The following is a 144,179-nucleotide window of genomic DNA, read 5'->3' on the forward strand; positions in this document are numbered from 1 at the left end:
ATTTATGTTCCCCTTGTCCCAAAGATACTTCATACGAAATATGAAAAGAATTGGACTGGTAGTTATTGAGAAGAAGTTAAAAATGTTCAATGGTTAACCCACGACAGACGACGACCGATTGTAATAGGTCACCTGTATTCATTTCATAAAGTTACATAATTTAAAACAAGGAGAGATAAATATTATCTTAATTGTTCCTCGTACTGTTCAGACTTTTATTTCCTTGCCATTCGTTGACAAGGCAGTGCGATACACCGAAAAATTGCCCAGTTGTGAGTTCCTTACTGGCAAGCTACCTCCAAAGAGTAAGGTCAATGGAGTTTTCATCATGTTCCAAGGAGATGGTTCTAATTGTAGTATCCACTCCACTTACTCGCACAATTGTTGTTGCTTCAATCTGTATATAGGGATATAGGGATGAAGAATGAAGAATTTAAGATTCCCTTTTTTAAAATTTAACCTGCAGTCAGTAAAAATAGTCTGTATTTGTTATAAAAATAAGTTATTCTAATAACTTGCATTGGTAATTCAAAGACAGCACACTTTTCTCTCATTCATGAACTTTTATTTCTTAGAGGAAGGAAACAAACACACTGTTTTCTTCTTGATAAATTAATCCTAATGTCATAGATAACCTCTTTGATCCAGTATAAATTAATGAAGTTCCTGACCAGTTTTTTTCTGCCATTTTACAAACCTTTTTGACTAGTCCCTGAATTGTTGTTATAGTTTTCAGAGGGGAAGTTATGATTTCCCCAATCCTCTTGACAGGTGATGGTGGCAGGATTAGCTGGATGGCTTTCTCTTCCAGTTCATCAGGAACTACGATGTCTGGCCTGGTCATGACTTTAGTTCTTACGGACAATGCAATTTTACCATTTTGACGATGAAATCTCTAATCAGTAGAGTCTTTCCTTCTTTAATCTGCCTGAACTGTGTCTTATCCGTTATGGTGGCCAAAATAGCTCCTGTGGCATCAGCAAGACTGAAATTTAGCATTTCTACTTGTGAACCATTTGAATCGGTGAATCTGGCTGTGTGACCTAGTTTGACAACTTTTGCTATCAATCCTCCTGAATACGGTGTTGGACGGAGAGTCCCAGTCCCTCCTTCTATCTCACTGGTTGTCTTTTGAGACATCCTTAAATTAGAAAAAAAGAAACAATATTACTTCTAAAGAATGAATTCAATAATTTTACAATGTATGTCATAGGTCAAAAAATCAATTTAATATCTACCCTTAAATAAATAACCAAAAACATTTGTTTATTGTGAGTGTCTTTTTCAAATGTTTATCTTTGCTTGACTTAGGGATAATTTCTTTATTTTTCTAGACAATGTCTTACACACTTCTGGTTAAGTACAAGAGAGATACAAGAGAGACTACTGAAATATAATAGGTTAATTCAAATCATTTACGTGAATGGTAAATAAGCAACAATTGGTTTGTGATCAGAGTAGTAACATCCTAATGTAGCAGTTGAAATCTTTTGACTGGACATCATACAAATCGTCCAAACAACTTCCATAATCTTTTGTAATGGTTTTAACAATTTGGCACATATTCGTGCTATTAATAAATTGACTCAAACTATTTTGATTCAAGAAATCTACATTTGTATCCTCCATAATAATGATTGGCTTATCAATATCAAGGTTGTCAAGCAACTGATTAAGAATCTTGCAAAGCTGACCTTGACTGGCTCTTTGGAGACAACACACAGACATTGTTTCTGTAAATAACTTACGACCTCTGAATACTAATAATAACACAAGGTACCTAGCTTCAAATGACACCGAATGGCACCCCCTGAGAATGTCGGCCTTTTGAGCTTCCAGGGAATATGCTATGTAAATGTACTTACTACCGTTCTCCTGTACAATCATTCAACTAAAAACCATATATGGCATAACTGCATTTATTGCCTATTATCTCCGAAAACTGCAACAAAACATGGGTCTACGGCCCGATTTTCCGTTTTATACCACGAAGTGCTTTGTTCTGATACCGAGCAGAATAAGTGCGTGATTTTGACTGGCTAGCATACTCTTCTAAAATTTGGAATTCTTTAGAGTTATTTATAGAAAGATGAATAGTCCGAGATGAATTAAAAATAACAGACAAAAGGATGGTTTTAATGGTGACCATTGACCACAATTGATCTTATGTTATATTATTTAGTTACTAATGTTAGGGGGAAAATGCTACAAAAAATAAAGGGGGCTCCAACCCCCCAACTTCCATTTTTTTTCCACAGACAACTGATATATAGATATAACTACCCCCCCCCCCTTTTCTGATTTTTTTTGCGAGGACAATTTTTCCAAAATGTGTCGATTCCTTGTCTGTCTCATACCAAGCTTTAGAGATTGGCCTTCTACTGGACTGGTATAATAAAATACTTCAGTATTATTTATCAGTATAAGGCAAGTATAAGGCTCACAAAAAGCGTGTTCACGATTACATAATCGAAATTAGGATGGGATAGACGGAGAATCCACACATTTCGGAGAAATAATCGCCGCCCAAAAATCAGAAGTGGGGGGGGGGGGGGGGTAGTGGTGTCCATACTTTGAACAGATGCCTGTGAATTTTTCCATATCGTCACAGATCCGTAAAATTAGGGATGCGTGGGAGGGGGCGCCGGAGAAGTTGGAAGTTGTACATGGCTTGTTTAAATTTCCTGACAGGCAATAATAAAAATATATTAGTCATGATAAAGACCTTCAGAACCTTAATTAGTGTGGGGGCGGGATTTATAGTGTTCGTCATTGCTGTCTCAATTTTTCCCCTCAGGCTGGGGGAGGGGGGGTATCCTTTGCTACAGGGCTTCAATTTATAACTCTCAAGCTTACATGTATTAATATCTACGTATTACTATCAAAAATAGTGGAGGGGCCAGTCTCGCAATATATATCTTCATTTGCATATATGAAAATAACAGGAAACGTTCATTGTCAATTTAAAGGGTGGGACAGTCCCCTCCGAAAAACGTGCCTGCAGCGTTCTTGGTTTTATGGTGGGTTTCATAAGAATGTAACAACAGGTACTTGTCTTATCAATAATACCACAAAGTTAATAGCACGTCACAAAAAACTTTCCTTGCTCTATTTTGCATACTTCAAAATAATCTTTGATCTGTTTCCATAGATCTGCATGGAACATGCAAATAGCAGAAATATTTTTCATACTAGTTAACGAAGTTGTATTTACAGTTAGTCCAATCTGATAGTGCAATCTGATTAAAATACAGATCGCTCTCTGCGCTGTGCGCTATTTGAGAGATCTGTATTTTAATCAGATTGCAGTTAGTCATAATTTCATTATTATCTTCATCAGAAATGATTCCGTCATGAAAATATTTTTAAATCTCCACTCGGGAAGTCTTAGCTTCTATTTTCTGACGACATGTAAAATCCCGAAACGTACGAACAGCTTTGGTTTTTTTCAGTGGCTAGCGTACAACGTCTTCAATTCAAAATTTTCATTTTGTTAACAAAGCAATATTTTCAAGATTTTTTGGTAATAAACATCGTATCAATTTATTGTGATAATAAAACAACGAGACTTTATTTTTCAACACAACGAATATACAATTTTCATTCTGTGCGGTATCAGTACAAAGCACTTCGTGGTATGAAACGGAAAATCGAGCCGTAGACCCATGTTTTGTTGCAGTTTTCGGAGATGATAGGCAATAAATGCAGTTATGCCATACATTGTTTTTTAATTGAATTATTGTAAAAGAGAACGGTAGTAAGTACATTTACATAGCATATTCCCTGGAAGCTCAAAAGGCCGACATTCTCAGGGGGTGCCATTCGGTGTCATTTGAAGCTAGGTACCTTGTGTTATTATTAGTATACAGAGGTCGTAAGTTAATTACAGAAACAAGTGCCTGTGGGACAACAGTACAAGAATACAACTTGATGAATTTGATCATTGTGACAAAAAAAAGCAAGCACCGCCTCAACATTCTTACACAGGAACAATCTTTTTACTTCAAATAAATCCAGTTTAGAGTAGACAACAATGCCCCTGTAAGACCTTCTAGTATTGCCTACATTCAAGTCATCAAACCTGTGCATATTGAAACCCTGAATCTCATAATCATCATTTTTGTCAGTTTCTTTAAGTCTGCTCTCAGAGATTGCAATAATATCACTTGCATGTATATTTGTTTCACGTGCAAATTCTGGAAAGTGCAAATGAAGAGATCTAGAATTATGATAAACAATTTTTAGATCCTCACGAATGTCACTCAAGATTGGTACACAAGAATGTAAAAGGCAGTTTGTTCTCAACCTTTTCATTTCTTGAACTACATGCATAGATACTGAAATCTTTTTTTTCATTTAATTCCAAGATGTATACATCATCTAATCTCCGAATACGACTAAGTCCAACATAATGCATGTGGTCAGTTTTTCTGTTTCCAAAGTGCATGACAGCTTTGCTCATTGGTTGATCCTTGAGATTTATGAATGGTTTTAGCACATGCCAAACGCAAAGGAAATTGCTTTCGAATCACAAATGGATTTCCTTTATGCTGACCAACACTAAAATTTCTGGTTATTTCTAATATTGGAGTCCATGTTTTGTTGCAAGTTGAGGTATATAAATGTGCATACTTAGTTCGGGCACAAGCTCCAACTTCCCTACTTTCAAATTCGACCCAGATGATGCTACAGCGACTTGAATTCTCTACCCTGAAATCTAACTTCCTTACAATACAAGGAGTACCATTTGTAAGACCATCTTTCACATCGATATTGATACAAATTTCAGCTGGCAGGTTTTCAACTATCAACAAATTGCTAACTAATCCCATTGTTCTTGCAGGATCATCTGGCACTTTGCTTAAAATTGTTTTTCTGAATTTTTCACTAGCATAACCACTAACAGTATCTAAGGTAGGAATGATACATTTTTTTTCTCATCAGCTTTTGCAAAAGCTGTCATGTTATGCAAGTCAACTTGAGCATTGGTAGTTAATAAGTGTGGTAAAGATGAATTGTCTGAATTCACTGTTTCGGTAGTCAATCTTAGATTCAATTTTGCAATGTCACTGCCTGTGTGCATTCCTTCTCTTAATCTGTTCAACAATTCTGCAAATTGGCCATCTTCTTTCTGCCTCATAATCTGTCAATTCAAAATTTTTAAAGTAATCTTGACAAAGGTTAGTTGCTAGAGGTCCATATCCATCATTTAACTGTTGGAATATCCAGTTATCAAACACAGGCTTCAACTGGAACAAATCTCCAACAGCAACAATACTCACACCACCAAAGGGTTGTTCTGTTGCAAATACTTCCTGAAGTCTCAAGTTAATGAAGTTGAACATTTTGTTTCCAACCATGGATATTTCATCAATAAAGATTACTTTTAATGATCGAAATTTGACTCGAAATGTATCTAATTGCAGCACATCTAATGGCTTGAATTTTAAGCTTTGCTTTTCTGGTATACAGAATAGAGAATGAATTGTATGTCCACCAATGTTGTGAGCAGCTTTTCCTGTTGGTGCACATAAGACTGCTTTTATTTCATCAGGGGAGTGTGATAAAGACTTTGCACGCTTGGTATAAAACTGTGGTTACAATACTTTTCCCCACATCTGCTCCACCAGTAAGAAAGCAATAAAATGGCAAGTCACCATTTTTTATCTTGTTCAAAATATGGTAGAAAAACATTCTTTGTCTTTCATTGAGGCTTCTTGCTAAAGATATAAAATCATTCAGATTCATAGAGTTAACAAGTGTTTCACCATTAATTGGCTTCCTTGAAATTCCAAGGTCCAGACCTAAATCATAGGCATGACCCATTTCTTTTTGGTTGAAACAACCATGATAAATACTCTGGTTTTCAGACTGCTCATGTATATCTATTTCTTCAATATGTTGAACTTCAGGTGCAACTACATGGGTATCGCTGCACAAATCATGTGTTATTTTCTACCATGTCAGCTAATCCATCATCCATTTCATTTTTTTTTTTGCAGTTATAACAGGAAGTTTGCTATCGTACTGATTTTCATATGATTCAGATTCTCCAAGCAAATCTTCTTTCTCCTTCCTCCATGGATAAAATAACATCAACTGTTCTCTATAGTAATTCTGAGGATCCTGATCTTTGTTGTACCTGACATAGCAAATAATTTTGGACTTTTTTCGCTTTTTCAGAATTCCTCCTCCATTTCCCATTGGTATTTCCTCTTCAAGAGATTGGCTTTCCTGTCACATTCATCTAAACTAATGACATCCTCATCCTCTTCAATATGTTCATTTTCTGGTAAAAACTCTTGGTTTTCTACCCCTAGTGGGTCAATCGTTTTAGGGTAGACAAAGTCATATTGAGCTACAAAGTCAGCTAAACAGCAATTTTTCAACACTCTTGGTCTACGCTGGTACTTTTGTATGGCATTATCAGATTGAATATCAGTTGAATTTTCTGGCATTTCAGACAAAACATTATGAGACTTTAAGAGAAAAGCACGGGTTTCACATGGTGAGGTATTTATGAAGACAATAGATCTGGTACACGAGCGTATTGACAACTGTAACACCAAGTACACTGCCTCCTGTGCACTTATTTCCACATGTGAAAGGAATTTGTTTCCAATATGCCGTACCTGTTGTTGTGTACCTTTGTTTCCTTGACGTGCTTCTTTGCATGCTTCATACATTAAGTTTGACATCCCTATCTGTGATTTAGATATGTAAGAAACGACATAAGCGGTACATGCATAGGCATCAAGAATAAACTGGACATCAATATTTGCTTCCCAACATCTTAGAATGAAATCATTGTATGAATTCACCCTTATTTCTGACACTTTCCTTTCTAAATATAACTTGGGAGCTTTCAATGATGATCTTATTGCTGTAAGGTAGATTTCTTCATTCATATCTAATGCCTTCAAGAAGTCAGGAAATGACATTTCTTCACCTGATTTCAAGTCATTCAAGTATGAACAAATACGTTCATAGTCCTTTGTAGTATTTGAAACTTTGTTCCTATCAACATCTCTCAATGGCTCCAATACTTGAGTTTTAGACATTGGCGGCAAAGGGAAGTTAAAACGACAAATGTTTTGGCCTTTTTTTCTACATATTCTAGCATGTTTGTGAGTTTGATAATTTACAAGTACTGGTATTTCATCATTTTCTGGCAAGTGCAGTGCTTATGTACAAAGTCAGCAATATCTTTATTGTTGTTGTTTTTTTTCAAATTTTGGGGCACCTTCAATCCAAACAAACATATGAATGTGGGGAGACCCTCTCTGTTGGAACTCTACTCGGTAGAGGTAATCCAACACATTTCTCAGTGGAGCCAAGGGTGACTTGAACACATCAGATTTAAATACCTGTACTCTATGATTGAAGTATCTAGTGCAAGTCACAGGATCTACTTGAATGAGGTGGCAGGGGACAGTTTCTTTGGTTTTGAAACATGTGGATAGGGGGTATACACCAAAGTCAGATTATGACAGACTAATGAAAAATCATATTTCCCTTTTATGTCAATACTTGTATTTCATATTAGTGTAGTTAATAAATTATGACCCTAAATTACATGTAATCTATAAATACTGGTGCACAAAACATGCTCTGAGCAGGTTTCCCTTTTTTGCTTTGATTTTCCCTCATTTGGGCTAATTCGCACCACCCCCACACCATCACAGTACCAAACATGGGGATTTAGACACTGTGCACAATCAAGAACCTTATCTGCCCTTCTCAAAAATCTACCTCTCATATGGGGCCATCCACCTTCCCTCACAGCTACAGACCTTTTGCTAGACCCTGCATGTTTTCACCGGAATTTCTTCAGCAACTGACCACGTGTCTTAGTTTCGTATTTGCACCCATCTATATGCTAGGAATCATGGTGACACCTACATGTTGTATATCAACATTTTTACTAAGCACTCAGCTACATTTGATATGCATCCTAAAATTATTGTATACATTTTTACACATGTAATATCACTTCAAATACGGGGTAATTCCATTTTTTGAAAAAGTTGACCGGGCCTATAGTGCGAAACTGTCCCCTGCTACCTGAGCTCACACCTTTCAGCCCATGAGAGATTTTTGACATCATCCTCTGAATACTCTACATTTTTCACCAATTTTCCTAGTTTTCAATAAGTCAGTCCACCTACTCTCTGCAGCTGACAAAGAACAAAACCAAGTAGGTATGCCAAGTTGCCTGATCATTGCAAACAAATCTTTCTTTGCATTTTCCCAGTAAGCAGGCGAGCCACGCAGTTTTCTCAAGACTCTAAAACCTTCATTCAGTCTAACAATATTATCAAATTTCCCTGGGTTTAATACTTCTTTCACAGTAACTAATCTTCCTTCGGTCTGACACTTTCTCATAACTAGAGAAACATTATCATGGATTTGCTTTACCTGAATTTTCTTCAGTTTAAAAAATATATTTGGAACTGAACATGCTGCACGTCTATCAACACTACGCAATTCCCACTTACAAATGGTACTATAATGAACAGGAGTTTCCCTGTCTTTATTTTCAGGGCGTGTTTTACCGCAATAAATAGTAGGTAATGATAAATATTCAGCATTTTTATCTTGGTACAATCCAAGAGGTGTCTGTCCCTCCCCAGGTGAAAATGACATAGTTTTACATAAAGACCGAACATCAACTGGGTGCAAAAGTGTATCAGTATTTCCGTTTAGTCTACTTTCAAAGTTTTGATCTTTGGTCCATTCATCAGTGCTTGAGTAATCTGAAAAGCACTCATGTGCATCACCTTTTTCTTTTCTACTTAATGATTCTTGCTCATGTCCCATATTCAATTCAATGTCATTTCTGTTACCTTCACTATTTTCATTACTAAATCCTAACCAATGATGTTGCTCTGACTCAATGTTCCATTCTGATTGATAGAAATTCCCTGATTTTGAAACAAAACACTGTTTTGTAACAGCCATTTTAGTGCTTTAATACATTTGTTAGGTCTAATTGCCTCTTGTAAAACACAGTGTTTGAAACTGTTTTCTTTTCAACTGCACTTGTAAAGTTTCAGAATCAGATAGTATGTATTGCACACCCATTCAATATCATCTACACTTTTAAACTCTGTCAAACATTTTTTTGCAAATAATGATTTGCTCAGTTTATTTGCATTTTGCACACTTTCTTTAAACCATGTCTGAGTACAACAAGAACACACATAAACTGAACCTTGAGACACCTTTTTATGGAAACTTTTAATTTTCAAAGCTAATTTCTTTTCATTACTTTTGACAGAGAAGCATTCATTGGTTTGAGTTTTCAGTAAACTATTTTCTGCTAAGTGTAAGGCTATCTCATAATGCTTTTGAGGAAGAGCATGATTTAAAATTTGGACATTTTTGTGTTCTGAAACAGAATTGCAGACTGCTTGTAAAGACGATCTTTCTGTCTCTGATGTGCTTCTATTAATATTTAACCTTTCCTTTTTTGAAACCGGCTCTGTAAGATTCATATTAAACCCTCCACCTAAAATGATAGCTTTACTTTTTAGCTTTTTACCAAAACTAATACGAAACTGACAAAGTTCATACTGTACCTCTTGAAGAGGAATTGATCTACTCAAGGACAGAGATAGATTTCTCAAAAATGAACAAAGTTCCTCTAATGAACAGAAAACTGATAGCACAGCTGTTCCATCTGGGGAACATAAACCACATATTCCTCTACTATGCGAGTCAAAAACATAGTACGAACCAGTTTCTTTGTAATATTTGAGTGCAAATGCTGCAGAATGAAAAGTGAGCAACAATGGAACTTCTATGTGATTTGTACTTGTAGCCAAGTTTAAGCTTGATTCTAATGGTAATCCTAATCCATCTACACCACCTTCCGTACACATTGTTCCAAAATATGATTTTTGTCCACGAATTATAAAACATTTGCCGTGGTATTCAATAAATTCTGGCAAATCTTGAAAAAGTAACAGATCATGTTGCTGTCCTTCACTGCGAAGTTTCTTGTATAAAATATCACCTGACAGTAAAATTGAGTTCAAATCTTGTGTGTCAAAATCTTCAATCCTTTTTAAATATGACTTCATTATGAAAGTAATGCAATTTGTCACACACTGCCTTCCTCTTGAACAACTTGAAAAACATTCATCTTCTGACAAAAATCTGCACAGACAACTCGTTTTTGATTTATGAGTCTATTTGTTACACTTGCCATTTTATGTGATCATTTAAGAATTTTTTTTGTTCCTCTAAGACATGGTCAATGTCATTCTGTAACTTTAGAAATTCTTATTCGTAGCTAATAATTACATGTTTGATTCCAAATTCCAAAAAATTCAAATAATTCTATATGAAAATTTTTTAGCATTGATAAAATTTCTCATTTTTTAATTTTCTCCAAATTATTGCATATACATTACATTACTTTTTATGCATTTAAATGCATCAATGCCAAGTGTTTTCAAATAATATCATGATGATCAAATTCTCAAGTTTGGTTTCACTATTTTTGGTACCTGTTTTCCTGAAAGTAGAAAATGTAATATTTTCTTTATGATCTTCAATAACTTTGAGTTTAATTACCTTTTCTCTTGTTTGTTTGAACAATCTATTTTACAATAACGAATTACTTTGGACTTTTAAGTATGCTCAGTGAAATGTTAAATGAATCGTCAGTATTTTTAATTTTTAATTTGCTGCTATATTTTCTTTTAAATCCCGAAAAGCTTTAATAGTGTTCTACATTGCCATTTTTTTTCTAAACAATTTTCTGTGCATTAGTTTTAATATTGTTCAATGAATTTGTATGCTGATGCTGAGTATTGTCACAGTTTCTCTCTCTTCCAAATCTATTCTAGTAACATTTTTCTGTACATCTGAGTTCTCATCAGTTCTAATTCATTTCTCAATGAATATTGAACTGAGGCATTTTCAATGATATGAAACAAGAAATCAATTCTCAAATTGCTCTCACATTTTCTCACTGTATGCAGAAATGTTGATTCAGTTCTCAAATTTGCTCTCACAATTTGTCACTTTTTCTGTATGTGCATATGTCAAATCAGTTCTCAAATTTGTTCTCACAATTTGTCACTTTTTCTGTATGTGCATATATATATATGTCAATTCAGTTCTCAAATTTGTTCTCACAATTTGTCACTTTTTCTGTATGTACATATGTGAATTCAGTTGCCTAGAGATTGTTTTGATGCTCAGTGCGACAAATTCTTTTATCAAAATGCCTCAAAATTCAATAAATTAATGTGATATAAGTTATATTTATGTCATCAATTATACGTAATAATTATAGTACTATATGGACTATTGTTATTGTAATACATGATACAATGGCATACACTGACATGTACTAGTACGTCTGGGTACCTAATATTTTTTTTTATGGGAAGTGGACATTGTACAGTGAGATTGATCACTGCTCGTTATCTTCACCTTGCACAGTACTTTATTGTAGGCTTAAGGCATATGATAAAAATAAAGATTTCAAGAATGACCCAATTCAAATACCTGAGCCTTTGGAAGTTGATTGGCCAACGAGGGGATTTCAACAGCTCCAGGAATCACATAAAGAAGAAATCCCAGAGATATGCATTGAGCAGATAGACATGTATTTTGTACATAGATTAGCAGGTTTGTTCATATAATTTACTCATATGATTAAGAACATTTTTGTAAAACATACATCTAACATTAGGAGTCATTTAATGAATGTGCAACATTTTATAGAATAATGTGTACATATATAAAATTATGTGTTTATGAGTAAATAAATTATAAAATCATGAGCTTGTACTTATGTGTAGGTGACAGACAAAGCACTTGTGATGTCAAGGCTATCGAGAAAGGAAGGCTGCTTGTTGAAAGTGATAGAGTCTTGGCTGTGTCATATTTAAAGGAAGATGATTCCCTGTTCTTTACAGGCATTGTTGGCGTAGCCATGAAAACAAGGGCAAGTATTACATTTCATTTGTGGATATAATATACATTGTAGTACTAATTGTACATGTACATGAACAGAAGCAATAGTTTATGACCATATATTGAATCAAGTACAATAATTTATTTCCAGTGTTTTTTCCACATGTTTAACATATTCAAATTTTGATATAGGTTCACCAGTCAAAGCTGAAGATCTGCCCAGGAAGCGGAATCTGACTGATGATTTTTTAAATGATCACCGCCCTGAACATCTAAAAGGTGTGGCTGGTTACCTGGATAGGGTTCGCAATATGGTCTTAAACCATTGTGCAGAGACCTCAGACAATCTGACATACAGATATCTCATAGAGAAAGCAAATATTCAGGTAAACATAAGCATGAAAATGCATTACTCGCACAAGTAAGAATCTCACTGAATGTCCCTGTACATCGCTAATTATAAGCAGCGTCAAGCCAAAAGTATCTCGCTAGTGAACTTATAGCATATTAGTAATACATATAAAATGTTGATTTTAAAATTATAAATCTGTTAATCTAAAGCAGTAAGTAGTGATGGGTAAAACTGCACATATAAAATAAAATGTTTAATAACAAACAAACTGTAACACCTTTTGTTTCACTAGGCAGCAGTATTGGACCATGATTATTTGGAAAGACCCTTCAGAGAGTATTGCGTTCAACGAGCTGTTGAGGTAGGTCTTTTGTTAATTGGCTCAAACTGCATTTCAACAAAATTAAATTTTATGACATTTGTGCAAATGTTGTACATGTATATGTGTTAAAATAAGATATAATGTACAATGTAAATTGATTGCAAGGATTTTTTTCTCATGTTCATATGTATTATTAATACCATGCAATTTTATACTACAAAACACAGTACACGATATATGGTTTTTGTTAATATACAATTTTTTAAAGGTTACAGCAGATAAAGTAGTTGCCATTGAGGATCAGACACGTGGACAAGCCAGCTCAATTAATTGGTTCAAGGAGAGATCATGGCCGATCACAGCCTCAAGATTTGGAGATATCTGTTTAGCTAAAGACAGGCGTAATAGGCAGAAACTCTGCGAGTCTCTTTACTAGCCTTCTGCTGCTGTATTTCGCAGTGAAGCTCTAGTCCATGGACGTACCTACGAGACACGTGCTATTAGGTATGGTTTAGTGTGAGCTAGTCAGACAATCACATGTACAGCAGAGACCTGGTTTGTAAATCTTAACGCTCTATCTAAGCATTGGTCAAATCAGTAAATTATTATTTACAGGTATTATATGCCTTTTCTTATTTTTATCTCTCATTACAGATCCTTTGAAAGAGAGACCGGCCAAGGTGTTCAAAGATGTGGTTTCTTTGTTGATATGGATCGACCTTACTTGGGGGCATCACCGGATGGACTCGTTGGCACTGATGCACTAATTGAAGTCAAATGCCCCTTTGCTGGTCGCTTTGAGAAGATTCAGCCTGGAAAATACTTCCCATTTCTAACAATGGACTCTGTAACTGGTGAAATGAAATCGAAACCCACCTCTAAATATTTTTTCCAAATACAAGGCCAAATGCTTATTGCCAAAAAACAAATTTGCTATTTTGTTGTATACACTTTCAAAGATTTGTTCATCCAGAAAGTACATATTGATCTAGAATGTTGCCAGAATTCTCTTCTTCCAAAGCTTGATGTATTCTATGATAAATTTTTCATGCCATATTTGTTATCCTTGCTGTAAAGTGGAAGCATACATGCAAACTTGTGTAAAAGTTTCTTCCAAATGATTTATCGAGACAGTTGATATTTTTTTTAATACAGAATCTTATTTTTGTATTCATGATTTGATAAGAGTCTACAAATGATTCTTTATGTTTTTTTGCCTAAGTTTCTGCTCAGAATGCCAATCAATTTCAGATGAAATACATTGCATATCCATGATATGAAATATTCTGTATTGACAATATACATTTAACAATGCATAGATGTTGGTTATATAAAATGTTAAACTTTTTAAATTGATTTAAAAAAAAAGATATTGTACTTTGACTCTTTCAAGGTAAATAGCTTTTACATTTAAAAGTTGATATGTCTACCAAGATCCTTGTACCCCTTTAAATATTGACAGCACATGTTGCATAAAGGATACAAAAAATGTACGATACATTTAAAACTTGTAAACAGAAATATGAACACAACTCTCAAGGGATTCACTGTATGTGCAGGGCATACATTTATTAAACTTAGACATGTATGCATGCACATTTTGATATACTACTGGCACATAATTTAGCACTTATTATCAACAATGCAATTCCTAAAATTTGACATCAAACAAATGTACACAATTCTGGAAGCTAGAGGGATTTTTGACATTGGTAGCTCATGTTTCAAAATTTTGAATCTCTTTGCAAGCCCAATTACCCTCTCTACATGAATACGTTTTGAGGCAACTCGCCTATCTCTTAACTATTTTTTCGGGGTCAAGTTGGCTTTTGCCCTTGAGAAACGTAGGTGTATTTATAAAAACATTCTGATTCGTAAATAAATCTTGAACAAGAATTCCCCGATCTGCCATAATGCTGTCACCAGCATCAAATTTGCCTACATCTAGCAGAGTAGAGTGTTCAATGATTTGTCTGTCAGACACAGAGCCCCCATAAGTAGAGGATACATCAGATACTGCTCCATTTGGAGTTACACCTACCATGGTTTTCAACGTGTTTTTGTGTTTATAAGAAGACCATGTTTTGGATTGTGCCTCATCATTTGATGGTTTGTGAATTGGTTGCTCGGTTGAATCTAATATTACGCGTGTATTAGGAAACTTTTTAGCAAAATCTGTTGGCATATGTTCTTTAATGATTTCTTTAGAAGGCCAGAATTGTTCCTCTAACTCTGTTAATTGAAAATACAAAAAGTTAATCCAAGTTGTTACGATTTTAGAAGCAGTAGATTCACAAACTTTAAAGAGCATAGCAAGTTCCACATCTTCCTTTGCTTGTCTGAGTTTCATCAGAGTTAAAAACAGCTGATCTTGTGGACTTAATAAGCCACATTTGTAATCCAAGTCAAAAGCTGCTGGCCCAAGAATATTAAAGAGAAGCATGAAATGGTCATAGCCATTCAAACCAGTGTAATAAGAAAGCATCTTAGTGTCCAGTTTCATACCTTCAATTGAAAATCTACCTAAGGTAGGTATGTCACTCTGGATTTCTTTCTCAGCAGTTGAACACATTTCTTCTGGCATGGATGTGGACATACTTGTAGATGACTGATCTACGACAACTTCATGATGTACAATCAATTCATCCATATATATGGGCAGGTCTTCAATCATTGGAGTACATGTATCTTGAGTAGACTCTCGCAGCCTCTTTCGCTTAGCTCTGTCAGATTCCTGGGTAGTACTGGTATTCTTGAAGTCAAAAACAGAAGGCACAGCTCCATACTTAAGTCGTCTTCGTTCACCTGTCACAAATTGAATATGTTACAGGAATGTTGGTTGTAAGTTATACTTTATATTTAAAAGCTTTAAGATTCGCTAATTATGAACTAGATTTGTTATAATTGATTTACATAAATAGTCATGTAGCAAATTCAACCTTGCATTTTTAGCGGTCACTTCTACTGTAAAAAATATTAGGAGGGGGGGGGGGGGGGGTCGTCACCAAATATATGAAAATAACACCAGAAAATCGTGATTGTTGATGTGGAGCCCCAATCTAATTAAAATTAGATCTTCCATCCGCTCCCCAGTTTTCGATACGTCGCGTATCGAAAACTGGGGAGCGGATGGAAGATCTAATTTTAATTAGATTGTGTGGAGACCAGGACTCAGCTGGTGTTATATATATATATATATACAGTACACGACACGAGTTTTATACACCCCACCGTGGAAAGACCACGGAGGAAAATCCACGGAGATACACCGTGTCCTCCGTGTTCCACGGTGTGTGTTATTTGCGAATACACACAGCTGCTAAGAGCTTTGTTCTGGCCACGGGCGCCTTGCGGGAGATGTGAAAATGTGCCGCAGGTCAAATAATCAAGATAAGGGTGGAATTTTAAGAAAAGAAAAAATGTCAATATTTTCCCCCCTGATACTTATATTGTTTTTCAGCATATTGAGCCGATTCCAACGATACCAAACACTATATATTATGTTTTTAAGAAAACCTGGTTTTGACTTTTTTCTTTTAGTCTTCTTTCTTCATTAAAATATTCTTAAATTCTATGTTTAAATAATGCGTACTTATAGGCAATTCCTGTTTTGAATGCGAATTAGTATATTCAGTAAATGAAAAACATACAACATGTGATAGGGATATTTAATAATTACCGATGTGCTCTCGCTCTCTCTCTCTCTCTCTCTCTCTCTCTGTGTGTGTGTGTGTGTGTGACAAATGCGCTGTTTAACATAATTACCTCCATCATATTGTGTTGATATGCATCTTGACAAATATAACTTTATCCAATATAGAAATTAGAACATTGTCGATGATTAACAAATTGGAATTAATTTATTACGTAATTAATAGAAGCAAAAATGCAAACCATCGAATGATTTATTTTTAAAATCCCGAGTTAATTACATTTGACCGAGACTTATGTTCGATGTACTATGATAGAGGTTTTCATAAAAAAAAAATGTTCATCGGGAGTGTCTGGATAATGCAATGATTTTTGTATAATAAGTATATACCATGCAAATTCCTAGGGTCTTTCTCACAGTATAACTAAATTACGGTTAGCTAGTTTGGGTTTTGACTTCTCATGAAAAGTGTGAAATATATTGGGTCGGTGCGATATCAGATCTAGTCTAAGATCACGGGTATCTTACGCCGACCCAATATATTTCACACTTTCCGCAAGAAGCTAAGCACTTCTGTTGATTTCAAATACACGGATTAGCTTACTCCCATTGTTCTACTGAGGCGAAAACCCCTTCGAATTTGCATGGAATGTACAAGTTATATACAGGTCATTGTTATAGTCATACATCATAGTACCGCTAACCCGACAAACATTTTTTATATTTTGAATAAGTTATTGAATGACGAAGTATGACCAAACTGCAGATTGAACTTTATAGAGCCCCGTGCTAACATTACTTATATTTTTCAATGTATCAGAAGGGGTATGTTGCCGGTTAAGTTGTGTAAATTTCTTGACAAGCAATAAAATAACAACAAAAATGGTGCTTAAATTGTCCGATTACGAAAACCTTTCAAGTTTTCAAAGTACACCCTCTCCGATTCTACGTGCTTGCAATCAATATTTAAGGATGTAAATCCTCGGTGTCAAATGCAACTAGTTCATGAAAAAAAAACTAATATAAATATAAACAGAAATGACTTAACGATTATTTGCTTTTATTCATATACGCTATCGATTATTAAAATCTTTAATTTAATCTTTAGATGCATTAGATAATGAGAGAGAGAGAGAGAGAGAGAGAGAGAGAGAGCATTGGTAATCATAAAAAATTGGTTTTTTTTTCATCTTCGTTAGCCGAGATTATTCGTGCACGAAGGCACAGTTGACTCAAAACCCATTGCTAGCGGAGATTAGATGAATTTTACCCCGTATTATGTTATAACTGACCAAAACCTAGTACGTTTGTTTTACAACTTTCATTCAGAAGACGCGCAAGTTATTGAGTTACTGAATTAACGAGAAAACGTCTGCATTTTTATTTCAATCGTTGTCAACTCTTTACTTTGTGATATTTCAAGACTACATGTACTCAATTCAATTTATTGGATCTCATCACCATTATGCAATGGTATATAAAAATATAAAGACAAAAAGCTGTTATATATACATTTAGTAAATAATATATGCGTGTAATAAAGTATTTATCAAGTTAGAAAAAAAACCTTTAAAAAAAACGTGTTACTATTAATGTGAAGTATGGGCATTCTAATGAAATTTTCCTAATGAAAGTACGGAGTTTTCTAAAGGTTTGTTTAAAAGTAAAGATAGTTTTAATATTTATTTGTTTAAGTGATAAAAATTTGATTCTTTGCTCACATTGCTTCACAGTTGAGTACATAATGAAATTCATATCCAATGTAAACATGTACATGTATATAGCTGACCTTAATCACATATTCCTAATTACAATGAAAACCTTACGTAAAAATAAACTATTGTTTATGGTACACATTTCTTTGAACTGCTGTTTATCAAATTGAAATTACTGGCATGTGATTGTCGTTGTTCATGACCCTTCTTTTATTTGGTGAAATTGTGCTGCACGTGCCGTGAAACAATGTACCGACGAGTGGTAGGAATAACACAGGTGTTTATATACAGCATGTCGAGAATTTAGGCGTTACATAAAAAGGTGTGAACGTCTGCAGGGAAGTCTACATACGGATATGAACCGAAAACACCAACGTATCATTAAACAACAATTACAAGAATTGAATGATTTATAGCTAATTTCTAAATAAGTAATGGGGTGAGGGCATGTATGCTGGCCAAGCGAAAAGGTTTTTTGGGTGAATCATTTCGGAAATTATTTCTTTGTTTTATCACACGGAGGTACACGGTGGCATCGACGGAGGTACAGGTGACATCCACGGAGATCCTCCGTGGACTTCAATGTCTAGCTCGCGCGGAAAAATAGGACTTCAAAGGTGCCGACAATTTTAAAGGTCCACCGCGTTTGGGGCAAATTTGTTCCACCGCGTTGCGTGGAACACGCATAAAACTCGTGTCGTGTACTGTGTATATATATATATATATATATATATATATATATATATATATATATATCTCCAAATTGTGTTTTAAAAAAAATCAGTGTCCGGTATAAAATATTAAGTGCATGTCTACGAGAAAACCATGTAAAAATGAAAATATGTTACTCATGCCACATTAAGAATTAGGGATATTCTAAACATATTTTAAAAGATTATTATCACTAGCATCTATGGTGAAAGTATCACAAGTTGATTCACCCCCGTATTCAGGAAATCCCCAATCTATTTTTAGCCCTCTGTCAAAGGATAATTTTGATCGAAAATTAGCACTTTTAAGGACTCCCGAAACCAAATAGAGACCCATTGAAACGGCATATCTCTGTTTTCTGTGAAGAATACTCAGATAGAACTATCCATAAAACCGATTCTTTTTGTTTAGAAGATTTGATATATACGAGAAATCTTGGAGAATTTCTCATTAAAGTTTACTTGACATTTTACATGCCTATAAAACATTCGGTGGTGTGTCTGATACAACGCATATAATTTAGTTTACAGTATTCGATTTGAATGGACATCATATTTTTCACAAAGTCATAAAAGGAATTTTATGGATTTACAAAAATAAACTAGGAATACGCTTTTGAAATTCAAATAAAATCTGTTATTGAATTATCTCCCTTTGCAGAAAAAGAGCACTCTTTTGTAAAGGAAGGTTTTAAAAAAAACATTGTTTACGTTGGAGGGAAAATGACAGCTATGTCGTCTGGTGCATGTGATTTCGGTACAAACTGTGACATAAATACGATTTACCATATAAAAGACTGTGTTAAACCAACATTTAGTCATCTCAGATATCTAAATGCGAACTGTAAAGGTATAGATCTACCAGAAAGCCATCTAATACTGAGCAGAGCAGGTATAAATTCCGTAACCATTTCACAATTCGAGAAACAAATTTGCAAGAAACACCGAGATACTTTAGGTCTCTATTGGAAGAGAAGTAAACGATCTTGTGTACACCCTTTCCATGGAAGTTCAAAAACAAAGCCAGACAGAGGCATTACGGCTGTTATGAGTAGAGAGCTATGGCTGCGTCTGCAACAGTCAGTCCCAATAGGCGAAGGTATGTTTATTAAAATTTATTTTAGGACCAATTTTATTGACCTAAAGGAAATGAGATAAAAAAAAAAATTCGCATGAGTTTGTTGAATAAACTGATAAATGCAATGAAAATTGACAAGTGACCTTTTTTAAACTTATGAAGATTTTAAGTTAAGTAGACTACTAATTAAAAATATGTGAAAGTGCAACAAGTGTAAGGTATTTTGCATCTCAACTCAATCCTTAGAGTTCTCTTTGAATCAACAATGGCTGATGTGTATTGAAAACAAGCCAGACCTTCTAACTCTAGCAAATTTGTAATGTCTACAATACTGGTTACATTTATTGTAAATTCTATCTAAATTAACCTCTGTCATAGATGTAAATTTATGTAAAGGATTCACAGTTTTATCCAGTTTTTAGATGTTATTACCCATTTAATATATTTTCATAAAATGCAATTATTAGCTTCCATGGGGGGGGGGGGGGGTAGGGGGGGGTGTCGGGCATCTTAAGATGACAATTAATGTATATCACAAAGTATTTATGACTGATTAGGTGAAAAAAACCCACATATGTGTGTTTCCTATTTCACTCCCCAAAAAATCAGATAGGGTTGGTAGGTAAAACATTTTATTCTATTACAATTTTTTTTTAAATCTTATTTTATGATATGCTTTCAATACAGGTCTTTATACATTGCAAATACTTCTGACACATTTTGAAGACCAATCATAGTTAAATGTAAATCAAAGAAATTCAAATGCAAAAGGAAAACAATTCCAGTTAGAAAATTAAATATGAATTTTATTTATATATATCATCAATAAAATATTTAGGGTAGGCAGCAAAAAGGTAAGTAGGGTCGAGAAACCGGAGACACACATATGTTTTGTCTTGGCCTGACTGATTATTTATAGTCTTTAATGGTTATAGGAAATGACTTGGAGTATATAAAAATTATTTTTGTTAGAATTCTCATGCATTCCTATGTAGTTTGTACAATTGAATAGACCTTTTTCCTGAGGGAGGGGAAAGATTCATGTTTTGTCAATAGGGAAAAGGTACTCTTAATCATTACTTTAAGTAAAAGGAACTTTGATATATCTGTGAGAATAAATAATGAATTAAGATTCAATTTCCCCCATTAAAGCTGTATGCAGAACATGTATGTCCAAACACAAAACAGACCTCAGTCTTGGTGAAGGAACAGTGGAAGAAATCAAAGGTAATTGTTTTTAACAATGTTTAAATTCATAACCAGTTGATATCAAGTTTGCTTAATAAATAAAGCTTGATAATGGGGAAAATTTACTGGCATTAACACACAATACTGTAGGAATTAATTTAATGTTATTTGTTAATGGTCATGGAGTAGGGGATATTACATAATTTTCTCATTAATCGAGTGATAACCGGAGTAAAATTGTATAAATCTTACAATTCTACATATACAATCATTATGAATTCACTGAAATATCACTTATAGACAGAATCCAGCAGTTGCCCAGAACTTCATTACCTTCAACTGAGTGGAGAGAATTTGATTGCACTGATGCCAATGGTATGATACATAATTGCATTTATATATTTACATGTAAATTTAAATTCCTTAATTTGCATGTGGTAATAATATTCTATAAGTCTTTATGCAAATGACATGTAGTACAGTACTGGGTCTCTTAGAGTCACAGTATTGTTATTGGTTTTTATCCATTGTTGTGCAAGATGGTATTCTTTTTTATAACTGTACATGTATATATGTAGGAAGAAAAACAATTGCACATTTATGATCCCCAAGACAAAGCTTGCATCACTCGTGATAATTTATAGGAAGAAATCCATTTATCAAATAATATTTCAACTAATAATGAATCGATGAGGGAATATTCAATATTAATTCAACTTATGTGACTGATCGAGGCATACATTGCGCTAAATATGCCTTTGATAAGGTGCATGTGTGCTTTTAAATTTTCACAAATTGTAAGATTAATCATGTATATTTTCAGATAACCACAACACCGTTAACCTTGCTGAGGAAATGAACTTGGAATCTCAATCAATTCATTTTGACCAAGGTGAACATATATATAGTTATGTCTGTCTGTTATCCTTTGAATTTTAGCTCACCTGCATCCATATGTAAACTTTTCACATTTTGAACTTCTCAAGAACCACTGGGCTGATTTCAACCAAACTTGCCAATTTGCCATAAACATGCTTTGGTAAAGAAGATTCATGTTTTTTCAAATGAAGTGTTTTCAATGGAAGCTGGTTAGAAATTAATGAAAATTTTGTAGCATCTTGTAAAAGTGTTTGAGTATCTTAAAAGAACTAAATTCACTAGAATATGAACTTGGTTGGTTATGTGATTATATCTTTTGAGGCCTGAGTAGCTTCTCAAAAGATTTGATTGTATACCAACCAAGTTCATACCCTAGATCAAGTGAGCTATTCTGATCACTTTTTGTCCAGCGTCAGTTCGTTTAATCATCTGCCTGTTAATTTTTAACATTTTCAAGTGCAACACCGTTTTTGAAGTGGAGATAAATTTTGTGGCATCATTTTAAAATCTTCTTCTCAAGAACCACTGGGCCAATTTCAATCAAACTTATAACATATTAATATGCAAGCTTTCCCAAGTAGTGCAGATTCAAATTTGTTGAAATTATGGTCCTTGAGCTATTCTGATCACCTTTTGTCTGTGTCGACTGTTTGTAAACTTTTCACATTTTCATCTTCTTCTCCAGAACCACTGGGCCAATTTCAGCCAAACTTTGTACAAAGCATCCTTGGGTGAAGGGGATTCAAGTTTTTTAAATAAAGGACAATGCCTTCTTCAAAGGGGAGATAATCACAAAAATACAAAAACATGGTGGGGTCATTTAAAAATCTTCTTCTCAAGAACCACGGGCCAGAAAATTTCAACTTTATATGAAAGCTTCCTGACATAGTACAGATTCAAGTTTGTAAAAATCATAGCCCCCCAGGGTAAGATGGGTCCACAATAGGGGATCAAAGTTTTACATACTAAAATATAGGTAAAATCTTTTTCTCAAGATCCACCAGGGCAGGAGAGTTCAAATTAACATGGTAGCTCTCTGACAAAGTGCAGATTCAAGTTTGCTAAATCATGTTCCCCAAGGGTAGGGTGGGGCCACAATAGGGGATCAAAGTTTTCCATGGGAATATATAGGGAAAATCTTTTAAAATCTTCTTGTCAAGAACCAGTACACCAGAAAAGTTTAAATTTACATGAAAGCTTCCTGATATAATGTAAATTCAGGTTTGTAAAAATCATATTCCCTGGGGGTAGAGTGGGGTCACAATATGGGATCAAAATTTTACATACAAGTACATAAGGAAAACCTTTAAAAACCACAGGGCCAGAAAAGTGGAAATTTACATGAAAGCTTCATGACACAGAGATAGATCTGAATTTGTGCAATTCATAGTCCTCAGGGATGGAATGGGGCCACAATAGGGGATCAAAGTATTATGTGCTGATATATAGGAATTTTTAAAAAAAATATGTCTGACTAGACCTATTTAAGCTAGAGCTTTCATATTTTGTGTATGCATTCTTTACGAAAAGACCTTTCATATGATCCAATGGTGTGCGATCTTGTGACCTTGACCTGGAAGTTTGACCTATATGATTAAAAACCCGATGTATTCAGTATTTCCTCAACTATAGATAGAGCTTTTATATTTTTACGTCTTTCCCTTTCAGGGGGAGACATATTGTTATTAGCTGACCTGAGCTGAAAGTTCAAGTGAGCTTTTCTGATCGTCTGTTGTCCGTCGTCTGTACGGCTGTCTGTTAACTTTATACATTTTCGATTTCTTCCCAAGAACCACTGGGCCAATTATAAAGAAATTTGGCCAAAAGCATTCTTGGGTGAAGGGCTTTCAACTTTGTTGAAATGAAGGGTCATGCCCCCTTCAAAGGGAATATGATCACTAAAATGCAAAAATGAGGTGGGGTCATTTAAAAATCTTCTTCTCACGAACCACTGGGTCAGATATTTACTTGACACCTTCCTAACATAGTGTTGATTCAAGTTTGTTCAAACCATGGTCCCCAAGGGTAAGATGGGGCCAAAGTAGGGGGTTAAACTTTTACGTACAAATTTAATATACATGTATAGGGAAAATCATTAAAAATCTTCTGAAAAATCACTGGCTCAGAGAAGTTTATGTTTGCATGAAAGCTTCCTGAAATGGTGCAGACTCAAGTTTGTAAAAATCATGGTCTCCGGGAGTAAGTTGGGATCACAATAGGGATCAAAGTTTGTAATGCGAATATATAGGAAAAATCTTTAGATATGAGCCAAGGTGACTCAGGTGAGCGACATGGCCTATGAGCCTCTTGTTCTTTTTGTCCATCTGTCTGTCCGTCTGTCTCACAAAATCTTGTGAATGTTTCTCCTCCTATATAGCTCATCGGATAGACTTGAAAATTTGTGCAATGCTTCATTTGCATTTGCAGATGTGCATATTGGTTGGACATAAGGATCCGATTGTTTTCTTAAAAGTTATAGTGGATTGATTGTATGTTGTTTAACGTCCCTCTCGAGAATATTTCACTCATATGGAAACGTCATCATTGCCGGTGAAGGGCTGCAAATTTCAGCCTATGCTCGGTGCTTATGGCCCTGAGCGGGAGGGGGGTCTTTATCGTGCCACACTTGTTGTGACTCGGTACCTCGGTTTTTGCGGTCTCATTCGAGGGACCACCCCATTAATGACAAGCAAGGGGCACTGAGGACCTATTCTAACCTGGATCCCCACGGGACTACAGTGGTCTGAAGAGGGGTGGAGGATGTAAAATAGCGTGTGAACAATTCCTCTATATGGCTTAACAGATATATTTGAAACTTTGTACAATGCTTCATTGCCATTTGTAAATGTTCACAAGTCAATGTGCCTTCTTTTCTTTTCAGATATGATGTCAGACAGTGAAACATTCGTGTTTTCTGTCCACAACAGCTTCCAATTGGTCGGATATGCAGAAATCTTTAAGAGAAAAATACAATGATGCAATGCAAATCCTTTCAAATGGCCAGCTAGAATGTTTACGCTCTCAAGCCGGCCAACCTCTGCAAGACTTAAAGTACTCGACAAGATCCTACTACGTGCGTCATGCTAAATCTGCATTTGAGTACATATGTAACATCATAGCTCCTGGACAAAGTGAACAACTCATTGATGAGGTTATCTGCAGTTATAAAGCTCCAGCAATATCTCGTGAAGATTCTATGACAGACACAGTAATTGAGGCATACAAGAAGGCTACAGATCATTGAACTCGCACTCAGATTTTGTCCCTCATTGCCAATAGATATAGCAAAGTCACTTTGTTGAAGATGGTTGAGGGAATAACAATCCACCACATAGATGTAGCAAGAAAACATGCAGCCACTCATTGGCCGGGACAGTATGTCACACCACCTAAAGTTATACGTGTCAGAATTTCAAAAGGAAGAATCCAACACTTTGTAGAGTTCATATCAGCTCCCATGTACCTCCATACTGTTGGTTTTGGCTCCAAGCACTTGAAACTTTCATCGGGATTAGAAGTCAAGATACCAAAGGTCATTCGTACAATGATTGCATCAAGACTCATCGCAGCATACACAGCATATTGCCAGGACAATGGTATTGTGCCTCCATCAAGAGCAACTCTTTATAAGATAGTGAAAGTGTGTGCAGCATCACAGCTGAAGTCTCTACATGGTCTTGACAACCTTGCAAGTGAAGGAGAGTCTGGAATTTCCACCATTGTAAAAGCAGTGGAGAAACTATCTGAATTAGGGCTAAATGATGGAAAAGTGGAGGAGTTCAAGAACCATTTACAAGCTGTGAAATTGCATCTGAAGAATGATTTCAAAACACATATAAGCAGGACAAGCACATGTATTGAACACTGTATACAATATGCTTTATCAGAGTCAAAATGTGATCATCAACATTCAGAGACTTGTGTATCTTGTCGACAAGTGAAAAATGTCACCATTGAAATTGCTCAGTGCCTTAAGGGTATTCAATGTGAAGCAAATTCAAGGGAAGAAATTCAACACGATGTAGAGTTATCATGTGAGAAAATTGTGAACTGGCGAGATCATTGTATACGTACTGTGAATCAAGATGCCTGCAAGAGAGATATTGTGAACAATCTTAAGGATGACCAGGCACTCATAATCATGGACTGGGCGATGAAATACTTGCCGCAGACATTCAGAGAGACTCAAAGTGAATGGTTTGGAAAACAGGGTATCAGTTGGCATGTATCGTGTGTACTTGCACACAGAAATGACACAGAAAATGATGAACCAGTGGACATCATATCACATGTACACCTTCTTCAAAATGGCACACAGGGGTGGTTCACAGTTTTCAAAATCCTTATCCATATCCTGCAGATGCTTCATCAGAGTCATCCACATTTGAAAGAAGTTTTTTTGCGTTCTGATAATGCAGGATGTTACCACTGCCTTCCTCTTTTGACATTCCTCTGGAAACTAAGGAACAAAACAAAGATCACAATAAAAGAGTACAATTTCAGTGAAGCACAGTCAGGTAAAGATTTATGTGACTCACGCACAGGAAGCTGTAGGATGCACATTTTGAACCATCTGAATGAAGGAAATGATGTGACATCTGTCTATGAGATGAAAGATGCTCTTGAAAGTCATGGGGAAGTCCGGAACACACTAACATCCGTAATTGATGTTGACATGAAAACTCAGCCAACACTATCAGGCCAATTGAAATTCCCAATCAGCCAGTTCAACAATTTCATCTTTAAGGACAGTGGTATTCTGGCATTCAAGTCATACAGTTTTGGAGAGCATCTTATACCATCTGAAAAGCTTGAAGTTGTAACAAAGAATTTGGTGGACATTCCAGAAGCTGTGGTAAGTTTTGAGTTTAATTTGCCTTTTAGTACACAAATTCAGATGATATTATTCAAACATTGAATGTAATACATCAATTTTCAAAACATAATTCACTTTCATTTTTTGTAGATTGTTGCAAGTCCCAAACCTTCCACTACAAAGGCAAGGCAGAAGAAATCTACAAGTCGTTTGTTCTCATGTTGTGATCCGGATTGTGTTAAAGAGTTTAGGAAAGAAAGTCAATTATTGAACCACCTAGCTATTGGAAATTATGTGTATGACAGTGAAAAACAGGACAACATACTGGATACCACAAAAAGAATATGGGTGCAGACTTGCACAAAATTTAGATCCACCCAACCCACTTTCACAGTAGAAACTCATGAACTTGAAGATGAAGTCGTGTATGAAACACAGGCATATGCATTGAAGCAAAGGAGGAAAAGTACTCGATTTTCCAGCAAAGTTAAGAATTTTTTGTTTGAGATTTATGAAGGAGAAAAAACTGGACGAAAGGCCAATCCATATACCGTTAGTAAACAGATGCGATTAGAAAAGGATCCAGAAGGGAGAAGACTTTTTGGCCCAAGTGAATGGCTGACACACCAGCAAATTAGAAGTGTGTTTGCCTCTTTTGTTGTGAAAGCACGGAAATCATCAAGTTTTTCTTCCCAAGTAAAACGTTTGAAGTTGGAGGAGGTCAATGACGAAGAGGATGAACTTTTGGAAAATATTATTGAAAGTCTTCAGGCGACAGAACAACAAGAGGCAGTTCAAGCTATTGCCAATGAACTTGCAAAGTGAATGTGTTTGATCATTTAATATTGTTGAATATATGTGTACATATATGCAATTTTACACTAAAATCTACGTATAATATTCACTGTAGCGAATTATGATTACTTCCTAAATTCTTTACTAGTAATTGTTGGAAAAAATGTACAATGTCCACTGTAGTGAATCATGTGTACTTCCTATATTCTTTATTAGTAATTGTTGGGAAAAGCAATCTTTGAAATACATCTTTCTTTTTCTCAATGTTAAAAATATGGAACATAATGTGGTTTTTTATGGTAAGATTTACTTTCGAAATATTTTCTTAGACATCTGATGATTTTGTTCTGATATATGACATTGGGTTGAATTCTAATGCGAAATTAAAGTATCAAATGTGTTTTGCTACTTATTAGAAAATTTCATATCACAGTTTTTACAGAAGAATAAGTTATGCTGTGTATTATTTTGTATTATAAGTGTACAAACATACTTGCATGTAACTTGGTGTTTTCATTTATTGTTCTATTGTTACCTGAGAACACTGTGTGAGGAAAATGTTTACAGTAGCATGTGTATGATTAACTTCTATATTTTCTGATGTGTACCATATTTCTGTATGTACACAATGTTTAGCGTTAATATTTTGTTATTACATGTATTCACGACATGTAATGAATTTTTTTTTATACAGTTTATGAATTAAATTGTAATGGATGTTACAGTGTATGTATAATATTACATTAATTATTCATGTGTAGAGCATGTTATTATTATTACTTGTAATTACAGGTTTACCTGTTAATTGAATATTTGAAAAAAATGCAAACAGGAGTTATCCCTCCTTACTGAACATTGTAAAAAAATTAAAAAACTAATATAAAACGGTTATTTATAGTACTGTATATTTAAATGTTTGTAATTCTTTGCCTAATAATATTAGAATACATTTTGGATTAGTAACATTATAAAGAAATTGATTTTATATGGACTAAAACTTGCCCATATGGTAAAATAATGGTCAAAATCGTGTAACTTCAATTTTTATCATAATTTTATTATTTTTTGTTTTCCGAAAAATTCCAATTTATTGAGTACACATCATGTGAAGATCTTTTAAGAAACACTAAAAAAAAAAAATTCTAAACTGTGTATTAGATGTTATGGGTGAAAGAATTTATATAGCAAATTTCTATTTTTAGAACATTGTGAAGTTGTAAGAGTTATTTCCCTTTACCTCATTTGAGATTTTAAATTTTTTAATTATGGATATGACACACACTCTTATACAAGTATAGACCTGTAATCAATTTCTTCCTAGAATTTTTAACAATTGAAATAAATGTACTTTAAAACTTGAAATTTTCACTTTTATTTGGAGTACTGTAAAATGATGTTGCCAATGGTAACCAAATAAGGCACTGTACACCTTGTCGATTACCAGATTTTGACAAAATTCTCAAAAAAGTCTTAAAATACATTGAAATGAATAATTATGACAAAAGAAAGTGAAACTGAAAACCTAACATGAATAGCTTTCTGCATGGTTTTCTCGTAGACATGCACTTAAAAGAAATAGAATAAACAGTACACAAAGTTAAAAATTTAACGCAAGCGCTTTCATTTTATAATCCTCAGGCGTTACATTTTAAAATAGTTTTGAAATGGTCTGACGTCATAAAGGCGTCCTAACATTTCACGTACATAACGACGTCATAAACGAATGAAAGGAAAAGGTTTTTACGTTAAGCATATTATGACGTCATAGATAATAACAGTAAACATATTTCACAGTAAGCTATTGAGAGCCGGTTTTAAAGTCTTAATAAAGTGTCTTTCTTTTTCTCGTCGGGAAATAGTATTTTCTGTATACAGTTTATAAAACGGAAATACACTGAATTGTCCGTGGCCACACACATCTATATGTTCACTAACTTTAATTTTTCTGTATTCGGGTGCTGAAATGTGTTGTTTATGAACTCGTATACGGGTTCGCAGAGTAGTTCCAGTTTCACCGATATAATGTTTTCCACAGCCAGCACATGTTATAACATAAATTAATTTTTTGGTGGAGCACGTCATATCTGAATTTACCGTGAATTCCTTGTTGTTAAATTTGAACGAACTTCCTTCCCTTAAGTATGGGCACGTTCCGCATCGCCGATCGTCACATTTGGTAACGGTGAAAAAAAAATTGTTGGACTTTTCCTGAAAATTAGATTTACATAACAGTCTCCTAAGATTTTTTGGTTGTCTCTTGCTGTTGATAAAAGTATATTTCTTCATAATTTTCCTCATTTTTTCATCTGTTTTTAGTAGGTCGTTGAGTTGCCGAACGATAGGTGTAACATTAGAGTTCCTTGGGTTGTATGTTGTAACAAACGGTAAAATGTGTGAATTTGTTGTGGGATTGATTTTGGATTTATTGATAAGATTTTCTCTATTGAGTTCTCTGGCTTTCTTGATTCCGTCGTTTATAAGTTTGATTGGATAATTCTGTTTTTGTAAATAACTATTTAATTCCCCTAAACGTTGTTCTCTGGTAGGTTCTTCGCTAACGATGGTACATATTCTTCTGGCGAGGTTGTAAGGTATGGCACGTTTTGTGTGTCTTGGATGCGAGGACGAAAAGTGTAAATACTGGTGAGTGTCCGTGTGTTTGTAAAAAATATCTGTAATTATTTTATCCTCCTTTTTGATAACAGAAACATCCAGGAATGGTATACAAGATGTACTGTAATCCATTGTGAATTTTAAATTGATATCCAATTCGTTTAGAATGTTCTTAAATTTATTCAAATCCGTAATGTCTTTGTTCCAAATAATGAAGCAATCATCCAAGTATCTTTTCCAGTTTTGTCTTATATATAGACCGAATTGTTCAGCAAATGATTTTTTAACTTTTTGGTATAATAATTCCTCTAAATAGCCGAGTGTAAGTGTGGCATATGTTGGAGCCATTTTGGTTCCCATTGCGGTACCTTTATCTTGAAGATAGTGTTTGTTGTTGAATGTGAAAACATTGTTTTGTAGTACAAGTGCTGTTGCCTCTAAAATAAAGTCTTTAGAAAAACGTTCATCTGAAAAACTGTTGACTTCATTACACAGAGGTTTTAATATAATGTCCAGCAAGTTACTAAGTCTTTGTGTTGGGGCGGATGGCCCCCCTACAATTGGGCGGAATTTCAAATCCTTGGGTCTAAGACAAGTGATGTATTCACAATTTTGAAGCTATATTGCGTGTTTTATTTCATCCGATTTGTGGACTTTGGGTAAGCCAAAATTTGATTTGAAAGAAAGCTGAACAAATAGAACATTCTAAACGAATTGGATATCAATTTAAAATTCACAATGGATTACAGTACAACTTGTATACCATTCCTGGATGTTTCTGTTATCAAAAAGGAGGATAAAATAATTACAGATATTTTTTACAAACACACGGACACTCACCAGTATTTACACTTTTCGTCCTCGCATCCAAGACACACAAAACGTGCCATACCTTACAACCTCGCCAGAAGAATATGTACCATCGTTAGCGAAGAACCTACCAGAGAACAACGTTTAGGGGAATTAAATAGTTATTTACAAAAACAGAATTATCCAATCAAACTTATAAACGACGGAATCAAGAAAGTCAGAGAACTCAATAGAGAAAATCTTATCAATAAATCCAAAATCAATCCCACAACAAATTCACACATTTTACCGTTTGTTACAACATACAACCCAAGGAACTCTAATGTTACACCTATCGTTCGGCAACTCAACGACCTACTAAAAACAGATGAAAAAATGGGGAAAATTATGAAGAAATATACTTTTATCAACAGCAAGAGACAACCAAAAAATCTTAGGAGACTGTTATGTAAATCTAATTTTCAGGAAAAGTTCAACAAAATTCTTTTCACCGTTACCAAATGTGACGATCGGCGATGCGGAAAGTGCCCATGCTTAAGGGAAGGAAGTTCGTTCAAATTTAACAACAAGGAATTTACGGTAAATTCAGATATGACGTGCTCCACCAAAAAATTAATTTATGTTATAACATGTGCTGGCTGTGGAAAACATTATATCGGTGAAACTGGAACTACTTTGCGAACTCGTATACGAGTTCATAAACAACACATTTCAGCACCCGAATACAGAAAAATTAAAGTTAGTGAACATATAGATGTGTGTGGCCACGGACAATTCAGTGTATTTCCGTTTTATAAACTGTATACAGAAAATACTATTTCCCGACGAGAAAAAGAAAGACACTTTATTAAGACTTTAAAACCGGCTCTCAATAGCTTACTCATCGTCGCAAACCACGGTTTTGAGTCCACTCACGCTCCCTCATACCCGTGGTTGTCTGATGCTATTTTTGCTCGTTTCTCATTAATTATGCATGACGGGGGTAACCAATCAAATCACGTCCGAGTAAACTTTACTCGGAGAGCCTGACCAATCACGTAACACCTTTCAAAATGATATTCGGAAAACAATCAAGTATGGAAGCGCCATTATTGACGAAAGTCGGAGAAGTTTTTGAAGTGGAAAAGCTAAGTGCTCAACAAGAAAAGTAGTCTTTTAGATAATCGGGATGTGTTTCTTTCCCTGAGAACTGGTGGTGGAAAATGACTCTGTTACATGGCATTTCCTTTGTTTTACGAGCGTATGTACCAACCACAACTTGCACACGTACTTATTGTTAGTCCCCTCCTTGCTATTATGAAGGAACAGACTGAATTTTTGAAATCAAAAGGATTTACAGAAACCTACATTGGTAAAGATGCGAACGAGGACGATGGCATCCTTGCTGGTGAATACCAATTTCTCTTCACTTCACCAGAAGCTGTTTTACAGAATGACAAATGGCGGAATATGTTGTCGTCATTCAAGTCCTTCCGATTATTTGTTGTTGATGAAGCCAATACTGTTGTTCATTGGTAGGTAAACCGTATATTTACTTATTTACAGAAAATAAATTTCAATATTGTGATATTTCGAAATTAAAAAATGTGTTTGCTGTTATACTGTTTTAATATGACACCAAGGACTACCCATTTATAAGCCGCATGACGTAAATTATACGTGTAGATGTGTTGTTATATCCCGTTTTTTGTTCAATGCACTCCATATGAAAAAGAGTATAGGGAATATACCAAAATAGATTATACTATTTTGTTACTTACAGTTGAAAGAAATTTTCCATATTCACTACAACGAACTTGAGATTAATGTTATTCACATCTGCATTTTGTTAAATTAGGGTCGTATGCAAAATGCCATTTTCACAGTATTGGTGATAATTCATACTTGCTAATGTTATAATGCATTCTACATCAATATATATGATTAAACCCATAACAAATATGACCAAATAACAAATAACAAATCCAATGATATATAAAAGTCCCATGTTCTATTAAAAAAAATATTCAAGATATACAACTGAAAAAAGGGATATTTTGTGTGTTATGCTGTTGCAGCTCAAAAATGGCTTTATTTTCAAGTTTTTGTTCAAAGAGATTTATAGAAGAGGCTTTTGGTAATAGAAACCAGATCAGTGAGAAATTATTCCACTTTTACGTGCAATTTACTGTATGTAAATCAAAAAAATATTAGCGAAATAATGTTTAAATATGTGAAAATGCCTGTACGTCTTGCAATTTTGTAAAATTCCAATGTTTAAACTTACAAGAAAAAAAAACTACATGTTAATTCATTATTTCAACTTTTGTTTTGCATTGAAAATTGAGTTGAATACTAAATGAAACATTATAAAAAAGTTTGAGTGGATTATTCAAAGCCAGAAAAAAATTACGCATTTTTCTCTAACTGGCATAAAAATGTCCCAAACATTCTGTAGTGTCCGCAACATGTGCATATTTTGGAATGCCTGATGACTTAAACTTCTATACTCTTACTGGTAAGAGGCAATACAGTTACTAATGTGTCTACCAAAGAAACAGAATCTAGCTCAGTATTGCTAAGTTTTCTGACAGATATATTGTGTTTTGTAGTGTCCACAACCCTGTAGAGTCCGCAACAGCTTTTTGATTTCATAGATTTTTTCAAGAAAATGTATTATGATTTATCTTTATGATAACTATAACTATTCAAGTATTTACTTTAAACATGTAATGGATTAAAATATTATGAAAATATATGTTCAAACTCGGAATTTACACCCATAACATCTAGTGTATACATATTCAAATACTTTAGTATATTTGTAGTGTCCGCAACAATATAAAATTTGAGAGAAAACAAATAAGAGTCATCAGTATTCTTTAATTTATGAAATTTAATCTATAAAATCATTCCTTAGCACATGTTTAATAGAATGAACATCTGTGACACCATCAATATTTTTTGAAACTGCATACCAATATATAATGAGGGAAAATTAATGGTCAATGTTATATGGTAATTCCCATTTAAAATAAAACCCATTCTACAACTTTTGATGTCTAATTTTCCAGAGTTGATCCTATGACACATGAATTAGTCGAGAAAGAAACATTTATCAACACTGATTTTAAAATAAATGACAATATATTAGATATGTAATGTAAGATGACCTGTAGTGTCCGCAACAAAAATATCTATGTATTTTCAAAATTTATGAAGAATGAAATGAAGACATACTGAATATTATGATAGATTAATTTGAATTTAGGAATATTCAATGTCATTTTCACATGATAATCATATAGGTCTTATGAGTATTTGTAAATGTAAATAAACCTAAAAGATTGGAGACAAATTGGGCAAAAATATTAGTATGACATTGTTATGAAAACATCACCAACCCACCCCCTCAAATGTTTATTCAACAGTTAAAATGAAGACTGATGAAACAATACTTATACTTACAGAAATTTTTACATCTTCCCCAATTCAACAGTCATTTGTACATTATTTATTTAAAATAAATAACACAGACAATAATGACCAAATATTTTCAATCGACCAGTATTAACCAGTAATGACCGGTTTTAACCAGTATTGACCACCAGTACGGTCAATACTCATATTGACCACTTTTTTGCCAACCCTGTCAGAAATGAGTTTAATTTCGATCAGATCAGTCATCATGACTCATCACTGACAGGTGAACTAATAAGGCCCGTGGGCATCTTGGTTATTGAACAAATTAAAGGGAATGGGAAACAAATTCTAACAACTTACTAGTCCCAGGTCTCATTGCCCTTTATTGAAATAGTTAATTTCAACATACCATGGGTAGGGGTGGGTCCATAATAATCGGCTTGTGTGGCTCTTTTCTTATTGAATTATATTTCACCCCAGTACCCCCCCCCCTCCCCATGTGAAACACAATTGTTCTCATTATTTGTAATTCTGTCAACAATTTACATTCAAGTTTCTCTTTCGTTTTCAATTCATTTCTAATTTCACTTTTGTTCACAGGGGAGAAAGTACAATGCATATCCAGGCTTTCAGGGAATGGTTTTCACGGACCGGGGAGATAAGATCATTGATCAGTTGTCCTGCCCTAGTGATCACAGCCACTGCTAGTAAGGAAGCAAGAAAATTAATTAGGAAACGACTTGCTCTAAACAACTGTGTAGACATTATTGACAGTCCAGATAGGGAAAACAAAAAATTATTTCTGGAAATAACATTGAAGTGACATTTGGTTGGTTACTAAAGGACTTGTCTCTTGAGAAAAAGGACTGTACCAGAACACTTGCATTTTGTTCAAGTATAAAAACTTGTGCAGACATATATACTGCATTTCTGATGGTGTTGGACAAGTCTGTTATGGAATATGTCAATATGTTTCATTCTTGTACATCTGAAACAGTGAAGGAAAAAATTAGACAGGACATGAATGATGAGAATGGGACAATACGAGTCTTAATTGCTGCAAGTGCAACAGGTATGGGGGTGAATTATAAAGGCATCAACAATGGTGTACATTATGGTCCACCTAAAGATATGGACAGTTTCGTTCAACAGCTTGGGCGTGCTGGTCGTGATGGTTGTCAAGCTTTGCATCTGCTTATTTACAACAACAGACACACACACAAACTTGATTCTGACATGAAAAATTACATTGAGAATAAAGATAAATGCCGTAGACTTCAAATGTTACAGTCATACGATTCTCTTCCAAATGGAAAAGGTATCGAGCATCTGTGTTGTGATATTTGCTCACAGAAATGTGATTGTGAAGACAAGTGTTGTTTACAGTTTCAGCACCCATTTCATTTATACAAAACTGATGATGATTCAAGTGATGAAAGTTTTTGTATGTCAGATGACACAGATTTTGAGTTTGATGATGAGGATGATGATACATTTGATATAATGTAGAAATGAATTTCATTTTTGAAAAAGCAATGCTTCCTACTGACATGCTTCTTTAAGCATTATACCACTTCATGAATGCCGTTTTGACATGTTTGAAGCATTGCAGTTCATACCCTCATGTAATTTCAAAAATGAAATTTATTTTTTATGTATTGTAATTAAATTTCTGTCAAAATTCTCAGTCATTGAAATAGACATACCAGGTAATTACTATTTATCAAGATTTGTATGTGCAATGTTCACAACTTCAATACATTCTAGAGGAAATGGCTATCATTGTAATTTGTATATATCCAAGATAAAAGCATTTCATTTCATGTAGCTACTTGTGTCAAGTTTTTTTTTTGGTTAAGGTTTTGGTATCAAGGGACTGAGACATTTGCTTGAAGTTGGGAATTTAACATAATCATACAAAAAACAAAAAAAAAAAGAGAATAGCTTCAATTTCAAAAAAAGTTACAAAGTTATAAAATCCATCTGGATTTATAATAACATGTCTCATGAAATTGCCTAAGTTCTTTTAAAAAAAAAAATATGCCTCTTGATAAGTCTAAGTCTCTGAATTCCCTATTTAGAATGAACAAAGTTACAAAATCCACCTGGAGTTTGAAAAATACGCCTTGGGTTAAGGAGACGTATTTTTGTCAAAATACGTGTACGTCTCAAATTTAACCGTATTTTCAAAACTACGTAAAACTCTTGTACGCCTGGATTTCTTTGATTTCCAGGCGTAGTACGTCTAAAAATTTCATACGGGTATTATTAAAAAGTGCATCTTGCATTGTTGTTATTGGAAATGTTTCTTTTTATATATAAGAATGAGGAAAATCAAATTTAGATAAATATTTATGGCATTGAATTCTAAGGGGGTGGGTATTATTATGTAATGTAAAAAATTTTTCTCAGATTTTGAAGTTGCTCCCATGCAATTAGATACTGTGTTATTTTTAACCAAACATTCAACATTATTGTTTCACACACATACACACCCGTTATAAAAGTCAACACATGTACATAAATTAAGGTAGATCGATCTTCATGAGATGTCATCGATCATAGGTTTTTGAAAAAATATTTTATCAAATGAAACTTTGCGCATGATGGAGATATTTCTTTCAGAGAAATTTAATTGAACGGATAAAAAAAAAGTTGGAACTACCTTAACAGAAATAAATAAAATGTGAAATTGCTTTCAAGATTTCAGTTTCATTCAGTATGTTTGAATGATTGCACAAATTGAATCATTTAGTCTTGCCTGTGAACATATACACAATCATGATGCGGTTAAATGTATTTGAGCAAAGAAAAAACAATAGTGAGGGATTTTGTATGCATTTTTTAATTCTGCCAACAACTCATTCCGTTTCTCGGTCAACTTCGCTACTTTCGTTTTACTTGTTAACACAAAACTTGCAAACGTAACCGTCTTCTTCCAAGTTCAGTTCTAAAAATAACTGACAAAAATCTACATTTGATTTCACCTGTCTGTAGGATTTTTTGTCTTTGATAATTTCGCTACATATTTCACAACTTTTCCCTTGGTTACATTTTTGCATCGTAAACATGGGCCACCATATTTATCTCCGAAGCAGAAGATCAATAAGTATATGTAACCGATGATTTCATTGGATAAGAAAAGGTCAAAAAGTTCATGCATATTTAATGAGAAACGAGCTATTTGAATAGGATTGACCCACGGGTGATGATGGAGATAATCGAATAGAAGCACCCGTGGGTAACCGACGATGTAGCTTACTGTGAAATATGTTTACTGTTATTATCTATGACGTCATAATATGCTTAACGTAAAAACCTTTTCCCTTCATTCGTTTATGACGTCGTTATGTACGTGAAATGTTAGGACTACTTTATGACGTCAGACCATTTCAAAACTATTTTAAAATGTAACGCCTGAGGATTATAAAATGAAAGCGCTTGCGTTAAATTTTTAACTTTGGGTACTGTTTATTCTATTTCTTTTAATATATATATATATATATATATATATATATATATATAATATACATGGTATCATAGCATTCATTCATCTTGTAACGTTTTATCAATGCAGTATATGTCTCGTCATATAGCCTAGTATTATATTAAATGAATACTGTGATACATACCACATGCCAGTAGCTGCACCTGAAAAAGAGTTTAAAAAAAAAACACCCCACAAAGCAACGCATTCAAGAATATAAAAAAGAACGTTATCAATACACGAATACAAGACAAAATGAAGAAACTTTATAAAATCAATATTTCAAAGAAGGAAAAATTCAAACAATTCAACAAATCAATTGACAATGCAGCTTTATATAACTGATTGATAGACCTAGATCTAACCTGATTCCGTGATTTCGTAGTCATCCTCTGTGAAGTGTATATGGCAAACAACGTCTTCTTTTCCTGGGTTCCATAATTTTTTTGTTTTCCTATCCATCCGTTTGATCGCTACCCTCCATTTCAAGAGTAATTCCTGATCTGTGGGAAACTTGTGATCCCCAAAACCACCACAAAGTGGAACAAAACAATTTTTCACCATTGTTTACTTCAAGCGTCTAATTGATAAAGCGTTTTCAGTATCCCCCATAAACCGTGACTAATATTTAAAACCAGAAACGGTGCTGGCGTAAACTATTGTTCTTACATTTTCTGACTTTCACCCCAATGAAATGAGAAATCAATTCCTACAATTGTTCTTAAGTTTTCTGACTTTCACCCCAAAGTTGCCGTAAAAGTAAACAATAAACTCCTCACAATAAATTATGAAAGGTTACAACATTTCATTAAGTCAACAAATTGTTTTAAAACCAAGGAATATCTTCAAACTCAATATTTTTCTTAAATGTTTGCAAATTTGCACTGGTCTAGAAAACAAAAATGAAACAAGCTCTTTTCTACATATTAGCTAAACCTGATGTATGTCAAACTTTATCATGCAAATATCTTTTAAGACAAAGAAATAAGAAAGTTCTCACACAGGTAACACTGTACCCCGATATTATGTTTACTAAGTACTCTGATAAGCATTCACACTTCAACTCTTTTTAAATCTAACCCAGTAATACAACCCAGCTGATTGATCCAGTGCCTGTATGAGGATATTTTTACATAATTTATAACTGTAAAACTAAATATGATATCGCTATCAAAGTAATATTCTTCTCATAAAAGTAGCATTATCATGTCACGTTTAAATGCAAATTTTAAGCAGAAATCCAAATGGTATAAACGGCGTAGTATTTACATTCATTAATTTAAATAGCAAATGAATGTCTACGATAGGTTTTTTAAAAACAAACCCTCGGACGTAAATTTTAGTATTACACTTATGAATCTATCATGTGAATGAAAAACATATAGGCTAATAAAAATGAAATAGAACGTCAACAGGTCTGTACATAAACAATAACTAATCTATTCTGTAGCTGAAGTTGCATACATATATATTTGTTAATTAACTTTGATCAGTTTACATAATTACACAATAGCTGATTTGCTTTAGAGTTCTTGAACAAAATACAACTTTACCTAATATTCAGTCTTCGCTCTTCTTTGCTTCTAACTTCTAGTGTTTACAAACAAACCCACGCTATCTTTTGGCGCGAAAATGCCAAATTCCTACGCAGTCGGTGTTTATGTTCCATAAAGCAGCTATCACAAACTGTTCAACTTCTTTAATTTCTCTCATCAGAGACTAGTATATGAGTATATTTATATGATTTGCAAAAATGGGACTGTTTTATACATATTTTATCCACAGTCTAACGAACTAGAGTTTCCGAACAACTGCTCAAAATTACCCCTGCGGATATGAACGTAAACCCCGTACTAGATCGGTTGCAAAACTACGACTAATCTAAACACGACTTGTTTACTACAGAAATGCATAAATTTGCCAATAGGGTAGCAGGGGACAGTTTCGCACTATAGGCCCGTCAACTTTTTCAAAAAATTGAAATACCCCATATTTGAAGTGATATTACATGTGTAAAAATGTATACAATAATTTTAGGATGCATGTCAAATGTAGCTGAGTGCTTAATAAAAATGTTGATATACAACATGTAGGTGTCACCATGATTCCTAGCATACAGATGGGTGCAAATACGAAACTAAGACACGTGGTCAGTTGCTGAAGAAATTCCGGTGAAAACATGCAGGGTCTAGCAAAAGGTCTGTAGCTGCGAGGGAAGGTGGATGGTCCCATATGAGAGGTAGATTTTTGAGAAGGGCAGATATGGTTCTTGATTGTGCACAGTGTCTAAATCCCCATGTTTGGTACTGTGATGGTGTGGGGGTGGTGTGGATTAGTCCAAATGAGAAAAAATCACAGCAAAAAAGGGGAACCTACTCAGAGCAGGTTTTGTGCACCAGCAACAGTATTTATAGATTACATGTAATTTAGGGTCATAATTTATTAACTACACTAATATGAAATACAAGTATTGACATAAAAGGGAAATATGATTTTTCATTAGTCTGTCATAATCTGACTTTGATGTATACCCCCTATCCACATGTTTCAGAACCAAAGAAACTGTCCCCTGCCACCTAAGTGCATTCTCTACCCAGAGTTCCGTGAGCTCCTCGCACTACACCTCTGTCAACGGCTTTTTACAGAAATCTTGTAAAAGTTTCTAATATCCAACATTTATGTTTTCGACTAAATATTTAGTCATACTATGAAATGTTTTTGGTGCTATTAAATTGATGCTTACTGTAAATTGTTTAAAATCGCCGTTTTCTGATCCTAAATTTGGAACTACTTCGTAAAATGCGTATGAATGTAGGACATCCACGTGGTGAAGATTTGAATGTAAACATGGAATCAAAAGTAAGAAAGACTGTAAAAACACGATAAAACTTGTGAAATAAGAAACAAACAGTTATACTTGGTAAATATGTACTTATTAAAGTGCCAGTGGGCTATGAAAAGAGCCCGATGTCATCACCTGTTACCAGAACTTTTAAACGGAAAGGATGTTTATAACATGTAATTATATTGTCACGTGATTCCAAGCGTTGACAGAGGTGTATGTGAAGCTTGCGTAACGCGCCCTCTGGTGAGAGAATGCCAATAGGTGGTGATAAACCGGAAACACGATGACGAAAGCAAAAGCCAACTGATGGCAAGAAAGCCGCTACGCGCTTTAAAAAAAAATGTGTTCGTGAGGGAGTCGAACCCGATCGTTTTAAAAAAGAAAACATCTTTACATATAAGAGTTGACGACCTTACCCACTGAACCACGCAGTAGACCATACATTACTAAGGAAAATTAACGTACAGGTGAAGTTGAAAATACTACTACTGAAGTCGTATCGATTTTTTTAAATTTACAAAAAAATGCCCTCGTGAAACAAAATTTCATAGCGACAGTTTTTTTTTTAGAGGAAAACTCGAAGAACATGTTCATGCTAAATTAATTTTGTTTCACGGAGGCAGTTTTTCTGAAATTCGGAGATACCCCTCCATTTTGGCGCTAAAAATCATAAATTGCTTATTGCTTGATTTAAATTCAAAATATTTTGGCTAATTTTGTCAATACACGTCTTTTAAACTTATTTTCAAAAATTATTGAATCAAGACATACGTTCTAATTGGTTTCATCATATATTTGAATAACTTATTTTTTTTCCCGATCTTTCATGCAACACCTTTAGGGAAATTAACATGAGACGTGCAACACCTTCTTTCAAGAAAAAGCAGTTGATGAAATAAAATATTTTCCTCAATTTCAAAAAAGTTGCAGAAAATTTGAAATGGCCACGGCAGTTTTGGTCCACTTTGTTACAAAGTGTTTTGGTGGGTACCTGTAAAATGCGAAACGAAATCGAAACGAAACGAAATCTACCGAAACGAAACGAAACATACCGAAACGAAACGAAACAGATTGTATAACCGAACTCTTTTAACTATAATAATAAAAAATGGGTCAAAGACTCAATTGGCCGGGTTGCAATATTTAGAGTAAATAATTTGGGTAGGGATTTATTTGGTGGTAGTTATCTGGAGGACTGTTATGATTTGTTATGGCCTTAGTGTTGAAGGAGGCAGAATTGTAAAATAAACAAGAGGTACTGTGAGCAATGCTCACTAAGAATACCCCTCGCTTACTCCAATCTCCCAAAGGGTGTTGGTAATAGGTATAAACTACCTCTTTTCTGAGTGTAAAAAACAAATGGCATGACAAACCGAACCATATTGCTACTTCGATGTCCAGTGGGCGTGACCTTTGACCTTTTGACCCCAAAATCAATAGGGAACATCTTCATCCCATGGGTAGTCCATATGTATGATATGGTGACTGTAGGTGGAAAGGATAACGCTTTAGAGCCCGGAAACCATATTGCTACTTCAATGTCCAGTGCGCTTGACCTTTGACCTTTTGACCCCAAAATCAATAGGGAACATCTTCATCCCATGGGTAGTCCATATGTATGATATGGTGACTGTAGGTGGAAAGGATAATGCTTTAGAGCCCGGAAACCATATTGCTACTTCAATGTCCAGTGCGCTTGACCTTTGACCTTTTGACCCCAAAATCGATAGGGAACATCTTCATCCCATGGGTAGTCCATATGTATGATATGGTGACGGTAGGTGGAAAGGATAACGCTTTAGAGCCCGGAAACCATACTGCTCCTTCGATGTCCAGTGCGCTTGACCTTTGACCTTTTGACTCCAAAATCGATAGGGAACATCTTCATCCCATGGGTAGTCCATATGTATGATATGGTGACGGTAGGTGGAAAGGATAACGCTTTAGAGCCCGGAAACCATACTGCTCCTTCGATGTCCAGTGCGCTTGACCTTTGACCTTTTGACTCCAAAATCGATAGGGAACATCTTCATCCCATGGGTAGTCCATATATATGATATGGTGACGGTAGGTGGAAAGGATAACGCTTTAGAGCCCGGAAACCATATTGCTACTTCGATGTCCAGTGCGCTTGACCTTTGGACCCCAAAATCGATAGGGAACATCTTCATCTCATGGGTAGTCCATATATATGATATGGTGATGGTAGGTGGAAAGGATAATGCTTTAGAGCCCGGAAACCATTGCGTCTACAGACGGACGGACGGACAACCTGATTCCAGTATACCCCCCCCCCCCCCCCCAAGTTGTGGGGGGTATAATTATCAAAACGATTAAAACATAGAATAAATTTAACCACAAAAGATAATCTCACTTACCTTTTTCAAGTTGAACTCTATAACAACTTTTTGCTGTAGCGCCCATATTCGACAAAGGTCGGACTTCAAAAAACCTAGTGCATAACTTCAATATATATACTTACTTTCTGCAAAGTTTCAAGGTTGTACATAAAAAACTGTAGGAGGAGTTGATTTCACAAAATTTCCCCAACCGCCCGCCCGCACTTCACCATACTATAGACCGGATTTGCACTTCGTGCAACCCGGCCAAAAATGGTATCTTAGGCCCCTGTGAACGTTACCACATATAAATAAAATTCGCTTCGGCTTGACTGATACAAAGTTTTAAAAGTTGGAAAGGGAGGGGGGAGGGGGGGGGGTGAGTAAGCACAAAGTACATATCCGAAGTTGATTAGATACCATAAATTTCAGAACAGAGGGTTAAAGTCTCAGAGGTCTGGGGAAACACACTAGACTCCGACGTTGGATCCGCCTTTGGGCATAGCTACATTGTTTGAAGAAGCTGATGTCTGAGAAAGTTGAAAGCTCTTAACCTCTTTTTTATCTCTAACTGCTGAGGTGCAAGTACTTTCAATAATGGAAAAAATTGAATAGTATACATTTTGGGTGTTGCTAAGACGGGGAATTGAAAACGGGATGGAAAACGGATTTTTTTTTATGGAGGAGGTCAGCATTTTGTAAAATCAAAAGGCTTATGAACAAGGGAAGCAGGAATTACAAAGAGAACGGGAGAACATACTTAGAATCCACCGTTTGATATACTACATACAAATATACAATATCCACATGTATACATATATTTGTCTTTAGAGCAAAAAATACTGAAACATGTATTTATGCCCAAAGGCGGATCTAACGAAGGCGGCCCCACCCCTCGTCTAGTGTGTTTACCCAAACCTCTGACCTGTGAGACTGTAACTCTCCGTTCTGAAATTTATGGATCCGAAATTAATTGCACATGGTATCTAATCAACTAATCAACTTCGGATATGTACTTTGTACTTACTCACCCCCCCCCCCCCCCTTTTCCAAATTTTAAAACTTTGTATCAGTCAAGCCGAAAGCCTATATCAAATAGGAGGCGAATTTTATCTATATGTGATAACTTTCACAGGGGCTTAAGGTACCATTTTTAATTATTATAATTAAAAGAGTTCGGTTATACAATCTGTTTCGTTTCGTTTCGGTGGATTTCGTTTCGCACTTTACAGGTACCCGTGTTTTGGTTGGCGAAACAGCCGATGTTTACTCGGCGCTGGCCATAGCTGAGAACCGCATGCGGAAGGCCCGGAGTTCGAATCCCGGCCGCGACAGACCTAAGTCGTTAAAACAGGGAGTGACAGTTCCATCGCCAACAGCTCGGCATCAGGTGTGAATGTCACGAGTCCTCGGAGATGACCTTAAAAACGGATGCCCCGTGTCACAGTAGGTGTGGCACGCTAAAGAACCCTCACTGCTCAATGGCCGTAAGCGCCGAACATAGGCCTAAATTTGAAGCCCTTCACCGGTCTTGGTGACGTCTCCATATGAGTGAAAAATTCTCAAGTGAGACGTTAAGCAAGATACAATCAATCATAGCTGAGAATTCAGATTATGACAAGGTCAAGGCCGCAATCTTAAAGCGTATGAATTAGTACCCCAAACGTACAGACAAAAATTCTGAAAATTTGACAATCAAACATATGTAGAGTTTGCAAGAGAAAAAGATTTATTTGATCAGTGGTTGAGATCTAATATAATTAATCAAGATTATTTGATGCATATCAAATAGTCCACAATTTACGAAATAAACCTGGTTCGAACTATCTCGCCGCATAGACAATTCCGCCTAACGGGAACGAGTTAACTTTTCATTCTGCTCAAACGTTAGATTGAACACATTGTGAAAAATAATCGACTAAAAGACATCCTTTGCCATCGTTAATTTAATATGTATAAGGTGTGACCGTTGGACCGAGCGAAGCATGTAATGGTCATTGGAGTGCCCCCAAGTGGTAATCACAATTCCGTTAAGTACGGTAGATTATGATTCATTCAAAAATATATTTTTTTAATGAAATTTTCCTTGCGCTAAAAACCCAGTAACATCTCAATATTAAAGGTGTTTATATGGGGAGAACAATTTTACAGGATCCGCCTATTCATTGAACGCGGGAAATAAAACGCAAGGCGACGTAAACTGTGCATTGTGACGTCACATTTAGACTCGACTTTTTTTCTTTTTCAAAGCAAACAATTATACCGAGCGAAGCTCGGACGGGCCGAAGGCCCGTCCGCGAAGCAAGGCTCTAAAGGTAACACGTATGTAAAAGAAAAAAGTCAAAACCAGCAAAAGAAAAAGAGATAATCTCTATATACGTTCACTGAAATTTTCGTGATCCATATGGGCGCCGCCATTTATTTTTTCATTACCTGCTTCAACAGTTATTCGTGTTTTATTTTGAATGCCAATAATAGAAGACTCTGACGTGCAATTCGTAATTTAAACACTCAGTTTGTTCAAAGTGAATAGTATAATTATCATTGTAACAGGTTTTAGCAAATAATTACATATAAAACCGTAATTCGACTTAATAGATGAACGAGTTCATGAGTTTCTTTGAATAAGTATATACGATAAAATTACGGTTACTTTTGTACCATTTTGAATTTATTGGTTAATTTTGTTTAGTTATATAACGGCCTTTTTCATTGCATACGGAATGTATTATTGTTGTTTATAATTGTTTGCTTTGAAAAAGAGAAAAAAGTGGAGGCTAAATGTGACGCCACAATGCACAGTTTACGTCGCCTTGCGTTTTATTTCCCGCGTTCAATGAATAGGCGGATCCTGTAAAACTGTTGTCCCCATATAAACCCCTTTAATATTGAGATGTTACTGGGGTTTTAGCGCAAGGAAAATTTCATTAGAAACATATATTTTTAAATGAATCATAATCTACCGTACTTAACGGAATTATGATTACAGCTTGGGACAATCCAATGACCATTACATGATTCGCTCGGTCCAACGGTCACACCGTATACATATTAAACAACAATAATACATTCCGTATGCAATGAAAAAGGCCGTTATAAAACTAAACAAAATTAACCAATCAATTTAAAATGGTAGAAAAGTAACCGTAATTTTATCGTATATACTTATTCAAAGAAACTCATGAACTCGTTCATCTATTTAGTCGTATTACGGTTTAATATGTAATTATTTGCTAAAACCTGTTACAATGATAATTATACTATTCACTTTGAACAAACTGAGTGTTTAAATTACGAATTGCACGTCAGAGTCTTCTATTATTGGCATTCAAAATAAAACACGAATAACTGTTGAAGCAGGTAATGAAAAAATAAATGGCGGCGCCCTTATGGATCACGAAAATTTCAGTGAACGTATATAGAGATTATCTCTTTTTCATTTGCTGATTTTGACTTTTTTCTTTTACATACGTGTTACCTTTAGAGCCTTGCTTCGCGGACGGGCCGAACTTTGCTCGGTAATATGTTTTACGACGTGACCGTGTTTGAGGGCGAAGCAACTTTCTATCTTTTTAGAAGTTTCTTTCTTTATAAACTGTCTTGCTGTTATGCCCTCTGGGCCCAAAATTGGAATAAACTTATCTTATCTATACCCAAAGTAGTTAATAAATGGGTTCGAACTGTGAAGATAAAATTTTTACATGTAGATATATTGGAATTTTTCAGATATAAGAAGGCAAATAAAACTGTTCAATGTAAAATACGCCAGTAGTTGGATAAAACATCCAAAGTCGGCACAGTCAAAGTTCACAACAACAATGGAAGAATTAACTGCATCCTCATTCCGCAGGGCAACAAGCCATTTTCAGCAACCCCTGAAATTCTTAATTGAGGCTAAGTGCCCATTTCAGCTCGAACAATGACAATTAAAGAGGCCTGTGCATATGTTGGGATTTCCCTCTTGGTAAGTCAGCATTATAGATTGAACAATTATGTGTATGTGTACCTAATACATGTACATTAGCTGTACATATATGTATTCATATACATGTATATCATTATGGATGTATCCAAGTTTATTATAACTTTAAAGTAACATTTTATGAATGAAATACAAATACTACTTAGGCTTCATTGTGATATTGAACTGCTAATGTTCTTTATAAACTTTACTTGCATCAAGTTTTGAATACTGCAGTACATCTATGTCAAAATAAGTATGCATATTGCAGTATAATACTTTCACCACTAATCAGAGCACTTGTAAATCATGCATATTTTATCAATACATGTAATGACATTTGCCATTTTAGAATGTGATGCAAGGGATGGTTCGCTGCACCTTAAAACAAAATTTGAATATTGGCATCAGATTCAAGGACAACATCACCTGAAAGACACCCAATGCTGTGATTTGTTAGTGTGGATTCCTAGTGACACTCAAATAATTCACATTGACAAAGATGTATCATGGTCAACCTTTTAAGTGTGATAGAGTTTAATTATAATAATGAAGTATTTTTGCAGTCTAAAACACACACATAACCACATGTACATATACTTTATTATGATATCAGTGGTGCATCTATCAAAGTTATGTAATTACATGTATATTTATTGAATAAACATTATAGACAGAGTTTTTCTTATTTTAGATGAACCAAAATACATGTATACATGTATAGACACAGTGTCCAGCTTTACAAAAATCATTCAATTACATGCATTTACTAAAACAATGGATTTTACTTCTTTTTTAATAATGCAGATTTGAAAACCTTCAGAATGAGAACAAAAGGCTTTATGTTTGATTGTATATTGTTTAACGTTCCTCTCGAGAATATTTCATTCTGATGGAGACGTTCCAAAGGGCTTTATATTCATATGAATATAAAAGGATTTATATTTATATAAACATGTAGAAAAGTTATATTGCATAATATATGGTATTCATTACTTTTAACTTTAAAAATTCATTGTGGCAGGTATGTGCAGATTTAAGGTATATATATATACATGCAATTAATCTACATGTAATAAGTTTGTAGGATTTATCTGCAATCTCCTTCAAAAAGGGAACCTGCAAATTCACATGATCCACACAAATCTGAAATATTTTGTCAGATCAATATCTATACTATGATAGAATATGGCTAAGGAATTTAAAAAAAAAAAAATATTCTCTCATTTTCCCATCCAACATGGATTCTGCATCTGGAAATTTTATAGCAAAGTTGTGCATCCTCTTTTGAGAAGTGGGATTTATTTGTAAGAAAGAAGTGTCATGTCATTTGGAAGTTTGTCAAATATACAAAATCCTTTGTCCGCCAGGAATATATCACCAACTTGCAACTTCTCTAAAATGCCACAATGGTTCACAATTGCCAAATTAGATTTGTATCCAGCATACAGATTGGAAATAAGCTGCATTAGGTGTAATACACATTAAGGTCTTTTCTTTGTGGCGACTCTTGTCATTACTGCAAGCGAAAAACTGGCTATTCATATCAATTTGGTCATATTAGGTCACTTCAGTTCTGTTGCATCCATTGCAATCTTCAATTCTTCTGACTTTTATATTTCAGTTGAATGGACACTCCCAACAGTGTTCATGATCCCTTCAAACAAAATTTCATGAATATATGAAAAATATACACACAAAATGGTGTATACAGCAACATTTATACTCCCTAAAATTACTAGGTAATTGAATATTGTGAAATCTGCGCTGACCTGTGAAATTTATAACTAGTCAGTGTATAGAAAGTGCATTGTTCATTTTTCCTTAATGAACCGCTAAAACATACCTTTCCAGGGTCTTTCAATTATGATGTTCCCAATTGTCAAGGATGGTTTCCTTTAATTAAGCAGGTATATTTCTCACTGCAAGTTTACAACATCATAGTCTTCAAGGGAAGCTGTAAGAACAAAAGCAATACCATTATAGTATTTGGTGTGCATATAAATTTAGATAACACTGAAATGAGAATGAAGAAAATACAGAAAAACCACCTGACACTAAACTTAACAACCGTTGTAATTTCCTGGTTTGATGTACTGGAATACTTGTATCGTACACTGTACCTTTTTAAATCTTGAGGGTTTGATGTTGTGTGCTCGTGATCATGTAGATCCACTTCATTGTTGTCTGGTACAGATATATTGGTAGCAGTATCAACTTCGGTTCCTACATGTACGTTTCAAGCAGATGCTTCTGCTTCAGCAGGTTTCGTAACTTCGTGTCTATGAAAAAAAAAGTAATATACCATAAGTTGCTGTTTTTATTGACTTAAAGTGGCTCACTACACAACAAAGTTGTAGTTTCTGAAATCAGCACAGAAAATGAGTGTTACAATCATTCTTTTCAAGGCCATGTGTCACTTTTACATAATTATACAATAAAGATATATGCCAGTTCTCCTGAAACACAATACAAAATTTAATCATGCAGGAGCCTATATAAAGGCAAGTAGTATCAAGGGTGTCCTGTCAACCCTTTCCCCTTTTCCTAGCAAGGTTATTTTTTCTATATTGATATAATAAATAAGTACAGAAGGGAGTTATGTAGTAAAAGATGTTAATAAATGTTGAAATCAATAACGAAGAAAAACTTACCCCCCCCCCCACCCCCACCCCCATTTATGAAATTGTAGTACATGTAATTTTTTCCTCTTATTATTTTATTTTTATCAGTTCGTCTGTCAAAATCTTTTGTAGGCCTACCCCCTCTGAAATATCTAAACAACACGTCCAGTATATTCTGTCAGTTTATAGACACGTGTGTTAATTTGACATGATTATTCGTTGAATTGTGATAATATTACGTACCTACATCTTTGTATCCACCGCTTCCTTACTGTAGCATCGACTAGGAACCTAAATAAACTACATGTCAGGGTTTTCCCAGTCTCATGTATGCAACCGATCGCTTAACAATACACCAAATTACATATTAGCGCCGATTCTCTGTTACGACTTCATATATTTCACATGTTGTTGTACCCGGAAGTAGTAAAACCGAAAGTGAAACCAAAGGAGACTTACAGACCCTATACGCAGCCAAACATGCAGCGACAAGATGAAGCCAAAAAGGGACAGATAGAAGCGATACTGATTGATTGGTTTCTGTTTTTTCCATGGTGATTGATTGATTGTACCTTGCTTAACGTCTCGCTCGAGAATTTTTCACTCATATGGAGACGTCACCAAGACCGGTGAAGGGCTTCAAATTTAGGCCTTTGCTCGGCACTTACGGCCTTTGAGCAGTGAGGGTTCTTTAGCGTGCCACACCTGATGCGACACGGGGCATCCGTTTTTAAGGTCATCTCCGAGGACCCATGACATTCACACCTGATGCCGAACGTTTGGCGATGGAACTGTCACTACATTGTGTCGCGGCCGGGATTCGAACCCCGGCCTCCAGCATGCGGGGCGAACGTTCTTTTTTCCCCCTCTTTTGGGGCGAACGTTCTAACCTCTCGGATACCACGGCGGTTCCATGCATGATGGTGAAGATAACGAACTGTGACCAATATTCCTATTATAAGCAATACAATAAAACGTCTCTTCCAAGAATGGAATCGTCACCACTGTCGGCGATGAATTGCCAAACTTTGGCTCGCTCGGCGTTTTTCGGCTGCTTAGCGGGGAGCCTCAGCCTCGACGATTTTTATCGTGCTACCGCCCCGCCTGCTGTGACTCGGACCCTCGGTTTAATTTGGTGTCCTGTTACAACCAGCAATGGGTGCTGTGGACCTTTCTAACCCGGATCCCCACGGGACTTGAGTCCGAGACTAGGAGGGCATGCCAGCCAAGGCAGTGAAGCACGGCAACGTTATGGTCACCCTCCCCCTCCCTTTTGAATGCAGGAGGTACCCATTCAGCTGGTGGTAGAGGTTTAATCCCGGTCGAACGCTAATCTCCTTTCTCAAGGTCAAACTGAAGAGAATCGTCACCACTGTCGGCGATGGGTTTCCAAACTTTGGCCTGTGCTCGGCGTTTTCGGCCGCTTAGCGGGGAGCGATTGTTATCGTGCCACCCACGCCTGCTGTGATTCGGACCCTCGGTTTAATTTGGTGGCCGCTTACAACAAGCAAGGGGTGCTGCGGATCTTTCTAACCCGGATCTCCACGGGACTGGAGCTCGAGACAAGGACGGCATGCGAGCCAGGCAGTGAAGCACGACAACGCTGGTCCTCCCCTGAAGGAGTTCCATCGCCAAACGCTCGCCATCAGGTGTGAATGTCACGGGGTCCTCGGAGATGACCTTAAAAACGGATGTCCCGTGTCACAGTAGGTGTGGCACGCTAAAGAACCCTCACTGCTCAATGGCCGTAAGCGCCGAGCATAGGCCTAAATTTAAAGCCCTTCACCAGTCTTGGTGACGTCTTCATATGAGTGAAAAATTCTCGAGCGAGACGTTAAGCAAGATACAATCAATCAACAATCCCCTGAAGGTAGGAGGTACCTATTCAGCCGGCGATAGACGTCTAATCCCGGACGAACGCTACTATCCCTTCTCAAGGTCAACCTGGTGAGTCGCTGCATTTATTTGATATTCCTTATTAATATTCACTTAGTTCAATTACTACCGGCAGTTCCGCCTTCGTAAAGCACTCGCACAACACAGCCCGCAGGGCGATACCAATACTCAGACTTATTTTCTGTATACATCTTCTGGCAGCTACCATATGTAAATTCATATTCTGGTCATGTCCTACACCACATAATATACCTAGCATCGCCGGTGCTCTATTAGTATGTATCCCAATGGCAAACCTATGACACAATTTTTTTTAATTCTATTTATTTGGCCAAAATGCCATTCATGATTCAAGGTACTTGGTTAACGTAGGTTTCATGACCTTTCAATAGGCATGGCTAGCGAGTCGGTCAAGCAAAGATCACCAGAGAGTCAAATCATGCTACAACGTTCCATTCTGTAATTAGTCCGTTATGTCGCGTTACTTTGTATTCATTCATTATGCCCCCCTTCAAAGAAGAGGGGCATATTGGTTTGCACCTGTCGGTTGGTCGGTAGGTCGGTCGGTAGACCACATGTTGTCCGCTCAATATCTTGAGAACCATTCACTTGATGATAATATTTCATATGTGGGTTGGTTATGAGTAGAAGAGGATCCCTATTGTTTTTCAGGTCAAAAGGTCAAGGGTCAATCTACTCTAGACAGGAATATAATCTCCGTTCAATATCTTTTGCTTGAAAGACATCAAACTTGGCACACTGGTACATCCTAGGGAGTAGATGACCCCTTTTGATTTTGAGGTCATATGGTCAAAGGTCAAACTGGGCATAGGAATATACTGACCATTCAATTTCTAGAGAACCCTTTGCTTGACAGACATCAAACTTGGTACACTGGTACATCTTCAAAAGAAGATGACCTTGATTTTGAGGTCACATGGTCAAAGGTCAAGGGTCAAACTGGACATAGGGATATACTGTCCGTTCAATATCTTAAGAACCCTTTGCTTGACAGACATCAAACTTAGTACACTGGTACGTCTTCAGGAGAAGATGATCCCTTTTGATTTTGAGGTCACATGGTCAAAGGTCAAGGGTCACACTGGACATAGGAATATACTGTCCGTTCAATATCTTGAGAATCCTTTGCTTGACAGACATCAAACTTGGTACACTGGTACATCTTCAGGAGAAAATGACCCCTATTGATTTTGAGGTCACATGTTTAAAGGTCAAGGGTCAAACTGGACATAGGAATATACTGTCTGCTCAATATCTTAAGAACCCTTTTCTTGACAGACATCAAACTTGGTACACTGGTATGTCTTCAGGAGAAGGTGACCGCTATTGATTTTGAGGTAACATGGTCAAGGGTCAAACTGGACATAGTAATATGCTCTCCACTCAATATCTTGATAACCCTTTTGTTTGACAGACATCAAACTTAGTACACTGGTACATCTTCAGGAGAAGATGACCCATATTGATTTTGAGGTCAAAAGTCAATAGTTGAACTGGACATAGTAATATATTGTCTCCTATATTTTAAGAATTATTTGCTTGATTGACACCAAACTTGGTACACTGGTACAGCATAAGGAGTAGATGACCCCTATTGATTTTTAGGTGACATGGTCAATTCACTCCTGACATAGGAAGTTATTGTCTGCTCAATATTTTGAATTGATGATACTACTATCAATTAAAAGATGTGTGTGTATAACCCTTTTCAATTTTGCACCATGGGGGGCATATGTGTTTTACAAACATCTCTTGTTTATACATGTCATACACATGTGTACCTGGATAACGTTCAGGTATACCTGTTTGTGCCAAAATGTCGTCACAGCATAGACCAGGCCTGGAGGCCACCAACGCTGAGATTTTCTCAAATCTGAGATTTCTCAGAAAATTTGAGTTTTTCTCACCCAACTGTGCCACCAAATAAATATTTTCTCAAACTCAGATATGTTCATGAGTTTTTTCTCACATTTGAGAATTTTCTCAAATGCGCGTGCCACCAAACTAATGTTGAACTCAGCTGAGAAAAATATTTGAGATTTCTCAGGAAACCCCGAGATTGGTAAATAGCAACCTCAAATAAAATCTCAAGTGTATTTACTCACAACAAAATGGCTGCCAGACGACTTCGTCAACGCAGACGTCGTAGAAATGCAATGATTGTGAGGACAAGGAGAATCCTTGACAGGTCCAATCCGTTAGAGGGGTTGAGCGATGGTGATATTTTTGACAGATATCGTTTTTTTTCCGTCACCATTTTCTTCATCGTAGATTTAATTAAAGAAAATCTGTTGCACAACAATCGGATTAAGAATAATCCTTTAAACCCCCTCCATCAAGTCTTGGTTGCGCTGCGATTTTTTGCCACGGGATCATTTTATATTACGGTGGGTGACACTCTCAATGTTTCTAAAAGCGCAGCAGGCAGAGCTATAAGAGTGGTAACGGACTTGCTGTGCCAGTTGGCGAAAACTTTTATTAAATTTCCAAGCCGTGAGGAACTTATACACATCAAGACAGCATTTCACAAGATAGCCGGTAAGGGAATTCCATGTTGTCTGCTACAAGCTACTTGTACCTAGTGACCGTGACCCTTACATTAAAGCGTATCTTCGAGCCCGAGTTCAGCAGCATGTATACATGTGTATATTCAAATATTGTGTCAATGACAGTCACATTACTTTTAACTTCTCTATAAAATTATATATTATAAAAATATTTTTAAAAACGATTAGTAAAATACATTATATTTCAAAAACAACTGCACACGATAAATGATAGTTGTGTTGTCATGATTTAAAAATGGGGAAATTCTGGGGTTGAACCTAAATACCATTTAATTAATTGTCATTCTGTGAAACACAAATCACCAAGGACAAAATCACTAAAATTCAACCTCAATCTGCCACGGTACATGTGGCCTGTTATAGGCATATCAACGAAAGACAACATTGTTTTAGAAGTTGAAAAAAAAAATAAATCGCATATTCATCACAGCGAGTTCACATTTTCTTTATTCAGGTTTTTTTTTTCGTCTTAGGATTTCCAGGTGTTGTGGGTTGTACTGATGGGACTATTATTAAGATTCAGGCTCCCAAAGAAAATGAAGCTGATTAAATATGTCGGAAAGGATATTATGCCCTCAACATACAAGTAATGTTGAATCATATAATTATTATAATATACATATATGACTTAAGAAAATTTACTTGCGCTTATGGAGGCAATGCAACCATTATAGTATGAAGTTACAAGTATCACATACTTCTTATAATAAAATTACAGATGACATGCGATCCACGGTATCAAATAATTGACTTGGTGGCAAAGTGGCCAGGCAGTGTGCATGATTCAAGAATATTCCGTGAATCAGCCTTATGCACATATTTGGAGGAAGGTACGTGATAAACTCATATGCACACAGAATAATAAGTTTTTATTTTATATGTAAATATAATGATAATGAGGCCCATGGGCCACATCGTTCACCTGAGTCACCTTGGCCTGTCACTGCTCAAATGTAAAACTGTTTAAAAAAGATTTTATCAAACTTTATGCTCATGAATATTTTTTACCCAAACCTAGCCCCAAATGATATCAACATAACTGAAAATGAATTCACATAACACAGAGATGACTCCAAATCAACATCAATATGAATAACATGGAGAATGATTGGAAGGGGGGGGGGGGGGTAGGGTAAATAAACATATATTGTAAAATAGAAATTAAAAGAATATAGTTGTCTTTCCAGTTAGAATATTAAGACATAAATGAACTATAATGATAAAAATGTGAAGTTTACCGACAAACAAACAACTGGTGATAAAGAAAAAGCTCACTTGAGCAAACTACATGTAATAACAACAGTGATGAGGTGAATTATCATCTACAGGTCAGATTCAGGGGATATTACTTGGTGATTCAGGGTATGGCCTAAAACCTTATCTGATGACCCCATACTTATCAGCAGAGACAGAGGCCACACAGAAGTTCAATGCAGCTCATTGCAGAACTAGGCAATTATCTATTCTATAATCATTTTATGAAAGTCAAAATTCTTTAAAAGAATATGGTTTGCTTATGGTAATACATATTTTTCTTTTTATCTCAGAGTAACCATAGAGCAAACGTATGGAATTTTAAAAAAAAGATTCAATGCTCTTCACTGCGGATTAAGAACAAATCCTGAGCGAGCATGCAGGGTGGTCACAGCATGTGTCATCCTGCATAACATTGGTCTAATGAAGGGGGATATTTTGACAGAGGTGCCCCCCATTACTACTGACTCCAGCAGAACATATGATGTTGTTATCCCTGATGATGCAATTGGTAGAACTGTGCGGGATCACATTAGAGACACCTACTTTCATGTTTAAATCTTATGGTACTTCAATTCTGTACAACACAAATAACGAACCATATGATTATGAACATCACTTAATACAAACATAAGCGAAAAAATTAAATGCATTACGATTGTTGTAAAGTAATATTCATAAATTATGTTCAAGACAATTACATATAACACACCTTGATATGTAATACAAGAATTAAGGAAAAGAAAGATGGCCATACAAACTCTTTTTTTAAATGTAAGGCATTATGTGCTTACACATTTTATTACATTATGATATTTATGAGTTTTGTCTATTACAGTTTAAAAATAAACAACAGCAACCAAGCTTTAACTTTGATGATAATATGTAATTGAGTTTATGGTTTACAAACTAACAATCTTTAAACTAACAATCTTTATCAGATTCAACATAATGCATGTATATCCTTCATCCATCCATCACAAATGCTAATACACACTTAGGAATGCAATACACACAAACAGTAAACATGCTTTTCTGTAACAGAAAAAATGACCATCCAAAATTTTGGTTATGAATTTTAGAAAGGAAATGCAATTAAAATGAAAGCCTTGTCAAAAATATTGATGCCCAAACTCACCTACATGTCATAAGGACCATAAATTTTAAGACCTAAATGATATGGCTAGGAAAAAAGTTGTAACATTCTTTGCTCTATACAGGCTGGGAAAATAAATTACAAAGTTGTACATGAGAAGAATATGACAAGAGGCCCATGGGCCACATCCCGCATCAGTTGAACTCTGGACCATTATAGTTACCCCTGCAGCTAAAATATTGATCACTTACTGTAAGGAAAAGATTCTTAAATATTATCCTACATAAACCTATTTCAAATTAAGCCATATCGGAGAAGTGTTCACACTGTATTTTACATCCCCCACCCCTCTTCGATCAATTATAATTTTAAGGATAACAATTGGGCCCCCGTTATAGCAATATGCACATCTACAAATGGTAATGAAGTATTGTACAGAGTTTCAAGTGTAAAAAAAATGTACAAAATGTTGGTGAAAAATAAAGGAAATCTATCGCAAAATGGACTTGACAAATAATTTAATGGGAACAGAGTTATTGCCCTTTGATTTAATATTTTGAAACATATAATTGATTATTCAAATACAACTTAGACTTTTGAAATATTTTAAGGCTAACAAGTTTTTTTTTACAATAACTATTGAAAAAGACTCCAACAAACTTTAAGTTCCTGCCATGCATAAATCTTATCAAATCAAAATCTTATGATATCACAGGAGGATGGAAATACCTTAAGTGATTAAAAACCTAGTTGATTGTAATACGCAAGTTCCGAGTTACACAAAAATTATTTCCCTTTGTCGAACTCTTTCGCATTTTATGACGTATGGTGGGTACACAATGTATACATTATATCGTAAACTGGCATTGTACATAATGATTACGTACGATTAATGTAATAAAAGCGTAACTTTTGTTTATATCAATCACTGGTATGTATATTCTGGCCATATCAAGCATAATTTGTTTGAATAAGATCCTCAAATTGGCTATTAAATCATTATTCGTTTCCTCTTCTACATGAGTGATGCTTTTATCTTAGAAAGATGGCAATTAACAGTATTTGTTTGAGCCATTTTGTTATCCAATACTCATAAACTCACTAAAGCTGCCTTTCCCCTGAGATAGGATGGTCTCAGAAACTCTGGATATCATCTTTTAAGAAATAATACAACGATAGTAATTAGCAAATGTACCCACTGTCATCATATTTTATGTCATAATTTACGGAAGAGTTCGACAAGGGGAAATAACTCTTGGGGAACTCGGAACTTCCGTATTACATCGTACAGCACCAGAAATGAACGTTAATATACAGCTTCTACCTGATTTTAAATGGACAAACTCTTACATTTCATTACTATGTAACATCTGCACTGCAACCTCTGGGTGCGAATTAACCAAAATTTGAATTTTAAATTCATAGAAAGATTTCTGTATTCTAATAAGGTCCCTCTCATCTTTTATCTTCTTGATTTCTTCCTGAAATTTTTCATTTTCAATGGTGAGGTTCCTTTCCTCTAACTCCAGGATGGTCATTTTCCTCTTCAACTTACCAGAATCTATTAAAACAAGTAAAGAATTGAAAGTGATGGATTTCTCTTTGTCACACACACATACACACAAAATTTTTATGATAGTGTGAGTGTACACTAGGCTGACGTCTCAATTGAAACCTTATCACATCAGTTTAAATATTATTGCTTCTTTTTCTACTATTTGCCTGTAAATATGCAATACTATCTCGATTACCGGTAATGGAAGTACAATAACATAATTTGTATGTATTTCCCTTTTTTTTGTCTGTACACATAAGAAGATATGATTCAAAGAATTCAGACAAATCTAGATCATAATTTCTGCATTTTAATCTGGATTACATTAATAATAAAAGTCCTCATTAGGGCCCTCTCTGACTGTCAGTTTACCAGTTCTCATTTATATTACCTTTTGCCTTCCTCTTTTCTGACAGGTTGGAGGAGGTAGAAGGCAGGTTTGAGGAGGTGGAAGGCAGGTTTGAGGAGGTAGAAGGCAGGTCTGAGGAGGTGGAAGGCTGGCTCTCAGACAGATCTGTGAAAATTGTCAGACAATAAATTTTAGTAATTAACAAGAGGCCCAGGGGCCTTATAGGTCACCTGAGTATCATGTAACAACCTTCCAATGTTTGAATTAGGTTTGTGTTTAAATATAAGAATTTTACTTTTGGATGGAAGAAACATTGAATAGCTATGTGGTCATGAAGTACATGTGTCATTTTTATGTTCAATCAATAATCCTTTTTAAAAAACCTAGGTCTGAGACATCATAAAGAAAAGGGTTATTTACTCCTTAGATAAAACCAATATAAGAAGATTTTCAAAGAATTTCTACATTTTCACTATATGACCAATAGAGCCCCACCCTAACACAAGAACCCCTGCCCCAGGGGCCATGAATTTAACAATTTTGGTAGAGGGCTCAACGCTCATTATAATTATGCCCAGTTTGGCTTCTTGATGTCCAGGAGTAAAGAAGAAGATTTTTTAAAATTACACTCATTTTGATGGTTTTTGCCCCACCCCTCAGGCCCCAGGGGGGCAGGGACCACGAATTTCACAATTTTTGTTCCCCTCCACCCACAGATGCTATATGCCAAAATTGGTTGAAATTGGTTCAGGGGTTTCAGAGAAGAAGCTGAAAATGTTCAAATGTTAACGCACGACGAACGACGACGGACAAAAACAGATAGCAATAGGTCACCTGAATGATTCAGGTGACCTAAAAAGTCATATTCATTTTCTTGGTGCCAATGCACAGACTTCAATAATCTTAGAATAAAAGTGCTCTTATGTTTGTCTTTTGTAATTTGTTAATTATTTTATGAATTATTGATCTATGAAATTTTAGATGTGAATTGGGATTATGTATTTTCAGCTGTCTAGTTGCCAAATGAATTACAATTACTATATTATTGTTAATACATGTATTAGTAAAACTGATGGATGCTCCCAGAACTACATCTAACCAAGGAACATTTATGATAAATTATATCAATTTCTGATGAAAGGTATTTAAGAGATAATAGCTTGCATAGACGAATGGATGGACAGACACACACTCCCAATTTTTTTCAAATGACAGAGATACATGGAAATGTATATGTATGTATCATTTGAAACACTATTAAGTGTTGTGTGAATAATTACTAGCTGTATCGATTCCTCCACATATTCCCTCCAGTGAAGGTCGACCCCCCAAGTTGTCCAAAATAGCCTTTTCAGCAGGAGATGGGCTCGAAGGCTTGGGACCACCACCTGTTTTTGGTCTTTTCATCTCTGACAACTTTCCTTTTGCTAGAAATCAAATGAAAAAAATTATATTGAGCTTTTTATAAATGTATCTACATAAACATTGACAGAATACACATTTCCAAAATATATCATAAAAACATAAAATTGTAAAATTCATGATCATCAGGAATAGCAGAAAAGGATGCATTAAAACAAGAGGCTCAAGGGCCACATCGCTCACCTGAGTCACTTTGGCCCATATTTAAAGATTTTCAAGAAGAAGATTTTTAAATGACCCCAACCTATTTTTGCATTTTTGTGATTATCTCCCCTTTGAAGGGAGCATGGCCCTTCATTTAATCAAACTTGAAAGCCCTTCACCCAAAGATGGTTTTGGCCAAGTTTGGTTGGAATTGGCCCAGTGGTTCTGGAGAAGAAGTCGAAAATATGAAAAGTTTACAGATGAACAGACAAATGACAGCACAGGCGGTCAGAAAAGCTCGCTTGAGCTTTCAGCTCAGGTGAGCTAAAATGGTGAATTTTGCAACCCCAAGGTTATGACTCTAGGATAGGTCTAAATTAGTCGTATCATTTAATGTTGATACAAAAAGTATATTATGTAATTTAGCCTTTCAACAGTATACGCACTGTTTAGGGCATTGATACTGTTGCTGAGTATTAGAATTTAGCTTAGATTTTTTTTTTTCGTTTCACAAATTAAATGAAGTATAAAAGTGTGCTAATTCTTAACATTTTACTCACACTTGATATTTATAATTTACAGGTCCTTAAATTACAAGTTTTGAGTACTTGATCATTAACTGTGAAACCTCATAATCAATTATCATCTTCTCAATTGACACCAATCCACCAAATTCTAAGTTTCTTAAGCAAAGGGTTCTCAAGATACTGAGCAGACAACACTTGGTCTACAGATCAATGGACTGATAGGTGCAAACTTTTCAAAAGGAGAGAAACAGGAGAAGTACATTCATATGTATATATAATAACCTCTCTGCTTCAAATTGCTGTACTGCTTTTGAGACTCTGAGGATGTTCTAGAATTTCCGGAACCACTGCCTCTGAAAATTGAAAATGATACTTAGCTACAAATTATACAAGGATAATGAAATAAAAGACTATTTATTCCCTTGAAATAAGAGAATATTTTAAATTTAAATGACAATGTAAAGTTTTCCATTACAAGGTTTAAATAGATTTATTGTATGTAAATATTGTCTTTATTAGGGTGTTTTTCATGTACATTGTTTTTAAAGATATCACAAACAGTAACAATTCCAACATCACCAAGAGGCCCATGAGTCACCTCACTCACCTGAGCAGCCATTTCTAACAATAAACAACCTTGAGCAAAACTATCATTATACAGACAGGTTGGGTCATACATAAAAAAAAAATCCAGGCACTGCAACCCCTGAACCTCCTTTAGGTATATTTATAATGTCACATGTAAAATATATATATATATATATATATATATATATATATATGTGTGTGTGTGTGTACAGTATGTATATTAACTCTACAGTATTTAGTTTAATATTCAGTGATTTTTTAAGACTCATTTTAATTCAGAATATCGGTCCTTTCCCCGGTATGTAAAACAATTTTTAAAGAAGAATGACATCAATTTGTGTTTGATTTCTTGTTTGATATGATATATTTAGCATATTTACAATAATGACAAGGTTTTCCCAATTTGACCAAAACATTGACAAGTTTTCCCAGTTTGAAAGTCACAGGACCCTTTTGAAAAATCACTTATATTATCATTACCGGTATACATCTCATATTGACAATGTGTAACATGATTGTGTGACAAGATGTTTTGTGATCAATAAATAATGTGTTTGATATCTTGATTTACAATTTCCATCATATTCGGAATAATATGGACTGATTTTTCAAAAATTTTATTTGTAAAGAAGAGTGTGGTTAATTTATTTTATTACGGTTCAGTTTTTAAACATATTCATAGTTTATATAAAACATTGGTGAAAAGGTTTGAAAACATTTATCAGAATTATTTGAAGAATGTTGTGTATAATCTTGTAAAATTTAATTTTAAATGCTCTCAAAATGTTTCTACATGTATAAATGTTTTCAAAACGTTTCTTCTAAATGTTCTCAAAACTTTTCTTAGAAATGTTTTCAAAACATTGCAGTACAATCTTTCCAAAAAATGTTATGCTAGACTCTAACGTTTAAAAAAACCACTCAAATCACGTTAAAATAACGTTTTAGAAAATGTTTTCATAACATTTTCACAATGTTTTTAAAACGTTTTAATAGACGTTGTTGTGCTAAGAGACCATAATATGTATGGTAGTCATTATTCATAGAATGTAAAAATATTACTAAGTCTGCTTGTGGCTCTTTACAATCTACCTAACAATTTGTACACGTGTATTGAACCTGAGATTGTACGCGAAGAGCCTATGAGTAATGAGGCGACCATTGGATCGCTTGTAAACAAAGATAATTTCATTATCAATAAATAAATCAACTTATCCGTTTTGAAGATCCCCATGCTATCGTATCCAGTCGCCATTTTTGTTGTTGTGCTATTTTTAATCTAAAAATCATGTGACACGAATAAACGGTATTTTATAAACACAACTTACCCATTCACGGCTGCGGCCACCTCGGCCCAGGCATTTTCTTTCGCCGTTTTCCCACCAAAACCGCCTTTAAATTTACCAAATAGAATGTCTTCTCTATTCTGCACCTCCTCGACAACTATTTTCTTTTCTATTTCAGTCCAATTCGGCCTTTTTCTCAGTAGAGGGGCGGGCGCGGATTTGGATATGCATTTATCGTTTGCGATTTGCAGCGCTACTTCGTAGTCTGACGACATATTGGATTATACTGTACTGTATATAATGTATATGTAATTGCAGACGACTTCTAAAGGTGACGTCATTAAATCGTAAGAAAATTACATGTAAAGTACATGCGAAAGCATTGTAGCTAATGTAAACAACAAAGTGAAAGTGGATCATTGAAAAGTAAGGCCCCTTGTAACAATGAAAACACGTTGAGTTATTTTGTCAAATCTCAACTCACGTGAGGTGAATCTGAGAAAGTTTGGTGGCACAGCATTTTAGCAAAATCTCTGCTGAGATAAAAAACTTGAATTTGAGTCTGAGTTTGAGATTTTTATATGTTGGTGGCCCCCAGGCCAGGGGCTCGGACCTCAACCTACCACGAGGTTCAATTTGCAATGTGACCAACCACTACATTATCTCGTCAGGTTTACTTGCTACGCATTATTGGGCCCAAAAGTTTCAGGATAGGCATTGCTATTCACGGCCACAGGGGTTCACGGGTTTTACTACATCACGATCACAATTTTAGGTACCAAGGACCTCACAGGTGTCAATTTATGCAGAGTTATTAACTTCATAGTACTTATCTATTATTAACAGTCCCTATGCAATTACGTGGTGTTACTTGCTATTTCAGCAATTTGCTTCTTTTTATTTTATGTAGTTTACAGATGATTCCGATAACGTAAGTGACGTGGAGCGCTACATGCTATTTCGTATACACGTTTCAGGTTTGTGCTAGAACCAGCCTCACAGCGTACGGGTCGCAGTATATTCTCACCTTGTCGTTCTTTGGATCTGTAGCACCTTCTATAGCACAGAGACCATAGTTCCATATCATTAGTCTCCATTAATTGCAGTTTTTGTTTCCGATAATTGTCGATAATCTCAATTTAAGTTCGGACTTGCAGATTGTTGATCGGTTCGTTGTTGTTTATTCTCAATGTCAAGCCTAACCAAAAGTTATTGTTTGGTTAATTTTAAGTCAATCACACTATCCATTCCATTTTTCATGTAAATAATTGACTGGTTTTGTCTCAGATGTATTCGGCGTTTACTTTTTTTCAGAATTCATTCAATAGGCATTTATTGGAATTTGGAATGGCTCTCGGAATTTGAATGGTACCTTGTTCTTCTTGGTGTCCAAATATCTACACCTTTAAATAAGATGGACGCCACATCATTCCGTCTGCTGAACTTCAGCACTTCAGCCCTATACTACAGATGCTCACTGCAGTAATTATATCTATATTAAATATGCTTTGGCCTTAATAGGGACAGCTGCTACCATATGTACTCATCTATTGAGGTGTACAACTAAGAATATCCTATTCTTTTCTATTTTTGGTTATATTGTGTACATAATGTGTTTTCCCCCTTTCTTTCTTTGTATGTACATGTATTTGTAATTACATTGTATATTGATGGAAATGTATTTTCTTCATAATCTCCTAAGGGAGGAAATAAAGTATGAATGAATGAATGAAAAGGAAGTGTCATCTTTGTTATCCAACATTTGTCCTACGCTTTCTAACCTTTACGTCATGTTTTAGTATAAAACGGGGATCTCGAGACGCTCGCTCTCTGCTGCTTAGGACTTTGAGGGTAAAGGCTTAGGAGTGTTAATGGGCTGGGTAATTTTCGTATTTTGGCTCAAGTAATCAGTCTTTAATTTTAATTCTTAGCTGGGTTTGGGTTAATTCTCACTGGTTTTGGAACGTTTGGATTAGTTTGACGAATTTATTAGGAATTTCCGGTCTTAAAAGTTTGATCCATTACAGTTTATTGTTTTATCTTAGGAATTGTCGAAATTGGTATTTAGCATTGTGCCATTCTGCTCATTACCTTAGTTTTTAATGCCTTTTAATAAGGACATTTTTTAAAATGGTAATTTCTAATCAAAACAAATTAAATACAATTTATACATCATAAATACACATGTTTATCCAGAAAATTTTTCTATTTGACCAAAATATTAAGAAGTATAAGAATGTCATATCGTATGCTTATAAAATTATCATTTACTATTCTACTGACATTCAATTCAGTGTTCTCACAATAAAAACAAGTATCAATAGAACCAATTTTATTGTAATAAATAGTGAATAAAAAATTATGTTGCTTTTAATGCAAAATGAGTCAAGAAAATCAAGATTACTGTCAGGTCTGCTTTATTTTTCGGCTCATAAATCATGTGATGTTCATAAATTAACTCATAGAAAAATGACAAATGGATTGGCTTGGGTTATTTTGTTGTAAATACTTGCAACAATGTATGATAAAGCAAATAAAATTAAATTAATTTTTTTTTTTTTTTTTTTTTTTTTACAATTTTCACAACCCTACCCTCCAAGTTTATAAGAACACTTTTGTTTTAAAAAATCTGCAAACATACATATTTTAACAAAACAACAATAAATTTACAATCTAAATGAAGAATTCATATAAAAACTTATCAAAATAAAATATATATTACATTGACCTTGACAATGACCTCAAATATTGACCTAACAGCTGATCTTCAATTAGAACATCTAAGACTTTTAGGAATATCTCTCATAGCAACAATGTTACAGCATTGGGAAAGTAAAAAGTAATTTTACTTTATATTCTATTCATTCCATCAACATAATATACAATGATACTGCAATATATCTGACACAATTCATGTTTCATATTGTTTCTCAAAATATTCCACAAGTTTTGGAATGACAGAATCCAGAACACGTTTTGTAGACGAAACTCGTGGCTGACCGTCGGATGTTTTTTGTGAAAATGTAGCTCTTAGTCCATCCTCACCATCTCTCTGAAATATTTTGTGAAGGTGTGACAATTTCAATCCAGAACCTGAATGTTTTCAGCTGTATTATGTTTCACAATGCCTTTTGCTGTGAGAACATGCAGTGAAGTTATGTTTTTTGATTTCTCCTTGCTGAAAAGAAGGCCTTGGTGCACAGCAATTGGTGGAAAAGTGAATGGTAAAATTTCAGGAATGGTAAAATTTCAGGACCTGATATTTTAGAGTGTTTCATCAACATTCCTAATGTTTTGACATCTTCTATTGCATCATGAGCGCTGTATGTGGTGTCTAGTAGTGACTTCACTAAGGTCTCCTGTTTATAATTTGGCTGGCCAGGAAATGCCTTCTTGAAAATACTAAGCGAGTCAGTAAATCCAGAGACTGCAGAAAGCAGCACATTTGTCAAATTCAAAGAACGTAATGTGTTCATAAGAACAGGAAAATCAAATTTCCTTCCATTATGCGCCACTAATATAGCACTGGGAAAATTCTTTAACCAGTTTGAAAATTCTGTCAGTCCAGATGTTATATTTACTGCATCGACTTCTTTTCCATGGAAAGTCATTTTCTGTAAATCTGAATTGACCACTATGCCAGTTGTATGCAGTGCTTCTTCTGTAATGGGCACCTTTGGGAGAATATAATTATTATACACAGATCCTGTCTCCATTTCAACTGCAGCCAGCTGTGTAATATGTGGCATCTGTCTTCCTCGAACTGAAATAGAGTAAAAATATTCTGAATAAATCATACAAAAACACTATCAAATTTTAGTTTTACTTATCCATACATTCACCCTTTTCTAATTACCCTTTTTTCTTTTTCTTTTTATTTCTTTATTTTATTTTTTGGTCAATATTGCCTCTGGCTGAGTCCCCCCCCCCCTTTATTTGGGGGGGGGGGGGGGCTTTTCCCCCATTATTTTGAAATGTAATGTTCTACAATGTATGCCCATAAACATGCAAGCAAACATTTTTTTTTTCAAACTTACTCAGATCTGTAGTCTCTAAATCAAACATTACAAGAGAAGGAGTTCCACTGGACAAGGTGACAGGCTTGAAAACACCACGGGGGACAGGATCTGGGATTTGTTCTGTGTCAATCTCATCAGCTAATCCAATCTCGGAATTTTTAAAAAAAAATTATATTAAGATTTAATAAAATTTTCTGTATTTTCTGATTAATTCACAAAAGAAAAACTTCTATAAAGTATACATGAGAAAAATAATAGTACCTGACTGATATGTGTCACCCTCAAGTGCCTGCAATGCACATTGTGTAACATTCCTCTCTTGTTTTAACTGTAGTCGCCTTCTCTTTGTTGAGGGAAGTTTTGACCTCTCTTCAAACTTCAGTCGCCGCTTGAACTATTTGTCTGCATACTTCTGGGTGTAGTTTCCAGGAGACAAACCAGCCTCTTCATTAACCTTTACTGTATTAGAAAAAATATGAACAAATTCTATTCTTGAGCACAATTTTCTTATGTCAATTATGTTTTTTAAATCCAGACTGCGTTCTTTGTTACCTGTAAGTTTTTAATTCATATTTATGAATTTACATTTGGCAGTTAAAAGTTAAAATTGTTAAAAGTTAAAATTGAAGAGTGTAGATTGTTGAATAAAATAATACCATGCCAAATGTAAATTCATAAATATGAATTAAAAACTTACAGGTAACAAAGAACGCAGTCTGGATGTCAGTCACTGAAACACTGAAATCAACAATATGCTAAAAAAAAAAATAATGATAACAGCCAACTTTGTAAAAGCTATAAACAATGAAACAAAACCCAAATTAAGGAAATTAACGAACAATAACTTGAAAGAATTCAACAAAAGAGTATCTTAAAATACCTTGGAAATGTAACCTTTTCCTTCATTTATGAAGGCTGCTGTAGCATGAACCCTAAAATCAAGTGCCTCAGAGTTGCCATAGTGGTGAGACTTCGGTACCCTTAGAGTGACTTCTCTGTTGGCATGTTCGCATTGTTGACTAGAGCCGAGGTCTACATACAGGGCTGCCCGTGCTGCTACTTGATCAAAGATGGGCTGGAGATGCTGGCGAAGTTTGTCGTCCTTCAAAGCAGATTTGTAGGGAAGACTTCTGTGAATATATTTTTCACCTGGATTTCGTTTAAACCCACAAAACCGAGCACGACACACAGAATGATCACCAAACTGATGAGGTAGAATAGCTCTCAAGTTCTCCTCCAGTTCCTCTTTGCACAGATTTTTAGGAAGGGCATATTTTATGCAGTTTTGCAAGTGAATAACAACATTTTTACTGAGTTTCACACCTTTGGTTCCATGTAGTATATAGAGTCGTTTTCCAATGTTCTTAACCACATTATTTTTGTCCAGTGGTTTTTTCATGGTAATTCCAAGGTCATTTTAAAGTTCCGTAATTAATGTATTGTCCCCATCTCCTTCAAGAATTTCTACCGGTGTACCCAAGTCTCTTAATTCTTTGACGCCCTGAGCACCGCTTACACTTTCCATTGAACGGGCACTTCCAGTGTGACTGTGGACATATCTGTGCTTTCTGATCTTTTGGCCAGGGGCCAGTTTCACAAAACTAACTTACGACTAAGATGTAACTTAAGACATAAATTTTTCCTATGTTCATTCCTTATCCGTTTCACAAAAAGTGTCGTATCTTAGGATTTTCATAAGTTCTTTCGTAGCTTTACGACAGGTAAGTAGGTGTCTTAAGTTCAAACTAAATATGGCGGCGGCCATTATTTTGCTGTGTTGTCGTCAACTTAGACGAGAAAGGCAGTTCAGAGATGGAAACAATCCTTTAGTTTATATGAACGACATGAAGATTGTTTCAAAATTTAAACTACCACTTCATTTGATCATCGACTTATGTCAAATGATGGAAAACGATTTGAAAATGCCCACTCGTAGGTCCCAATCATTGCCAACAACGTTACAAGTCATGGCTGCCCTCAGGTTTTATGCCACGGGGAATTTCCAATTGGTGACTGCTGATCTCCACAGCATCAGTAAGTCCAACGTTTCCAGAATAGTTAGAGACGTTTCTTTACTTTCAAACATGAGCCCTTAACTACATCAAGATGCCTGAAGGAGTTGCAGAGGGCTTAGTGGAACTTGAAGGTTCCTTATCGAGAGTATCAATCCCACCCGAAATCCCAGAAACACTCGTGTTTCCAATTATAGCTTGGATTTTGTCCTCTATTGGAGTGATTTCTACTTCTCTGGGCAGGGGGCCACCGCCAGTTTTTCGCTGTTCTCGTCTATTTAACGCTATTCATCAACTGTCCTTTTCTGCGTTTACCTTTGCTGTAATTTCTTCCCGTTGTCTTTTTTAGCTGAATTTGTAACGCTGGAATTCTGTTTGGAAATAACACTTCTTTTCTTTTTTCTACCTCCTCAGTTAAATTTTCTATTTCTGCCGTTGAGATATTAGGATTTCTTTTTGACTGCAACATGTTTACATTTCGAGCATGGCATGGGTTGTGTGGCTCTATTTATTCGTTGAATTGGATAGTGAGTTGAACAATAAAATCATTGAAACCTGACAGACCGTCAATTATTGGAAATGTGTTGAATTTCTACATGTAGTTGCAATATCGGGTTGAAACAGGTGACAGCCCCCCCCTCTCTCTCTCTCTCTATGAAACTATGTACCAATGTCAAACTTAATTGTTTGTAGTGTGTATCTAATAAGGTTTTATATCAATTATCATGTTTTAATGATTAATTTGTACAAGCCATTCATTCACTACCGGTATTTAAACTGTAAATGCAAAATCTGAAAACACTGATTACCTGTTTTGATATACACATATTTAAGATATATCTTAGGAAAAGAAATTTCTTATGAACGTTTCATGAAACAGTTGTGGATATTCTTAAGAAATTCGTAAGTTAGAACTTAAGAATATCTTACGACATATCTTAAGATATATCTTAGGAAAGTTTTATGAAACTGGGCCCTGGTCGATTTCTTTGCCACCACTTACAAGTGCCACATGTTCTGTAACATACCACTGTTTTCACGACTTTCCCCCCATACTTGGCTTTACTCATGAAAAATATATGTGTTGCAAAAAGAAAATTTATAATTATATTTTAATTCTTATCAGGTAAAAATATTGATAACAAGTAATGTTTGTAAACTAAATATGCACATTTACATAATGTAAGGATTTTTATTTTTGTGTCCAATTCCTCTTAACATACAATGCCTAGTGCAGGGTTCTCAATAAGTTTAAAAGTAGGAGATGAAATTGAAATAAGTGACGTTGGCGAGCATCAAAGGTGCGAGCCCACTAGAGAGGCCCTTGGACAAACATGCTACCCGGAATAATTTTGAAACGTGAAGAGCTCTTGTCACACGGTGACACACTTTCTCTGTTTGTTATTTCAAGCAATATAAACATATTTGGTCGCTGCCACTTATACTTGCCCGACCATCCCACTTCAAATCAGGCCAAAATAAAATATATGTGTGTTTCCTATTTCACTTCTAAACAAATTAGGTAGGGTAGGTTGGTAAAACATTTGATTTTACAAAAACATTTTATTCGTAATCTTAGTTTTAAGGCACTTTGAATACAGATCTAGATACATTACAAATACCTTTCAAATATTTTGAAGATCATTAGTTCTCAAAATTTAAATTAAAGAAACTCCAACACAAAAAGAAAAAAATATCGGTAAGAAAATTCTAAATTTTCATTTACATGTATATACCGGGAAAACGGAAAGCACACATATTTTATTTTGGCCTCATAGAAAGTAAGGGAATAAGAAAGAAAAGAGAGGAGAGCTTGGACAGAACTCGCTTATCCTAACGAGTCCATACCCTCTTGCTAGATAGTAATTAACCAAATTTTTCTTTAGCAATTAGTATATTCAACTAAACCTATATTAATTCTATAACAGTAATTGCAATTCCAACTAAATAAATACAGCTTCAAATGAATTGAGCACATTACCTAGTCTACATTTCTTTGCAAAGTAGCCTGTTATTTTCTTCATATTGGGAGGATTGGGAAATCAATACTTACACGTTACAGCTCAGGATAGGAATTGCAGAAAAAACGTTAATGTCTTTAACATGTGTAACAGCACAACTTGTTTGTATTTGCTATAGAAAGTAGGTAAGGTAGCGTTTCTGCACAAAGTAAGGGTGGAGGGGCAGAAATCGCCAATCGACGGTTCTTATGAGAACCCTGTAGTGGTGTATTCTACTAGGGACTTTGACTTGACAAATCAGAGTCAGCTAAATAAAATCCAAGGTAGCTGATTGATAATATGCATAGAGATATACTCACAGGTAAGGCTATTAAAACCACGTTTGTGCCATGCTGTATCTACTGCACAGGACATTCCAGTTCTAGATTTTGTTGGAAATTTTGACATAATCCTCATCCTGCACTTTAAAGACTGGTGCTGTGATGGAAGACAGGAAATTCTTTTTTTCAACTTTGCTCTACCTTTTCCCTTCGGTGTGCTGAAAATTGTGAAATTCAAATGTCAACTAAAAGATGCCAGAATGAACTAAAATATTTGAACATCATTTCCGGAACATATGAAATACTACTTAGCAAAACTATACAAAGTTATAAACATTTTTTTCTACAGTACCTTGATGAACTTGATGCATTGTTTGCATTCTTGAAAAGTTCAGATGATTGCAGGGCAATGGGTTCTTGATGCACCAGTTTCCTAAAATAAAACCATGTTTATAATTTCCATGATACTTTTACTGCAATGTGTTGTTGTATCTTTCTACGATATATTCAAAAAGTGATATTTCATGAAAAAAATCTGTTCTTGGTCAGCAAGATTTTTTTGGGCTACTTATGCACAAAGTTTTCTACAGTAAATATCAGGGGGGAAAAGAACACACACATATATAGGCATGTACTCGCACACACAGTAAATTAATATCATAGTTAAATTGTTAATAACATGTGTAACTTATCAATTGTCATAACTCAGATTGAAAATGAAACTGGTGAAGTTATATTCGGCATTCTGATTTTTCTTTATATATATATATATATATATATATATATATATATATATATATACTGTGTTGCATTAATTTACTTAGAATTTACTACATTGCTAGCCATTTCAATATAAACACAAAATAAATGACAAATCTTACTTTACACTTGGAGATGCATCATCAAGAAGGCTGACACCTAGGCCATCAATTTCCTCTCCCATCCTTTCACGTGCATGACTTGATTTCTCATTACCAACATCTCTATTTACAAAGGGAACAATAATGGTTGTAAAAATCAATCTAAATTTATGTTATTAATCTAAAATGATATATCCTAATTCTCAATGTATTATCATTAATAGTTGAATAGATTATTCACTTATAAATACTGATTTCTTACTCCATTTCAAGTTGGAAGGAATCCTTTGCTACCTTAGTCATAGAGGACTTGGCGACTGACTCAAAAAAATTTCCTGCTCGCCTCTCTATCAACTTCAAATTTTTCTGACTGATAGGTTTCAAGTTTAATGCTACCAAAACATTATTCACCCTGTCTGGACCACCTAATCCATCAATCATAGCTGAAATAATAAGTGAAAATATGACATTTATCAAAAAATGTTTTCATATTGTAAGTGAAATGTGTAAATAAGGCCATATTCATTAGTGTGCTCTAATATATGCATTACTGAGTTGGGGGGGGGGGATGTTTGAAATGTAGGACTGGAAAAAACTACACATTTAAATGTGTGTCCATAACTTCATAGTAAATATATAATTGTATCAACTTACCCGTTCCGAGTTTCGTATTGACAACAAAGCAGGGCATGCCTCTTTCTTTAACACGGTGTGTGCTGCTATAGGGAACTCTGTTGATATGACCACAGTCATGATTACCGCATTTGACGTATAAATATCCGCCAAGACCCTTCTGTAGCTCACCCACCACACTTCCGTATGTCAAAGCTACAGGACCGAGACGACAGGCCTCACAGTGTTGAAGTTTGGAGAGGAGACACCAAATTCTACAATCCGTCTGCCCTCCTTCCACGTGTTGTCATCAGGATAGTCCGATTGCGATACATTTGACACATTCACAGAAGATGCAGAATGATATGAATGTTCTTTACTCAAATAACGCGAAATAGGAACATTTTTCTTCTTTTTGTTGGTAGTGTAACGGCCTTTTTTATCTCGAAACTTTTGTGTGACAGTCGCCATTTGAGTACGTAAAGACCAATAACACTATCACTTCCGGTTTACAAGAACGCTAACTCTGTCACCTTCCGAAGTTTACCGATGTTTCAATCATCGGCATTCCTCGGGGAAATAACCGGAAGTTGTGTATTAGGGATCGAAATCCTTAAGGAAGTTTTTTGGGACTTGTAGTTAGATTTTTTTTTACGGAACATTTCAAAGTTATTCTAGAATTTTCTGCTGAAAATCTTCAGAATCAATCGGAATCCTTTAGAGGTATATCAGTTTCAGTCATGGCCCATGGGACGTAACTTTCCTCCAGTAGGACTGGGAGGTGGTTTTCTAAATCAGTGTTAGGAAATTTTGTCAAATTTTTGCTTTCCATCATAGGAGTTGTTCAAGAGCTGACAAGTCTTACGGTCCGCCTGAACTGCGACTACTTTGTTGTTTTTATTACCTTTGAGATTACACATTTAGAAATGGTCATTTCAGAATTGAGTCTAGTGTTTAGTCAGGAATCCTGAAGTTTTAGATATTCCCATGAAAAATGCAGGAAATTCAGATAATTTACAACTTATAATCACTATCAAAATGTGTCAATTTGGTGATGCCTGTTACCTCATGGTTAAGTAACCATTGCTTGAGAGTACGCAAGGGGGTTCGAAGGGGGTAGCATAGAGATGAAGGCCCTCCCCTCGTGCTGCAGGGGGCCTGGGTGACGGACGAGAGTGCACGTCGCCCACCCCGCAGAATTAAGACTACCTTGTTAATTTATTACCTTTGAGATTACACTTTTTGCAATGATCAACTTCAGAATTCAATCTAATTACTGGTCGGGAATCCTGAAAGTTTTAGATATTCACATGAAAATTTCAGGAAATTCAGGTAATCTACAAGTTGAGAGTGATTATCGAAATGTGTCAATTTGGTGATACCTTGGTCATAGTAACCATTGCTTGAGAGTACACTAGGGGATCGAAGGGGGATCATAGGGATAAAGGCTCTCCCCTCGTGCCTGCGGGGGGCCTGGGTGAGGGACGATGGTGCACGTCGCCCACCCCACTATTTAAAGTACCTCCAATTTCGAGTATGCATGGTGAAAGAAAACAAGAGGCCCAGGGGCTTTATAGGTCACCTGAGTATCATGTAACAACCTTCCAATGTTTGAATTAGGTTTGTGTTTAAATATAAGAATTTTACTTTTGGATGGAAGAAACATTGAATAGCTATGTGGTCATGAAGTACATGTGTCATTTTTATGTTCAATCAATAATCCTTTTTAAAAAACCTAGGTCTGAGACATCATAAAGAAAAGGGTTATTTACTCCTTAGATAAAAACAATATAAGAAGATTTTCAAAGAATTTCTACATTTTCACTATATGACCAATAGAGCCCCACGCTAACACAAGAACCCCTGCCCCAGGGGCCATGAATTTCACAATTTTGGTAGAGGGCTGAACGCTCATTATAATTATGCCCACAGTATGGCTTCTTGATGTCCAGGAGTAAAGAAGAAGATTTTTTAAAATTACACTCATGTTGATGGTTTTTGCCCCACCCTTCAGGCCCCAGGGGGGGGGGGCGAGGGACCACGAATTTCATAATTTTTGTTCCTCTCCACCCACAGATGCTACATGCCAAAATTGGTTGAAATTTGTTAAGGGGTTTCAGAGAAGAAGCTGAAAATGTTCAAATGTTAACGCACGACGAACGACGACGGACAAAAACAGAAGATTTTCAAAGAAATATTGCATTTTCACTTTATAATCAATCAGCCCCGCCTTTGCACCAGAACCCCTGACCCAGGGGCCATAAATTTCAGTTTTGAAAGAAGCATCCTTGATCATCATTATCATACTATTAGTTTGTCTACTTAATACCCAGCAGCAGAGGAGAAGATTTTCAAAGAAATAAAATGCATTTTCACTATATGATCAATAGGGCCCCATCCTAATACCAGAACCCCTGACCCAGGGGCCATGAATTTCACAATTTTGAAAGAGGCATCCTTGCTCATCACAACCATGCTATTGGTTTGTCTACTTAATACCCAAGGACAGAGAAGAAGATTTTCAAAGAAATAATGCATTTTCACTATATGACTTATAGAGCCCCACCCTAGCACCAGAACCCCTGATCCAGGGGCCATGAATTTCAAAATTTTTAAAGAGGCATCCTTGCTCATCATTACCATGCTATTAGTTTGTCTACTTAATACCCAGAGACAGAGAAGATTTTCAAAGAATTTCTACATTTTCACTATATGACCAATAGAGCTCCACCCTAACACACCAGAACCCCTAATCCAGGGGCCATGAATTTCACAATTTTTAAAGAGGCATCCTTGCTCATCATTACCATGCTATTAGTTTGTCTACTTAATACCCAGAAACAGAGAAGAAGATTTTCAAAGAATTTCTACATTTTCACTATATGACAAATAGAGCTCCACCCTAACACAAGAACCCCTGCCCCAGGGGCCATGAATTTCACAATTTTGGTAGAGGGCTCAACGCTCATTATAATTATGCCCACAGTTTGGCTTCTTGATGTCCAGGAGTAAAGAAGATTTTTTAAAATTACACTCATTTTGATGGTTTTTGCCCCACCCCTCAGGCCCCAGGGGGGCAGGGACTACGAATTTCACAATTTTTGTTCCCCTCCACCCACAGATGCTATATGCCAAAATTGGTTGAAATTTGTTAAGGGGTTTCAGAGAAGAAGCTGAAAATGTTCAAATGTTAACGCACGACGCACGACGAACGACGACGGACAAAAACTGATAGCAATAGGTCACCTGAATGATTCAGGTGACCTAAAAAAGAGGAAAAAATTAAGAAAAAGAAAACGAATATCAAATTTGTTGTGGGGGACAATGTTCCAATGTCTGTGGCGGACTGGGGAGTGCGTTGGGATAGTTGATCACTAATTCTGCGCCCAAACCGGCTCTCCTCCCACCTACTACTAAAGCAGGGGGCAGGTATTTCACGTGTACCCTCCAGACGACCACTAAAGTAGGCCAAGGGTCAGTGGATATTCATAGAAAATACTAATTTCTTGCATAAGTTGCTAAAGTTTAATTTGTGGGGCTCTCAGCTAGTTCATAGCTGGGGCCACATCCACCTCCTACTCAGGGAGGGGATGCTACAAGCTGGTGCATGTTGCGACAACTGTAGGAAGGTCTACAGCTTTCTCCGCACTTGCTAATTAAACCAGGTAGCACACAGGAGACAGGTGAGATGCGCAGAGATCTCTACCTTCCTTAGAACGTGGGGACCCGTTCAGGTTCGGGCACCTATGTCCACATAGGGCCCCATGTGTTGCCCCTACTTTGGTAGTCAAACTGGCCGTCTCCCCAGTTCCCCACAAAAAATTTGCATGCGACCCTTTCCACCATATATGTAAATGTGCATCCTGTTTTTGATTACACTTAATAAATATTAAACTTGTATCACTCTTGTTAATCCAGCTGCTAAGCAGCCTATGAGGGATTACAGAGCAGCCAGTTAAGCTTCGACATACCTACTGGTCTATTAAGATATTAGGTCAAGGTCACTATTCAATTCAGGCAGTAGGTCAAATGTCTTGCGGCTGGTTGTGCTGTATATTAAGTTTAATTTAGCACAATAGCTCCTAAGTAAATTTAACATACCCTAGGTCAGGTCATGGTCATGAAACCAATTCTTTCATTAATGCCAATTTCAACAACTTTCGTCAACTCATCTTAGTAGAAGAGTTTAAAGAGTGTTCATCAAGATCTAGTTTTCCTTTTAGCTCTTACATGTTTTTTGTCATTCCAAAATTTCGGCTTGAGCATCACTGAAGAGACATTATTTGTCGAAATGCGCATCTGGTGCATCAAAATTGGTACCGTATAAGTTTTACATTTAGAAGATAAGAATGTGAGAACTCTTGAGGAAGCCGCAGTTATTTCAGATACTTATATTCTCTCTCATCAGAAAAAAATTTGTAGCAAAATCTCAAGCTAGTAGTTCATCAAAGAATGTAGACTCAGATAAAAAGAGTGCTTCAGAGTTTTAATCTAGTTCCCAGTCACCACCTCACAGTGGTTCTACGTCTAGTCAAAGGTCAGGACGTTCTGAAAGTTCCTCTGGTGTAGGATCGCTTCCTACTTGTACTTATTATTAGAAAAAAGGTCATCTGATTAGTGAATGCTTTAAGCTTAAGAGAAAAAATGACCTTGACAAACCATAGCCACATGCTTGTACAGCATTTAGAAATGACAGGAAAGCCTTTGTTTCGTTTTGTTCTGACACTCCTGATGTTCAGGGTTGAAAGTCCAGTTCTATTAATTCTATGGAGCATTATAAGCCCTTTGTATCTCAGGGATTTATTTCACTCAATGGCTTTAGTGAAATTAAACCTGTTCAGATTTTGAGAGATACTGGTGCTGCACAGACTTTGTTGTTAGAGAATGTTTTGGCTTTGTCTGAGCAGACATCTACTGATGGGTCAGTTTAATAACAGGGTGTTGAGCTAGGCGTCATTGATGTTCCCTTACATAGAATTTATCTGAAATCAGATTTAATTACTGGACCTGTTATCGTAGGTGTTCGACCTACCCTTCCTGTTCAAAGTGTTCAAAGCTGGTGGCAAAGTTATGCCAGATCCTATAGTTTGTGAGAAAATCACTTCCAATGTCGCGTCCGATGTAGAAGACGACGACCTATATCCAGCCTGTGCTGTTACTAGATCGATGGCCAGAAGAAAAGAAGTCGAGGCTGACCATGTTCAACCACTCAACACAGCTGGTTAATCTCATGAAATTGAACTCAGTGACACTTTCCTGTTATACCTTGATGGCAGTTCAAATGAAAACAGACAGCCATATAACAGTGAGTCTCCACTGAAAGCCAGTGACAATGATGGTCCCATTATTCAGTTAGACCAGGAGAAGGACACCCTCAGTAGAGAGCAGCTACTGTCCGAGCAAAATAAGGACCCTGATACTATCCAACTGAGCAAGAGGGCACCTCCACCAGGAGCGGCAGCCAAAGTTGGAGAGTGTTTCTATACCAACGAAGGGATCCTTATGCGAAAATGGCGACCACATGATGCCCCACCAGATGAAGTATGGCGGGTCGTTCAACAGATAGTGCTCACGATATACCAATGGCAGGTCATTTAGGAGTCAATAAGACTTGTAACAGGATTTTGAGTCATTTTTATTGGCTTAATAAACCTAATAAGAAAATTCCATCTACCCCTCTACAACCCATTCCAGCATTTGAAGAACCATTCAGTAGGGTGTTAATAGATTGTGTAGGACTCTTGCCAAAAACTAGGTCAGGGAACCAATATTTACTTACTATCATGTGCACGTCCACTCGATTCGCGGAAGCTATACCTCATAGGAATATTAAGGCATAAACCATAGCCAAGGCCCTTACCAAGTTTTTTTTAGGAGTGCCTAAGGTTATTCAGTCAAACTAAGGTTCAAATTTAATGTCGGGGTTGTTTCAACAGGTCATGCATTAGTTAGGTGTTAGACAATATAAGTCTACTGCTTATCATCCCGATTCTCAGGGACACTTGAACGCTTCCATCAAACCCTCAAAACTATGATGAAGACCTATTGTTATCAGTATGATAAAGACTGGGATGAAGGGGCTCACCTTGTTTATTCCTGCAAGAGAGGCACTTCAAGAGTCTCTAGGATTCAGTCCCTTTGAATTAGTGTTTGGCCAAACAGTTAGAGGTCCTTTGAAATTGCTGAAAGAAAAATGACTAACTGACACTAGTGCTCTTAATCTTTTGGACTATGTATCTAATTTCAAAGGAGAGACTTCATAATTAATGTAAATTAGCACAAGAAAATCTCAAGATTTCTCAAGTCAAAATGAAAGTTTGGTATGATAAAGATGCTAGTAACAGAGTTTTTAAACCAGGTGATATGGTTCGTGTATTTTTGCCTGTTCCTGGTCATCCTTTGCAGGCCAGGTATTATGGTCCAATTGAAAGCAAGCTTAGTGTTGTGAACTATGTAGTTAAGACATCTGGCCGGAGTAAAGAAAAACGAGTTTGCCACATTAATATGTTGAAAGAGTATTTTGATAGATGTGACCGAAATTCTGTAAAATCAGTTTCCATTTCAGACATTATAAAATTGTACCGATAATGAAATTAGTGTAGAAACTTGTGAAAAAGACTTCAACCAGAATGTCCGTTTAAAGAACTCTGAAATTCTTGCCAATCTGGATACCAAATTTGGACATTTGAATATTCTCTGGAGAGAACAAGTTCAACGTATCATGGCTAATTATCCTTCAATCTTCTTGGATGTTCCACAAAAGACCAGTGTTGCTTATCATGAAGTTATAGTTGGTGACACTTTGCTCATAAGCAGTATCCCTATCGTTTAGATCCATTAAATTGCAGTACTTAAGAATAGAAGTGCAGTACATGCTGGACAATGACATTATCAAACCAAGTAAAAGTGACTGGAGCTCACCTTGCATTCTAGTACCAAAACCTGATGGTACCGTACTACCGATTATGTACTGAGTTTAGGAAAGTGAATTCTGTCTCGAAAACAGACTCTTATCCGATTCCTAGAATTGATGACTGTATTGACAAAATCGGAAATACCAAATTTGTCAGTAAATTTGACCTGTTTAAGGGTTTCTGGCTAGTGTCATTGACTGAGAGAGCCAAAGAAATCTCTGCATTTGTGACTCCAGATGACCTGTTCCAATACAAAGGGATGCCGTTTGGTATGAAAAATGCTCCAAGGACTTTCAGCGGATGATTCATTACCTTCTACATGACCTTCAAGGTTGTGAAGCCTACATTGATGATGCTATCATCTACAGCGACACATGGGAGGAACATCTCCAAATCATGTGCGCATTCTTCGGCATTCTGGCAAAAGCAAATTTAACAGTGAACCTTGCAAAAAGTTACTTTTGTCATGCTACTGTAGAATATTTAGGTCATAAAGTAGGTCAAGGTTATGTTACACCTATTATGGCTAAAGTGGAGGCTATTGCAAAGTTCCCGATTCCTACAAACAAGAAAGAGTTAATGAGATTCTTGGGCATGACAGGATTTTACAGAAAATTTTGTCCAAATCTTTCTTCAACAGTTGGTCCACTTAACAACTTATTGCAAAAGAGGACTGAATTTGTATGGACAAAGGACAGTGATGAATCATTATGTAAAATTAAATATATTATCATGAGTAGTCCAGTTCTTGTAGCTACATGTTAGTGATGTAGGATCGGTGTTGCTTTGTTTCAAAAACATAGTGAAAATGTAGATAGAGTTGTTTCATATTTTTCAAAGAAACTTACAAATTGTCAGCAGAATTATTCAACCATTGAAAAGAGTGTTTTGCTTTGTTGTTACCTTTGCAACATTTTGATGTTTATTTGAATGTTACTGTACATCCAATTCTTGTTTTACGGATCACAACCTTTTTGCATAAAATGTCAAACAAGAATCAAAGACTCACAAGATGGTGTTTATTATTGCAAGAGTATTATATTGATATCAAACATATCAAAAACAGAGACAATGTTATAGCACATGCAGTGTCTTGGGTGTGTTTTGTTATTTTGTTGTTGCTTTGATTGATATGCATGTATATATCTATTTTAGTTTTCATTGTCATTCAAACTATATAATGGGGGAAGTGTTGTGTATTGCTATTTGCAATAAATTGAACTATATTGTTGTAAAGAAGTGATGTTCATAATTTTTGTGACACCTGTGACCTAGATTGTTCTAGATCTCAATATATGCAAGTTTTAGTAGAAAGATTACGTAATGTTTGCATCATGGTCTTTCAAGATTGTACTAGACAACCCATTCCTATTATATATCCATTAATATTCTTTTGATAAAAAAGAGCTCGGGTTAGAAACTTTTTATGGATTTTATTTCCCTGGGAACTACGATTTCGGAATTATTGTTTTGTGTGTGTATATTTCTGTTTGGAATTATTGTTCACCTACCGTAAGTTAGTATTTTGCTAGTGTTACAATTTTCTATCAATTGTTAATTGTAAATAAATCTTATTCATTGTATAATTGTCTTTGGTTAGTAAATTCTGCTGCGCTATATTAAGGGTTTGTTCTGATCCATAACAATATCATACGCAGGTTTAAATGCCCAAGTCAGCCGTTGATTGTAAAATTCAGCATAATTACTTGTCAATAAATATCTGGATAGCAAAACTTAATGTCACATTCTTACGGATTCAAAGGACTTTGTTAAAATCAATTTCATTAATTCAACAGTTTCTTATTGAAAACATCTACGTAGCCGGTCTTCCAACAGTCTGATCCCATTGGCAAGAATTGTGCTCCTTCATAAGCTGCCATGTTTTTGCATTCTTACAAGGAAGAATTTATTCAAAAGCTTCTTTTTGTTTATAAGCTTCAATTACCCAAAACTCTCTGCTCACCGTAGCTCGTTTTTGCTGTCATTTAATATCTGAACAAAAAGATATGAGTGATTGAGATTGAAAATTGTCATTTATTACTTACCAACTGACGAAAAAAATCTTCAACAGAAGATTCTGGGGGAAATCAGCTAAAACAATTATACATCAAAGCACTTGCAAAGTTAAATTACCCAAAGTCTGAATTCCCCCAAAGAGGACAAAACCTTGTAATAACATAGGCGTAATTTCTACCAACTGGTAGATTTAGAAAAATTTTAAAGATAAAAAATAATTGAACTTTCAATTATGAATAATGAAATATTGTATTTCCTAACTTTATATTGAATTATAATGCTTTTTTTTTAATGAATGCGTAACAATACATGCAGTGTACATACGTATTTAGCCTATGTTATAAACGTCGTGCTATCACTTCCTAACAATGTGTAGATTAAAAAAAGATAAAATTGCTTGATTGAAATAAAGTATTGTGATTTCCACTATAAATTTGAAAATTTTTATTTATATTATTTTTTCGCAATGCACCCTCGTTGTCAATTCAATTCAATCTCATATTGCAATGATACGAGGTCTGTTCGATATGTAATGTGTATTGTACCACAGCGAGATAACGCTTTACACGATTTCGTGGATGATGATACTCTTGAATAGCTATATTCAACACCTTTCCAACGGTATAAACACGTACCTTCAGCTCCACATAGTTTTAAACTTTTAGTCATTTCTATAGAGTCAGTCGTTGACCACTGTTGTAAAAATGGTTGGGAAACGGGTTGAGAATATTTAATAGGGTGTCCATTGTGAAATCAGGCAGAGGTCGACACATGCTATCTCTCAGATTTTCATGAAACTTTGTGTACAGGTTCCTACTGACCCCAATATTGAATTTGCCAAATAAAAAGTTTCTATCATGTTTCGTTTTGGTTTAACATGAAATAATTACTCTAAAATCATTTTTCGGTGCAAAAAGGTCACGAAATATTGAGAAAAAGTGCAAAGTTTGAATAGCTCTAAAATATCATGTAATCAAGAAATAGAGAAAAGCAATATTTTTTTATGTTAGATATACACTATATGCAATAACTAAGAGGGTTTTTGTGTGCATGTTCATCCAATGAATGAATTTATTAATGGTTAAATTTCCACATATTTCCTATCAATATATTCTACAAGATAATGATCAAATTTTAAGATTTCATAAAACCCAATACAATGTCACCAAAGAAATAAATTATGTATACCCACAAAGTTGAAGAGGTGTATTCTAAGTTACAAAAATAAATTCAGTGGGAAAAACAACGTTGATCAAAAAAAGTTGAACTGAAATCTCTAAATTTTCAATTAGTGCAAAAAGGTCAACAACTTTAATAAAGGTCGATTATCTACATAAATTGTAAAAAATATAAAGTAGATATAACCAATCAATGATTAAAAGATTAGAATTCATGACAAAACTAGAACCTATAAAAATTCAGTATTAAATTTCAATTTTTATATACAATGTACATTGTATGTAAAACAATGCTTAGGTAAATCAGTCTATAAAATTCTATAATGTTAATTAGTTTTGGGTCATTTCTGTATATAGGATTTAACATTAATCAACACACACTAATGAGCACACACATAATATCAGTAAAGCAATTACACAACACAAAGAATCCTAGGTTATATACATTCACTCACACTACCAATTTATTAGCATTTGTCTTTATTCCTGGTACTTGTTTTGGTTTGCAAAGAAAGAACTAGCATGCATACATGCTACTGACACTTGTTTAAAACAAACTTGTTTTTCCAGAAATTATGAAAATTGATGGAATTTATATATAATATGTAGATACAAATCATATACTAAGTACTATGGATATAGTATGGAGTCTTATTTGCCCCCCCCCCCCCCCCCGGCTCTCATTTTATGTATTATGCCCAGTATATAAGGAAAGGTAACATCATAAACTTTGAACATTACATGGAATTTGAATTTTTGAAAATTTCATATTTGTTCTAATTAAAACCAGAATTGACAAATTTAATTATGCATATTCCTAAACGTGTGCGAGGAATCGCTCACAAAATGAAAATACTTGCTTTTATTTTCCTGGGGCCTCCGCGGCCGAGTGGTTAGAGCATCGCGCTCAAAATCACACGGCCTCTCACCTCTGTCGGCGCGGGTTCGAATCCCGCTCGCGCCGGTAAGTGAGAAGGTTTCCCAGTTTACTTTCGGAAGGTCGGTGGTCTCTTCCTAGGTATATTGTATCTGGGTTCTCTCTTCCACCAATAAAAACTGGGTGCCACCAGATAACTGAAAAATTGTTGAGTGTGGCGGTAAACATCAATCAATCAATCATTTATTTTCCTGTTGTTAAAATGAATGCAAAAACTCTTGATCAACAGACTACACGTGATTTCATGTGCACGCATTTCACATATATGAATAATTTCGCCATATTAAGTACTCGCATAAAATAAGGAATCTAAAGTATATATCAACTGATGTTTGTATTTCTGTACTAATATGCAGTTTGATGCATTACTTGGGACTATTATATTCTACATGCAAATTGACTGTATTAGCTTATCTTCATTTTCTTGACATGCAATTTCATGAATAATGTCATTCAAGTCTTCATCAGTCTCTTCTTTAGGTTCAACAACAAAATTTGATTTTTTGTCAAATCTACAAAACAGTCCCTGGACTTGCTGGGAACTCAGCCATTCCTCTGGTGAAAATGTTCTGCTTCCATCCTCATCTCTTGCTGTTCTTAATTTCTTTGAAGCCTCTGTTGGTGTATATTTACGCCCTGTCCTTTCTCCTTCTTCGAAGAGCTGAGCAACAAAGTCCTTAACCTTCTTATTGAACCGTTTACTGGTTCTTTTGCCTTTGAGAGCCCAGCCCTTCACTAAACTTCTCTGGGCACATGCATTTTCTATTTCACTAAGAGAGGGATGCTTGGTGACTTTCTCTTTGATGCCAACACATTTCCTGGTCCACAGAATTTTCACATGGTCAGATGATGTCATATTGTGGTTGCCGATGTCTTGATGGATGTTATAGTCTTTCAGAGAAGTAAATGCAACACCACATTCACCACATGTGTATTCATCTACCACGTCTGTGACTTCATCCTCAACATCCATCACTTCATTTACCACATGTATAGAAGCTTCCTGGATGAAATATAAATATCAAATGATTTTGTTTTTTGTTTTATGATACATTACGTGTATACACCGGGCTTTGTGGTATCAAGTAACTAGTTTCTAAAGAACAATTTCAATATTAGTGATGAAGATAAGACCTTTTTTCTTGTGTATAAAATGTACACATCACTAATCATAATTTTTTTCATATCTTCATTTCTTGCATAGATAACAGAAGTGTTCAGTATTTTAACAGGTTTTGGCTGTAATATGAATTTATCCTATGTGTACATGTACTTCATACCTCCTGATTTGGGAGAGTTTCTTTGAACTTTCTTTTCCTTTGGCAAGTGTTACCCCTTTTTGTCACCATTGGATGCTCCAAAATCTGTAATTTCACAAGAATAACAATAAAACTGATGGATGCTCCCCAAACTGCTTCTATCGAATGAACTACTTCATAAGAAGGATGACTTGCACAATGATCAATAACTGTTAAAATACTGTGGATTGATTGATTGTATCTTGCTTAACGTCTCGCTCGAGAATTTTTCACTCATATGGAGACGTCACCAAGACCGGTGAAGGGCTTCAAATTTAGGCCTATGCTCGGCGCTTACCGCCATTGAGCAGTGAGGGTTCTTCAGCGTGCCACATCTACTGTGACACGGGTCATCCGTTTTTAAGGTCATCTCCGAGGACCCGTGACATTCACACCTGATGCCGAGCGTTTGGCGATGGAACTGTCACTACCTGTTTTAACGACTTAGGTTTGTCGCGGTCGGGATTCGAACCCCGGCCTTCTGCATGCGGGGTGAACGTTCTAACCTCTCGGCCACCGCGGCGGTTGAAAAAAAAAATACTGTGGAAGCCAAGGATTTGTATATATATAATGCATATGTTGTGTGACCTAGACCTTTACTAAATGACTTTGATTAACCTTTGTCTGAAAGTCATTTGCCTATTATTTTATTTGTGTGTCATAATATGAATACCTGTTCAAAAACTTGCAATAAGGAAGTTTTTCCTGATTTAAGGTATGTTCTGATCTCTGTTTTCTTGAGAGCAATTGTAAATGCAAGACAATGATATAATTATATTCTGTAGTAAAGAACGGATTGCTACAAAATCTAAAAGAAAATGACTACGTCCATAAAGTTAAAAAAAAACCCATGTGAAACGAAAATATCAATAACTTCCTTGAATGTTAGAGAATCTCAATAAAAGCAATAAAAATGACAAGTGCACAACTTCATTATATACATAATATATACACAAAGTGTGAATCAAATCTGTTCATTGGTTTCTGAACATTGACAATACCCCTTCAAAATGGAAAAAAATATCCATAAATTTCTTTAAAAATCTCAATCAAAGTAGCAGGTGCACATTCAACATCATTATTCATATAAGATGTATATATCAGCTCATTAGTATTAAAGATATTCTGGACCAATTATGTTTACAGACAGACAGACAAACTGAGGGACAAGGTGATTCCAGTATACTTCATTTGGAATGGGACTTGATTATGTCATCTTAAATCATTTGCATGATATAAACTTACTGTAAGATTTGTGTCTCCTTGAGAGGTAGCTGATAAACTGTTATAAGAAACGAATTTTCCCTCTCCAATACCATATCCAAGCCACATTCGTATACCAGTTTCTTCAAATCTGAAGTTATTAAACATGTTGATGCCAGGAATAGAGCATTTTTTCACATTCTGATGATCGAAATTGACTTCAGCCGTGTACACATGTGAATCTTGAATGCCACCGTAACTCTCGAGGGCAATTTTCAACTCCTCAGCTGTGGTTATACCATGCCCTTCATTGCCAAAGCGTTTTGCATGAATTTTCATAGGAGCTGTGCGTCTGTCACATATGTCTTTGCCACTTTGTGCCTCACTAAAGTCATATCGACAAATGTTAATTCCTGTTCTTTCGGATATGCCATGGATGCATGCTATCAGTGGACTACAATGGTAACAAGCAGCATTGTCACTTCTGAGATAAACTTTTGTTATTTTGTCGTTCTGGATCCAGTTGCACGAACGTTAGTTAAAGTTAACTGGCCGTTAAAATTTAGTTAACGCGCCGTTAAATTTAACGGCAAGTTAAACAGGTTGCACGAAATTTAACTGACGGTTAACGCTCCGTCAAGTTGCTAATTTAACAGACAGATTTAACTGAGGTACGGGAGGTACATTAAACTATTTAACTAACAGTTAAAACAGGAATGGCGGACTTTTTATTGTTTAGCAACTTGTGGGAGGAAAGAAAAGAGCGGGTTTACAGAGAAAGACAAAGCATGGAAGACCTCAGCGATAAACAAATAACCTCAAGATTTCGATTTAAGCGCGAGTCTATTGAATTTATCTCGGACCTTTTGCGTAATGACTTAATGAGAGCAACGGGACGTAGCCAGTCCATCTCGGTTGAGATGCAGGTAATTTTTTTCTTTCTAACTTTCATACTATAGATAGTTTGAAGTTACCAATGTACAGTGGAATTCCACATTCAACAACAACAAATTAGCATATTTTTATATGACGGAATTGAAAAAATTAAATTCAAGTGACGTTGATTAACATGAAATATTATGAACACATAACCTCAATAATACAATATTTAGTACAATGCTAGCTTGTACAGTTAGTGTAATTTAGGCCTTTGTTTCATACTATGACAATTACGAATATATGCATGTCGTACCTTCATTTCTTGTTTGAAAGCAGTTTACGTGCACATATACAACATTTGAAATTCCATTATAAAGGGGTCTTAGCAGACTGTGTATTACCTTAGAAGTTCATGTAGCTTATAGTTAAACGATATTTTGAACAAGTCAACCGTTTTGTTTTTGTTTGTTGCAAAAATATTACGTCACTTTGAAGTGAACAGTGACTTCACATGTGACGTAACAATTGTACTACCTTGTAAGCTTATGATCAAATGTACTTTCTCTTTTTCTAAATTACTTCATAAAACGTACCCGATCAGACTATCCTTAAAAATTAATCAGAAAAGGAGTTGAGGGGCTGTAAACCAGAATTTTCCCTTTCCACGTGAAGTTGAAGTGAAGTGTTTGTGCTTTACAGGAATAATTGATCACAGGCACCTGCATGGAGTATGGATATTATCCACCCCCCCCCCTTCCGATTTTTTGCGGCGATAATTTTCCCCTATTTATTTCATTTCCATTCGTATAAACGTTTAACGTGTTGTTTATTGGTGTTTTGTTTTTGTTAAGCTTTAGAGATTAGCTGGGAAGCTTCAAGATATCTTTCTATGAAAATGACTAAACTTTATCATACGTTTAAAATTAACGGAAATTAAAGAAAATAAACCTTGCCCCCCCCCCCCCCCCCAATCGGAACTCCTCGAATGTCTCGCGCACTCGACACTCTATGTTGAGTGCGCGAGACATTCGAGGAGTTCCGATTGCCCCCCCCCCCCCCCCCCTTACAAAAATGTCTGATGCCGGAATGCAAGGTGGTCGATATAAATGACGTCACAATTTTGTAATATGTGAGGTGATGATGAGTTGTTTACTTGCACAGTGTAGGCCTAGTCTGAAGCGAATTAAAGACCTTTGAAGGTTGATCTCATCGAGAATTTATTCGGAAATGCAGCAGACAGAATGTTTATTTCGTTTGTGAATGAAATAACTGGATTTTTCTAACAACATACTAGATTATTACACAGCTCTCAAGTCTCAATGCAGTGAAAGGGGTTTTATAGAGCCTTGCAGGTTTATAAAGGGGCTATGCATACATGTATGATACCAGTCTCACTACCGTAAGTACTCTTAGTTTGATATCGATATAGATCTGTAACGTGCCGGGCGTCTACCGTGTGTCTAGGCTCGTGCCCGGTTCACCCGAGTTTTATTGAACAATGATAAGCCCTATCTGGAGTACAACTAGTTGCAATATATACATATATTATTGACACCTGTCTGGTGCTTAACGAAATACAACAAGTTAAACAATTTACAAAATATACATATATTTTATACACCTGTCTGGTGTCCTGAACCCCTGGTTATTCAACTGGTCTTTAATTTAAACAACTTGTCTTGTAAGTCACTGGCCTAACCACTTGCATATGCCAACTGTCTATAGCCACTTGCATGGGCCAGTTGCATATGACACTTGCCGTATTGCCACTTGCATCAGCCAGTTGTAATGCCACTTGATATATAGCCACTTGCCGTATTATGCCAGTTGCATATCAAAAACCCACAGTGCTAATGATTCTAACACTGGAAATGAGATACGTTTTAACTATAGCTATGAATCACTTACTCACAAGAGCACCAATGTGATACTGTCAATAACTATCGGCTACTTCTATCAATTAGACAACGAACGAACCCTGGATCCAAGTGGCTGCTCACTATATATGTGTTCCAGCATTCACATATTAACAGGCTACAAGACTCTACATACCACAATCTAATTAGGGGGTTTAAAAAGTCTACCTGACTATCTACATATGCATAACTATTTTTGTTTGTTTTATTCTTTTATGATATTAATTCTTGTTAACTCTTTTTAATCAACAGACACATTAATTACAATATTTACAATTATTTTTGATTATACAGTCAAAGGGAGATAATTCACTGTCTGTTTCACTTCCCTCCCCTTAAGAACATGCGTCCCGCATGATCTAAGTTACACTACAACTACATGCTCAAACAAATCAACACCATGAAAAAGAGTATTTACAGTCACAACATCTTCTCTCTTTTCACTGTCACAATCTTGCGACCATGTTCCTTTACAATAGTTGTCGTCTTAATTGATTTAGTGTACAACACAGGGTCGGTTTGAACACCCTTATCTACAGTCTGAACTGGAACTGCAACATCACCTATCACATTCTCAAGCCTTGGGGTCTTTGTCCTGCTGGGAGTATAAACAGGCAGTGGCTGTGTTCGTTTTCTTGTGGTTGCATCCACTACCAGTCGATCGTCTTGATCCTGAGGGCGTTGAGCAGATGAACATTCATCGGCGTTTTTGCTTTCAGTACTTTCTGGCTCCTCTTCAATGGCTATGTCAGGTTCCTGTGACAACCACTCCTCTTCGTCCGATGATTCTGGTTCATTGGGTTCTTTAGATGAACTTGTCCCACAACTGTCTGAGCATCTACCAGTTTGCTGGGCACTGCTCTGGTTCCCATCAGGCTGCTCTGCGTGGTTCCTCTTCAGGTGTCGCAAGTAGTTCACTTTCTTGTCTGTTGAATAGTCGCATTTTTTACAAAAGTATCTTTTCTCATAACATTCCGCCATGTGGTCCTTCCACTCAGAATGAAGTCCCGTCTTGAACGTACAAAATGGACACTTCGTCAGTGGCTCACCACCAGTTGTTTTGGTTTTCGCCATTTCCCTACAAAGAGAAAGAAATTGTGTTACACACTGTTTACCACTGAACAAAATCACTCAACCATTTAGGCTGTCTTCTAATTCTTGTACTGCTTGTACAAGTGTCAGTTTCACTTAACACAATGTCATTGTCAACTTGCTGTATCTCAGCTTCCTCACTACCCAAAATATCACCATTTAATACCAATTTATCAGAGGGGTCTGCGTCAACCTGGACCTCCTTACTGTTCACTAATTCGCCCCTTAAGACCTGTTTGTGCTTTAGTCTTAACCTGTCAACATGTACAACTTGGGGTTTGCCCCGAAGTCCACAGTTAACCTTGTAGGTTAGATCTGTTAACTTGCTGATAATTTTGTAAGGGCCTTGCCAGTAACTCGTGAACTTTGGTGAACGTCCCACTTTCCGCAGAGGAAAGTAGACATATACGTAATCTCCTGGCTTAAACACTTGCCATGAGAGCTTCTGATCATGATATCGCTTTTGTCTCAACATGGCTGTATTTATGTTCTCTCGAACAAACCGATGAGCTTCTTCCAGTGTCTCTTTCAATTGCCAAGCCCACTTGTTATGTGGAATGAACTTGACAGACTGCGGCATTTCATACATTAGATCGAGTGGGGTCGAGACCTCTCTGCCAAGCATCATATAATTTGGAGTAAACCCTGTGGTTTCGTGAACTGATGCTCTATACGCCATCATAACATAGGGCAAGTAGTTGTCCCAGTCTGAGTGATGCTCGTTGACATAGGCACTTAACATCGTGACCAGAGTCTTATTAAAACGTTCTACCATCCCGTCACTCTGAGGGTGGTAGGGCGTGGTGCGTGTTTTCTTTATATGCAAGCCACGACACATCTCAGTGAAGAGTTCACTCTCGTATTGGCGTCCTTGGTCAGAGTGGATACTAGAGGGGACGCCAAATCTGGCAACAACTTCTTCAACAATTATCCTGGCTACTGTTGCAGCTTCCATGTTGGGCATAGGGAAACTTTCTGTCCACTTGGTGAAGTAGTCAGAAACCACCAAAATATACCGGTTGCCCTTTTCTGTCATTGGAAGTTCCCCAAGGATGTCAGTTGCAATCCTGTCCATTGTTATGCCACTCTTGACCAATTTCATAGGCGCCCTCTTCTTCATCTGCGGACCTTTCCTTTTGGCACATTTTTCACAACCAGCAATATAAGTTCTTGTGTCAGCCTGCAGACCTGGCCAGTAGTATTTCTGTCGAATGCGTGCCAAAGTCTTAGTTACCCCCAAATGTCCTGCCGTTTCAACATCATGACAATACTGTAACACTGTTCGGCGTTCACTACACGGCACAACTGCCTGTAGCTGGGAGGATTTACCGGTACCAAGATCAAACTTTCGATATAAGATACCATCATCTATAACAAGACTATCCCATTGTGACCAAAGAGACCTTATTACATACCCAAGCCCACTAATGTCATCATATGCAGGTCTCTGTTTGCTATCCAGCCAACCTTTTACTTGTCTTAAGTCATGATCATCATTTTGTACATCTTTTATCTTGAGACACAGGTCGTCTTTCTCAGTTCCTAATTTGTTCACATTGACAGAGGTCACTGAATCCACCTTGTGTTTGTCTTGTGCATCTCTTTCCGGCCCCTGGCTTTCCAACACAGGGTCAAACCCACATTGTCTACATGGTATACGGCTTAACGCATCTGCATTTCTATGCTGCGTGCCTGGCCTATGTTGTATTTGAAACTTATAGGCACTCAGGGTTTCTAACCATCTGGCTAGCTGGCCCTCAGGGTTTTTAAACTTAAACAACCACCTGAGTGAACCGTGGTCACTGCGAATCAAAAACTCTTTTCCATATAAGTAGTGCTTGAAATATTTTACAAAATGGACCACCGCCAAAAGCTCTTTCCGGGTAACACAGTACCTACGTTCACATTTGGTTAACGTCCTACTAGCATAGGCAATGGCAGATTCTTTGCCACCAACATTCTGCGACAATACAGCTCCAATTGCTTGGTCACTTGCGTCTGTGTCCAGTATAAACGGTAATGTAAAATCTGGATGGGCAAGTATTGGGGAGTTAATCAAGTGGCCTTTCAACCGTTCAAATGCCTCTTGACATTCTGAAGTCCAAGCAAATGGCTTTCCCTTTTCAGTAAGACGATGTAGACATTTTGCTACTGCAGAAAAGTCTTTGATAAATCTACGATAGTATCCGCACAAACCAAGAAATGACCTTAGTTCAGTCACATTGGAGGGTTCTGGACACTCCTTTACCGCTGCTATTTTGCTTGGATCTGTAGCTAATCCTTTCTCAGACACAACATGCCCCAGATAGACAACTTGCTTTGCAAACAGGCAACACTTTTTGGCCTTCAGCTTCAAGTTTGCATTCTTCAACCGCTCAAACACTCTCTTTAAGTTTTCTAACATTTGATCAAATGACTTGCCAGTGACAATAATGTCATCCAAGTACACAAGACATATGTCCCATTGCAATCCAGCAAGGACACTTTCCATCAGGCGTTCGAAAGTGGCTGGGGCGCAACTTAATCCAAACGGCATGACGTTGAATTCAAATAAGCCGCGCCTTGTTGCAAAGGCTGTCTTTGGTTTGTCGTTAGAGTCCATCTCTACTTGCCAGTAGCCTGAGCAAAGGTCTAGCGTTGAAAACCATGCAGATCCCGACAACTGGTCAAGTGACTCATCAATCCTCGGAAGAGGATATGCATCCTGTATAGTGCAGCTATTGAGATGCCTATAGTCTACACAGAAGCGGTATGAGCCGTCCTTCTTTTTAACCATGACTATTGGCGACGACCATGGGCTGTTTGAGGGTTTGATGACGCCTTTTTCCAACATTTCATCTATGTTTTTGTCAACTTCTTCCGTTAGATGTGCTGGTACCCTTCTTGGCTGCTGCTTGATTGGTCGATTGTCCCCTGTATCAATGCGGTGCTTGACAACACCTCTTCGGCCTAAGTCCAAGTTGCTCTCGGCAAACAAAGATGCATACTTCAAGAGGAAATCTCTTGCCTTTTCTTTCTGCACCAATGTTAGGTTTTTCTCAGTCTTCTGCAACAGTTCAGCTAAATCTGCCCGAAGCTCATTTGAGCACGGAGGCTGTTCCTCTGGCGATGAGGCTTCTACATGATCAATCTCTGACAGTTGTCCTATGACAGTTCCTGAATGCACAACTTTGGCATCTTCCTCTGTATTCATCAATCTTACTGGAACAGTTTCTCTAGGGCTAACAACTGTTCTTGCTGTCAGTGCACATTCGTCTCTACTTTTACTGTACATTGGTTCAACAATACTTTCATACAAGGGTAAGGTAGAACCTTCTGGCACGCACACCTTGCCAGGTACAATTATTTCGCTTCTTGGCGGTATGCTTACTGTTTTGACAGCTGTGATTCGGTAGCATCCAAGGAAGCCTTCTATGGAGAGTCTTTTCTCCCATCCATTAACAACAAGTACCTCATTGTTAACATCAACCGTACAGTGGTGTGCCTTCATAAAATCGAGGCCCAATATACCATCTATCTTCAGTTTTGCAACAATTGCCTCACTGTAACATGTCATCTGGTCAATGCAAACGTTAAACTCAGCCTTTCCATGTACCGTCAGTGCAGTACTATTGGCTGTCATTATGGTCTGTGTTACCCCATGTAAGTTAGGTCTTACAGACATTGGTAACCTCTTGTATAAGCCTTCTGACACTAGAGTAACAGTAGCTCCTGTGTCTACCAGAAATCTTGCTGATTCTCCTTGGATCTTTACATCAACATACAATCCACATTCCTCGACTGATGATCCAAGTCCAACCGACACACTTGGCCCGGTTGTAGAGTTCTGATCCCTACTAAACTTGTTTGCACTGTTTTTACCAGTTGGTCTTTCCTCGTTCTGCCTGTTGTTTAGCAGAGGGCAATATCGTTTGATATGACCTGGCTTGCTGCATTCAAAGCACACTTTCTCCTGTCTGTTGCTACCTCTTTTGTCCTTATACCATCTGTCACTAGTCACCCTCTGTCTGGATGTTTTTAGCTGCTTCAGCTCCTCTGTAATACATTTCATGCCTTCCTCTATTGATTTCATCCACGATTCTAGTTTGTGGTCATTACTTGTGTCAGTTGTCGTGTGTAGCTCTTCAGCTGTGGCTGTTCGCAAATGTCCTCTGAGCTCTCTGTCGCGCTTTTCAACTCTGTTGTAAGCCTCAAGTTCCACTGCAAGACTAATGGCTTCGTTCAAATTGGCAGGTCTGGACTGCTTGATACGAATGCGTATGTCTGAATCGATTAACGCGTCAATAAACTGATCCTTAGCTAAGGTCTCACGAACTTCTCCAGGTGCTGTTGGGTAGGCCAAGTTAGTCAACCGTCTTATGGCCTGGCCTAACTCTGATAGTGTTTCCAAAGGTCTCTGTCTTCGCTCCTTAAGCTGTACTCTGTATAGGTCAGTCTGGTTAGGAGGTGAAAACCTTTCCTGTAAGGACCTTACAAGCGTCTGGTAGTGTTGCCCTCTGTCAGTAGGCAAGTCACCTAGTACTGATTGAGCTTGGCCTCGCAGGGATAGAGCCAAAAACAAGCCCTTTGTCTCTTCATTCCAGCCATTGACACTTGCGCAAGCTTCAAAATGACACTTATAGTCAAGCCATGAACTAGACCCGTCATATGTAGCTGGTTTGATAGTCACCTTGTTGTTTCTTTCTTCTCTACTTGTCTCAAAGGGTGCTCTCCTTGCATCAATTTCAACAGGATGCTGATGAACTATTGAACTAGACGACAAATAATCTAAAGGCAAGCCGTGATATTCACCCTCTTTGTGATTACTGGCAAATCTAACCTTTTGCCTTGCTCCGCCATGTGACGAGAACATTTCAGTGGTTCTGTTATCGCGGTCATGTTGACGACTTTGTTCTCTGTCAGTATGCAATGGGTCACGGTGGCCTGTTATGGTGACACCCTCGTCATAGTCAAAAGTGTAATCTGAAGGACGTGTGGCATGTCCACTGTCTGGTGAGGGCACTTTACCATAATGACCACTGGTTGGGGTAGACTGGTCAATGCGGTACTTCTTCAACTTGCTCTCCATCTTATCTAATGTTTCCTTCAGACTGGCATCTACGTACTTCTTGTCTCGGTCACTCATCATGTCCAATAAAATCCCGACGCTGCCACCAAAATCTTGTAACGTGCCGGGCGTCTACCGTGTGTCTAGGCTCGTGCCCGGTTCACCCGAGTTTTATTGAACAATGATAAGCCCTATCTGGAGTACAACTAGTTGCAATATATACATATATTATTGACACCTGTCTGGTGCTTAACGAAATACAACAAGTTAAACAATTTACAAAATATACATATATTCTATACACCTGTCTGGTGTCCTGAACCCCTGGTTATTCAACTGGTCTTTAATTTAAACAACTTGTCTTGTAAGTCACTGGCCTAACCACTTGCATATGCCAACTGTCTATAGCCACTTGCATGGGCCAGTTGCATATGACACTTGCCGTATTGCCACTTGCATCAGCCAGTTGTAATGCCACTTGATATATAGCCACTTGCCGTATTATGCCAGTTGCATATCAAAAACCCACAGTGCTAATGATTCTAACACTGGAAATGAGATACGTTTTAACTATAGCTATGAATCACTTACTCACAAGAGCACCAATGTGATACTGTCAATAACTATCGGCTACTTCTATCAATTAGACAACGAACGAACCCTGGATCCAAGTGGCTGCTCACTATATATGTGTTCCAGCATTCACATATTAACAGGCTACAAGACTCTACATACCACAATCTAATTAGGGGGTTTAAAAAGTCTACCTGACTATCTACATATGCATAACTATTTTTGTTTGTTTTATTCTTTTATGATATTAATTCTTGTTAACTCTTTTTAATCAACAGACACATTAATTACAATATTTACAATTATTTTTGATTATACAGTCAAAGGGAGATAATTCACTGTCTGTTTCAGATCTATATATTTATATTCACATTTGATGCAAGAAAATTTAAGTTTGTGTTATAATTAGCTCTGAAAATACATTAGGCCCTAAATGGCACCTCCATGCTCTTTATATGACGTCATCAGTTTGTGTGTTTTGTCAAACGACAACGTAAATAGAAGATAGACTGTCAACATTCTTATAAAATGAACTTGTAAATAATAATTAAATGCAATTTCAGTGCTTCATATATAAGAATTATTTTAAAATAATTCAGAGTTTAATTGCATAGGCCACGAATGCGTATATTACGGTATTACAATGTATATATATGTACCTGCAGGGGGTGGCATTGACGACTCGAATTAACAATTCCCAAATTAACATGTACCTATTAACATACTAGTTCAATACTAAATAAACAGTATGAAAAACGGTTCATTCCTAGATACTATAATCCATAGACCCTATCTTTATATGATATATATACAATCTTGAGTTAGTAAATATAACTTTCAACATAAAAATCGTTGTCCACATTTCCATGTCTCACACAATATATGTAATGTATGGAAGCCCATAAAAATGTGTATAATCAAGAAAAAGAAAGCACATGGATTACGTTTGAGTATACAATGCAAAAATGGGGGAAACCCTGATAAATAATGGCTCGACTATTGAGAATATGACATATTACAAACAATAAACTAATTTATGAATAATTTAGATTAATGAATTATATTAATCTACAATTGTAAAATAGATAAATATATTGTCACATGTAATATTGAACACCTTTTCAATTTTCAGCTTACTTATAAAGATGTCACATAAGACAGAGTCCCAAGAATAATAAAGGCATAGATTGTTTACTAGCTTTAAATGCTGCCTTGCATTGTTTCTATCGCTGGTGTTATAATAATTTACAAATATTAATTAGTTACTAGAAGTAAATCTTGAGCATTGACGAATTGTGCTGAGTCAAGTGAAATGTAAGACTAAGAGACGTTCACTCAACCTGTGTTCACTATCGACACTTTTCCCCGCCCATAAATGTCTGTTCTGTAATGAAGAAATTCAAGTACAAGGAAAAAATAAAAACTTGTTAAGTGTGTGACAAAAACAGTAGAAGCCATTTAAAAAAACTCTGCATACAATAAAAGTGACTATAACACAATAAATTAGTTGGTTGATTGTATATTGTTTAACGTACTGCTCGACAATTTTTCACTCATATGGAAGCGTCACCATTGCCGATGAAGGGCTGCAAAATTTAGTCCTATATGCTCGGCGCTTACGGCCATTGAGCAGGGAGGGGTCTTTATCATGCCACACCTGCTGTGAAACGAGATCTCGGTTTTTGCGATCTCATCCAAAGGAGCACCCCAATTAGTCACCTATTACGATAAGCAAAGTTGCACTGAGGACCTATTTTAACATGGATTCCCACGGGACAATGGTTTCCTTGCTCCATTATTCGCCTCTTACGAAAAGCAAAAGGTACTGAGGACCTATCCCTTCTAATCCAGATACCCACGGGACAACTAAAAGTAAAGTTCAGTATATTGATTTGGTTGCTAAAGGGGGAAATGTTTTATCCAACTGTAGAAAAACATACACTAAGTCCGATGATCTAAACAAGTCAGAACCTAAAATTGATATAATTCTTGAGCAACATGGAAAGACATTTGACTTTATCCGAATATATGGAGATAAATATCGTGTAGAATTATGTGGTTGAAAGTATGACAAAGCTCAGAGAGAGATACTTGTCATTTATCCCGATTCATATAACAGTGATTACAAAACTTGAAACCTAAATAGAAAACACAAAGAAAATTTGGTAGCAAAATTGAATTTCGGAAAACTCCAAAGGCGAACTTATATAATCTGTGTTGCTACTGAATTGAGTCTGCATTTGCGTTAGCCCTTTCAAGTCAAAGAATCTGCTATGATAATCAAAAGGCAGATTTCTGACTGCCACAAAATTGCCATGCAATAATTTACCATGGCCACCTCTCCATCATCTCTGAATACATGTGTATATAATATCTCATTGCATGTCTCTCTAAAGTCGTATCAGACAACCCATCTTATTTTCAATGGCAAAAAGGTTTCCCAAATCGTACTCTCAGGACATATGTGTCTCAGCTATGGATGGCAAATGGATATTACCTAAGCACCTCATGTTTAAAATGACTATGCACCATCTAACGAGAAGTACTAAGTTAATTACACTATCAAACATGTTATGTCACTGTAAATTGATTGATTGTATCTTGCTTAACGTCCCTCTCGAGAATTTTTCACTCATATGGAGACGTCACCAAGACACGGGACATCCGTTTTTAAGGTCTCGTGACATTCACACCTGATGCCGAGCGTTTGGCGATGGAACTGTCACTACCTGTTTTAACAACTTAGGTTTGTCGCGGCCGGTTGTAGAAGTTACTCACATACTCAAGAGTTTGAAACTACTATTTGCAATGCGATTACAAATTCTGGATTAATATTGCATGCAAGAACATCTCTTACTAATAACTCAGTAATTCATATACCTCGCCTTAATGTCAAACAACTTGATATATAAACAAGGGGTTAAGTTCTATAATGCAAAATACATTTTTGCAAATGTCCATATTGTGTTTGTAAGATTCTCGAAGTTTTTCCACTTTTAAACAGTACTTTAATTACAAATTTCATGAGTTTGCCCCAAAACTTGAAAAGGTCCCCTTGCATTAGTGTCAAACAATCTTTTTCACAATTCAAGGGTTACATACTTTCAAAAAATAATTGTTTTCAAAGATCCATATTATCTATAAATGATCTGAAGAACTTTTCCATTTTCCGGCGATTTTTAAAGAAAAAAATGTTTTAGCCCCAGAAGTCGTAAACGTCCCCAATTATTTATGTCAAACATCTTGTCAATCAAAGGGTTACATAAGTTTACATAATACTTGTTTGTAAATGTCAATGACATCTATATCGAATGTGAAGAGTTTTTTCCCCCAGTTTTCAGCTATTATTTTTACAAATTTTTGGTTTTTGCCCCCAAAATCTAAAAGGTCTTAATGTTGACAATCTGATTTATAGTTAAAGGGTTACAGACTTTTAGAAAATAATTGTTTTCAATTGTCCATGTCATCTGTATAGGATCTGAAGGATTTTTATATTTTTCGTCGATTTTTAAAGAAAAAAAATCATGTTTTAGCCCCCAAACTCGTAAATGTCCTCACATATTCATGTCAAACAACTTTATATATAAACAAAGGGTTATAATCGTTCAAAAAATACTTGTTTGCAAATGTCAATGACATCTATATCGGATCTGAAGAGTTTTTCCAGTTTTTGGCTATCATTTTTACAAATTTCATGTTTTTTGCCCCAAAACTCGTAAACGCCCCACGTAGAAATGTCAAACAACCTGATTTATAATCTAGGGACTATGTACTTTCAAAAAATACTTGTTTGAAAAAATCCCTAGGGGGTCCCCTATTACCTTTACTAGCCCATGGTCTACCTGTAGTTGCCAAAAAAACCCATAAGCACAAAGAATGTTCTTTATTGCATATTCTTCTCATGTGATGGTATAGCCGTACAAATTCCGGTGGCGAAGTGTTACAGGTCGGTATTAACGAGATGTTATACTTAAAAAGCTCAAGAAATATTATCATAAACGACGCCCTGTGTCAGGATTTAGGCATGTTCGTCTACTTCATGATAATGCTCTATCACATACATCTGAGCTTGTGAAGCAATTTTTGAAGTCGGAGAAGGTTACCGTCTTGCCACACCCATCATACTCTCCAGATCTAGTCACATGCGACTTTTTCCTTTTTCCAAATTTAAAAAGTTCTTATCTGGTCGTCGTTACAAGTCCCGACAAGCCCTTGGCTCAGCCATCAGTCAGTGCCGCAGAGGTCTACCTAAATCAGCCTACCGTGATGCACTTCAGAAATGGATTCAGAGATTGAAATTATGTATTTCAAACCGTGGAGAATACTTTGAAGGGATGTAATGTTCATTTCACTATTTGATCGAATGCTTTTGAGATATCGTACAATACACATTACATATCGAACAGCCCTCGTATTTTTATTTTAAAAAACAAACAGCGCTAAATACAGATACATGTATCTAAAGGAATAATATTACCAAGTGGTGTTTAGACAACGACCCCATGTAAATATTATTTCCTCGCTTTCCTCGCTACATTCGATTCGCTATTTGTATGAACTGGGGCTAAAACATATAAGACTCGGGAAATTTGTCAACATCAAAATAAATGTTGTCCATGGTGAATAAATTAGGCCCCTAAAACCCAAGTTTTAAAAATATCTAACCCTACTCTTACAATAAGTTGATCAACGAAGGTCGCATATGACGTCACCGTACCACGTGACTAACCAACTAATTATCTTGACTTTTTGAAATGAGGTATTAGATTCAAGCCCGTATTGTGGTTAATTATCGCAATATTTCGGCGAATGAATATTAAAATTAAAATGTATAACAATAGATTTTCATTCAAATCTGCAGTTAAAAAACATTTACTCAATAAAATGAAGAAAATGGCAGATAGTGACTTCTTGTATTATTGATCCACATTGTCTTGTTCATACATTGTTATTACAGTTGTTATTTATTCCAACAATTTTCAATACTCAGCACTGTTCAAATGTAAGATATTTAATGTATTCTTATGTGTTTCAAATCGATGTCTTTCAATATATTTTTTGTTTGCATTGTTTTATTATGCTAATAGTGATAATATATTGTGTATTTGATATTATAAGATCAGAAGGACCCCATTGGAAATAAGCCATATGGCTTTCATGGGTTATCCTTGGCATAGGCATATACATTAATTTACTCACTGTGCTCTTAAAGTCAAATAGCTGTTAAAATCTACCTTTTTATCTTATGTATTTAACAACAACTTTTGTTTTAACTATGTGTTCCTCTGTGATATTGTCTTGTATTTATATTGTATATGTGCCTATTCCTAAATAAATAAACTAAAAATAACGAAACTAAATTACTAGAAGCATAAGAAAGACAAAATGCAAATAATTTTGCTCTTTGAAAACACGAGAAGCTTTCTGTTTCATGATGACAACATCTCTGTCCTTGAATAGAAGATTAGTCCGCTGTGCATCTGCTTCCAGTCGTTTCTTAAATAAAACTGAACTTACATTGGACGATGATGATGAACCAGATTTCTGTTGCATTCATACGAGAATCGCGAATAAAAGATTAGTCCGCTGTGCATCTGCTTCCAGTCGTTTCTTAAATAAAACTGAACTTACATTGGACGATGATGATGAACCAGATTTCTGTTGCATTCATACGAGAATCGCGAATTCTTTTCTTTAATTCTTGAATGATCTGTTTTCCTTTTTGAAAGGAAGTTCTGTGGGAGTCCAACTCCTGCAGACTTTCGACAGTGTTTGTCCGTGTAAGGTATTCAAGGAATGACACGTTCTCATATCTTTTCCCGAGATCATCAAGAGTAAAACTAAGAACACGTAATGCTTTTGTATTGTGATCAATGTTTTCAATCTCATCGGAAATGTTTTCTATATCACTCCATATTGATTAAATTCTCGAGGTACATTTCATGACTTCACTTTCAAAAAGTTCTTTACCTTTTTCTATCAACGTTCTGATACGCTTCTCGCTTGTTTCTTGTTGTTTGCTGTCTGTTTCATATGTCGGAGTAGGATCTGTTTCTGTTTTGAATGCGTCCTCGGTGGTGTTTTGTGGGGCCTTATGTCCGCTTCTACTTTCCCTTCCGACATGATGTCGTTGGAATAGCTGTTTACTGTAAAGCCTCAGCCAGTGTTTATACAGTTTATTTTATTGACCGAAAGTGGTAAACGCTACAAATAAGACCAAAAAAAAAACCAACAAAAAAAACCCACCCCAAAACCCCCACTGAATACATATCACAAAACGTATTAACACGATAACACAAGTTGACAATAAATTCTACCTTGATATGATAAAAAAATAGATAATTTGGCAGTCTTAGATTTAAATAGTAGATACAATACATGATAATTCGTGAGTTAACTTACTCTATTATGCCTCTATATCAAGATATGATGATGTAAAGTAGGTGTAATAAACGATTTGATGCTTCAATTTGATTCGTGGAACGCGCGAGACACACTGAAGTTACCAGTACACAGAAAGTTCGTGAACGGATTTAAACGGAAATGATCATAACGTTCTGACAAAACGGAAAACACAAAGTTCATAAATATATAAACACAAGCCGTATAACGGCACAGTCTGAGTAGATCTCATACTCACATTCACAGGTGTCTTCTCCATACTGCCCGGCATTGTTATAAGTTATTCCTCAAAGTAAACACTTTTCAAAATATATTTTCGGTTATTCACTATCACACATTCATAATAAAACCTCTTCTAACCTTTCCATGCACTCTGTGTGGATCAAATAATTCAATAAACACTCTTTTTTCTACCACAGGTACGAGATCGCTTTCCAACGTCCGACCTGATCGGCGTCCATTTTTTTTCTTATGCTCAGACAGAGCAGCCGAATTTATACGAACCTAGAAAACTTCCACTAATTCAAAATGCTCATGTCTTAATAATTGTGTACGAAATATTCTTGTTTTGCAAGTTCAAATATTAATATCAAGGAAATAACTTTTGGTAAAGTGACGTCATAAGAAAACTATCTATATTTGGAATATGTTGACCCAAGCTCTTCATAGAACTTAACCTACTCGGTAGCTTAGTGGCTGGGGCATCGCTTCGTGACTTGGAGACCCGAGTATGATTCTCGATCTCGACATCGCGTTCAGCTTTTAAAAGACGTTTAACATAGGTAATGACTACTGCTCCATTGCCAACCGTCCGGGATTAGATGTGATGAAAGTCACGGGTCTTTCAGATATGACTTTAAAGACGGATGAATTGGCAAAAATAAAGTATGGAGGGTAATCGTGTTTAAAATCCAAGCATGTAAACTTGTTAATCCAAACATGCAACCGTGTCAATTTCTCAGTTTCAGTTATGTGTATGTGTAACTCGGGAGGTGCAAGTTGTGTTTCTCAACAAGAGGCCCACAGGCCTTATCGGTCACCTGAATACTAGTCAAAAAGTATCACTACTCCCATGTGCTATGAAATCTAGAAAAAATTTCCTGTTCTCAATATCTAAGCTAAATTCTAATGTTCATCAACCGTATAAAACAAGATGTGTTCTTAAAACTTAACTGCCCTCAAAAGTGCAGCTTTAAATAATAGGTGTATTAACATTAAAACATCAAAATATATGACTAATTTGGACTCATCCTCAAGTCATAACCCTGGGTTGTGAAATTCACCAATTTTGTACATCCTTTTCTGCTATTCCTAAGTATGCATTTAAATTTCATACAGTATCAGCAAACTTACACATTAATACTATATACTAAGTTTGGCCCCACCCTGGGGTCAAAACCCTTACTCTGGGGAAAATCAAATTTACAATTTTGGTAAAGGACTACCTGTTCTTTCTAAATATCTATTTATTTTCAATTTAGTATCAATAGCACTGAAGAAGATGTCATTTAAGTGTTTTACACATAAACACTATATAGCAAGTTTGGCCCCGACCTGGGGTCAGAACCCCTACCCCGGGGATCATGGAATTTACAATTTGGTAGAAGCCATCCTGTTCTACATCACTATGTATTTAGTTTTTTTTTTAACATGTGTGTGGTTCTTGAGAAGATTTTTGAAAATTGGTCAATTTTGGGCAGTTTTTGCCCCGCCCCTAGGGCCCCAGGGGTGCTGGAGTCCTGAAATTTACAATTTATGTCCCCCTTGTCCCAATGATGCTTCCTACCAAATTTGTAAAGAATTGGATTGGTAGTTATTAAGAAGAAGTTGAAAATATTCAATTGTTAACGCACGACGCACAACAACCAATTGCAATACATGTAGGTCACCTGAATTTACTTGTTTTCTTATCTTACATTTCTCTTCATAAAAATGGGTCATTGTTTCTTAAGTTATACGCGATCATCCCTTCCGTACTTCTGTTTGGTATTTACATATTTGTAGGATGTATATTTAATTGTTGTTATAAAATTTAGAAATTCATTTCAAAATTAAGGATTATCTCCCTCATGCATAGCTCTTATCCTTAGACGAATTTGACTCCACTTTTTTGGCACGCTGTTTTTGGCTATATTTAGCTCTAAAACTTCATTGTTATTTCGGATTTCAAACAATTTGGTTGAGCATCACTGAAGAGACATTATTTGTCGAAATGCACATCTGGTGCATCACATTTGCTACCGTATAAGTTTTACATCTTACAACATCGCATCTGACACGTCACAAGTAAAACAAATGTCAAGTCTACATGTTTGTAAATGAGCAATTAAATTAAATTTCGAATCTTAATGGCCTACATTTTTCATAACGTTATGCGAGTTATTTCCCCCTGATTACAGAGGGCGCGCAGCAAATTGCGGTCCTCAGTTGACGGTGCCATGCAAGGTGAAGATAACGAACAGTGATCAATCTCATAACTCCTTTCATATATAAGGAATAAATAGAAATTTTACAATTTTTGATTGCAATCAATTGCCAGTTAAGGAATTTTTCTAAGAATTAAGTGTAATGACTTAAAAATAGTATAATTGAACGAAATATTTTAGTCACTAATTACATTTATATGTGTCCCAAGTGTGGTTTTTTCGCAAGCAATGCATGGTTATGATGTAATAAAGTATGTAAATATCACCTAGTCCTCGATTTCTTTAGATCAGAATCATGATGTCCTTAGTATGCAAGGTGAAGATAACGAACAGTGATCAATCTCATAACTCCTATAAGCAACACAAAATAGATAGCTGGGCAAACACGGACCCCTGGACAAACCAGAGGTGGGATCAGGTGCCTAGGAGGAGTAAGCATCCCCTGTTGACCGGCCACACCCGCCGTGAGCCCTATATCCTGATCAGGTAAACGGAGTTATCCGCAGTCAAAATTAGTGTGCCAAGAACGGCTTAACAATCGGTATGAAACACGTCAGGCAGCATTTGACCCAATGATAGGTTGTATTGACGAACTAGATCGTTATAACGACCATAGAATTTACGAAATACTGACTTCAATCGAGACTGTTGAAACCCCTGTACCATCAACTTGTTTGTCAGTAGCTTACCTCGATTTAAAAACTGACTATACGCAGAACAAGCTCTTGCATATCGAATCAGTTGAGATATATAAACACCATATGCAGGTGATAATGGAATATTGCCACATAAATATGGGAAGTTGACGATGGAGAAGCTGAAATCATCCCGTTTGTCATACAGTTGAGTTGTCAGTTTTCCGTTAATGTCTACTTTCAATAAAATATCTAAGTATGAAGCAGAAATGGACGACTCTGTGGTGTACTTTATTTCGAGCTCACAGGGATATATCAAATCGACATATGAATGAAAGTTATTATTGTTAATAGACAAAACGTCATCGATATATCGAAATGTCGAATTGAAGGCCACAGCGAGAGATTTTTTCTTCTCACGTAGAAGTTTTTGAATAAATTCTGCTTCATATGAATTTAGAAACAGGTCAGCTAACAAAGGAGCACAATTCGTGCCCATGGGAATTCCAACAGACTGTTGGAAGACCTGATCACCAAAGACCACGAAGATATTGTCAATGAGGAACTCTAGCATATTTTTTATTTCAACTTCAGAGTACTTGTGCGTGGAATCAGAGTGGTGTTTAACAAAGTAAGTTTTTGAACGACTGATCACTAGATATGTTTATTTGTTTTCCATTTTTGTTGAAGAAACAACTGTCTATGATATCAAAACGTCTATTCTTTAATTTATCGTGAGGAATGGTCGTGTATAGTGTTGAAAAGTCATAGGTTTTAATGTTATTGATTTGGGAAAAATTCTGCGATTTCAAGTTTACTAAAAGTTCTTTAGAATTTTTTAGAATCCACATTTGATTAACACCACTTCTGGCATATGTAGTCGCACAGTAAGTTTGAAGTTTCTCCTTCACAGCTGTTAACATTTTCGTGAGGAGCAAAGATAGGGGCTTGGTAGAGCACTTACTGGATCCAGCAATGTATCTATGTTTGTAAGGGTTTTATGTAGTTTAGGAATCCAGTATAGGTACGGTAACTCATATTCATTCGACCCATTGACTGGGATATTGAATGTGTCTAAACCTGAAGCATGGTTTTGAAGAACTTCATCTTTTGAAAGGGCAGTTGGAGTATAAGTACGATTACCAAAAGTGGAATTAATGCCACGTTCGTTGAAAATACAGTTGTAACAAAAGGTACTGTGAGCAATGCTCACTAAAAATACCCCCGCTTACCCCAATCTCCCAAAGGGTGTTGTTAATAGGTATAAATTACCTCTTTCCTGAGTGTAAAAATATGGTTTGCCTTTGTAGAAGAAAATGGAAGATAAAGTCCAAACACAAATCCATGGCATAAACCTATAATTTTGACCTTGAGATCAAAGGTCAAGGTCATAAAGAGGTCATGAATGTACATGACACATAGTCTCATGGTGATACACCCATGTCTTATGGTATGACTATGTCAAAACCCTATAATCAATTTTGAGCTTGGGGTCAAAGTTCAAGGTCATATGGAGGTCATGAAGGTACCCGACACATCATCTCATGTTGATACACTCATGTGTCAAATATGGTATGCCTATGTCAAAGAACAAAGAAGTTATGGCCCGGACATGAATCCATTGTAAAAAAAAACACCTTTAATTTTGACCTTGAGGTCAAGGTCATATGGAGGTCATGAAGGTACTTGACACATCGTGTCATGGTGATCCACCTGTGTGCCAAATATGGTATGCCTATGTCAAAGAACAAAGAAGTTATAGCCCGGACACGAATCCATTGTAAACAAACCTTTAGTTTTGACCTTGAGGTCAAGGTGATATAGAGGTCATGAAGGTACTTGACACATCGTCTCATGGTGATCCACCTGTGTGCCAAATATGGTATGCCTATGTCAAAGAACAAAGAAGTTATGGCCCGGACACGAATCTGCAGACAGACAGACGGACGGACAGATAGAGTGATTACTATATAACCCCCTAAACTTCGTTCGGGGGGGTGGGGGGGGGGAGGGGGTATAATAATGAGCCTTAGAAACAAAGACAATGTTGTTACTAGCTTTGTCAGCTGGAACCAAAACATATTTCTCATGCAACCTATCTAATTCTTTTATCACTTCTGGTTTACTAAACACAGAAGGATAGATGGTACGTACTTTTGTTTTCATATGTCTAATACGGGATTTTAATATTCCTCTTATGCTTTTAACCCATTCTGACAATGTATCAAGTTCTTTTTCATATTTAGTCCATCATCTGACATAATCTTCGACAGAATTCATAATAGAGATGAAGTTCTGTCGCCAATTAAAAGACCGAGGTTCTCTGTATTTAGGACCTTTTAGAATAAGTGATTTGAGGTCCTCATTTTCAACTATATCAACATCACCAGTAATGGCATGTCCAGCTGGCCTATAGTTGAAAGAATATGAAGAACAAGAACATGTTGGTGGATTACGTATAAGATGGTCTATATATATAAGCAAGTCAATATATATATGCAAGTCAAGATGTTGAGTGGACAATATCTTCCTATGTCCAAAATGGACTGACCCTTGGCCTTTGACCATGTGACCTAAAATAGATAGGAGTAATCTATTCCATAGGATGTACCAGTGTACCAAGTTTGGTGTCAGTCAAGCTACTGGTTCTTGAAATATAGGAGACAATATATTACTATGTCCAGTTTGACCCTTGATCTTTAACCATGTGACCTCAAAACCAATAGGGGTCATCTACTTCTTAAGATGTACCAGTGTTCCAAGTTTGATGTTCGTCAAGCAAAGGGTTCTCGATATATTGAGTGGATAGTATATTCCTATGTCCATTTTCACCCTTGACCTTTAACCATATGACTTTAGAATAATAAGGGGTCATCTACTCCTTAGGATGTTCCAGTGTACCAAGTTTGATGTTTGTCAAGCAAAGGGTCCTCAAGATATTGAATGGAGAGTATATTCCTATGACGTCCAGAGTGGACTGACATTTCACCTTTAGACCTAAAAATCAATAGGGGTCCTCTTCTACGCATAACTAACGATCAAGTGAATGGTTCCCAAGATATTGAGCGAACATGTGGTCTGCTGACCGACAAGTGCAAAGCACCCCCCCTCCTTTTGTTCTTTGAAAGGGGGCATAAGTAATTGTTTACAGAATCTCATATACATGTATATACAGTCACATAAATTTAGAAATATAGATGAAATGGGTTTTCGTACTTCGGAAAAACGTAAATACTGACTATTACAATGACATTAATGGGCTTCCAGAATTCTAGAAAAAACTACAATCGGAATAATGCATTATGGTTATTAATTTACACTCGTATTTAACCAAATGTAATACGCACTTTTTAAATTTTATTTATGTGAAGGGACACATTATACATACCACTAAAGGTTTTTGACTCATTTTGTTTTAGTCAATGCAATGTGCACTTACAATTTTTCGCCGCGTTGTTTACCTATCTAAAAGCGTAAAATTGTTTTGTTTTTTTTAAAATTATCTTACACCCTGTATCTAATCATTATGAAACAGCCAATTAAAATTTTTCATCGTGCAATTTTTAAAACTGCCATGATATTATGATACCGTGACTTGTGTTCACGTCCTTTGTCAATTGATTTTATCAGATTTCTGCATGTTGCACGTTTTTCATGGGTCTGGGAATATGCGATTACTTTTGAGTTTTAACTTTCCTTTTGCAGTAAACGACTGATGTACTTACCCATCTAAATGCGGCGAAATTTTAGATGGTTATATTTGAATTCTTCATTTAGTACCAATTAAATTACTGGCTTTGATTAGTGATATGTTTATAATTACCTAGGGGGTCGTTATATCGCACCTTGGTACGTCATTTTTCGAAGCTTGGGTGATGTTTTGATTACAAAACATTGAACGCTCGCATCGGCTATTTAATTTATATATCATATATATATATATATATATATATATATATATATATATATATATATATGACGTGAAAAATTCTCGAGCGAGATGTTAAGCAAGATACAATCAATCATATATATATATATATATATATATATATGAACTTTAAACAAAGAAAATATCGAGTCTGTGAAAACTTTATTGCTACGAACTCTCGTGCTTTGCTGAAATTAACATTATTTCTCCGAAAATACTGCTATGTAGTGTGTATAAGGACAAGATTGCCGTTTCCTTAAAAAAGAAATTTGCTGCACTGTATACAAATTCTAGTGCATGCTTTTTTGAGAACCTGCACAAAGATTTCTCGTGAAGCTAAATGCGATTGTACACACGAACAATGGTATTTCCACAATTTGTCACATATTTACAGTGATTTTCTTTTGTTGTTCAGGTATTGTATGTAAGGGTTAATGTACAAGTATCGCTCCATTCCTTAAAAGTAATGGACCGAGGCCCCGAAGGGGCCGAGGTCCATTGCTTTTAAGGAATGGAGTGATACGAGTACATTGACCCCTTAAAATCCACCTTTGCTAAACTAAACTTTGTGCATTTTAATCATGTCTTACGTTTTTGGGAGTTGAACTATGTTCAATCTCCCTGGGTCATCACGCACTTTTCTGCGCAGTAATTTGTATTGATTTGTATAGTGGTCGTCAGCGGGGGTTCTGTGTCAGCTGATTTACTCCTAGGTAAATCAACATAAACTTTTATAAACATCCGCCATTAAATAATCCATGTAACTTTTCTGAATTAATCTAATTTTGATAATTGACATGTAAATAAATGCAATGATATTGTATTCAAATCAATTTGAATACAAGATTTCGATCAAATTGATACTGATAGACATAGAAAAATAAAATATAAGGTTGAAAATTGTCGTTTGTAGCACAGCGTCACCTATAAACATTGATAGGGAAACGAACGACAACTGCACACAAGCCCTATTGACACCGTGGCGCGAAATATCGAATATGGTGCGAAACCTCAGAAAATTTACAAGAAATAACTCTACAACTTTTTTTTTAATGTGATATAAAAAATGCTTGATGTTACATGTAGATTGAATTAAAACACGTCATTCCCAGTCAACAACTTTCGATTGGGATCGGAATACGAAATAAAATTTCTTATATCCGGTGGCAAAGTGAAACTGCTTCATGCTTCAAGTTATTGAATTACGTAGTAATTGCACGTTACACATTAGAGAACTGTTCCTTTTAATAAAGAAAGTCACAAAATAGATACAAAATGAGTGTACCTTATCAATTACTGTTACCGAGCTTTCGTCGACTATAATCTCGAAATGGCGTGTTTCGCTGCGCTTGATGATCTGACAGTAAGGTCCACATTTTCTACGTGAGTAGTGTGATATTTGTTTATGAATTTTTTGCGCATACATGGTATGTCTCGGCTAGGAATAATGGAAACTTTCTCACCTATGTATGTAAAGACATATTAATCTCTATTTTTAAAAATGTAGAACACTTTTTATCAAATGACAATGTTTGAAAACGCTTAGAGCCCCGATGTCAGAATTTCCTTTTCCAAGACATCAATATGTCAAATTCATTATCCTTTTTGAATAGTATGTACCATATTTTGTACCAGTTATCCATTTTGAATCCCCTATTACAATGGGATTTTGCTGCACTCTGTAATGTTTGAGTGGATGTCATGAGTGTGTGTCAAACAGAAATTTTAAGAGCATGGGATAAGGTGCTGCCATGTATTACTTCACTATCAAAGTTTAACCCAGTTGCCACAATGTTGAATTTATGCTGCAAAAAGGATTGGAAATTGCTCTGGTCAAAACACATTGTTTGTTTGTTTACAGATGAAAGAGACATGAGGATTCTCCCTCACAAACTGAAGAAAAAAAGTTATGGATCTTGTACATGTATAGTTTATTAATCACTATAGATTTCCAGCATCACAAGTCTGATTCCACTATATGCTTTCCATACTGTCAGGTTCATTCACCCCCTGTTTGATCCACAGTATAATATCCCAAATACCTTGGCAATAAATAACATTATTTGACTAGTGTTTCATTTTTAGCGGAGTTGCGATGAAGTCGAACTCGGCTTATGATCTGATGAAGTGCCTTTGGGCGGGCAGGCGGGCACGCATCAACATTTCATTTCCGCACCATAGCTCTTGAGCAAATTATAGGATCTCATTCAAACTTAGACGGATTGTCACCCTCAGTAAGATGAGGAAGTCTATCGATTCTGGGGTCACTAGGTCAAAGGTCAAGGTCACTGGCTATAAATAGACTGAAATTTGGAAAAAAAATTGTTTTCCGCACCATAGCTCTTGAACGAATTATAGGATCTCAGTCAAACTTAGATCGATTAAGTAAGACAAGAAGCCTATCGATTCCGGGGTCACAAGGTCAAAGTCACAGTGGCTATAAATAAAATTTTGTTTTCTGCACTATAATTTTTTAACAAATTATAGGATCTCAATTAAACTTAAATGGATTATCATCCTTGATGAGACAAAGAAGCCTATTGATTTTGGTCAAGGGTTAAAGGTCAAGGTCACAAAGGATTTAAGTCGGCTGAAATTTATGTACGCAAAATTTTGCTCCTTGCTTGATAATTCTTGAAAACTTTTCTGCCGGTTCCCTCTATGCCCATTCCTTGCGCAACTCGGCTTGTGCATTTCCGATGCCCGACAATTTTTAATTTTTTTGCATTTCATTTATTTTGAGTTATTATACAATTATTTACCATTCCATTGATCCTCTACAGGACTGTAGTATACTCAGGTGACAGTTTAGCATATTGGACTACCTTTTCAAGTAATGAATCCTTAGAATTAACTATAACTAGGATTAAACTTGAATGTATATATACAGGGGAAAAACTTCTTCATAACTGCAAGGCATTGATAACCATATTGATTTGAATGTTTGGGCCATAATATGTGGTCACATTTTTCATGAGAATATAAAGGGGTGAAATTCTAGAAAACAACAACACGACTTCAGTTACTCGAGGAGCGTTGTGGCCCATGGGCCTTCCATTATCCATGTTTGCTGTTGTAATGCTTTGAAACAACAACAGTTGATTTGTATCTAAAATCATGATAATATTCAGTCATTTATCCCCATACCCTTCCAGTACTATCTTTTCTAACTGAATTTCCACAATGTTCAACTCCCACGAGTACTTTAAGTACTTTGATTCATTCTTTTGTTGCATGCATTTATATCTACTTGTATAAAGGTTGACCTACTTTCCGAACATTCCATTCCTGAAAAATAAGGGAGTGTTCGAACAAAAGAATGACGTCATAGGTGGATTTTAACTTGTTATCATCAATAGGGTTTTGTTATCGCATACGTGATAAAACGAGCTCCTCCCACCTTGTTATCGCATGGGCGGTATTAACATCAGAATTACACAACAGAAACAAGACAGGGATAATTCAGTTTTCGTGAAGTTACTTTTGCTGTTTCACGGGCGAAGCGTGCGCCGATCGATGTCTGGAGCGTTGAAACAGACGAGGTGTTATGTAACACATACATGTATACACATACCTGTGACCGTTTTTGCAGTCAGTAATGTTAAATAGTTCTCTCTCTCTCTCATTTTATAAAGAGTTTGCTAATACAAGTCTTTAATCCTTTTCCCACTTTAATATTTGTGTTATACAGCCACCAATATGTGATAGATACTGCCAGGGATAATCAGTTTTCGTTAAGTTAGTTTTGCTGTTTTACGGGTAAAGCGTGCGCCGATTGATGATGGGCGTTGAAGCAGACAGGAATTGTTATCTAACAGATATACACATACCTGTGACCGTGGTTTTTTTCTTCAGTCAGTAATGTTAAATAGTTCTCTCTCTCTCTCTCTCTCATTTTATAAAGAGTTTGCTAATGCAAGTCTTTAATTCTTTTCCTACTTTAATATTTGTGTTATACATGTTTTCTTAAAACATTTGTACAAATACATGTATAGAATTAAATTCCTGAAAAATTATTTATGAAGCCACCAATATGTGATTGATACTGACAGGGATAATCAATTTTCGTTAAGTTAGTTTTGCTGTTTTACGGGTAAAGCGTATTAAATTTTATATACACATGCATCTATGGCAATCTACCATTGTATTCTATGTATGGTTCAATAAATGTAAAATGAGAAGCTTTTGAAATATGTGACAAGTCGATTATCTTCTAGCATCCTCATAAAATTCACATTATCAAAGAGATGGGCGGTCCTTCTCTCACTCGTGCGCTCCGCGCACTCGTGACAGAAGACCGCCCATCTATTTGATAATGTGAATATTACTCGGATGCTAGAAGATAACCATTACTTACAGGCCCCCAAACTTGGCAAAAGGGGATGCGTATTAAATATATTCGGCAAAATACGGTAAATCACCGTAAATGTGATTATCTATATCTGACTGTAGAAAAGTCTGAAAGCGAAAACATATATGTAACAAACTGAACATGCGTTCCTCGTCTCACCGGTAGATTCCCGCAGAAATAGTAACACGGTTTAAGCTCTGACACACTTTCGAAGAGGCCTCAACGGGGAGTATGATCGGTCGTAATATACCAATACCATTTTCAAATATTTACTATGCTTTTCCAACTTAAGAAAGCGAGATATTACTTAGTTCACTATGAAATATTTACTTACAAGTTATTTATTTCATGTTCAGGAATCTATTTTTTGTAGTTGATATATTTATACACACGTACGTCGCATGTTTAATAAAAAAAGTACAATCGCCTGTTGCTTACATCATGTATTCATGCGCACTATGTTTAGTTTCTTTAAACGTATTGAGGGGACTCATTTAAATTACATAACATTGTTATAAGAATGTCAACATACATGTATGATATGTCTTCAAAACTTAATGAAGCTGTTCAAAAAGCAAATGAACAATTTTTGAAGATCTTTGTGCGCGGGATTTATTTGCTGTCGGTGTAAGAATAAACAGAAAGTTTGTGAGACGCGATAAATCCGCACGCCGTTGATAGCAGGGAGCATCTCGCTTCGTGAGCCGACTCAAAAACCCCATGCAATTCGATATGCCTAAAAACACATACAAAACCAACGCATACATGTACATTATCAATTTATCGTTTCACACTGTACAAAACTACTTGTTGCTAAATGTACACTAGGTGTCAATAAATAAAGCATGTTAATTATCTCGAATTGGTATGTCTAGTGTGATATTTTTGTTAAAATATTTTTTTCGCGTGTGATTCAATCTTTTGAAAGTTAGATTTTGTGTACATCAACTTACACCTCTTCTTGCACTTCAATTACTCAAATGAGCACAAAAACAATCATCAGGCTCCTAGCAACAATGGGTGTGCCTCCTCTTATTATTACATACAAACTTGGTTATTTTTACGCGCAGAGATAGATCTATAGTCGGATAGGCTGCCCCCTATATAAAAAAAGCATTGTCGTGAATGGTAGTGGAAATGTAAAATTTAACCGATGAATGGAATTGAAAAGCCAACCCTTGCCGCCTTCCTTCTCGAGCTTTGGATATTTTTTTTATGAAATTTACTTGTCAAGAAATTTTAGGCAATATTATGAAGTCACCCCTCCCCTTACGATGCTACGTGCCTGGTTGTATCGCATGCTTTCATTGTGCTTTTAATTCTAGGTGTCTGTTGCAACCTGTTAAAACTTGGTATACTAAAGAATTTGGTAACGTAAGCTTTACTATACACTATTTGTTAATACTATTTATGTGAAGCTTAGGACCGCAATCGTAAGCACGCCCCCAATTTCCGGTGTAAGGGGAGTAACTGCAAAAATATAGGCCATTGACCCTGATATTCTCATGATGTATCTATATACCAAATTGTGTTTGAATATACACTTCTGTAGATAGGTAATGAAGAGAAACTGAAATATGACTGAATGATGCAAGGATGGAAACAGTTAAGACTAGAGGCTCCAGCCATTTCATGGCGGGCGCATATAGTTGAAAAGGCCAAAGTAAAGACTGCTATACCCTCATATTTGAGATGTATAGAAGTTTTTTTTTGGGTCCATTATACTTCACTGAAGTGTTGCTAATAACCAATAGCTTTCAATTTTAATATCAATTATAATCATATATGTAGCATTTTAATTCCGATACTCATAAACTTCATATTGCATAAGCTATAATAACAGACATGACTCTGAAATAAGTAAAATCAGTTTCCCATCGTCGATCACAATCAGTTAATCACAGATCATGGATAACAATCACAGGTTCTACAATTCATATGAATTCCATATGAGAATCATAATCTTAAATCACGTTTACATTGCCCTATTCAGCAGGTGCTATGGCATATATTGGCCTTCATTTCATTTGCCAGGCTGGTCAATTCTGTATATGGAATCTGCCAAAACAAAGTAGCCTCGGTATTCCACATCAGCTGGGGTGACATCATAATGGTAATGACCTCCCTGTCCATGGTCACTGAAACAGTGGAAGTGCTCTACCCTCAAGTCGAAGCCCTGAAAATTTGATTAGGACTTTAATCCTTCAACCAACATTTATTTGCTATTTGTCAATAAGAAAGTCGTTCATGAAAAGTAATATTTTTGATTGATTGATTGATTGATGTTTTCCGCCACACTCAACAATTTTTCAGTTATATGGTGGCGCCCAGTTTTTTATTGGTGGAAGAGAGAACCCAGATACAATGTACCTTGGTCTCCACCGATCTTCCGAAAGTAAACTGGGAAACTTTCTCACTTACCGGCGCGACAGAGGTGAGAGGCCGTGTGATTTTGAGCGCGATGCTCTAACCACTCGGCCACGGAGGCCCCTAATATTTTTGAGAAAACAAACATAAAATTTGTGGCTAGCAGCAACCAATTTCTAAGGTAGCGACGGATAGCAACCACGTGATCAGTAAATATTGTGTACTTTCAAGTGAATTTATTTTTCGGAATTCCTTACTCCGTCATAGAATAGTCGAAAAACAAAAAGGGGTTCCGAAAGTGTTTTGTTGCTGTGACTGACTCGCCTAGAGAAAATCAGCACATATCACATAAGTATACGTCAATGTCTGTAATAATGGTAGATCAAATGTTTCATCTGTGTGAAACTTTTTCCCAAACGAAATGTTAAACCAACCACCAATCCATGCAATAGATGCGCTACGTAAACAAAGTTGTTGATTGATGCATCGTAATGTCCGAGTGCTGCATGCTGCGAGATTAAATACTGTTTATAGTCATTGAAAGGCTAAACAAAGTTTCTTGCAAGAAGAGGAATTTGGTGGATGCATTCAACTTGGACAACGAAATCATAGTTTCGTTTGGTGAGTGAAAAAAATGCCATAAATTTGTATTCAAAAGTTCAACTCACATTTCCTCTGTTATTTCACAACGCGATTTATAATAACATCTGTAAGTTTAAACATACCACATACAGTAGATGTATTATTTTGTATTTATATATGTATTCCATGCGTGCTTAAAATATAACTCCCACCTGTGCATGTAAATGTAAACGGATGTCATGTATACCACATTTGTAAACATGGGCTCTCACAACTCTTTTATTAAGAAAATATCGTTATGAAAATAACCCTTACGAAAATAGCATACCTTGAACTACATGTATAAAAGTGATGAAAAACAAATGTTTATATAGATCTGCTATCTAGGGGTATGGGAGAACCGGATAGAAAGTGGAAAGGGGGGGATGTGTTGAATTATAATTCCCTAGACTATATTATACATATACTATTACTTTGAAATTTCAGTGACCTAAGAAATATATCAAACCTGAGGCTTCGTGTTTCACACAAACATGTAGGTTGGCAAAACCTTTTTAAAAATAATGTAAATTATTCACAAGTCTGCATATGCCCTCTCATAGGCAAATGTATGCATTGTATGTATAAGTAAAATATGTATACTACACGTATGTACTTCTCTTGACCCACATTTTGTAAATAAAACAGATATGATGAGTCTATGGCAGTTTATGAAAACATATATGTCATCTCATATTGCCATTTATAATTTTGAAACATCAGTATTTTAAATTTTCACTGAATATGTGTTGAGACACAATTTTAAAATTCACATTGTCTGACGCAGTCTAATTACTCAATGGTATGATATAGAACTAACTGTGCAAATATCAATTATGATGATCTTTTTTCTAGGCATCAGCCTGAGGACCATCGCAATGGAGGTTAAATAGGACCAGTGCAGGTTGAAGTGGGTTTCGAGTCAACAAGTTTAACAGCAAGAGAGGTACTATATTTTCTTTTGATAAACATCAGGCAGCATTTGTAAAGACAATTATGAGTATATAAGATATTCATCTTTTTTGCTATATTTAAATATATTTATCTATATTTTGAACAGGTACTCCATTTACAGTGATGATGACATATCCACTGGACCCCCACAACTCCACAAATTTCAAAATGTTTGATCAAGTTCCGAAGATTAAAGAACTACTGCAAAATTTGGGACTTGGATGAAAAACATTAATTCACTTATGAGCTCAGAGCAGTGGATGTTGTACAACATACTTTAAACTAAATTGTGAATTTAAGGGAAAACAAGTACATGTACTCGTGTATTACATGTACATGCCTTTTGAAAGACAATAATATTGCATAGATGTAGAGGAAAATTCACTGTTGATTATTCTTTCTCAGATATATTATTAAAAAATGTGCACATGATAGAATACCAATTTTATAACTTCAATCAATTTTTTTGAATTTTCCTTGTAATTCAAAATTTAGTTGAAACATACATCATTGATACATTAATGTACATTAAATGTTTAGAAAAGTTTCATAATGGAACTAATTCACCCCCCCCCCCCTATACATACAGTGAACATAGACCTTCACCTGGGGAAAATTACAGTTAGTTAATGCAATATACATGCATTCTCAGTTATCCAATAATGAGTTTTTGGTTCATTGTGAAACTACAATTAGGAATCTTAAATTTATGAAAGACACACCTATCTGTGAGGGAAAGATGGCTCAGATGGACTTGGTGATCCATGGGCAGTCTATGGGTCTCTTTCCATTGATATTAATTATTTATTGAAATATGAAATGGTTATTTAAACATATTTGGTGTATTATACTGTATAGTGATATCAATTTCTATCAAAAAATGTGGATAGGTAATATATTGAGTCCAGTTATTACAAGAAATTATATGAAAAATAACTAAATATTTTGGCAATCATTGTGAGTGCAAAAAGGTCAACTGCAATAGCACACACTATAGATCATTCTTAAGGCTCATAGAAACTTCTAGTATTGTGATGTTGAATGCTCAAAGTGGTAATTTGGGAATGCTTAATCATTTAAAGTCAATAGTTTATCTCTGCTGACTGTATCTCTTAAAATTCATTTCTGGAAGGGAGGGGGTAGGGTTACAAAATCTGACAGTTTCAGATTAAACCTCATTTGGTATAATTTTTTCTATTCAATATTCTAGATACTACTTGACTTATTGTAAAAATGAAATAAAATCAGAAATTTTATGAGCAGAATTTTGTTGTTGTCAAAAAATTTATGCCCGATAGTGTTTGAAAAACGCCATATTTAGGGTAAATTTGGCCACTAGCCAAGTCGAATCATCCCAATGTTTTCCTTAGATGCATTTTGAATTTCTAATTAATGTTGATTTTTATCTGTTTGTGTTTAATTTACATAACTTTATATGACAAACAATATTTCTGGTGTCAATAAAATTTTTATTGGCTTCTATGTTAATTTGCTCAATTTTGGCATTTTTTGTCCTTTGGGGCTGCAAAAGAGGGGATTTCAATCTCGCTTTCCTAAAAAATTAACCTGTTTACTTTTGTTGATTTTTTAATATGTTTTAGGATAAAGTCCAAATATTATAATAAATAAAATTAAAAAAAAATTCAACGAGTGTTTTTTGGGGGGCTAGCTATCAGTAGCTACCTTAAAGGTAAAGTGCTGCTTTTTTGCAGATCTATCTCTCTCTCTCTCTGATGATAAATATATATACCCGGTAAATGATGGTGTATCGGTACTTGCATGTAGTAATGCATCAAAGAACTTATGGAAGAAAGCTCAACATTTGTGTACAACCGTATACAAGGTCATGCTAAAACTATGTAGGAACTAATTACACCATGGATTTGTTACTTAATCCTATATCCAGTTGAAATTATTTATGTCAATTCAAATCTTTGACCATTTAGGAGAAAACTTGCGGATAAAACCCCACCACATTTTGAAAACAGAAAATTGGCCGTAACTCGCGACCGGAAGTGGCGTCGGCAAAAATATAAAAGGGCAGGTCTAAAGGCCGGAATGGAGGTAGTAGTACTAAAAAAAGTACTAATATCTCCGCAAATACTCGTTGCATTTTTATTCGGTAAAAAATCCCATAATCTATTGGGCAACACCTTTCTGAATATATATAACAATTTCAGGGCGTCAAGTGAATTTTGGTCCAAAGAATATAGGACATACATGTACCTCATGAACCGGTTATGAATTGCACACCTCGTAATTAGGTTAACACCTGTTCACTCGTTATACTTACTGAAAACTGACTCTTCGATTTCGACATGAAAATGTGCCTATTCTTATCCGTTCCGGCAGGATTTTCATATACTTACCATCAACAAAAACCATATATAAACCAAATTTCAGTAGTCAGAATTACTGCTCAGCACGTGCAATCATGTGTGCTGATTTCTGATTGGACGATATCAAAATCGCTATAATTTTCTTATATTTGATGCAAACATTATGAAAATCTTACTGTGGGTATATGATACAAAGGCCTGTTGAATGACATAAACAAAAGTACGGAATTATACTCGCGTGCGCATGAATGCACGTGAATTGCTTTCTTTTATTTCTTGGTACTGAAATAACCATATTAAACGTACTAAAGGCTAAAATAAAATGATTATTTGCTATAGGTTTACAATGACACCACTTTTTAATTGGGGGGGGGGGGGGGGGGGCATATGTAACGGTCCCCGTTACAATTAGCACTAGTTAACTATGTTACCTGCATTACCTGTACGTTTTTGTAAGATTGAAAAATTCATTGTAGTCATTTTTCTTGTGCAAGTCAATCGAAACGTTGATAATTAAATCTAATGAATCAAACATGTAAAAATTAAAGCTCGATAAATTTATCTGATACAAATGAGAACGCTTAGGCAGAATATTCTTTATTCTAAGTTTTCTTGTATCCATTTAACTGCCTCCGTCAGATACCCGGTATCCGACGATGGACTGCCAAACATATACATATAGTTTCCAACGGGAATTCCTGCGTACTGTGGTAGATTTTCTGGCTATGTACCGATCATCGTCCCACGCTCCGTGATGACTACATGTATATATTCCAAAACTGCTCAGAAAGTTTTATTCAGTTTGAATAATTTTTTCTGGAAGGCACACCAGAGTTGTCTGTGTGACTCGTCCATAACGCATGGCCTACAAAACAGTCAGGACATTCGGATTTTCCGACAGTTTCTTCGATAACTGGTCCAGACGAAGAATTTGTTCTTCCTCTGGATCCCAATTCCAACCATTATATGCAAGAAAGAGCCCTTATAGCGGCTAACAGTAAACTTCTCTTCCGATAAGTTGACAGTTACATCAATCTAATTAAAATTAGATATTAGATCCGCTCGCGTACTCGCATACATATGTACGAGAGGATTTAACGTCTAATTTTAATAAGATTGCAGTTACATACACGTTTGTCGCCATCTTTCGAGGGAAAATTACGCTTACATATTTTCAAATGAGTGTAAACCAAATTTCATTAACGTACAATGTATTTACTCATAATTAATCTGTTTAGCATAAAATCGATGTCCGTGTAAATTATATTCTAACAATCCATAATAATTATTATCAATCCCATTCCTAAGCATACCCTACTATATTCTATTATAATTGATGTAATTGTATGCAAATTTTACTACTATTATTGTATGACTATCTCTACATAAAAATTCCCTCTCCAGTTGGATTACGCGGTAAGCATCAAAGAATTGCACGGGCGCCTCGATCGCCTGATAAGATAGATAAGGTATACCCAAAGACTAGTAACTAAATGTCCATCAATTTCTAGCTGCTTATTTTCTCGGTCTTTAAAGTTGGTGGTCTATATATGACACCAACAAGAAACTTTTTATTACTAGATTGTATCTCTGCCCATACAATCTCTATACTGGGGTCATTCATTAAGACTGATGTGTTCCTTTTTATGTACATGCATTTCTTTATGTGTTTCATCATTATCTTTTGAAACGGAATTTTACTGCCCAACTTTAATATTAACAAGAGGCCCATGGGCCACATCGCTCACCTGAGTCACCTTGGCCCATATCTGAAAACTTTCCATATATATTTGCATGTAAAACCTTAGTCCCCCTTGTGGCCCCATCCTACCCCCGGGGGCCATGATTTGAACAAACTTGAATCTGCACTATGTCAGAAAGTTTTCATGTAAAAATCAGCTTTTCTGGCTCAGTGGTTCTTGAGAGGAAGATTTTTAAAGATTTTTCCTATATATTTGTATGTAAAACTTTGATCCCCTATTGTGGCCCCATCCAAATCCCGGGGCCCATGATTTGAACAAACTTGAATCTGCATTATGCCAGGAAGCTTTCATGTAAATCTCAGTTTTTCTGGCTTAGTGGTTCTTGAGAAGAAGATTTTTAAAGTTTTTCCCTCTATATTTGTATGTAAACTTTGATCCCCTATTGTGGCCCCATCCAACCCCCGGGGCCCATGATTTGAACAAACTTGAATCTGCATTATGTCAGGAAGTTTTCATGTAAATCTCAGCTTTTCTGGCTTAGTGGTTCTTGAGAAGAAGATTTTTAAAGTTTTTCCCTATATATTTGTATGTAAAACTTTGATCCCCTATTGTGGCCCCATCCTACCCCCGGGGGCCATGATTTGAACAAATTTGAATCTGCAATATGTCAGGAAGCTTTCAGCTCTTCTGGCCCAGTGGTTCTTGAGAAGAAGTTTTTTAAATGACCCCACCCTATTTTTGCATTTTTGTGATTATCTCCCCTTTGAATGGGACATGGCCCTTCATTTGAACAAACTTGAAAGCCCTTTACCCAAGGATGTTTTTGGCCAAGATTGGTTGAAATTGGCCCAGTGGTTCTGGAGAAGTCGAAAATGTGAAAAGTTTACAGACGGACAGACAGACAGACGGACGACGGACAAAATGTGATCAGAAAAGCTCACTTGAACCTTCGGTTCAGGTGAGCTAAAAACCAAATTACCTGTGATTAGAATACAGTTATTGACTGGGTTCGAGGACAACAATATATTCTGTTTTGTTTGACCCGAGAACGGGTCTGTGCTGAGGGCAACAGATCCGTTCGAGGGTCAAACAAAACAGCTGTTGTCCGAGGACACAGTCTATAACTGTTTTGTTATACACTTTCAATTTTTAGGATGTTTTACTAGATGTATATGCCATGTGACATGGTTTGTTGACTTCGAACTTTTAACATGACAGAGGAATTGTATACATTTATCAACGCTTCCACTAGTGTAAAAGAAAACCTGCGTAATATCCTAATTAAAAATCAATAATTACATTTTTCGTGTTTCTGTGCTGTGCTCCATCTATTAAATTCTGTATCTTCATCAGTCAAATCAGTGAACCTCGCCATAGCAGCAGAACGAGAACCACGTGACTTACATAGCCAATAGAAATAAAGCAGACTATTGCCCGGTCAACAGTTCGTAAATTAATATAGAAATCTTTTAAGGTGTATAACAAAATTACATTATTGACTTACAATGCTAAACTTCGTATTTTCACAGCTTGTACAAAGAATTTCCCCAAGTTATTGAGCTCTTTAGTATTGTCTACACTAAGGAGCTTAACTAATTTAAAGACACTTGGTTTTATGTAATAAAAACCCTTAATATATTTTTTTCTCTCAAATCGTTGTAAAATGGACATTTCAGGATAAAATGAAAATCATCTTCTTGTGATGTGTTACAAAACAGACTATAGGTTACCTGTAATTATTTGCCTTTGTTCTTTGACACCCTTACCTGTGCACCATTTCTGTCTAGCTAACACCAGTCACCCGTACAGATTTCTGAATTTTAGTTAAGTGGGAAGACCACCCATTTTTTCACCACATTTACTCATTCCGGCAGGATTTCCGTGTAATAGAAATCATTTAAATGCCACAAATTTGTTATATTCTGAAAGTACTTGCCCCATAGATTGTGGGAAAGTTTACCAAGTGAGAAAATAGATATTTTAGGAAATATAAAGAAATATGTGACACTGACTACACTTGGAAAACACGAACATTTTACAACCTTCGTTCATTCCGGTAGGATTTCCATATTCTTACATTATTAATTGTGTCACAAATAAAATGTTAATATCTTATCAGTTTCTGAAAGGTGTTGCCCCATAGATTATAAAAAAAAATTACCGAATGAAAATATGAGTATTAGCGGAGATATTGGCACTTTTTTTTAGTACCACTACATCCATTCCGGCCTTTAGTCTTGCCCAATATAAATTGTGAATATAGTTCATGTTATGGTACATCTTTCCTGAAAGTTTCATGAAAATGTATTGAGCCGTTTTCGAGAAATCGTGTCCAAAATATCGGGTGAGAAAAAGAATAATAATAATTAGAAACTCATTACATGTACTAGTAATGAGTAGGTCTTCCGTTACTCTAGTTCCGGTACACAGCTTCTTGTTCATGGGAGAATCATTCAAATATATCTGAAAAAGTGTCTTGACAAAAAAAAACCGGGAAAACAATGATCTAAATTTGAAAGGGAAACTAAAATCTATAATAAATGGTGTGAACGAGCACTTCCGATGATGTTTTACTCTTAAATTTCAGCGTCTACCTATTGACTATAAGCCCTGAAGTTTCATGTCTCTAGTCAAAAGCGTTCTACACAAAAAATCGGTGGACAAAAAAGGTGATTCGAGTATGCCTACCGGAAGTGACGTTTTCGTCATATCTTGAATATAATTACAAGCCAAATAGTTGTTTTTTTTTTTGCTGATGACAAATTTATTGAGATGTGTGTCACAAGTAAGTGTACAAATGCATACACATACATATATTAATGCAAGAGGGAGATAGAAAAAAGAGGAGTGGGGAGAGAGAAGGACTGGTGGAGATAGACAGAGAGTGGTGGTGAAAGAGAAAGTAATATGACATCATTTGATACAAGTATGGTAAATCGTTCATAGCTAGGTTGTGTTTATATAAAAGAGCAAGATCAAAATATAAAGTAAAATATAGATAACAATAAGTGTATTTGCCAATCAGAGTCTGTCAAAGAGAAAAAACCATGCATTCCTCTGATTTATAAATTCAATGAATTTACAGATGGAAAAAGTTTATGAAAGTTTAAAAATTCATTATCATATGACAATGAATTTCTTAAAACAACAGACGATACTACCACAAAATACATGAAATCAAACAAAAATATACATTACCTGTATACAATATCGATTATATAGACAAAATACCAGATCATAGTAAATGATCAACTTTTTCTGGAAACCTTACTAATGGAAATCAGGGGTAAATGTATCTCATATTCAAGCAACATTAAAAAGAAAAGTACTGAAAAGGAAAAATCACTGCTGGCACAAATAAACCAGCTAGAAGAAAAATATGAAGAAAATATTCAAACAATAATTTTCAAAAAGAAAGAATTAGAGAATAATAAAAACCACAAACTTATGGGAAATATAGTAAGATCTAAAGCAAAATGGACCAATGAAGGAGAGAAACCAACAAATTACTTTCTTAACTTAGAGAATAGACATTTCACAAAAAAGATTGTCCCCAAATTAATAAAAGAAGATAAAACCTTGATGAAATCACAGTACAAAAAGATATCCTTCTGGAAATAGAAAATTATTATAGAAACCTCTATCAAAATAAGAGTGATGTATGTGACTTTGATTTAAATGAAATCTTATCGGAAACAAATACATGTAGTAATATTTAACGATATGCAAAAGGGTTCCCTGGAGGGTGATATTTCATATAATGAAGCAACATGTGTATTGAAAAACATGTCCAATAATAAGGTCCCTGGAAGTGATAGCTTTACTGCAGAATTTTTCAAAGTATTTTGGAAACAATTAGGACACTATGTAATTAGGTCACTAAATATAGGATAAAAATTGGGAGAATTATCTGTAACACAAAAACAAGGTATAATAACTTGTATACCAAAAGAAAGGAAAAGTAAATTTTACACGAACAATTGGAGACCAATCTCTTTAGTAAATGTAGTGTATAAGATTGGATCGGGATGTATAACCCAAAGAATTAAAACAGTAATCAGTTCAATAATCAGTACAGACCAAACTGGATTTGTTCCAGGAAGATATATAGGTGAAAATACACGTCTTATTTATGACTTAATGCAGTATACTGAGAATAATGACATACCAAGTTTATTACTAATGATAGATTTTGAAAAAGCCTTTGATACAATGTCATGGAAATTTATCGATAAAACGCTTCAATTTTTATTTTGGACCACCTTTTAGAAAATGGATATCAGTGTTTCAACAAAACATGTCTTCATCAATCTCACAGGTGGGTCATCTGTCAAATTTTTTTTTAGGCTAGGACGTGGATGTCGACAAGGTGACCCAATATCTTCTTATATTTTTTTGTTATGCGTCGAAATTCTAGCCCTCAAATTAAAAAGTAGCCAAGAAATAAAAGGAATTAATATTGATGACACTGCATACTTTTGTCACAGTATGCTGATGACACTCTTATTATATTAGATGACTCTGAGAGGTCTCTTAGAGAAACAATTAAAGAGGTAAACAACTTTTACAAAATCTCTGGACTTAAAATCAATGTATCAAAAACTCAATTAGTCTGGATTGGTAGTAAAAAATACTCATCTATCAAATTATGTGAGGATATGAATTTTTAATAGATGCATACCTTTAAACGTTTAGGGATAAACTTTGATGTAGACTTAACGAACATTCCCAAGCTTAATCATGATAGGAAACTAGTGAAAATTAAGCATATCATAAATCAATGGAGTAAACAACATATAACACCACTTGGTAGAATAACTCTTATCAAATCGTTGCTTATTTCACAGTTGAATCATCTTCTATTTCACTACATTCTCCTTCAAATAGCTTTATAAAGAATCTTAATGAAATTCTTTTTAACTTTTTATGGCAGTCTAAGGTTGACAAACAAGCCAAATAGTTTATGAAGTCTAAAAATAGGGCACGGCTAAACCGATACATAATACGCCCGCATACATTATTGACCCAGGAATTTGAACATGTAAAAAAGGATTATCCAAAAAAGGATTTCGTCGGAGTTGCAATAACAATGTATTTTGCATGAAATAAATCTAAGCCCAAGGGCTGTAACTCCTTCACAAATAGTGGGACAGCATTCCCCTTGTAATATGAACATTTACACATTGTGACCTTCCTTTGTACTAAGTTTCATTGAAATTCCCCAAAGGGTTTAAGAGGAGTTGCGAAGATAAGGTACTTCCATAAAATAAATCTAAGTCCAAGGGCCCTAACTCCTTAAAAATAGTGGTGCATCATTCCCCTTGTAATATGCAAATATCCACAATGTGATCTTTCTTTGTACCAAGTTTCATAAAAATCCCTCAAAGGGTTTAGGAGGAGTTGCAAACTAAGTATTTTGAATAGAATAAACAAGAGCAACGTCAACGTGGCATAATACGCCCGTAGATTTTGCTCAAGGAAAACATATTTTAGTGGGATTCATATTTTAGTGAAGTTAGCACTGTCCTCTGTGAGCTAATTCATTATTATGCTTGTAGAAATGGATATCAAGATATAAAGAGGGATAGACTTAGAATGCGCTACTTCATAAATATGCTAACGGTTCGGTTTGTATCTTGCCCACAAGGTTTTCTTAATAAGTGATACTACGACCTTGACCTTTGACCTTGAAAAACAATAGACACCTTCCTCTCATCATGATGATCAAATATACCAAGTAATAATATCCTGGAGCTTACGGTTCGGTTTGTATCCTGCCCACAAGGTTTTCCTAATAAATGATACTACGACCTTGACCTTTGACCTTGAAAAACAATAGACACCTTCCTCTCATCATCATGATCAAATATACAAAGTTATAATATCCTGGAGCTTACGGTTCGGTTTGTATCCTGCCCACAAGGTTTTCCTAATAAGTGATACTACGACCTTGACCTTGAAAAACAATAGACAACTTCCTCTCATCATGATGATCAAATATACCAAGTTATAATATCCTGGAGCTTACAGTTCGGTTTGTATCCTGCCCACAAGGTTTTCCTAATAAGTGATACTACGACCTTGACCTTTGACCCCTGACCTTGAAAAACAATAGGCATCTTCCTATCACCATGGTGATCAAATGTACCAAGTTGTAAAGTCCTAGGGCTTATGGTTCAGTCTGTATTCTGCCCACAAGGTCCGGACAGATGGACAGACAGACAGACGGACAAAATTGTAGAAAATCAAAATCCATCCCACATGCACATTTTCAATACCCATACAAACACTCCACAAAATAAGAAGGCTCTCACTTGAAACCTGTGGGAGGAATAGGGCAGACAAATTATGTACCCTCCATATAATAATTATTTCCAAATAAAGGGGCAAAACTCCTGGAAAAAAGGTCGAAATGGATCAAAATTGCAGTATGATCTAGAGTGACCCACAAAGAAGTTACACAGCAAGTTTCAGCATGATATGTGAAAGGGAAATGAAATTATAAAGAGAAAACCCCGAACGGACGGACGGACGGACGGACAGACGGACGTAGAGACATCGCTGTACCATAATACGTCCCGTCTAAAGACGGGCGTATAAAAACGTGTAGGAGATGACATCTATCAATTTTAAAAAACATCCGATTCTTTTTCATTCAGTTCCGGTATCTCAAAAGTCCTTAAAAGAACTGAAAATTCCACATTGAGCATGCTGGAATTATCGAAACGATGAAAATAACTTGTTTTTACTACTTCCGGTTTGGAAGAACCAACTTCAGGTGGGAATGGTATGGCTTGAAACACTCTTTAAAACTATATTGTGAACAAAATAAAAAATTGCATAATTTTAAACTACTTCCAGTTGATTGTATATTGTTTATGGTCCTGAATGAGAATTTTTCACTCATATGGAGACATTACAATTGCTGGTGATGGGCTGCAAAATTTAGGCATATGCTCAGCGCTTATGGTCTTTGAGTAGGGAGGGATCTTTATCGTGCGCCACACCTGCTGTGACATGGGACCTCAGTTTTCGCAGTCTCATCCGAAGGACCGCAGCATTTAGTTGCCTCTTACAACAAACAAGGGGTACTGAGGACATATTCTAACCCGGATCCTGGACAATGGAAGTGACGGCAAAATTGGAAGATGTATGTCACATTTACAAGTGACCATTTATCATACCTAAAAGTTTCAAGACAACAATTAACCATTTATGAGAAAACGAACTGGAAAAACCACATTCTAGACAAGCAAAATCCACCGTAACTTGTGACTGGAAAATCGAAAAAAAGAAAAAACAACAAAAAACCCCACAATTTAGTTCATCTTAAGATGCATCTTTCCAGAAAGTTTCATGAACATCTATCGAGCCGTTTACGAGAAATATTGTGCACAAAATCGGTAAGAAAAACAATAATAATCATGTGGGCCATAAAAAGGCCCCAAAATTTTCTCTCTATAAAATTTGTCTGGAATTAACCTTAATCAGCGTTTTAAGAAAATAAAATATATGCCAGGTATACTATGTCAACAAAATCAGAATGATATTCCTAATTGGATAGCATTATGACATCATGAATAAGACATTTCCTGCGTTTTTTCAAAATAAGCCTGAAAACTGTCAAATGTCAAACAGGAAAAGATGTGCGCATTTGTCGAGTAAAATGAAAATGATATATATTGTGTATTATATTAAGATGAAAAACGTACTTGAATATGAATTTGCTTGACGCATGCGCTGTATGTTTTCTGAAAGGAAAACCACCTAAATTTGTGGATATTTTCATTGAAATGGCATTTTTGCAATTTTATGCCAACTTCTAGCTCTCGTCATATGACACAAATCATTTTGCTGATCAAACTGAGCGGATTTTGGGTTTGCTAATCCATTCCTTATTTGAATGCCAGGGTTTGAGCTCCAAGTGAAATCATTGATATTTTGGGCCAAATGACTTTAGAAACTTTGTGAGCCTATTTTTGACATCGTTTATAGAGAACACTAACTTTTGTTAAATATGTCATATTGAATTTTATTTTTTCGAAAAAAGATTTATAATTTTGAACACTAACTTGGCTGTTTAGGTGAGCCATGAGGCACTTGGGCCTATTTTTCGACTTTTGATGACATCATATGTAAATCTCAATAAACTGAACAAATTTTTTTAAATATGCTATTTCAAAGTTTCTCTAGAAAAAGTTATTAAGTGGGACATTAATTCAGCTGTCCAGGCCTGTTGGCTTATTTTAATAAATAGTTCGACAGATTTTTGGAAACTGAACAACTTTTGATCTATATGTTCTATAAAAAGTTTCTTGAGAAATAAGAGGACTATGGTTCACATCACTCACCTGGGTTACCTTGGCTCATATTTAAAGATTTTTCCCGATATATTCACATGTAAAACTTTTATCCCTATTGTGGCCCCAACCTACTCCCTCGAGCCATGATTTGTACAAACTTGAATCTGCACTATGTCAGGAAGCTTTAATGTAAATGTAAACTTCTCTGGCCCAGTGGTTCTTGACAAGATTTTTGATGATTTTCCATATATATTTGTATGTAATACAGATCCCCTATTGTGGCCCCATTCTACCTTTTGCACCGTGATGTTAAGAAACTTGATACTGAACTATGTCAGGAAGCTTTCATGCAGATGTAAACTCCCCGAGGGTAGGGTGGGGCCACAATAGGGGATCAAAGTTTTACATACAAATATATAGGAAAAATCTTTGAAAATCTCTCAAATTTTCCCATATATTTGTATGTAAAACTCTGATCCCCTATTGTAGCCCCACCCTACCCTCGGGGGGCCATGATGTTAAGATACTTGAATCTGCACTATGTCAGAAAGTTTTCATGTATATCTAAACTTCTTTGGTCCAATGGTTCTGGAGTAAATTTTGAAGATTTTCAAAATATATTTATAAAACTTTGATCCCCTATTGTGGCCTCACCCTACCCCTGGGGACCATGATTTAATCAAAGGTGAATCTGAACTATGTCAGGCAGCTTTCATATAAATTTGAACTTTTCTGGCCCAGTGGTTCTTGAAAAGAATATTTTTAAAGATGTTCCCTAATATACTCACATGTAAAACTTTGATCCCCTATTGTGGGCCCCACCCTAACCGAAGGTACCATAATTTGAACAAACTTGAATCTACACTATGTCAGGAAGCTTTAATTCATGTAAATGTCAACTTTTCTGGCCATAATGTGTCCATAAAAACTGTACAAAGTTTGAGGAATGTTAAGTTAGAGGTGTGAGAGGAGTTGATTACACAAAGTAAGTATACCCTATTACAAGGACGCCCGCCCTTCAACATACTATAAGCCAGATGCATGTTGTGCAACCCAGCCAAAAACTAAGAATTTAAGATGATATATTGTCCTGAACCACAATGACACTGCTTTTTAAATGGGGGACGTTTGGGGAACATCTGTAACAGTCCCTGTTAAAATATATAGAAGGTAAAAACAATGAAAATGTAAATATTCAAATATAAAATGCATAACATTACTTACAGGGTCATGAGATACTAGCTCCCCAACACATACAAGAATGGCATCCATCTCATAGTACTTCAACCAAGAATCAACCTTCTCTTGGGAGTCCAAAGGTTTGTCCGAGAACTCTGGCTGTAATAGAGGGTTACCATCATCAGTACAAAATATGCTCATCATATGTGTGACTTAATTGCATTATTGTGATTTTTTCCCCCCAATGCATAAAATATCAACCCAAGGTCTCAATCAAATGATTGTTACTTTGGCATTGCCGACCCACACCTGAAACTACTGGGTCGGTAAGCAGGAAAATTATTATCATTTTTTTGTGATGGCGGGACATTACAACAAGAGGACCATGGGCCACATCGTTCACCTGAGTCACCTAGGCCCATATTTTAAGATTTTCCCTACAATTATATTCGTACGTAAAACTCTGATCCCTATTGTGGCCCCAACCTACCCCCCGGGGGCAATGACTTTTACCAGCTTGAATCTGCACTATGTCAGGAAGCTTTCATGTAAAATGTAAACTTCTTTGGCCCAGTGATTCTTGAGAAGGAGATTTTCAAAGATTTTCTCTGTATATCTGATCCCCTATTGTGGACCCCATCCAACCCCCGATGGCCATGATTTCAACAAATGTGAATCTGCACTATATCAGGAAGCTTTCATGTAAATATTAACTTTTCTGGCCCAGTGGTTCTTGAGAAGATCTTTAAAGATTTTCTATATATATTTGTATGTAAAACTTTGATCCCCTATTGCGGCCCCATCCTACCCCCGGGGATCACGATTTTAACAAACTTGAATCTGCAATATGTCAGAAAGCTTTCATGAAAATTTGTACTTTCCTGGCCCATTAGTTCTTGAGAAGAAGCTCTTTAAAGATTTTACCAGAATATTTGCATGTAAAACTTTGATCCCCTATTGTGGCCCCATCCTACCCTTGGGGGCCATGAATTTGACAAACTTGAATCTGCATTATTTAAGGAAACTTTCATGTAAATTTGTACTTTCCTAGCCCAGTGGTTATTGAGAAGAAGATTTTACCTATATATTTGCGTGTAAAACTTTGATTCCCTATTATGACCCAATCCCACCCCCAGGGGCCATGATTTTAACAAATGTGAATTTGCACTATGTCAGGAAGCTTTCTTGTAAATTTCAGCTCTTCTGGCTAAGAGGTTCTTGAGAAGAAGATTTTTAAATGACCCCACCATATTTTTGTATTTTTGTGATTATCTCCCCTTTGTATAAACTTGCAAGCCCTTCACCCAAGGATGCTTTTGGCCATGTTTGGTTGAAATTGGTCCAGTGGTTTTGGAGAAGAAGTCGAAAATGTGAAAAGTTTACAGATGGACAGACGGCAGATAACGGGCGATCAGAAAAGCTCACTTGAGCTTTCAGCTCAGGTGAGATAAAAACAAATTGACCTTAAATAAAACTATTTTGTGATATCTAAATGTGGGTTGGCAACGCCAAACCAACAATTATTTTACATATTGTTTAATTGTGGCCTTATCTAAGGTTTCTTGTTTGTGTGGCACGTTACTTTGAATAGATCTTGCGTGTTTTTGAAGTTGACCCAGGCCTGCACTTAAACTTTAAAATTCACGTAATTAATGAATACAGAAATCAAACCCATATGGAATTTCAATACTTTAGAGTGGGTCTGGACAATCTAATTAAAATTAGATGTTAGATCCGCTCACATACTCGCTTCACAAACATCTAACAACATCCCATAGAGGATCATGCCAGAGGTCAAATTTGCAACAGCCATTCATATTTCCTGCTTTGTATTGATAGGGTATTATCCCACAATTCCATGCATTGTTTACGTAAGGAAGAAAAAAAAATGGCGGCACCCACGATCGTGTCTTGTTTATCGTGTGTTTTTTGTTTCTACAAAAAAGAAGACATTTAAGTATCTGTTCTTGTTCATTTTTCAAAGCCTCGAGATCAAATATCTTCAAAGCGGTTTTAATAGCTTCCATTTCTTCATCGGTCGCCATCTTTAATAAGTAACCAAATACAGTATACAATGAGGATTCTCACTGGATGCCGACGACACTTCCGCCTTTGCATTGATTGTTTAGTTTTTCATGCAAATTTGACCTCTGACGTGACCCTCTATGGGATGTTGCTAGATATTTGTGTAGCAAGTATGTGAGCGGATCTAACATCTAATTTTAATCAGAATGGGATCAGGATGGAATACAGTAAAACTCTGATATAGTGAATTTCTGCGGACACTCTATAAAAATTCGCTATAAGCGTAATTTGCTATACGTTTTTAGCGAATCCATAATTCAAATATAACGAATTCGTTATAAAACTGATTTGTTCTACATGTATATCAGTTGTATAAGAAAGCAGCAATCGATATACTTGGGGTTTGTATTGTCTCTAAGAGAAATTAAGCCTATATATTTTCGAAAAGAAATATTTTTATACAAGAAATATACACACTGATTTATATATGATAATTTATCTTGATGGATTATTAAGTCACGCAAGCACATGTCGAAAGAAAAATGTCAAAAAAATTATGTGCAATACATACAAACAGTCTATCGCAGTTGTCATTTACTTGTTGTTTTACACAAATAAAAGATTGTACGATAAAATACATGCAATCAAACTTCAAATTCAAGAATAGTAAACAATACCGATAATATATTTGCTAAACGCATGTGCAAGTATTGTTTTGTGTTAACAACCTCTTTTGAAAAAATACAAACAGAAATTTCGTAATAAGGGTGGATCCTTTATGGCAAAGGAGAGCAATTGTTAAAAATCACAATGAGTTTAAAATGAAAAAAATCGCTATAAAAGGTGATTTTACGTTCATTTTTAATTCAAGGGGAATAGGAATTTACTTCGTTATATCCATAAATTCGCTATATCCGTGTTCGTTATAGACGCATATTTTTCTATAGAATATATAAAGAATTTGCCAGGGAAATCAATTTCACTTCACTATAGCCGTAATTTCGCTATATCCGTGTTCGCTATATTCAAGTTTTACTGTATGTCGATTTATTTTTTAACACAAAATTTATTGACTTTAAAATATTTATTTAATTTGTGAAACATTTACGGCCTATATTGTCTATCGAGTCCATGGAAATTCTGCTTGACACGATACTTTTCCCATCAACCAATATATTTCAGCTGAGAGTTATACCAGCAAACTCTGGTTTACGTTCGGTATGCCTGCCATGTTGTTTGTTTATGTATAGTACACATGCTCAATGGGTTTGCGACGTTTCGGGAGTTGACATATGCGACGGTTCTGGAGTTTAGCGTCAACAGTTCGGTGACAACGATCCGGGATTTCGGTGATGACGGTTTGGGAGTTGGGATTTTCGGAAAAGAAATTTGTGAATTCTTGATGGGTGCGTGACGTTTTGGGAGCACTATGGTTCGGGAGTTGGCATATGTGACGGATTTTTAAAAAAATAAATGTGTGAATAAATTTGATATTTAGTGTAATTTCTTTTATCTGTTTTAGAATTGACATGAATACTTATTTTTGATATTTTAAATTATATTACGTCCCATAATTAAATTCTAAACAACATCAATGTTTACCCAAGGGGATAGCGCAAGTGATAATGAAAATTGGCTTTCCTCTCAATCCCCCCTCTGGGAGAAGAGCGATAATTAGGAGCGCTGTAATTAAGATTGGCATCCCCTCAATCTCCCCTATGCCATTTGTCTCACAGATTAAGACAGAAGAAAGTCCAAATATGCCCAGTAAGCATCCTAGATGTTCTTTTTCAATCATTTCCAAACCTATATTTTTTCTGTAATATAATACATCGATCCACAGAAGTCCGTGACTTTATATTTTGACTAATGAAATGCACTGAAAAAATAAGCTCCACCCACCATGACGAGCCTCAGACAAACATCAGACATCCGCCATTTTTTTGTATAGTAACACAGAAATGAATCGAATGATCATGCGTCAATAATAAAGTATATGCACTGTACATATATTTTTGTATGAGAAATGATTAAAAACAAGAGGCCCACAGGCCTTATCAGTCACCTGAGTACTAGTGAATTTAAGTATCACTACTTCCAAGGGCTATGAAATCTAGAAAAAATTTTCCTGTTCTGAATATCTAAGCTAAATTCTAATGTTCAGCAACAGTATGAAACCAGATGTGTTCTTAAAACTTCACTGCCCTCAAAAGTGCATACACTGATGAAAGGCTTTACATAATATAACAGGTTATTAAACATAAAACATCAAAAGATTATGACTAAGGACAAGGGACGTTATTGGCTATATACCGCTGAGGTTTCTTTTCTTCAGTTTTTGAACTTTCATATTCTTAAAAAAGAATGAATGCGAAATCGGCTGTTTTCGATACGCAAAGTCAATATTTTGCATGTTATAGAACTGAAAAAAATTTGTTTTGCATGCAACAACCAGATTTATATTCTGCATGTTTAATTATCCATTGATATTCTTCTTTCATTATCATTATGGTGTCGGTTGTTGGCTGTAAACAATATGAATTTAAAAAAAGAATGAATGCAGAAATCGGCTATTTTCGATACGCAAAGTCAATATTTTGCATGTTATAGAACTGAAAAATAATAATACTTTTGCATGCAACAACCAGATTCATATTTTGCATGTTTAATTATCCATTAATATTTTTCTTTCATTATCAATATGGTGTCGGTTATTGGCTGCAAACAATATGAATTTTAAAAAAGAATGAATGCGGAAATCGGCCGTTTTCGTTACGCAAGGTCAATATTTTGCATGTTATAGAACTGAAGCAAACTGTTCCATCATTTAACCTCATAAACTTTTACTTACTTTGCGATTTAATAAATACATCTATGTCCAGTCAAACAATTAATGCTTTACCTAGTTTGCCATAAAAATCTGCACCTAATAAATGCAGATGATGTCTGCCTCTCGAGTCACGGAGGCGGATCAAAAATCCACCGCATGATGAATGGAAATTATTCTACTTTCGTTTTTAAAGGTCACGGGAATATGTTTGGCTTTTCAAAATAAGATTATTTAAGAATAAATTGAATTTAAAAATTAAATAATATCAAAGACACGAATAGACCTTTAATAACTCGAATTTATTTTCTTTTTACAAAAATTGGACCAAAATTCGTTCATTTTCGGCAAAAATGGGTACTGATACGTTATATCTCAAGAGCTAGATAGTTGGGATGTCTCTTACTTTTTTCGCTAAATTTTAAACTATCTTTAATACAAATATATCAAATATAATGCATAAAACTTGTTGCTAATAATATTGACGTGTTTGTGCGGTTTTTTTAAAAAGCAGTTTCCTTACATCAATTTTAACGTACATGCATGTATATATGATGCATGTTGAAATTAAATATTACTATATTAGTAATTAGATATTGATTCCAAAGGTTCTTAAAACGGTTTAAATTAAAAATAAAATAACGGCAAATCATTATTTATATCTTCCAGTGAGATGTGGTTTCTTTAAAACGTCGAAAACCTATGATCGATTTGAAACTTCGACCATTGTTGTGGCAGATTTTTTTCTATATCGCATATGATTGATTGATTGAATATTGTTTAACGCCCCTCTTGAGAATGTTTCACTCATGGCGACCTCACCACTGCCGGTGAAGGGTTGCACAATTTAGGCCTATGATCGGAGCAATCTTTATCGTGCCACACCTGCTGTGACACGAGACCTCAGTTTTTGCGGTCTCATCCGAAGGATCTTAGTCGCCTCTTACGACAAGCAAGGAGTACTGAGGACCTACTCAAACCCGGATCCCTACGGGATCATATATATATATATATATATATATATATATATAAAGCACTAAATAATCACAACTAGGTACTGAAAATTTCCCCCCCAGCCCGGAGTCGAACCAGCGACGTACGGCACCCACCGCCTAGCAAGATTGTCAAACCAGTGCGTAAGTCCACTCGGCCACAACGACTTATATATATGTAATAGATGCACATTTACAGGTACACATATATAACAAAGGTAATTGGGCAGGATGTACATGTATAGATATAAATATTCAGACACCGTAGTATCGAGGAGGAGTTGCCCCTCCACTTTGGGGGGGGGGGGGGGGGGGGGGGGGGGGGGGGGGGGGGGGTGAACAACTTGACCAGCCTAATGACACTTCAACTTTGATCAATCTTATTTAAAATATATAATATATGTGTTGTGATGATTGTTACTAAAAGTTTATATTAGTATTGACGTATGCCCCCTCCATGATTAGGAAAACTGGAGTATAACCGTAACGTGATGTAGACACCTCTCACTCTCTCTCTCGTCAAAGTGTTCTCGATAGGCCTGGCCCGCACATTGAAAAATGAAAATACATGCATGATATTTATCAAATTCATTTTTAAAAAAGGTATGTTGCAGTTACATATACTGTCTCTTGAAAACAGACACGTAGCATCATTTATCGGGGGGGGGGGGGGGGGGGGGGGGGGGGGGGGGGGTTCGAAGGATAAGTTGGTAGTTAATTAACAATTGAAAAAAACCTTTCTGCCTGATCTTCGAATTCTTAAATCGTCTGGGGTGGGGTGGGGTGGGAGGTTGGTTATCCTTCCCTACATGGGTTCAATTCATAATTTTAAGGCTATTTTTTTCTCATTCAATACTACTATCAAGAATAGGGATGGGGTGGGGGTGTTTCACTCAATATATCCTTATTCGCATATGAAAATAAGTGCCTGGGAAAAGCAGTTAAATATACCACATTGTCTATACATGTACTCAAACAACTTCCCAGAGTCCGTTCTAGATTTAGACTGAATGTCGCCGTATACAATGGCATGCCCACTGACTGATGTAATTTTCATTTATCAAAGATGAACACTATATGGAGAGAGAGAGAGAGAGAGAGAGAGAGAGAGAGAGAGAGAGTTGGAACTACTCTTTGTTGATCATTTAGGGGAATGTAAAGATATAAACACGGACGCATTTTTGTGAGGTTTTTAAATACATTTGCTATATGAAATTTACCATCTGAAGTTACATGCATATTACTTGACGTGTTTTGCTGTACCCAAGAAAATGATAACCCATTCATGCAACATAAATTTGTATCGTTTAGTACATGTACATTTACCACACTTTATTCAATATATTTTGTAAATAAAGACACATTTTATTCGTATGTACTGTAACATGTATATTGCATACACATGTAAGCAGACCTGTTATATAGTCCTTGGTGTACATGGCATAACAAGTAATTTTATCCGACTCAATCGACGTTTTTAATCGAAGTGCTTATATTTATGACCCCCACCCCCACCCCAAAAAAAATTACAGGAAAAAGAAAATTCAAGAGCCATTCTATTTTCCATATTTCATTTGAATAGGAGGACATCGAACAGCACCTTCGAAAATATGATTGCGTTCTACTCAACAATTTTTGACAAATACAAGCATTATTTTCCTCACTCTAATTAACACAAAATGTCTATGACCACGATAAAGTTACATGTAAATGAATAATGTATTTTCCATACCATGCCAGTTTTCAATAGTCTTTGATCTCAATGAGTATTTTTATATAAAAAGTTAAAATTGTAATTTTTCGAAAAATATTCTAGAAGAATCAGGGGACTGTAAATCCTATAAGGTCGATGATGTCGTTCCGAAAAAGCGACTGTCGGAAGATAGCGTCAGAGTTAACAATGCAATATTGTAACGTTATTTTCTCAATATCAGCAACAAGTAAATGGTACATGTTATATATGAATGAAACGAGAAAATTCTCACCTTTCTATTTGCAAAATATGATCGGTTTTTAAAGCGCGGCCAATTTTGGCCAATAACGTCCCTTGTTCTAAATATCCATTTAGTTTCAATTTAGTATCAATAGCACTAAAGAAGTTGTTATTTGAGTGTTTTACACATAAACACTATATACCAAGTTTGGCCCCAACCTGGGGTCAAAACCCCTACCCTGGGGATCATGAAATTTACAATTTTGGTAGAGGCCTTCCTGCTCTCATTACTATGCATTTAGTTTTTTGAAAATTGGTAAATTTTGGGCAGTCTTAGTCCTGCCCTTAGGGACCATGGGAAGCTGGAGTCCTGAAATTTACAATTTATGTCCCCCTTGTCCCAAAGATCCTTCATACCAAATTTGAAATGAATTGGACTGGTAGTTATCAAGAAGAAGTTAAAAATGTTCCAATTGTAAACGCACAACGCACGTCACATGACGACAACGAATTCTCTGGAATCTGCAAATTTAATGGAGCCAAATTCATACCATTTCCATCAACAAAAGATAAACTTGTAGAAGTGTATGCCATGGATTGCCTTATGTTACAGGCCTCAAAATCAGCCAAATGCCCACAAAATAATGTGGATACGTTTATATGGACTACGATAAGGTGTTTTGCAGACCTTTACAATTCACGTACATACATGTAGCATCGTTTTTCAAGGGGGAGGGGGTTGCACATCTTTAATTGTCATTGGGTTACTTTTATGGGTTATTATTCTATTACAACTATAATTCTTTATTCATGATAAAATCACTGCATATTAACAACAAATAATTGATTTGTTTATATCTTTATGCACTTGTTTGTATGCATAATGTCAAATCTTATACTTTTACTGTTCTACTACTATTTTTATTTTTGGTCACAAAAAGGAGAGGGGGCGGGCCCTTTAGATCCACCACTGTTTACATTGCTGCACAGTTCATACCAATGCTGCTACATGTATGAGCATATGTTCAAAAGAGTCTATTGAACAAAATTATTCATATATAATATCATTAGGCCCATACAAGTATAGTTGTTACCGTTTGTATTTTACAGAATGCATGTAGCTAAATACAGACAAGTACTGCAATCTATTATAGGGCCTTGATTATAGGTCTAATTATTCAAAATAGAAGAATTGGTGTGAATTCATTTTAATACCCTACCTCTGAACAAGTATTCAGTCTGTAAGTGGTTGATATATCGAATTTACAGAGACGGTGACTTTTTGTTTATGCTGATCATTACGATATGTTTATCAATTTTTAATCAATCTACTGACCAAGAAATGTAAGTATTTAATACATGTAAATGTATGAAAACAAATCTCAACAGCCTGCTTGTTAAGAGCATTGACAATCATCAATGACACAAGCATTCATATACAAAACCTGAGGATCGTCAGCCTAACGTTAGGTCTAACATTTCAATGTGGTTTCTACATTTTTGTCAGTGGAATGAAATAATTTGAAAGTATATGAATATCCATGAATAATAAAAATCAACCCCTCTCTTTCATACGGGATGAAATGGTGACACTTTTAAAGTAAACTAACAAAAGTTCGACTGGGATTATCTCAAAAGCGTTTGCAGGCACCGCCATTAATTGTTTACTTTCTTTGTCCGAGTCTCTGTTGTTGCTATGACGAAACCATGGTGAGCGGAGTTTATGCTGCGGTGTATTACATGTACTATAGAGTACTGCATATTTATCCGACAGTAGATAAATACATAGTCTGGTCAATTTTAATTTTCACTACACATGAACAATCAAGGATCAACTTTTAAAGTTCATTATACAGACCCTGAAGCGTGCTACTACACCTCCAAAGCGTTTCGTTTCGTGCAAACCGCTCACTGTTCCATGCAGACCGTTCAGCGTTTCGTGCAATCCGTTCAGCGTTCCGTGCAAACCGTTCAGCGTTTCGTGCAGACCGTTCAGCATTCCGTGCATATCGATTCAGACCGTTCACCATTCCGTGCAAATCGATTCGTGCAAGAATTGTTCTGTGCATGATCAAGCCACACCCATATAAACGCGCAGATCGTTCAAACCATGTACGCCCTTAGAAACATACAGACCGTGCAATTTATTTCGGCATGGGATGTAGGACAGGTAAACATTGTTGGGAATTTGAGCAATTATTTCATAATGTAGGCTTTCAACAGTGAAAATCTGCAAATAATTGAAAGAACAGTTTATTATAAAACCACCAGGCAGAGCAAAATCCGATACCATTGTATCACCCTTGGTATATTTTCTAGCAAGTGCAGAGACATATGTATATCTCTACCCTAGTTATTATTATTAATTTTGTTGGGGTATATATAGGAATAATTGTCTTGTTACATTTGTATGATCAAGTTTCTCTTTTTGAATAAAAAACTATTTTCATCAAAATTGTTTATCGGAACTGCAAAGACCGACCTGTGTATAAATTGTATATTCTACGCAAACTCCAAGGGGCTTTTTTTTTTTTTTTTTTTTTTTACCACAATAGAGGTCAGCTAATCCGGGTATTTGAAATTAATATTTGTACAGAAGGTGTGAAAATCGGCGGGCGCAATTGAAATATGACAAAAGAGGTATTCATATCTTTTGTCTCTCAAAAATGAATGCAGTTTTCTATAGGTTTAAAATTGAGGCAATAGCAACAATCAAATTAGAATTGGATGTTAGATCCGCTCACATATCTGTTGATCAGTACTGTAGTTAGTCATTATTTGTTTTATCTATTCATTTATATGTTTAATTTATTTCTCAATCTATTTCAATCATATTTTGATTGTTTCTTTTTGTTTTATATTTTCTCTTCTTATCTAAGGTGACATGTTCTTATCGAATGGCTAATACGATGTCTAGATGCGCAACACCCCCCCCCCCCCTTCCAGCCCGAGAATATGTTCCAGTCTTACCCTACGAGAATTTTTTAAATCATTTTATCTGTGTAGGTCGTATAGGTTTTTCAACATCTGTCTTTGAGAAGAGGCCTGGAATATACAAATTACACACGTGTTTTAACGGCACTCAGATTGAATGTACAAAAATAGTGAAACAGACGCGATTTTTTCAATGAATTTAATAGAGCAATGAATAAATAAAGTTGAATAATCAATATTCCATGACGATACAGTTTATGCATTTTTCCCCTTTATTTTCGAAGTTAAAAAAATATTCATTTCCTTTTATTCCAACATGTTCATTAGTCATTAAACTATGCCTTAATGTTTAAACTAACCCCATGCAGGATGAAACAAATAATGCCGAAAAATCAAAGCGTGCAGGTCATGCCTATCGTTTCGTGCAGACCGTTCACAACCCTCTCCCCGCCCAAAATGTTTCAATCTTTCCTGACGAGAATTTTTTTAAATCATTTTGTCTGTTTTCATACACGTACATATCTATATAAAATGTATAGGTTTATTTAACATCTGTCTTTGGAAAGAGGCCTGGAATATACAAATTGCAAATGTACATGTATTTTTAACAACACTCAGAATGAATGTACAAAAATAGCGAAACAGACGCCATAATTTCATATTCAGTTTCAATGAATTTAATAGAGCAATGAATCAATGAACTTCGATTAATCCGTGACGATACGATTTTTGCATATTTTTCTTTTATTTCCGAAATTTAGAAAAAAATATTTTTTTTCCCATTCCAACGTGTTCACAAGTCCTTGGATCTAATAAGTAATCAAAGTACTGAAAAGTGCTAAGCTGAATTCATGAATTTTGTATGTAATGTTAATGAGCAGGAACAACAGTAAAAAAAAAAGTTCATGCATTATTCTTTATTTTCGCACAACTAAATAATACATTTTCTGTAAGGAAATAACAAATATTGATTGGAAACCATGTCCTGAAACTTTTCAACATGTTGAAATGTAAACTTTATATGCGAGATGTTGTTAAAAACAATGGTCACTATAATAATTTTGGTCCCACCCGGAACTAAAACCCTGCATGTCCTTGGATCATGAAATTTACAATTTTGGTAAAGGACACCTGTTCTTTTTAAATATCTATAATCAGAATTTAGTATTAATAGCATTACCACCGCTGCGGTGGTCTAGAGGTAAAGTGTTCGCCCTGTATGAGGACGGTCGGGGTTCGAATCCCGGCTGCGACAGACCTAGGTCGTTAAAACAGGTAGTGACAGTTCCATCGCCAAACTCTCGGCATCGGGTGTGAATGTCACGGGTCCTCGGAGATGTCTTTAAAAACGGATGTCCCATGTCACAGTAGGTGTGGCACGCTAAAGAACCCTCACTGCCGTATGCGCTGAACAAAGGCCTAAATTTGAAGCCCTTCATCGGTCTTGGTGACATCTCAATATGAATTAAAATTATCGAGAGGAACGTTAAACAAGATACAATCAATCAATAGCATTAAAGGCTATGTTATTCAAATATTTTACACATACACACTCTATACCCAGTTTGGCCCCCACCCATCTTCCCAAATCAAGGGTTTCTGATCCGCTCCGCTCCGGCCTCCACCCTGGATCATGAAATGCTCTACATGACTATGCAATTTTTTTCCTTACAGATGTGATGTTGTAGAGAAGAATATTTTTGGAAATCTGTCAAGTTTTGGTAGAAAATGTGAAAATGGTAGTATTCGGTAAAAAGTGTTCAATTGTTATTACGCAACTAACTTACTGTTGTGTTCCAGTTTAATAGTGTATGAAATATTTTTTTAGAATACAACTAAAATGAAACAAATCAATAGTTTGATACATACATGTATGTCAAATAATAATAGAAAGGAACAAACAAACAACTGGACAAAAAAGAAAAATACACATAACCACATACACTAACTAACAAGTGCCACAAACACACCAATAATGCAGGTCTATGAAACACTTTACATCCATTTCATCACCTCACCAGAAATCATTTAAATACATACATAAACATGCATCTGTATGACTTGTACTATAGAATCCAGTGCATAATTATCTTTATCTCATACATGTGGTGTATACTGCAAGTGAGATAAAGCATTAGCTTTATCAATCATAACTACTCGGCTATTTCCGTAACCGCAAATGAACCTTGTATGTGGATCGACGCATGCATCAGAGTCAGTTGCAATGTGTACACAAATGTAACTATAATGTCACAGTCGTACGTTACGATATGAAACGTGAGCTTTCAAATGCATCCAAGATATCATGGATATCTAAGGTATTCTACCACTATAAATTTCCACTTATATGTTTATGTATTAGAGTTAATGATACTAAAACTGAATCTGTGGTGAAAATATGAATAACATAATATACTGGGATTCGGTTCTGGCCTTTTAACCTCATCCACAGGTGCGCTTCCGATGAAGAAATGCATCTATTTGATGTAATTCTTGTGCCGATTCACATCCGAGTCTTCTTACCGGTTACGGAAAAGGAAGAGCGCGTGATCCGATTGTAGCTTTATCATACGCCCGTTTGATAAAGCACTTCCGGTCCGAACTACTTTTGACACTGTCCCCGCTTGAATGACATATTTTTTGTGTTTTTGCATATCGACGCATGAAATAAAGCGTATAACTTGTTATTCTGTATTTATTTAGAATTTCTTTTATAGCAAAATTAAAATGATATTGCCCCCACTGACATATAATGCAAGTTACCGGCCATAAAAATATCAACTCGATCAATAACAAGGCCTAATTACGACAAGAAAACAAAGAGATGTCCACACTATTATCATCAATAAGGAATCAATCGCCTACTGCTAGACAAACATAATTGAAAGTACCTCGACATGATGCGGTACCCAGCATTCACAAGCACAGTCTCTTTTCTTTGGAGCCATATTGAATGTAATAAATCTCAACAGCTTTACTTACTAAAGTGCCCCAGCCTAGCTCACGATTTCCTCTCGCCCTCAGATCCAAAGAAACCACGTGAATAAAATCTAAATACACAAACACTTCTACTTTTCATTGTAAACTGTTGAACATTCTAATAAACGCTGCATTAAAATATTATTTTCATTGATCGTTGTTACACATGTTTACTTCAAAAAGACGGCATACTATAAAACCTGGCCTGGCCCCATTG

General features: G+C 35.8%; 5 protein-coding genes, 3 long non-coding RNA genes and 2 pseudogenes across 11 annotated transcripts in view; 4 read left to right on the forward strand and 6 right to left on the reverse strand.

The window, feature by feature from the left end:
* Nucleotides 1–20,409: 20,409 nt before the first annotated feature.
* Nucleotides 20,410–28,570, forward strand: LOC125660907 (uncharacterized). The gene is made up of 5 exons (XM_056154568.1): nt 20,410–20,990; nt 21,252–21,326; nt 21,775–21,843; nt 24,712–26,685; nt 26,797–28,570. Exons 4-5 carry the CDS (start codon nt 25,135–25,137, stop codon nt 27,469–27,471), a joined length of 2,226 nt encoding a protein of 741 aa, XP_056010543.1. The 5' UTR covers nt 20,410–20,990; nt 21,252–21,326; nt 21,775–21,843; nt 24,712–25,134; the 3' UTR covers nt 27,472–28,570.
* Nucleotides 28,571–31,940: 3,370 nt separating this feature from the next.
* On the forward strand, nt 31,941–36,309 carry LOC130051823 (ATP-dependent DNA helicase RecQ-like; annotated as a pseudogene).
* Nucleotides 36,310–46,830: 10,521 nt separating this feature from the next.
* Nucleotides 46,831–47,579, forward strand: LOC125671441 (uncharacterized). Its single transcript, XR_008800094.1, has 2 exons — nt 46,831–46,901; nt 47,251–47,579. It is a non-coding gene; the product is annotated as an uncharacterized LOC125671441 (long non-coding RNA).
* Nucleotides 47,484–49,962, reverse strand: LOC125653095 (uncharacterized). 2 transcript variants are annotated; one of them, XR_008800089.1, is made up of 4 exons: nt 49,766–49,962; nt 49,022–49,180; nt 48,745–48,855; nt 47,484–48,555 (listed from the first exon to the last, which is right to left on the reverse strand). It is a non-coding gene; the product is annotated as an uncharacterized LOC125653095 (long non-coding RNA). The 2 variants fall into 2 exon arrangements; XR_008800091.1 differs by having other exon boundaries at nt 49,770–49,956.
* Nucleotides 49,958–55,399, forward strand: LOC130051830 (uncharacterized). The gene is made up of 4 exons (XR_008800093.1): nt 49,958–51,469; nt 54,480–54,592; nt 54,725–54,836; nt 55,335–55,399. It is a non-coding gene; the product is annotated as an uncharacterized LOC130051830 (long non-coding RNA).
* On the reverse strand, nt 54,857–62,935 carry LOC130051825 (uncharacterized). The gene is made up of 5 exons (XM_056154576.1): nt 62,270–62,935; nt 60,636–60,706; nt 59,541–59,687; nt 58,303–58,425; nt 54,857–57,917 (listed from the first exon to the last, which is right to left on the reverse strand). The coding sequence occupies exons 1-5, from the start codon at nt 62,500–62,502 to the stop codon at nt 57,703–57,705; spliced, it is 789 nt and encodes a 262-aa protein (XP_056010551.1). The 5' UTR covers nt 62,503–62,935; the 3' UTR covers nt 54,857–57,702.
* A 3,622-nt stretch (nt 62,936–66,557) lies between these two features.
* Nucleotides 66,558–72,493, reverse strand: LOC125660025 (uncharacterized; annotated as a pseudogene).
* A 10,831-nt stretch (nt 72,494–83,324) lies between these two features.
* Nucleotides 83,325–85,896, reverse strand: LOC130047918 (uncharacterized). The gene is made up of 3 exons (XM_056143673.1): nt 85,600–85,896; nt 84,337–84,420; nt 83,325–84,059 (listed from the first exon to the last, which is right to left on the reverse strand). The coding sequence occupies exons 1-3, from the start codon at nt 85,894–85,896 to the stop codon at nt 83,442–83,444; spliced, it is 999 nt and encodes a 332-aa protein (XP_055999648.1). The 3' UTR covers nt 83,325–83,441.
* Nucleotides 85,897–88,231: 2,335 nt separating this feature from the next.
* On the reverse strand, nt 88,232–89,438 carry LOC125652897 (uncharacterized). The gene has a single exon (XM_056154585.1). It carries the CDS (start codon nt 89,424–89,426, stop codon nt 88,773–88,775), a length of 654 nt encoding a protein of 217 aa, XP_056010560.1. The 5' UTR covers nt 89,427–89,438; the 3' UTR covers nt 88,232–88,772.
* A 25,119-nt stretch (nt 89,439–114,557) lies between these two features.
* Nucleotides 114,558–144,179, reverse strand: part of LOC130051844 (ester hydrolase C11orf54 homolog) — a 227,025-nt gene continuing 197,403 nt past the window's right edge. For all 3 annotated transcript variants that reach the window (XM_056154788.1, XM_056154790.1, XM_056154791.1), the window contains 2 exons: nt 130,318–130,431; nt 114,558–114,982 (listed from right to left, as the gene is read on the reverse strand). In XM_056154788.1, coding sequence (XP_056010763.1) covers nt 114,830–114,982; nt 130,318–130,431 — 267 coding nt within the window. In that variant the 3' untranslated portion in view covers nt 114,558–114,829. The remainder of the gene's footprint in view (nt 114,983–130,317; nt 130,432–144,179) is intronic.

This window comes from Ostrea edulis, chromosome 1 (genome assembly GCF_947568905.1).
Source record: "Ostrea edulis chromosome 1, xbOstEdul1.1, whole genome shotgun sequence".
NCBI classification, from domain to species: domain Eukaryota; kingdom Metazoa; phylum Mollusca; class Bivalvia; order Ostreida; family Ostreidae; genus Ostrea; species Ostrea edulis.

Bases quoted from the DNA above. Each gene is read 5' to 3' on its own strand.
- LOC125652897 (XM_056154585.1), bottom strand. From the start codon at position 89,426: ATGGCGAAAACCAAAACAACTGGTGGTGAGCCACTGACGAAGTGTCCA.
- LOC130051825 (XM_056154576.1), bottom strand. From the start codon at position 62,502: ATGTCGTCAGACTACGAAGTAGCGCTGCAAATCGCAAACGATAAATGC. The intron at 60,707-62,269 runs GTAAGTTGTGTT...TTCAATTTTCAG, and splicing joins GTGGCCGCAGCCGTGAATGG to AGGCAGTGGTTCCGGAAATT. The intron at 57,918-58,302 runs GTAATATAAATG...TTGTTTTAATAG, and splicing joins AGAAAAGAGGAAGGCAAAAG to ATTCTGGTAAGTTGAAGAGG.
- LOC130047918 (XM_056143673.1), bottom strand. From the start codon at position 85,896: ATGAAAATTCATGCAAAACGCTTTGGCAATGAAGGGCATGGTATAACC. The intron at 84,421-85,599 runs GTAAGTTTATAT...GTGAAATTACAG, and splicing joins AAGGAGACACAAATCTTACA to ATTTTGGAGCATCCAATGGT. The intron at 84,060-84,336 runs GTATGAAGTACA...TATTTCATCCAG, and splicing joins AAACTCTCCCAAATCAGGAG to GAAGCTTCTATACATGTGGT.
- LOC125660907 (XM_056154568.1), top strand. From the start codon at position 25,135: ATGGTTGAGGGAATAACAATCCACCACATAGATGTAGCAAGAAAACAT. The intron at 26,686-26,796 runs GTAAGTTTTGAG...CATTTTTTGTAG, and splicing joins TGGACATTCCAGAAGCTGTG to ATTGTTGCAAGTCCCAAACC.